Genomic DNA, 144,179 nt, shown 5'->3' with positions numbered 1-144,179 from the left:
AAAGCAAATAAAGAGCAACAAAGGTTTGAAGTTCAGCCTAAATCTTGTCTCCTGATTATGGATCTGTTATTTCTTCTAATTTGTAATCAAAGAGCATAGATTAGGTTGCATTTCATTTAGGAATGTATGTGATTAAAATATCTTACTGGTGGAGCAAAGAACCATGTAATTGCTTGATGTTTGTCACAGGGTTTACAGATTTCATGATAGGATGTTCTGAGTATGAGATTCATTTTGTAGCAGATGTCAGTTCACAAAGTGAAGGATAGATCAAGGATATTGACATAGAGATATGTCTGAGGTTTCCAGGAGATGTATGGTTATGATTCATTTAATTGCCCAATAGATAAGGCACTGATTAGAGATAGGATAATTAAGTTATGTTGCTCATACTTGGGTCTTGTTGATATCAACATATTAAATCATTTTCCCCTTTTATGTTGAAAGCTATTCAAATGTTAACCCGCACTTAGCTTGCCAGTTTCATGAGTTATGTTCTTAGCTATTTCATGCTTGTGATTCCTAGTTAAGTATAGAAGATTTAGGGGTTTTTATCTGCTTTACATTAGATTCAGTATATGCTTTGATAACTGGTACCATATAAAGAATCTATAGGTCTACCCGCCTAGGTTTTGCAGAGCCTGAAGTGCAGAAGGAGTATAACCTTATAGTTGGCCCAAGTTCTTGGTGAAGTGTGTCCATTATTGGAGATAGCTGCCCATAGATGAATTCTTTCCTTGCATATTTGGTTGTTCAAATTCTATTAAATCAAGAACCAATAGTCTCTAAGCTGAAGCTCAAGAGGGAGAAACACCCCCAACCCTATCGAATTTCTTGGGTGAAGGATGATCATAAGGTCCTGGTAAGTGAACAATTTTAGTGAAGTTCAAAATTGGGAGTTACCATGATGAAGTTCTCTATGATATTATTCCAATGGATGTCTGCCATCTATTTTTGGGAAGATCGTGATAGTTTCATAGACATGCAGTACATAATGGTCATCCAAACACATACTCTCTTACAAAGGATGGAGTTCACCACAAACTGAAGCCCATGGTAAAGGAAGGTGAAAAGGTATGCAGTAGTGCTAGGATCTGTCTTGTTGATGGAAGAAAGTTTTTAGATGGCATGAAACATCAGCGTATGTGCTATGCTTTGATTCTTAGAAAAGATAAGGAAGGTAGTAGTGAAAAACCACTTGAAGTTTCAAATTTATTAAGTGAGTTTGGAGATATCATTTTTGATAATGTTCTAGAAGGGTTGCCACCAGTAAGGCAAATTAGTCATCAAATAGATTTAATCCTTGGAGCTCATTTGCCTAACAAGGCAACTCATAGGATGACTCCTACTGAAACTAAGGAGCTAAACAGATAGGTTCAAGAGCTATTGAAGAAGGGTTTGATTTGAGAGAGCCTAAGTCCATGTGCAATACCTACAGTATTGGCACCAAAAAGATATGGAGAGTGGAGAATGTGTACAGACTCTTGAGCTATAAATAGGATAACCATCAAATATCAGTTTCCTTTGCCAAGAATGGATGATCTTATGGACTACTTGAGTGGAGCTCAGTACTTGAAAAAGATAGATCTCAAGAGTGGCTATCATCAAATACAGATTTGAGAAGGAGATGAGTGGAAAAAAACCTTCAAGACCAAGGAGGGTCTTTATGAGTGGCTAGTCATGCCCTTTGGATTGACGAACGCCCAAAGCACCTTCATGCGGCTTATGAATGAGGTACTTAAGAAGTTCTTGGGAAAATTTGTTATTGTCTATTTGGATGATATTTTAATTTTCAGGAAGAATTTGGAAGAACATTTATTGTATATTCATAGTTTCCTTGAAAGGTTAAGGGAAGAGAAACTGTTAATTAATCTAAAGAAGTGTATCTTTGCAGAAAGGGAGTTAGTCTAGTTGGGGTTTGTTATATCACCTAAAGGTCTTAAAATGGATCCAAAGAAGGTAAAAGCCATCTTGGAATGGCCTACTCCAAGGTCTGCTACTAAGGTGAGATCATTTCATGGTTTGGTTAGTTTTTATAGGAAGTTCATTAAGAATTCCACTGGCATATGTGCACCCCTGACTAACACAATAAGAGGGGATAGAAAAGAGTTCAAATGGACTGCGGCAGCTGCGAGAAGTTTTGAATTGCTAAAGAAGAAGGTGATAGAACAACCTGTGTTGGCACTTCTAGATTTTAGAAAGGTGTTCTAGGTGGATTGTGATGCTAGTGGTAGTGCTATTGGAACTGTATTGAGCCAAGAAGGTAAGCATTGCATATTTTAGTGAAAAATTGAATGACACAAAAAAGAAGTATTCTATTTATGATCAAGAGTTCTATGCAATAGTTTAGGCCTTAAAGAAATGGAGGCATTATTTATTGCCAAAGGAATTTTTTTTATATACTGATCTCCAAGAATTACAGTACCTAAATAGCCAAGGTAAATTGAACCAGTGGCATATGAAGTGGGTAGAGTTCTTGCGGAGCTATACATTTCTGTTGAAGCATAGAAGTGGAAAATCTAACAGGGTTGTAGATGCATTAAGTAGGAGACAGTTGTTGTTTATAGTAATGCATGTTGAAGTAGTTGGGTTTGCTAAACTCAAGAATCTGTACCCTGAGGATCCTGATTTTGCTGAAGCATGGAAAGCTTGTAAAGAACCTGTTGTTGTAGATAGAACTAAGTGGTTAGACTATCTAATTTAGGATGGTATGTTGTTCAAGGGCAGTCAATTGTGTATTCCAAGCAGTTCCATGAGGGATAATCTGATTAAGGAGAAATGGAGTGGAGGGATGGTAGGACATTTTGGTTGAGATAAGACCATTGCCATTCTTAGAGAACATTACTTTTGGCCTCAAATTTCATAGCATGTGAAGAAGTTTGTACAGATTTCTCAGATCTGTCAAGTGGCCAAGGGATTTAGTCGCAATACTAGACTTTATCAGCCATTGCCTATTCCATCAAAGCCATGGGAGGACATAAGTATGGATTTTGTTCTTGGATTGTCAATGACACAAAGGGGCAATGACTCAAAATTTGTGGTGGTTGATAGATTCTCCAAAATAGCACATTTCATTCCATGCCATAAAACTCATGATGTTGTCCATATTGCAGACTTGTTTTTCAGAGAGGTGGTAAGACTACATGGCCTCCCAAAGATTATAGTTTCTGATAGAGACACTAATTTCATGGGGTATTTCTGGAGAACATTGTGGAAGAAGTTGAGAATAGACTTGAAATTTAGTTCCACACATCATCCACAGACTGACAACCAAATAGAGGTGGTAAACAGAAGTTTGGGCAATTTGCTGAGATGTTTAGTTGGGGATAGGCCCAAAGGATGGGATTTGATTCTACCACAAGCAGAATTTTCTTACAATAACTCTATAAATAGGAGTACTATAAAATCAGCATTCCAAATTGTATATGGAAGTAGCCCAAGGATTGCACCAGAATTGAGGAAGATAGAGCAAGGGGAGAGGACAAGTGTTGAAGTAGAAGAGTTTTCTGAACATATCAAATGCCAACATGAGGAAGTCTAGGCACACATTATCAAGATGAATCAATAGTATAAAGCTAGGGCTGATCAAAGGAGAAGACATAAGTAGTTCCAAGTAGGGGATCTAGTCATGGTACACTTAAGAAAGGAGAGATTTCCAATAGGTACGTACAACAAGCTAAAGATGAAGAAATTTGGCCCTTGCAAAACTCTAAAGAAACATGACTTAGGAAATGCATATGAGGTGGAGTTGCCAGATGGAATTCACATTTCTCCTATCTTCAACATTGTAGACTTAATAGAGTATCATGATGATGGTGCAGATGAGGAGCTAATGTTAGAGCCATGTCCAATTCCTACTTCTAAGAAGGAGGAGATATAAGACATTCTAGATCATCGTGTGGGCAGGAGTACCTAAAATAGGTAGTATGAAGAGTATCTAGTTAAGTGGAAACGCCGACTGATCGAGGACTCAACTTGGATATCAGTAGATGAGGTTTCCCATTTGGGATTTCTTCTACCATCCATAAAGTGATAGGGTCACTTTTCAATCTACTCTGGGTGTCTGATGTAGGAGCATCCAGAGGTTAGAGTATTTGACCACCTTGGGATATGTGTAAATGCCAAAAAAATAGGACTATGTAATTGAGCCATAACTATGGTGGATTAGAAGGTGTAAATTGGAGGGAGGATTAAAATTATAATTTAGAATATTCCAGAAAAAAAAAGGTCAAAAGGCTGCACAATTTGAAAGTTATCGTAGTTTTTTGGTTTTTGGAGACGTCCTAAGAATGCTTCAAAGTTAGGTTTAGGACATTAAATGACCTTGTACAGGGCCAAAAAATGGGGGACAAGTGAAGCTATCTAATGGGCTATAGAGTGCTTTGAGATCTTTCCAAAAATGTAAACGGTTCATCAATCAGAGCTATGGTTCAAAAGTTATGCCTCCTAGAAGTTTGATTACCATCTCTGGATTCTTCTAATTTTGTATCGACTTTTAGTGCTACTTCTGGAGCCTTCTATTTGGTCAGTGGATGCCAACTAGCACTTTCTAGAATGTATTCCTAATCCTTAACCCTTCAGGGTCTATTTAAGGACATTTCTAGCACTATAAAAGGCAGTTCGAAGTAGATTTTGAGAGAAGGTACTGGGAGAAGAAATTATCTCCAGATTTATGCTATTGTAAGCCCATAGGGCATGTTTTGGAGTCTGTTTCTCTACAGAAAGTGTACTAGCATATTTTTATAGTTAATAAAATTTTCCCTTTCCTGTTGCATCCATTCTATGCTTGGGTTGTGTCTCCATCAAGATCCATCAACTCAAGGACCAAGCCCGAGAGCAAATTTTGGAAGCAAAAAAGTTGTATAGTGATGTATGCTTGGACATTTTTGAAGATGAAGAATGAGAGAAGCTATTGCCATTTGAGGTAGTAGTAGAGAATTTCAATAAAATATTAGAGGAAGCATCCATTGATGAAAATATTAGGCAAGCCTTTAGGACTGAAGAAGCATTGTTAGAGATGGACACCAAACTTAGAGATTTTGCAAAAACTCAAATTGAGGTGGACAACTATAGATAGAAGGTAATGGATAAATATGAGGCTTTAGATCCTCCAAATTTGGCCAAAATTACTAAGATGATATAGAAATTCAAGGGCAAACATCCAAACATAGTTTTGGGATGAAGAAGAACAAAACCCAGATGCCAGAATTTCAATTTTGACACTCAATTTTTTTTTTGAGTTTTTCACCCAATCGAGGTCCGCAGCTCCATAGCTCCATAGGTTCATAGCTCTTTATTTTCATGTAGCTCCACAAGTCTATAGATCTACATTTTCATATAGGTCTACAACTCTACAGGTATGCAAGTCTACAGCTCTACAATTCAAAGGTGTGCCGACAGTTAACTAGCAGTTCCAAAGATAGCTCTTTCCATGCATTAGGAACAGATTCCAATGGTAGTTTTGACTTCAAAAATCATCTAGTGAAGGACTATCTTCTATTTTTGGTGCCTCCATGCACTTCCACTTTGACTAATGGCTTCCTCCTTTCTTTCTCATTTCTTCTTTGTTTTTGACATGTAAAGGGCTCATGCATCCAATTAATGAATAAAATATGGATGGAGTCCCTCTAAGCACCAAATTAATGGCTAGTATGTATATATTTAGTTTATTTTCATGTTTTAAAAGCATTTTATTGCATGAAGATATCTCTCACTCTCAACACAAATTGAGGAGACGATTTCTTATAAATACCCCATTGTAAAATATAACAAAGGCCGTCGTTATTATGCAATAAAATTATGCTTTTTTTGTTCACATTTGGAGTGTAGTGATTCTTGCCTAAATGTGTCATTGTTTTGTGAATTTTGTTCATGGAATTGTGATTGAGCCAAAGGTTTATTGCATTGTTTCTAGTTATGCAATCTTTTAGTTCTGTTGTTTTCTACAGATTTAAGAATTCTGCTGACGTAACGAGCTTGAGAAGAGATCATCAAATTGTGCCTGCATAGCCTTTTGTCTCACATGAGCATACTTTTTGTGGCCTTTCGATTTGACGAAAGGTGAAATATCATATTATTGTTAAAGTTTCTCACCGACGATTGTATCATTGGATTCTAGGAAGCGTTGCTCTTTTTTTCATTGGTTTTCTATCGATTTCTTCAAACGTTTAACTTGCAACATGTTATTTTTTGTAGCATATGTCCATTTAGGATTTCAATTTCAAGTTATTTGCTTTCAGTTTCATTATTTTCTTTACTAACCCCTTGTTATAATAGGAACTCATTTTATTTGCACTGTTAGAATTGCATTCATTGAAAAACCAAAAAATACAAAAATATTGTTCTTTTGTGTGTTATTTTGAGATAGAAAATAGATTTACTTCATTTCGAGATCATATTAGAATCGGCAAAGGCCTCCTCATGAAAAATCACATGTATCTTCAACTAAGTGGATTTTTATATGTCACAAGACAAATACTAAACCTTGGAGTTGATCCCAAAAGATTAGCTTTTCAAGAGGGGAATTGCACAATGGATTCCTATCGTTGACCTCATGTAAAATGATCGACCAACACTAACATGGACTAATATGTATTGAATGTATTTTATAGACTCCTAATAGGGTCTATCTACTTACAAGGAACTTTTATATTAGTACATCTTTTTGTGGTACCATCCCCATTGAGGCTTTCCCTCTAATTAAGGGTTTCCCTAGCTAACATAACTAGTGTTATTGTGTCTGTGTATTTTCTTATGGTTGTTGACTATATTTCTCATATGGTTTTAAGGATTATTAAGGTTGATAAATGTTGTAATAATTGGATAATTGATTCAACCCCCCCCCCCCCCCCCCGCCCCCTCCCCTACCCCTGCCAATCCCCTCACCCCTCCCCCCTCTCTTAGTTATCTTGGTGGACTTATATTTCTAACAACTTCTTCTAAGCTTTAGTACAACTACCTTCTTTACTTATATCATGATTAAATAATCAATTTATCTTGTCAAATTCCAACTAATTAAGTGCTCATTATAATTCCTCTCATAAATCAACCTTTCCTCTAGGTTTTTTATTATGTTCATCTTCTCAAATCCTCTTCATGAATCATCTTGATATGGCATTGAAATCAGATAGAAAAACTATCTTACCAATTAGGTTTGACATCAATGACAACATAACTATTGTCCCAATTGTAGCTTCCAATATAGGTTTCTACCAAGGTTTAGTCCTCTAACAAGAACAAGCACACTATATAGATATAATAGACTCCTAACAGGGTCAATATCTTTCACTAGATACTTTTGATTAGTGGATCATTTTATGGGTACCATCCTCATTGGGGTTTTTCCTTGGACAAGGTGTCCCTAGTTAAAAAAATATGGTGTTATGTCTTGAATTACTTTATGGTTGTGTTTATTGTTTAGCTTAATCAATTTACTTTATATGTAAATTATAATATTGTTAATGATATCCATAGCTAGAATTTTTTTTGGAATATTGATTCACTAGCCCCCTCTTGGTATCTCCTATTTTAAACTATATAACCTGCAAATCACTAGTGTTAGTGGAATATAATGGTTAACCAAAGAATTCAAAAAAATAAATTATTAACACCTATGAGAGGAAAAATGGAAATAAGGTAATAGAGAATACAATCCACATAATCAAAATTCCAAGTCTCCTTTGATGAGTAGATGAGTCCAAGATGGTGATATGTGTGCTCCAAACCTTTAATCAATGAGAGCCTTATAATTTTAGTGATTTGTTCTCCAAAAGGGAATTATATTTTTTCGTAAGATTTGGCTCCTTTTTGGGAAGGGAAAAGGGTTCATTTCTAGGCCAAGGATGTGAGGATAGAGGTCCAAGATGAAAGGATGGATGAGGGATGAGGGAAGGATAGGAGTAAAGGAGAGGGAACCACATGGATTATGCTTTCTCAAATCCATATCCTTGTGACAAGTTCCATGAAGAGATTGGATGTGAGAGGGTGGTCAAACGAGTTATGAGGGAGATCAAGCGTGGAAGAGGGATGTAAGAGGATTTAAATGTTCATGTAAGAGCCTTTGATGAATTTGGATAGGAATGTAAGAAGTATGGGATGGAAGTTTGACTTTTATTTGGATTAGGAATTATTAACCCTTGCTTAAAGTTGTTCATAGGTTTAGGGAAAGGATTAATCTTATATTAGGATGGGACTTAGGAGGCAAGTGGAATGTGAGAGGGATACAAGTGGGTGGCCTAAATGAGGTGGATTAATTAGTTGGCTAAGTGAGGTTAGCATGGGTGAATGGGTTGGATTTAGCTAATGATAAGGGTTTAGGAATAGTTAGAGGTGGGGGATTTGATTTATAATAATTTATTTCATTCAAAATGGGATGTGGAATTAAATTAAATATTCATGATTCAATTATCTAATCTAATAGGAGAATAGGGATTTAATTGATAATTAGAATTTTGATTGTCATTTAATTTTATCAATTGGACTATAGTTAATTAATTGAATTAATTAACTAGGAGACGACATTGAATTAAATTAATACTAAATAATAAATCAATGATGTCTTAGGGGATGAATAAATAGGATTAATTAAATGATGTAATCAGATTGAGGTGTCTATAGTAACAATCGGTATCACAGGCTAGTTACTCAGATAAGATCTAACAACTTGAGTAAGATCTCTATGGATATGGATTAATTATGAAAGGACCTAGAAGAAGCTCTAGAACAACTTGATGTACCTAAAGAAGAAAGTCATGCTTTAAAATCTTTTTATTAAGATGCTAAATACTGTATTGAGAAACTAAAGGAAAAGATTGAACACATTAGATCTAAGAAAGAGTCTAAAGATCAAACTAGGCATTGCAATGAAGTTCTGAGGCTTAAGAAAGAGACTGGGATTTTGAAACATGAGATAGAGATTAAAAATCTAAATTTTAGCTTGAAAGATGATGATAAGAAGATTGAATTATATTTTAGATCTAAAATTGTAGATCTATGATCTAAACTTGTGAGGATGATATCTAAACTTGAATCATCAAAGCTATAGTATGCAAAACTTGAGAAGTATAAAATTGTTAAAAAAGAGTTAACATAGTCTAAGCTACATCATGACAATTGTATTCTAGCACTAAGAATCTTGATGAGAATATTTTCACACAAAGACCTTCTTATGATAAGGTTAGTCTTGGATATTTTGAAGGAGAATTATCTAAGAGAAATGAGGTCACAAAATAATCAAATACCATCATCCAACAACCTGAGAAGGAAATAAAAGATCTGAACAAGGTTGAGTCAAATAAATTTGGAGATGTACCTAAGCAACCTAAACAAGCTAAATAACCTAAATAAGTAAGAAAATAGTTTAAAGGAAGATAATTTGCATGTAATAAATTTAGTCCCATGAAGAAGCACTATATAGGTAAGTCATTTAAACCTCTTTCTAGTTATTGTTATGATTGTCATCATTTTGTGCATAGAGCTATTGAATGTATGAAACCCAAATTCAATAATGATAATAGTAGAGTGATTAGAGGTGATAAACCTCTAGATAATAGACATATTGGAGAAAATTATGTTATAAGAAATGGAATTATGTGTTAAATGTGCAAAAACTTTTTGCATATAGCTAGAGATTATAGAGAATAGATCAATCAGTTAGGACCTAGATATGGAAACAATGTTATAGTTTGTCAAATTTGTAACAACATGAGACACAAAGAAATACTTTGTAGTATGAATAATATGATAATTCCTAAATACATGAGGAATAACATGAGAAACCCTAACTCTAGAAGGAATGAGAAAAAATATAGTAGTTAGAAAGAGAATGTGAAAGATATTGTATAAAACCTTGATGAATCATTTTTTAAAGCTAAGGAACCAACAAGTTCATATGTTTTGTTGGAAAGTTAGTCAAGTGAAGCACTTGAAAAATAGATTGAGAAGTTTATTTCATCAATTAATATAACTAAGTTAGCATCTGAATAATTTAGAAAAACTTTGGATAGGAATTGAGACTTGCAATGCTAGTAAGAGGTAGACAATAATGTAAGGACTCTATTATTAAGATAACATCACATTTAGAGCTTATATGTGAGTGCGCAAAGTCAAAGAAATTCAATGGTAAACAAAAATAGCTTTTGTCACCTACATACTTCCACAATTAATGCATAAGTTAGTTCAAATCAATTTAAGTGATTTAATGATCAAAACCATATTTTTTAGTACCATTTGATCATGCGAGAAGTTAAGGGATATTTGGAGTGAAGTTAAGAGAAAAATTAGAGTATTTTATAGAAACTTTGAAAGATAATATAGAAAGCCCTAAGTTTCATGAATGTAAGATGTTTATCATTTACGTAGTCATAATTTTAATTTTAATTTGCAAATAATGAAAACCCTTACTATTTGTGATGTGAGTGGGAGATCACATAGATACAAGTTTAAGAAGCACCCACAGATTTCATTGGAAGATAATCCATAAAGAGCATTTTTCCAAGTGTCAATTATATTTTTGCAAATAGAAGACATCTATGCATACATTCACAACAAATTCAAGTTGATAGAAAATATTGATATTCATAAATACATACAAGAACATATCCCCAAATATCTATATGAAAGGTTAGTAAACAAAAAGAAGATATTTATTGAAGAGGCCAAGAGCATAAGAGAAAGATTGACAAAAAAATTATGTGAAGTAAAGGATGATGGGAACTTTGCAAAAATAATGAAGGGCATTGAACTATTACTAAGAAATAAGGAAAGAGCCATATTAATAATGGAAGGAAACTATGAAGAGGTTAACAAAGAAACAAAAGAGGCTATTGTGAAGGTTATGACTTGGAGATCAAAGTGATAGGGGAGAAATCCCTACAACAAAGGTACAAGGAGAACAACAAGATAAATTAGTATATACTATAGTAGAAACAAAGATCACAAAGGATACATAAATACATGAGGCAATGGAAACATCACAGATTCCACAAGTCAGAATTGGGACACATAGAATGCATGTTGATAACACAACCATTATATTTAACACAATAGAAGATCCTTTTAAGGATTTGGCCCCTCTATTGTTGAGAATTTGGTAGATTGCACAAGTTCAAAGAATGAAGAGGAGGCAAAAGTGAGGAAGAAAAAGAAAGAAAGAAAAATGAAAAAAAATGAAGAAAAGAAGGAAGGATGAGGTAGATAAAGTCAAGGAAGATGAGAAACAAAATGAGGTAGAGATAGGAAGGAAAGAAGAAAAAATTAGCACAACTATTCAATAGAGTCCTCAAAGGGAAATTGAATCAAGTTATTCAAGGTCACCACTTAAATCAGCATTGGAAACTCTATCTAGAGTTGATGATGATCAAGTTGAGTTGATATCATCTTTGGGCATGTTAATTGAGAAGAAACAAAGAATAAAGAATCTGCAAAGTTCATTGATGGAAGTCACTAACAAATTGCAGAGTTACTAAATCTAACCCTTAGATGAGAGAAAATGAAGTGATCTTTTGATAATGATTTGATAGAGTTATTAGAAGTAGTAGCTACATAAGCTCAAATGTTGCATGATTTTGAAATGTTGAGAAAAGTTTTTAAGAACATAAGAGAAGAATTGAAGAGTCTTGATGTATGCATCAAGGAATTAAGGAGATGCTTGACTGAAGAAAAAATATTATATGGAAAATATATTTTTACACATGATTTTTTCAAAGACATCTCTGATGAGCTAACCATCAAATTGATAGAGATGAAGACCGTTTCTAATGAAGTATAAATTCCTAATGTAGTGATCATGCATTTAGAAAGAAGAGTTAGCAAAATTCATGATGATATTGGGCTATTAGAGCTGAAAAAGGAAAGGCTATTGAAAATATATTTTCTCTATTGAGAGAGAATCTTACCTTATAGATTAACTATGTGTAGAAAGAATCAGATGAATTCCTTTTGGCTAAAGCATCAAATGAAAAGTTTTAATATTAATATTTGAACATAGTAGAGATTACAACATATCGACTATGTGCATTACTTGGCATATCAGAAGAAGTCAAGGAAAGGTTTGAAAAATAATTCTCTATCTTGAAGAAGAATTTTGAACATTGCATCACACTAATACCCACTCACCAATCTTAAAGATATAAGCTCAAAATTTTGATGTGTACATAAGTTTTGGCACCACCTTTGTCATAGATGTCAAATGGGGATTATAGTGAGGAAAATTGTATAAGGGAGTATAGTAAAAAAATGTATAAGGGAGTTATAAGTAAGACTGTATTCAAAGGTAAAGTATTCTTATGTAAATATGGTATAAATAAGATAGTGATCCACAAGTTTTTAAAAATTTGGCAATGGCCATGTAACAAATATTACAAGTTTTGAAATTTTGTAATTTTGAGTTTTTGGGACTTAGCCAATTTTCCCACATGTTTCCATCAATGTCAAACGGGGAGATTTTTGGAAATTTTTCTAGGATAGACAATATAAGGTTGTCATTTATGGAAACATGTAGTCAAGATTGAATGAGAAAATCATGGAGATAAAGATTTGATAGAAGTACATAGAAAATTATCTAAGTATCATAGAGTCTATATATCAACAGAGGCACTATTTTGATCAGCGGAACTAATAGAAGTATGGATAGAAAAGAGTATGAATATAATAAAACTAAGAGTGCATGGTTGTATGGATAGTAAAAAAAAAATTAATGCAGTTTTTCCAATTTTTGTATTGAGCTGACACAATAAGGTAAAGACAAGGAATCAAATATTTTATATTAAGGATTTTTAATTTTTTCATCAACATAATTTCTTGATTAATTAGGGATGACATCCTAGATGTTAACCCTAAATCAAGAAGAGTTAGTTTTGTATTTTCACAAGTGTGTAAAGGTGCGAAGGCCGACAATACAAGATATTATGAAATTATTTGGTATAAAGGACAAAACTTGAGATGTGAAGTTAGAAGATTTCTATGACATTAAAATGATATTATTTTGTATGGTGAAGTCTCATGTGTGACCACACACACAAACACACACATGCATACACACATGATCAATTTTGTGATGAGTGGCAAGGAAAAATTAGATATTGAAGATATCCATTGCAGTAAGAGGTTTCATACTTACCTCTTGTATTGAAGAACATTATTGAATATTTCATGTTTAGGAAGTAGGCTCATCTTGCATACTTTCTATAATTGTAATAACAACTCCTAATATGGTAGAGGCTTCTAACAAAGCCTAGTCCTCTAATAAGGACCGAGATACCACACATATGTAATATAATCCTAAGAGGGTCAATATCTTTCACCAAATACTTTTGATTAGTGAATCATTTTGTGGGTACCATCCCCATTAGGGTTTTCCATTGGCCAAGGTTTCTCTAGTTAACAAAATATGGTGTTATGTGTTGCATTACTTTATGGTTATGTTTACTATTTAGCTTAATCAGTTTACTTTTATATGAAATTTATAATATTGTTAATGATATTCACAATGGGCCAAAAATTTGTGGAATATCGATCCCCTCCCCTCCCCCCTCTTAGTATCTCCTATTTATAACATATCTAATTCTATAATCTAACCTTTCTATAAATCTTATCACCTTCAAATGTAGATTCCAAAGCTTTCCAAATTTTATGTGTTGAATTTAAGGATTTTACATGACTATAATAATTTTTGGGAAGATCTATCAAAAGTGATTCTCTAGGAAGCATATTACACATAAGCAATTCTCTCTGAGATTCACTAATGTACTCCTCAAGCTTATCTTCATTAACCACTCCCTTCTCATCCTTAGTGACTAGCAAATATCCTAGAACCACACATAGAAAATGTATCTTCATCTTCTCCTTCCAACTATCATAGTTAACTCCTTTCTAAAATGAGGCTTAGATTAGCTTGAGGCTTTCTTTTCTAAAATGACTCATAATAGATCTCCTTAATTTGTTAAGATTTTCCTTCAATGACTTGATTCTCTAATACCAATTGTTACATAGTAAACTCCACCAAGATAAATGAGAGGAGGAAGGCATGAATTAGTTATCTAATTAAAACAACTCTTATTAATGTTATTAAATAGAAAATATTTAATCAACAAGTACAACAAACATAAGAAGATAAGCATCCACAATAACAATAGATTTGTTAACTATAGAAACCCTTGATCAAAGAGAAAACCCCAATGGGGATGGTGCCTAAAAAATGATATAGCAATATATATAAGTTCCTTATAAGATGATGGACCTTGTTAGGAGTCAATGAAATACATTTAATACATATAAGTCCCTATTAAGAGACATTGATTCCTTTTTAGGGTATTCCAATACTATTAGGAGTTGTGGAAGAGAAAAGAACCTGTGGTCCAAACAACTTTAAGGGTAAGACCACCAAACTGCTTGTCCAATTTTTCTTAGTACTATCCTTCTCAAAATAATACAAATAAATAAATTCTCACAAGAACTTATTTTCTAAATATGGTCACCTTCTCATCTCACCATGCCTTAACCACACTAAACACTTCTCTGATCAAAAGATATTCAATTTTAGGCTCAGTAGATATCGCATACAAGTTTACGTACTCATATTACACATAATTCATTCACAACCACATTCTACCACAATGAAGTAATCTTTCCTTTATACCAAGTTTGAGAATAAGCTATTGAGTTAGCCTTGGGGCTTTCTCAATTTTAATAATATTATAGGACCACCTTAAGATATTATTGCAAATTTTCACAATTACAACCAAAATATAATCCTATAGGATCATAGCTCTTCACACGTGTTGCTTTAGATTTTTCTCACTTAACCATGTCATATTAATCTTTTCTTCTGCCTATATATGATCTATCTTAACTCTATAGAAAATCCAATTAAGTGTGCATCACCTTACCTTAAATCCTTGAACCATGTGAGCTCAATCTTTGTCTCCTTCTCTGGCAGTCTCATAGAAAAACATGTATGTTGACATCAATAATTTTTTTTGCCATGAATGCAAGATATGATCACTATACCAAGTCTCTAATAATTTTAGGATACTCCCCCATAGGAATACCATTAGAAATCATGCTAACTTTATCACTTTCAAATGTAGATTCCAAAGCTTTCCAAATCTCTTGAGCTAAATTTAAAAAACATACTTGACTATACACATTTCCAAGTAGAGTAGTCAAAATGCCTCTCTAGCAAGAATATTACACATAAATAGATCTCTTTGACCTTTAGTACATTATTCAAGCTTATCTTCATGAACCACTTCCTTCTTTCTCATAGTGATAAACCAATATCCTAGACCCATGCATGGAAAAAAAAAATTGTCTTCTCCTTCCAAATTCCATAGTTAAATCCATAAAACTTTTAAATTTCCTTCTTGAAATGATTATTTTCCATATATATCCTCATTTTTTTAACCTTTTCTTTCAAGAACTTGATGCTCTGATACCAATTATTAGAAAGTAAAGTCGATCAAGATATCTAGGGGGTGGGGTCAGGGGGGTGGGGTCGAATTAGTTATCATATTAAAACAGCTCTGAATATCCTTATTAAATCTTAAACATGTAAAAAATAGATAAAACAATCATAGAAAGATTACCATACACAATAAAACCAAAATTTATTAACTAGGGAAACACTTGATTAGAGGGAAAACCCTAGTGTAGATGGTGCCCACAAAATGGTGTACTAATATATAAGTTCCTTGTGAGAGGATGGACCTTGTTAGGAGTCAATGAAGTAAATTCAATACATATTAGTCCCTATTAGGAGACTTTGAACCCTTGTTAGGATATTCCAACCTTGTTAGGAGTTGTGAAAGATAGAAGGATCCACTTTCCAAACAACTTCAAGGGAAGGACAATTGATCTTACTATCCAATTGGTCTTAGTACTATCCTACTTAGAATATTACAAGTAAATAAATATCCACAACAATTTCTCTCCAAATATAGTCTCTTTGTCATCTCATCATGCCTCAACTACACCAAACACTTTTCTAATAAATATATACTCAATACAAGCTCACTAGACATCATATACAAGTTTTCATAATTTCACTACACAATCTCGTCACTTAATCCATACACTCACTCTATACCACAAGGAAATAATATTTCCTTTATACCAAGTCCTAGAATAAGTTATTGAGTCCATCTTGGGTATGTCTTAACTTACAATAATAATATAGGACCTCCTTAAGATATTATATTTACACATTACATTACAATATTATATCTTTACACAATTACAACCAAATTTTTGGTCCATGGTATTCATAGCTCTTCACATGTGTAACGTCTAACTTTAGATGTTATCTCTATTAGGAGATATAATCAAAACATTAGTAACTATTGCACAATAAATCTGTCCAAATTTTTTCTTTAATAAATCTCAAATAAATGTCCATTTTCTTCATATTTTTGCATGTGCTCTCAACCACATCATCAATAAACTCTATAGAACATGTCGTCAATTTCTCATAGCATCATCTTTAATCCTTGAATTATGAAACCTCAATCTTTTTTTGATGCTCTATAGTCTCACATAATAATATGTACATTGACATCAATGAAAAATAATGCTATGAATCAAACATATGACCGCTATATCATCTTTCCAAAAATGCTAGGATACTCTCTCATAGGAATACAATCAACATTCATGCTAACAAGTTCTTAAATTGGTACCTTTTTCTTTCCTTAATGTCACAAAATAGTAGAGTTTCTATAGCTTCAAGTAAAGTTCAAATGAAAATATTGGTATGACCTCACAAAAAATATAAATACCTCTTTGTTTGTGTATAGAGATTCCACAAAAAATCAAATTAAATTCTTTGATCTCTCTTCCAATTCATTTTGAAAACACTTTTCTCTTTCTCAATGATCAAATGGTAGTAAACCTATACAATTTCAACACTTAAATTCTTAAAAAATCTTATCTATATTAGATGTGTTGAAGTGTACAACCAAAAAGTTGTTCTTCACACCAGTATACTTCAAATCTTCTACTAGCTCACATATCTGCATGGAAATTTTTTTGGCCTTACATTTGGAATCCATGTCATCATTCCAAGTTGCTACTAACTTCGTGAAAACTAATTCCATCATTCAAGGGTTTGATAGATTTTTGGTCAAGTATCCCATGTTATATGCTTAACAATGATAATTTGTGTTGATTTAGGAGGTTCTATACAAGGTATTCTACCCATCTTATTATAAGATGATTATTTTAACTTTTCTACCCATATTTTAGTATTTTCTAGTGTTTCTTCTCTTAAAAATGTTTTTGATAAGATAAACAGGTTTTAAGGGATCCTGAAACCCATAAGTTTTACAAAAAACAAGGCTGATAATAAGCAAAAGAAGCCCAGCCAAAATAGAGGTCCAACAGCTAAAAAAAGCCCGAAGGCCCAGCCCAAAACAAAGGCCCACAGAAAGGCCAGAAAAAAAAAAAACTAAAATAGAATACAAAAAGCCTATCCAAAAGCCAAAATCCAGAAAGACGAAAATACAAAAGACAAGAAAACTAGTCTTCAGTTATCTTCTCCATTTCATGCATAGTCTGAGCTGCCTCAACTATCTTTTGTTGCTCCTTTTCCATTTGATTTTGGACCTTCTCCATGCCCTGATCCATACTGGTGAACATACTGATTATGGCCTTGTCATCATCCGGCCTAGCCTTATCCCTCTTTTGTCCTCCCTCCTCCACTAGCAAGCCCTTATCCTTAAGTTTACCAGCAAGGGATTGGATGTTGTCATTCATCAAACTCAAGAGAGAAATCATCTGACTTGCCAAGTTGTGGTTGTAGTTTTCAAGATTTCTAAATCTCCTTTCATTGAAGCTTTCTCTATTATCTTAGTCCTCCTATTTGTCAATACCTGTCTTATTCTTAGTACTTTCCATCTGGGATACCCTTTCTCTAACTTCCTCCAGCTCATGGAAGAGCCATTTGATTGATCTGAAGTTTTCAATCATACTACTATAGGCATTATTTAGAAGGTTCATTCCAGTCTCCCTTGCATTGTCTGAAATGGCTAGGATAGTTGGGTCTATGAGCTCATTGAGCCTACACTGATCTAGGTTGTCCACCAGGATCTAAGGGTTCATAACTTCCCTAAAAATCCCCATAGTAGCAGTCCTCACATTGAAATTTTTCTAGGCCTTTCTTCTATTATTGACTTGCACTTCCCCCTCGTTCTCACTAGTGATGACATTCACTTTTTCCTCTGAAGGAGGCTGAGACTGGACAGGGGAGAGGGGAAGAGGAATAGCATTTGTCCTTTGATTTCTAGTCTCCTCAACTCTCACTACCTCCCTCTTCCATTTTTTCCTAGGTTTCTCCTCTTCCAACTTCTCCTTTGATACTTTGTCAGAATCTTCCATATCCATTTCCTCCTCCTCCTTAGCATAACTTGCTTTTGCTTGAGCTTGGTCATGATCCCTAGGGCTTTTCTTGCTTTGAGTTGTAGCTGTGGACTATTTCCTATCTTGACCTTTTTTCTTCTTTCGTGAGGTAACATTCTCCTCCTCCGAGCTAATGCTCTCAATGTCATCAGAGTCTAAAGAAAAGTTGGAGCTGCCTTTATCAACATCCTCAACTTGAGGAGGGTTATTGCATATAGACTGAGCTTTGAAATGCTCATGGATGAGGAGCAATAATCCCTCATGCAAAGCAGAGTTAACAATGGCTTTCTTCTTGAAACTAGAGATTTCCTTGTTCATAGAAGTGAGAAGGTAAAAGGGAATGGAAATTCTACTCTTATGGCAAAAATGATTTAAAATCACAAAATGTTGAGTTTGAACCCGATCGAACCTAGGGTCCAGGGTAACATAATCAATGAAGGAATATAAAACATACCTCCAGAACTTCTTTATAGTCTCCGTCACATAGAAAGACTCTTTCTTTACCAGCTTGTTCATCTCTGCAGAATTTTTCATGAACTCCTTGATTGCATTGGACAAAAGTTTCTTGTCCCTATAGAATTTGAAACCCTCCATAGGGATACCATTGACCTCCACAACCACCTCCTCTGTGATTTGGAAAGAAACCCCATTCACCTTGACCTTGCCATTGTTCCATGAGTTCACCATGCTATTGGTGACCTCAGGGTCAAAACCATGGAGTTTCTCAAAAAAATTCACAACCTCGCCTTTTTCCAATTTTTTCCAGTCTTTACCCATATTCTTCCACTTCTCCACTTCACCCACCGGCTCCTTTCTACTCTGTTCTCCAATCATGACATCCATTTTTTCTTCAACTATTCTCATGAGCCCCAATCTCTGCAAATTTTTTGCAGCCAAGGTTTTGGCTCTATTTCTATTATTGGGTTCATGATCATTCGCCTCTTTGAGACAATAGCAAGTGAAAATGATAATGATCCTCCAAACGTGTCGAAATGACAGAAAAAATCCCTTGAGATTACGAAAACCAAGAAACTTATTATGGCTCATGCCAACATCCAATCTTTCTTTATTAAACATGATAATAGTTAGATTGACCCATACTTCCATGGATTTTCTCTAGCTTGATTAGTGGCTTAGCCTCCATCGAAAAATCTTTTCTAGAATGCCAGGTTAACTCTTTGTCTGCTTCCACCCCTTTTTTAGCGAACCAGTCATCAACTGGGTTTGCCTCTCTAAACACATGAGTGACGTGGACCTTCTCAAATTTTGTGAGGGCGGCATGTGTCTCATCAATTATATTTTCAATCGAGCACGAGGGGGGGGGGGAGATTCTATTAATATTGTTAATTATGTTTTTGGAGTCCTCTTCAAGCCAAAGTTTGGAAATGCCAGCTTTACCGCATTTCACGCAGCTCTGGCTTTGGCCAAATGGTTGGTCTGGGTTCCAAGCGGGAGAGCAAAGGCCACAATCCCCTCCCCAAAACTGTTTCTTATAATTCCACCGCTTCTAGAGGGGCCAGGGTTTCCCTTAGAAGCACCATCAAAGTTGGCTTTTGACCATCCTTCTGGGGGTAGAATCCATCTGGAATCCTATCTTTTGGGATTCCTATCTTTTTCTTTAACCATCTTCTTGTCCCCTATATCAACTTCCCCCTCCTTCATCACTTGAAGGTTTTCTTTTATGTTTTTCAAAATCTTCCTTCCCAAATTTATTGTCAGCTCCTCTCTATCCCTAAAAATTCTGTTGTTCCTTTCCTTCTAGATGCTCCAGCAGAAGTTAGGCAAAAATCAGGCATAATTATCCTACCGGCCTGCAATTTTACAAAGGCTTTTCCAATGACTAAAAAAGTCGATAAGGTTATCCAGCCAACACCAGAGAATCTCCATTTCATAATTAAGAGAACTCCACACCTCCCTAGAAAAGTCACATTGAATGAAGATATGATTTCCCAACTCAGACTGGTTTTTACAGAGTGGGCATCTGCTGGGCATAACATGGCCTCTCTTCATGAGATAATCTTGCGTTAGGATTTTGTTCAGAAGGGCCAGCCAATAAAATATGTTGATCTTTGGAGTGAGACCCATGATCTAGGAATCCACCCAAGGGGGTTTCTCCTTTAAACCCCAAAGAGAGTTGTAGCCAGAAGCAACATAATAACTTCCTTTGGGATTATCCCTCCAGACTAGCTCATCCTTATTATTACTACGGATTGAAGAGTTAAGCATAGTCATTATTGGTTTCAAATCCTCAAAAATGAGGGAAACGTCTCTCCATTCCTGACCAACCCTATAATTGCTTACTTTAAACCCATATAGCTCCGTGCATTCATGCACCCATCTCTCAAATACTGGGTTGTTAGAAAGTGGGCCTTGACATAACCACTTGTCAGACCAAAACTAAATATCCTCCCCATTGCCTAGTTTCCAAGCGACCCTCGCCTTAGCCAAGTCCCTCACCTTTAGGATACCATTTCAAATAGTCGACCCTTTAGGGATGTCCTCATTGAATAAAGTAAAATGAAGAGAGGGTCTTCTGAGGTATTTATTTTCCAGAATGTCTCTCCATTCACCAGTGTTATTGAAGATTTGCTAGATTTGTTTTTCAAGAAGCACCTTATTGAGATGGGTAAGCTTTTTGATGCCCAGACCACCATACCTCTTGGGGAGGCAGACCTTCTCCTAGGCAACAAGAGGGTACCTTTTCTTTCCTTCAAGTCCGGTCCATAGAAAGTCTCTTTGGATTTTCTCCATTTTCTCTACAAATTTCACAGGAATTCCAAAAAGACTCAAAGCATAAATGGGAAGCTTCTAAAGAGTGGATTTGACCAGTAAACATTTCCCATCCTAGCTGAGAGAGGCACCTTTCCATCGAACGATATTCTTGTTGAATCTATCTAGAATACCCTTCTCTTAAAAATGTTTTATCAATGCTTTCAACCTATTTCTTGTTTATATTTTGATATATTTTTATATTGTTCATGTTCCTTATAGTATTAGGGGATATCAAATTTTGTGCTATCATATTAGTTGTTCTTGAATTTCTATGGAATCCATTAAATCTACAAAATCTTTTGTACGTCCTAGGTTGTTGCATATATGACATTTCATAACCTTGTTTCCATATCTTGGTCCAAATTTATTAATCTAAAGTATGCAATCTCTTGCAATATTTCCAAATTTAGTGCAAGATTCCCTAGCCTTCAACAAACAACCACACAATGTAAGATAAAAAACAATGCAAGATTTGAAGCTAAGTCACAATAATTTATTCATAGATATAATTGATTACATGTAATGTGTTGAACTGTAAGGCCTTCCTGGTTACGACCAAATACAAAGAAAGTAATAGTTTTGTAAGATCCCTCAAGATCCCATCCAAACCCTAGCTAGTCCAGATCTACACTCCAATAGAAACCTCTAAGTAAGATCCAACTGGTACTTGCAAGCCCACCAAACAATCTCCTTGTTTCCCAAGCCTTAGCTACTAGCCTTTCTCAAAAAAATTTCCTCTACCACCTCCTCTTCTCCAAGATGGATGAATAATGACTAAAGACTTCACCACAATCCCTACTTATACCCACCTATGCCACAAGTCATCCTCCTAAGCTACAAATTAAATATCTCTTACATTAACTACTTGAGGAACCATAAGTCAACCTCCAACAGAAATTAAATACCAAATTCCTTTAAAGGCTTACAATACTTATTAAATACATCAAAATTAATTATCCAAGATCCAAATAGGTCCACTCAACCCCACCAAAATCCCTTGATCATGTAGAATAGCCAACTACCCCAAAATTCTCCTGCATCAAACTACCTAGGTATTAAAAGATGCTCTTAGTAGTTAGAAGAACATCTCTTAGGATTTAACACACAAATCCAAAATTGGTTCTTCACAAACATGTCCTCCAAGTCTTCAACTCATACAATCTTTCCCTTTCTCTTCTTCTTATTCACATCCATCCTTAGTGTGCCACAAGTTTTCTATCCATATTAATCACTAACCCTTTCAGAATCTACCAACTCAACTCAGCTGCCAATACTTAGGTTCCTTCTACTAACCTCTTTAATCTATAAAGGAATTGGGGAATTCTTCCTACCACCTTTCTCAATTGTAAACAAATTCTTGACACAACCATGCAATCATACTACCAAGGTCTACCAAGAAACACATGTGAATTGTTCATGATCACAATATCACACAACACTTGATCCTAATATTGTCCAATTCGGAAATCAACAAGGAACTGCTCCCTCACTTCCAAAGCATGCTCACCTCACAATCAACCAATCCTATAAGGATAAGGATGTCTCACACTCTTTAAACTAAGTTTTCCAACCATTTCCTTACCAAAAAGGTTATTAGTACTACCACCATCCAGATTAATATTACAAACTTTACCACCAAACTCATAATGAGTCTTGAAAAAATTACTCCTCTAACAAGATTACACTGTCTTCTAACCAACCAATACTCACTGAGACAATAAACTATTTCCTTTCTCCAATTTATGGTCTTCAACTTCATTCACAATAATAGTTATTATGTCACTAGCCTTTTGAAAAAACTCATAAGATCTATTTCCCTCTTCATGACATCTGAAACAAATACCCTTAAACTCACCTCTACCTATCCTTCTCTTCTAATCAATAGCTTTTGGTTAATCTTTTGTAGTAAATTTATCATTTATCAAGTAGTCATGCTTATCCTTTTGTTAGGAACTACCTTGATTCTTCCTCTTTAGCTTCTTTTATTCTCTCAAAGCATACTAATAAGCATCCTCAACTGAAGAAATATTCAACATACCTGCCCAAACTGAGTAGTCAACTTGTAGAACTCCTTGGTATAATCCTTCATAATCATATCCTTATGTTTCATATTCTACAACCTCTTAAACAACTCAAGTTCATAATCAAAAGGAAAAAACTTATCCTTTAGTTTAGTCACCATCGATCTCCATCTACAGATCTTCCTTTCACCTTCTTCTTCTCTATCTCTTTATAGTTATTTCAACAATAGAGCATCATGTCCCTTTAGCTTAGTTTGAACCAATCTTACTCTGAGTGGATCCTCAATATCCTCAAGCTCAAAGTAGTCTTTCAATTCACCAATCCAATCAATCAATTCTTTAGGATTCAAAGTACCTAAGAATTTAGAAACCTCCATCTTATGCTTTAATTTCAACTTAGATCCAGGTCTAGTAAAAAAGCCAACTCTATTTCCCATAGGTCTCTCCACATGATCAGTTCTAGCCTCACCACTCAATCCAAGAACTTCAAAGTCCTTAACAAATTCATCATAACCATCTTTAGTACCCATATGCTAAGGTACATCACCTATAGCACTTATGATCTTAATGATTATATCACTCTTCAATAATGCCATCTCAAATTAGAAATAGGCTTTAACCTCCTCTCTTTTAGATCTTAAATCTACTATAACCTTCTCTGAGATCCTTTTTTATACAACATCACTAAGATCATTAATTTTCCTAGGGTCCAATCTTCTTGGAGGCATCATCCGAGAATTTTGAAAACCCTAATAAATCCATTTCATATGACCATGGTGCAAACTACCTCAACTTCAAGGCTCAGTCTACACACTCAGGAACAACCTTCACTCTAATACCATTTGATGTAGTGCAATGTAGGAGAATCCCCGTTGGAGATATCCTAGCCCCTAGAAAATAACCACACAATGGAAGATAAACAAAAATACAAGATTTGAAGCAAAGTCTCAATAATTTATTCATAGATATAACAGATTGCATGCAATGTGTTGGGTTGTAAGGCCTTCCAAGTTATGGCCAAATACAAAGAAATTAATAGTTCTTCAAGATCTCTCAAGATCCCATCCAAACCCTAGCTATTCCAAATACACACTTTAGTAGAAACCTCCAAGGTAGATTCAACTGGTACTCGTAAGCCCACCAAACAATCCCCTTGTTTCCCAAGCCTCAGCTACTAGAATTTCACAAAATTTGTTCCTCTACCACCTCCTCTTCTCCAAGATGAATGAATAATGACTAAAGACTTCACCAAAACCCCTACTTATATCCATCTAAGCCACAAGTTGGCCTCCAAAAAAATTAAATACCAAATGCCTTTAAAGGCTTACAATACTTATTAAATACATCAAAATTAATTATCCAAGACCCAAATAGGTCCACTCAACCCCACCAAAATCCCTTAATCATGTAGGATAACCGACTACCCCAAGATTCTCCTACATGAAAGATTATTCTACAAATGTATTCGATCCATAGTGATCTCCCTCAAGCAGTTAAAATTCTTCTAAGTAACCAAGATCTAAAACAAATCGTTAGAGAATAAAGTATGTTGATATGTCTAAGAGGAAGGGGGGACTTGAATTAGTTATGCACTTTAAATAACTTTCGTCCTAACTATGGATATAATTTACAAATCTTAAAGTTTCATATTTCAATAAATTGAAAAGTTAAAGAATGCACAACATAAAGAAACTCACAACATGCCATATTTTGTTAACTAGGGAAACCTTGGCCAAGGAAAATGCTATTGGCAATGGATGGAACCCAAAAAATGATCCACTAATCAAAAGTATATTGTAAAAGATATTGACCCTAATGGGAGTCTATTCAATGAATATAGTGTATATGTTTTAATGAGAGGACTATGTTGTGATGTGGAGCTAATTAGACCCGAAGGTTTATTTGGTGCAGTTTCCCTCTAGATTATTTCTATGGGGGTTTGGGGGCAGCACCTCAGGTGCCAAAAATGACCTTATATTGTAAAAGGCGTCAACTACTAGATTGTTCTATTATTCTAGCCCTAATTTTTGAAGTTCCAAAAAAATTGTATAAAAAGGCTTAGGTTTAGGGATTTTCATTAATGTGTGATGCAAAAATTAGTTCTTGTGGTGCTATTGAGCTATAAGGGATTAAAAATTATAATTAGATTGTAATCACTAGATCATAATAATATTGGACTTGTTGTTGGTGGATGTAGCCCAGGGATTGGATGAACCATGTTAAATCTTGGTGTCTTGTATTCTCTTATGTGCAATATACTATTTTATGATATTGGTTATATTTGCATGTAACTATTATTTCTATCTAAGGTTAATCTTAACAAGTGGTATCAAAGCCAAATAGTTGTCATTTTTTTTTAGCTAGACCGTCGTCATTTTTTTTAGCAATCTTCTGTAGGAAGATCTCATGGTTGAGTAGGAGTCTCATAGTTTAGTAGGAGCTATGGAAAATGAGGGTAAGATAAAAGTGGAGAAGTTTAATAGGAAAAAATTTTAGTTATGGAAGATGCAAATGGAAGACTATCTTTATTAGAAGGATTTTTGGAAGTCATTGGAAGAAAAATCAAAGAAACAAGGAACTATATCAGATGAGGACTGGGAGATTTTAGACAAAAAGGAACTTGGAAGAATTCAATTATGCTTGGTACTATTAGTGATATTTAACATTACAAAAGTGAAGATGATGAAAGAGTTCATGGAAACCCTAGTGAAATTTTATGAAAAGCCCTCCACTTCAAATAAGGTATTTCTCATGAAGCATTTATTTAATATGAAAATGGTAGAAGGTGGATTTATTGAAGCTCATTTAAATGAGTTTAATACTATTACTAGTCAGTTATCTTTTGTGGCTATTAATTTTGATGAAGAAATTAGTGTTCTCTTGATTTTGTGTTCTTTGCCTCAAAGCTAGAATGGCTTGGTAAAGGTTGTGAGTAATTATTTTGCTAGATCTAGTAGACTACATCAAGAAGTGCTTTGAATGCACAAAGTAGAGGTAGAATGATTGAGAGAGAAAATAATTCTAGAAATCACGGGAAATCAAGAGGAAAGTCAAATGGAAAGAGGTCCCAATCTAGAGGACTATGAGATTGCTAGTTCTATGGTAAAATAGGGCATAAGAAGAAAGGTTGTTTGAATCAAAAGAACAATGAAGGAGATAAACCACATGGGAACAAGGAGACAAATGTGTCAAGTAACAAATTTGAAGAAGATGCTTTGCTTCTATCTTTAGAAAGTGTTGATGATTCATGGGTTTTAGATTTTGGTGCTTCATTTCATGCTACACCTCATAGAGATTATTTTATTGATTATGTCCAAGGGGATTTTGGGCTTGTTTATTTGGGGGATGATGAACCCTTTCAGATTGTTGGAAAAGGAAAATTTAAGATTAAGTTGTAGAATGGGAATCACTGGCTACTACATGAGGTAAGACATGTTCCAACGTTGAGTAGGAATTTAATTTCAGCAAGGGAACTCGGTGATGAGGGTTGTGCAGTTATTTTTAATGATAAAAATTGGAAGGTTGCAAAAGATTCCCTTGTAGTAGAAAAAGGTGTGAAAGTAGGCACCTTATATCTTTGTATATGTTATATTGCTCCTTCTTCTTTGATTCTTTCAAAGAAAAATTAATGTTCAAGAATAGTTGTTGCAATTGAGTGGGGCAAACAAATAGTTGTTGTAGATCTTGATATAGGATTGTGGCACAATAGACTTTGGCACATGAGTGAGAAAGGTATGAAAGTACTTCATTCAAAGAAAATCTTACTAGGTCTAAAATGTGAATATGGATTTATGTGAAAGTTGTGTGTATGGAAAAAAAAAGAGAGTGAGTTTTGTGAAGACTAGGAAGGAAAAGAGAAGTGGGAGATTAGAGCTTGTGATGTATGGGGACGGGCTCAAGTATCTTCCCTTGGTGGCTCTCATTGTAAAGTCACATTTATTAATGATGAAACTAGAAAATTATGGGTTTATTTCCTTAGAAAAAAATCTAATGTATTTCAAACTTTTAAGAAAAGGAAATGCTTGGTTGAAAATGAGACTGGAAAAAAATCAAAATGTCCCAGTTCTGATAATGATGGTGAGTATTGTAGTCATGATTTTGAAGATTATTGCTCCACTAATGGTAATCACACACAAAAAATTGTTCCAAGGACTCCAATGGAAAATGGAGTGGCTGAACATATGACTAGGACTACAATAGAGCATGCAAGAAGCATGAGGTTGCATGTAGGATTTCCCTTAAACATGTGGGTGGAGGCTATCAATACTATTATATATTTGATTAATAGAGGTTCCTCTACTCCTTTGGGATGTGGTACTCCAAAGGAAGCATGGACTGGTAAGAAGGTGAGTTATTCTTTTCACAAAACATTTGGTTGTGAAGCATTTTCTCATATAGATTCTGAAAATAAACTAAGCTGGATGCTAAGTCAAAGAAATGTGTATTTGTTGGATATGGAATTAATGAATTGGGTTATAGATTTTAGGATTTTGAAAATCATAAAATTTTCAAAAGTAGGGATGTCATATTCAATGAGAAAGTTTTGTACAAAGATCTATTGCAGCAACATGAGAAGAAAGAAAATGATTATGTAGTGTTGGACAATACTCCAAAAGATTATGTTCTAGCAGTTCCTCATGATCAACAACAACTACAATACCAAATGCCACACACCACAATGAATGTTGGATGGTCAAGAAGGATAAGTAGACAACTAGAAAGCTTTTCTCTTTCCTTGTATTTTATTTTACTTACTGATGCTAGTGAACCCGAATGTTATGATAAAACTGTGTAGGTGGATACTAAGATTTAGTGGGAGTCTACAATTAAAGATGAAATGGACTCTTTGCTAAAAAATAAGACATGGGATTGCCTATGGGTAAAAACACTTTGCAAAATAAATGGGTTTACAAGTTAAAATATGATGATAGAGGTAAGAAAAAATTTAAAGCCAAGTTAGCTATAAAAAGATTTGCATAGAAAAAAGGAATTGATTTTGATGAGATATTCTATCCTATTGTTAAAATGACTTCTATTTGCACTATTTTAAGTATTGTGGCTATTGAATATTTTCATTTAGAATACCTTTATGTCAAAACAACCTTCCTTCATGGCGATTTTGATGAAGAGTATATATATATATATATAGCACAGCCATAGGGATTTGAGGTCAAAGGTAAGGATAACTTAGTGTGCAGATTGAAGAAAAGTTTATATAGCTTGAAGCAAGCACCTCAACAATAGCATGGATATAAAAGGTTTCATCTAGATCATTGTTTTTATTTTAAGAGGTTGGATGATGATAGCTACATTATTTTATGTTTATGTGTTGATGATATGCTTGTAGCTGGGTCTAACATGGATCATATTAAGGGGCTGAAATACCAGTTAGTACATGTGTTTTCTATGAAGGATTTGGGAGTAGAAAAACAAATCCTTGATATGAATATTTGTAGAGATAGGAAGAATAGAAAATTTACATTATCTTAGGCTAATTATATTGAGAAGGTGTTGCAACATTTCCGTATGGAGAATGCTAAAGCTATCAGCATACCTTTACCTGGTCATTTGAAGTTGACTAAGGAGATGTGTCCCAAGACAAAGAAGAGGAGGACAAGATGTCTAAGGTAACCTATGCTTCAACCGTAGGAAGCTTAATGTATGCTATGGTATGTATTAGGCTAGATATTGCACATGCAATGGGATTTCTTAGCAGCTATATGAATCATCTAGGAACTAAGCATTGGAATGCAGTTAAATGGATTCTCAAATATTTGACAGGAACATCTTGTAAGTATTTACATTTTGGAGGCTCTACTACTGCTTTATAGGGATATGTTGACCCAAATTTGGCAAGGCATATTTATACTAGATGTAGTACTACAAGTTATGTATTTACTGTTGCTGGGGTAGTAGTGAATTGGGTTTCTAGGTTACATAAGGTTATTTCTTTATCCACTATAGAGGTAGCCAAGGAGATGATATGGCTTTAATTATTCATGGGAGAATTGGAACACCCATAGAGGGATAATCATTTTTTTAGAGATATCTAGAGTTCCATTCATCTTGCAAAGAATTCAACTCTGAATTCAAAGACAAAACACATACAGTTGTAGTACCATTTCATTAGGTCAATTTTGGATGATGGATAGTTAAAGCTGGAGAAGATACATACAAATGAAAATATAGCCAATATTTTTACAAAGTTAGTGACAAGGGGGAAGTTGAACTCCTTTTCAACTTTTATTGGCCTTCTAGACTTAATAGACTAAAGGTATATCAGAGTCCAAGGTGGTTTCATATTCTAGTGAGAGCTATAGGTTTAACAGTGCTATGATCAGCCTCCAAGTGGGAGGTTCTCATTGTGGAATCTAATCAATCTCCAAGTGGGATATTTTTGTAATGTGGAGCCTAATTAGACTTAGATATTATTCGACACAGTTTCCTCCAGATTATTTCTATGGGGATTTGGGGGTAGCACCCCTGTGGGGTCTTGCATTAGCACCCTAGATGCGCTCCTTGTCCTAGTATAGGGTGGGGTCAAGGAACAGTGCCCCCTTGATGGTTTTTGGGGGTATCACCCCCAAAAGAAAAAATGACCTTATATTGTAAAAGGTGTCAACTACTATTATTCTAGCCCTGATTTTGTATGTAGCAAAAAGGCTATATAAAAAGGCTTAGGGTTAGGGATTTTCATTAATGTGTGATGCGAAAATTGGTTCTTGTGGCAATATTAAGCTATAAGGGATTAAAAATTGTAATCACTAGATCATAATAATATTGGACATGCTATTGGTGGACATAGCCCATGGATTGGATGAGCCACATTAAATCTTGGTGTCTTCTGTTCTCTTATGTGTGATCTACTATTTTCTAATATTGGGTATATTTGCATGTAACTATTATTTCTTTCTAAGTTTAATCTCAATAGAATAATCCTTATTATAAGCCTAAACCTGTTAGGAGTTGTAATTATAATAGAAAATATAAGTTGAGCCCACTACCCAAACATGAATGAATAACTTCACTAGTTATATGAATAGATACAAAACCTTGACTGTCTTGATATCTTGAATATCTAATCTGTTATTGTAGTCCCACTTCAATAAAATCTATAAAACTTATTTTATCTATTGATATCATCAAGTTCACACATATATATAGGATATATATAGTACATGAAAAGTGTGCATATAGAAATCATATCATTATAAAATAATTGCCAACTTTGCTATGCCAAAAGATCTTTCTTTTTACCAAAAAATTTAGTCTGGTGAGCTTGGTCTTCTATACATGTTACCAAATCTTGAAATTAACTCCTTCCATGTGAGATATAACATCTACTAGGCTGAACCAACCTTGTCAAGAAATTATTTTGACAAGTCAAAATAATTCCTTAACCAAAAGCTTGATAGTCTACAAATCACCCTATTCTATATTGTTATACAAATTACTAAAAAGCCTTCCAAAACTCATGCTAAACATAAAAAATAAATTAATAGCCTTGAGAAAATAATCTATGATGTCCTTACTACATTATTCTAAGCCCACATAACTTAATACATATTCTATGAATCTCAGAAAAAAAATTATATGACTATTTTCTATTTACTAGTATTATACTTAGAAAAATTTCTAAGTATCCTTCCATCAAACTTAACCATTGAATTATCTACCTCAAAAACTATGTGATGTTTCCATAAATAACAATCATAAAATCTATCCTTAGCCAAATTTATAATAGTATTCTTAGGATCATCTTTTCTCTTGAAAAGGGTCGATAGGTTAGTACTCTATGTTTTCATAAATGTGGTATCACAACTGCCAATTTTTTTTTCAAAGCTAGTGTGAGTTGGCATTCATGGAAAGGCCTTTAGATCCAATTTCATCTATCTCAAATAGATTGGAAGACTTATTCCTTGGTTTAACCTTTCCCTTCATACATGCTACACAATCTTCACATTTACTCTTTCAAGCCCTAGTAGAAGGATTGGAAGTGGTATTATTTGACTCCTCTTTCCATTTACAAACCCAAGATGGGTTATCACTAGTGTTCGGATTAACTTTAGAAATAAATAATAGTTACATGAAAATATAACCAATATCATAAAATAATAGATCGCACATAAGAGAACACAAGACACCAACATTTAATGTGGTTCACTCAATCCTTGGGCTACATCCACCAACAGTAAGTCCAATATTATTATTATCTAGTGATTACAACATAATTATAATCCATAATCCCTTACAATTCAATACCACCAGAAGAACCAATTTTTGCATCACACATTATTAAAAAACCCTAACCCTAAGCCTTTTTGTACAAGCTTTTTAGGGCTTACAAAATTAGGGCTAGAATAGTATAAAAATAGTAGCCAGATCCTTTTACAATATAAGGTCATTTTTGGCTTCGAGGGTGTTGCCCCCAAAAACCTCTATGGGAGCATTGCCCCTCAACTTGACCCTATACTACAACATGGAGCACACTTGGGGCATTGCCCCAAGACCCTACAAGGGTGCTACCCCTTGACCTCATCATGGGGGAAAACCCCCATAGAAATAATCTAGAGGGAAACCTTACCAAATAAACCTTTGAGTTTGGTTAGGCTCCACATCATAAAAATCTCCCACTTGGAGACTAATTAGGCTCCAAAAAAATAACCTCCCACTTGCTGATTGATCATATCACTACTAAACCTCTAGCTCCCACTGGAATATCAAACCACCCTAGATTTTGTTGTTCTTTTATTTTGTTCAATCAAGAAGACCAACCAAAGTTGAAGATGAACTCAACTTCTCCCTTTTCACTACCTTTGTAAAAATATTTGTTGGATTGTCATCTGTATGTATCTTGTCCAGCATCTAAAACTAACTAAATGAAATGGTACCACAACTAAATTTTTTTTGTCTTTGAATGTAGAGCTGAATTCTTTGCAAGATGTATGCCAATCTAGCTATTTGTAAAAAAATAATTATCCTTCTAAGGGTGTCCCAATTTTTTCGAGAAAAACTAAAGTAATATCATCTCTTTGGCTACCTCTGTAGTAGCAACATACTCTGCCTCTATATTGGATAAAGCATTAACCTTCTATAATCAAGAAACCCAGCTCACTGCTACCCCACCAATAGTGAATACATAACCTATAGTACACTACTTTGTATCAATATCCCCTATGAAATTTGAGTCAACATATCCCTATAAAGTAGTAGTAGAGCCTCCAATGTGAAAACACTTATTTGATGTACCTCTCGGATATCTGAGAATCCATTTGACTGCATTCCAATGCTCAATTCTTGAATGACTCATAAACCTACTAAAAACTCCCACTACATGTGAAATGCCTAATACATACCATATCATACATCAAGCTTCCTATAGTTGAAGCATAAGGTACCTTAGACACTTATCCTCATCTTCTTGTGTCTTGGGATGCATCTCCTCAATCAACTTCAAATGACTAGGTAAAGGTGTGTTGATAGCTTTAGCATTCTCCATAGAGAAACATTGCAACACCTTCACAATATAACTAGCCTAGAATAATGGCAGTTTCCTATTCTTCCTATCTCTTCAAATCTTCATACAAAGGATTTGTTTTGCTACCCCCAAATCCTTCATAGCAAATGCATGTGCTAACTATTCCTTTAATCCCTTAATGTGATCCATGTTAGACCCAGCTACGAGTATATCATCAACATATAAACTTGGTTTTAAATATTTTCTTACCTCCATCCTCTTCTTTAAACTTGTAAACCCACTTATTTTGTAAAGACCTTTTACTTACAAGCAACTTGCATAAATCCCATGTCTTATTTTTCAACAAAGAGTCCATTTCTTCTTTCATTACAAACTTCCATTAAATCTTTGTATACACCTACACAACTTCATCATAATATTTAGGTTCACCAACATCAATAAGTAAAATATGATACAAGGAAGGAAATTTTTTTTTTGGAGGTCTACTTAGCCTTGTTGATCATCTAACATTCACTAGGGTGTCTGGTATTTGTTTTTGCGCTTGTTGCACATCGTGAGGAATTGTTGGAACATCTGCTTTTGGAGTATCATCCAACACTACATAATCATCTTCTTTCTTCTCATATTGATGCAACAGATCTTTATACAATACTTTCACATTGAATATGCCATCCCTACTTCTTACAATTTTATAATTTTCAAAATCCCAAAGCCTATACCCAAATTCATTAATGTCATATCCAACAAATACATATTTCTTTAACTTAGCTTCCAGCTTGGTTCTATTTTTAGAATCAACATTTGCAAATGCTTCACAACCAAAAGGTTCTGAGAAAAGAATAACTTACCTTCTTACCAGTCCATGCTTCCTTTGGAATACCATAACCTAAAGGAGTAGAGGGATCTCTATTAATCAAATATATAGTAGTATTAATAGCCTCCAACCACATGTTTAAGGGCAACCCTGCATGCAATGGCATGCTCCTTACATGCTCCATTATAGTCCTATTCATGCATTTAGCCACTTCATTTTCCTATGGAGTCCTTGGAATAGTTTTTTGTCTACAAATACTATTAGCAGAGCAATAATCTTCAAATTCATGACTACAATACTCACCATCATTATTAGATTTGAGACATTTTAATTTCTTACCGGTCTCATTTTCAACCAAGTATTTCCATTTCTTAAAAGTTTGAAATACATCGGATTTATATCTAAGGAATTAAGCTCATACTTTTCTAGTTGCATCATCAATAAATGTAACATGATAATGAAAGCCACCAAGGGAAGATACTTGAGCTAGTCTACATACATCATATGAACAAGCTCTAATTTTTCACTTTTATTTTCCTTTCCAATCTTCAGAAAACTCACTCTCTTTTGTTTTCCATACACACAACTTTCATAGAAATCCATATTAACACATTTCAAACCTGGTAAAACTTTTTTTGAATGAACTTCTTTCATAACTTTCTCACTCATGTGCCCAAGTCTATTTTTGATGCAGGAGCATCATGGGTGTAAGGGCAATCTTGTATCACCAAAAATATTTTATTTTTAGTCTTTTCTATTTTAATAAGGACTAGTAGAAAGGGTGGTTACTATTTATGGGAGCTTGCTATTTTTAGTAAGTTTTTCATATGAGCTCAAAATGTTTTCATTTTGTATAGGAAGGTTCATTTTAGAGATACAAGAATACAATAAAAATCTCATTGCTCGAGCTTAAGTATCAGACAAGTTACTACTAATTTTTGGTGGAATTTTTTTTAGAAAAATCTTCAGGCTCATAGTTGGAGGCCTTAGAGTTCATGAATGAGGTCTAGAAACTAAACAAAAGGCGCTAGCATAGTTTTGACCCTATAGATCAAGAGTTGGCATTTCTAAAAAGTGGTTATAATAGCCAATCGGAGCAAGGATTCGTGAGTTATGGCTTTCGAAAGTTTGGCTACCAAAATTTCTAAAATAATTGTTCAAAGATGTATTTGGCCAACTCTGTGTATTGTTAGGGTTTGTTGGTCCTAAGTATTAAGTTTGAACATCTAGAACCTTCCTGGGTGGCATAAAACTGCCTATTTAAGAAAGGCCCGAACATTGTTTAGGGGAGCTCTGGGTCATAGTTCGTAGCTTGTCTTACAAATTATTGTACTAAAGGTGGCCATGTGGATTAGCATATTGTACTTCTAAATTCTATAATTCTGCATTTGCGATGCAAATAAGAAGTCCATATTTTCTCACATTCTCTATTGTTTCTATGTTTCTATTATGAGTTTATGGTATTAAGGGAAGCATCCCTGCATCAAGTGGTATTAGAGCTAGAGTTCTTGAGTGTTTGGAAAGATTGTTGATTGTGATGCAATGTGCACCAAGACCATGGTTTGGGCTGAGTGTGTAGATAGATTGTCGATTGTGAGGCAGTTTGCACTAGGGCTTTAGTAGAAGCACAAAAATGCCTCCATGAAGAGAGCATGGAAGAAGAGATATAGGTGCTACACTTGAGGGTTTCTAAGCCCTCCAAAGGTAAATGGAAGCATTGGAAGAACAAATGTGAAGAGAAATAAATATTCTCGTAAGAGATGAAAGCAAGGATGAGGATGAAGTAAAAGAAAGTTTTGAAGTAGGGGTAATTCTAAACCTAGAGGAAGAGAGGCTTTTTAGGGCCATCTCCAAGATTGGAAAAAGACCTAAGTTTTAGGTTCCCACAATTTCAAGAAATCTTAACACAGAGGAGCTTATCTATTGGATCAATGAATTGGAGGAGTACTTTGAGTATGAAGATATTGATGATCCTGATAGGGTCAAATTTGTGAAGGAAAAACTAAAGGAACATGCAAAGATTTGGTGGCAGGAGGTTTAGATGGAGCAAAATAGAAAGGGAAAGGAAAAAATCACTAGATGGGATTAGATGAAGATAAAGTGAAGCGACAATTCATTCCTGTGGATTATGAGCTCGGTTAAAGAAGATGCAAGGGTTGAAGCAAGCGAGAAAATCTATTCAAGAGTATATTGAAGAGTTCTATTGAGTTCTCATTAGAATTGTCCATGCAAAAGTTGATAAGGAGAAAGTCACATGTTATTCTAATGGGTTAAGGCCCGACATTTAGGATGAGCTAAGTTTGATTCAAATGAGCAGTATTGAGGAGGCATACTAGTTTGCCATAAGAATTGAGGAGAAACTAAGCAAGAAGTTTGATAATAAGAACAATGGAAGAGGTCACAATGGAAGATCTGGTGGATGATCTTATGGTGGTCATAATGATGATCAAAAGAACAAGAATGAGCTTGGAATCTAGTAGTCAAAACTAGAGGGGAAACAATTTCAATCATTTCCATGATCAGAACAATAGAGATTAGATAGGAAGAGATAGAGGACAAGGATCTGGAAGAGGAGACTTCCATTGAAAATGTTTTAATTGAAGAGAAGAAGGGCATAGAGAATTTGAATGAACCTAAGCAAAGAAGGAGCTTGTTTTGCACAAAGTGTAGATGTGAAGATAAGAGTTTTGATGTGATCATTGATGGTGGAAGTACTGACAATTTGGTGTTAGAAATGATGGTCACCAAGTTGAAGCTGAAGAGATAGAAACACTCATATCCATACTATATTGCTTGGGTGCAAGATGAACACAAGGTTATGGTGAATGAGCAATGCTCAGTGAAGATCAGGATTGAAAGCTACCAGGATGAGGTACTATGTGATATCATACCTATGGACATATGTCATATGTTGTTGGGTAGGCCATCGTAGTTTGATTAGCATGTTGTACACAATGGGCGAGCAAATACCTACACTCTGACCAAGGATAGAGTGAAACATAAGTTGAAACTATTGAAGGATAAAGAAGGAAAGGTATGTAGTGCTACTAGAATATTTTTTTTGATGGAAAAGTGTTTTTTAAAGGTATGAAACATGAACATATGTGTTTTGGTATAATTCTTAAAGATAGTAAAGAAGAAGTAGAGGAGGTACCTACAGAAGTTGTAGATATGTTCGAGGAGTTTTTTGATATTGTATCAGATAATGTACCTAATGGATTGTCACCAATGAGGAAGATCAATCACCAGATGGATTTGGTTCCAAGAGTTAGTTTGCCAAACAAGGTAGTGTAAAGAATGACACCAGCAAAAAGTGAAGAGTTGAAAAGGCAAGTTCATGAGTTGTTGCAGAAGGGTTTGATTAGAGAGAGTCCAAGTCCATGTGTTGTACCAATAGTATTAGCACCAAAGAAGAATGTAGAATGGAGAATGTGCATAGATTCTTGTGTTATCAACAAGATCACAATAAAGTATAGATTTCCATTGCCAAGGATGGATGATATTTATGGACTGTTTAAGTGGAGCTAAGTATTTCACAAAGATAGATCTGAAGAGTGGGTACCATCATATTTGTATCAAAGAAGGTGATGAGTGGAAGATTGCTTTCAAGGAAAGGGAAGGACTATATTAGTGGTTAGTCATAACTTTTGGGCTAACCAATGTACCAAGCACTTTCATGAGGCTCATGAATGAGGTACTGAAAGATTTTTTGGGTAAGTTTGTCATTGTTTACCTAGATGATATATTGATCTTTAGTAAGACATTGGAGGAGCATTTGATTCATATTTGCAAGGTATTTGATAAGTTAAGGGAAGAAATGTTGTTGATAAACCTGAATAAGTGTAGCTTCGTAAAGAAAGAGTTGGTGTACCTAGAATTTTTACTCTCAAGAGAAGGTCTAAAAATGGACCCAGAGAAAGTGAAGGCTATCCTTGAATGGCCTACTCCAAGGAGTGTGACAGAGGTAAGATCTTTTCATGGATTGGCTACATTTTACAAAAAGTTCATAAGAAGTTTTAGCAGTATTTGTGGACCCTTGACTAAAACAATGAGAGGGGATAGGAAAGAGTTTAAGTGGATTGTAGGAAAAAATAGAGTTTCAATATGTTGAAATAGAAAGTCATTGAGTAGCCTATTTTAGCACTTCCTAATGTTAATAAGGTGTTTCAAGTAGACTGTGATGCAAGTGGTACTACAATAGGAGTTGCTTACTTCAATGAGAAGTTGAATAATGCAAAAATAAAATATTATGTTTATGATCAAGAATTTTATGCTATAGTTCAAGCATTGAAGAAGTGGAGACATTATCTTCTTCCTAATGAGTTTGTTTTGTATACTAATCATCAAGCCTTGCAATATTTGAATAGTCAAGGAAAATTGAACCAAAGGCATCTAAAGTAGGTTGAGTTTTTGCAGAGTTATACATTTGTTTTGAAACACAGGAGTGGGAAGTCTAACAAAGTTACAAATGTTCTTAGTAGAAGACAACTTTTGTTGACAGAAATGCAGATAAAGGTGGTTGGGTTAAAGGAACTCAGTACTTTGTATCTAGATGATCTTGATTTTAGTGAACCATGGAAGGCTTGTACAAAACTTGTTACAATTGATATGACAAAGTGGTTGGGTTTTATGATCTAGGATAGCATCTTATTCAAAGGAAGCTAGTTGTGCATTCCCAAAAGTTCAATGAGAGAGAACCTCACCAAGTAGAAGCATAGTGGAGTATTGGCTAAACATTTTGGTAGAGATAAAACTATAGCTTTGGTTTTTGAAAATTACTACTAGCCATAATTACAACAAGATGTGATCAAGTTTGTACAATGTTTCCAAGTATGTCAAATGGTGAAAGGAGTGAAGTAGAATATAGGGTTGCATCATCCATTACCTATACCAGAGAATTAGTGGGAGGATGTTAGCATGGATTTTGTTCTTGGATTACTAAGGACATAGTGTGGGTATGATTCTATTTTTGTTGTGGTTGACAAGTTTTCAAAGATGGCACATTTTATTTCTTGCAAAAGGACTATTGATGATGTTCATGTAGTAGAGTTATTTTTTAGAGAAGTGGTGAAATTACATGGTCTACCAAAGAGTATAGTTTCAGATTGAGATACCAAATTTGTTGGATATTTCTAGCGTACATTATGGAAGAAGTTGAAGATAGATTTGAAGTTTAATTTATAACATCATCCACAGACTGATGGACAGACAAAAGCTGTGAAGTGCAGTTTAGGAAATTTGCTAGATGCTTGGTTAGAGATAAACCAAAATGATGGGATATGATTTTACCACAAGAAAAATTTTCATATAACAATTTAGTCAATAGGAGTACTAGTAAATCACCATTCCAGATTGTATATAGGAATAGTCTTAGAAATGTTTCTGAATTTAGGAAGTTGGATAAAGGAGAGATAAGTAGTGCTAAAGAAAAAGATTTTGTTGAGTATTTGAAGAACATCCATGAGGAGGTGAGGAAGCACATCATAAAAATGAATACATGGTATAATGCTTAGGTAGATGCAAAAAGGAGATATAATGAATTTCAAATTAGATATGAAGTCATGGTTCATTTGAGAAGGGAGAGTTTTCCAGTGGGTACATACAATAAGTTGAAGATGAAGAAGTTTGGAACATGCAAGATAGTGAAGAGGCATGATTCTGGCAATGTGTATGAAGTGGAGTTGCCTGTTGAATTGAATATTTCATCAAAATTTGATATTTTAGATTTGATAGAGTATTATGAAGGAGGTGATGGAGATGAAGTTGCAAAAGCACAGTGGAGTATTCTAATAGCTAGTTCAGCTCCAAAGGAGATTGAGGAGATACTAGACAGTTGTGTTGGAAAAAGTACCAAAAATAGAACTTATGAGGAATATCCATTCAAATGGAAAGGGAGACCAATTGAAGATTTATCATAGCTAGCAAAGGAGGTTAATCATCTTGGTTTTCCTCTAAACACCTGAGACATGACGGGGTCATTTCTTAAATTACCTTGGGTGTCTAATGTAGGAGCATCTTGGGTGTAAGGGTAATCTTGCATCACCCAAAAATATTTTATTTTTAGTCTTTTCTATTTTAATAAGGACTAGTAGATAGGGTGGTTACTATTTATGTGAACTTGCTATTTTTAGTAATTTTTTCATATGAGCTTGGAATGTTCTCATCTTCTATAGGAAGGTTGATTTTAGAGATATAAGCTACCATTAAAATCTCATTTCTCTAGCTTGATTATTAGAGAAGTTATTGCAGATTTTTTGTGGAAAAATTTGCTGAAAAATCTTCAGGCTTACCATTGGAGGCCTTAGAGTGCCCAGATGAGGTCCAAAATTTCAACGGAAGGGCACTAGCATGGTTTCATGTCTATAGAACAAGAGCTAGCATTTCTGAAAAGTGGTTATAATAGCCAATCAAAGTAATGGTTCACGAGTTATGGCCTTCGAAAGTTAGGCCATCAAAATTTCTAAAATAATTTGTCAAAGATGTATTTGGCTAACTTTATGTGTATTTTTAGGGTTTTTTAGCCCTAGGTATTATGTTTGAGCATCTAGAATCTTCTCGGGTAGCATAAAATTGCCTATTTAAGAAAGGCTCAAACATTGTTTAGGGGAGCTCTAGGTGATAGTTCACAACTTGTCTTGCAAATTATTGTACTAAAGGCACCAGTGTGAGTTAGCATATTGTACTTATGAATTTTGTAATTCCACATTTGCGGTGCAAATAATAAGTCCATATTTTCTCATATTCTCTATTTTTCCTATGTTTTTGTTATGATTTTATGGTATTAAGGGGAGCATCCCTACATCAGTTGTGCCACAACATTGTATTAGAATGTACAACAGCTATTTATTCTCCTTGTTCAACTATTCTTGAAAATTCATTTTTCTCTAAAACAATCAAAGTAGAAGGAACAATATTATCTGTACAAAGATATAAGGTGCATATTTTCACACCTTTTGCTACTACAAGGGAACCTCTTGAAACCTTCCAATTTTTATCATTAAAAGTAACTACACAACCCTCATTACTAAGTTTCCCTACTGAAATTAAATTCCTATTCACCCTTGGAACATGTCTTACCTCATGTAGTAGCCAATTATTCCCATTTTGGAACTTAATCTTAACTTTTCCCTTTCCAAAAATCTGATAGGGTTCATTATCCCCAAAATAAAGGAGCCCAAAATCCCCTTGGACATAATCAATAAAATAACCTCTATGAGTTGTAGCATAAAATGAAGCACCATAATCTAAACCCCATGAATCATAAATAATATCTAAAGAAAGAAGTAAAGCATCCTCTTCGGATTCATTACTTACAACATTTCCCTCCTTGTTCCCTTTTAGTTTATCTCCTTTATTATTCTTTTGAGTCTAGAAATCTTTCTTCTTATGCCCTATTTTACCACAGTACAACAATCTTTAGGTCCTCTAGATTGTGACCTCTTCCAATTTGACATTCCTCTTGATTTCCCATGATTTCTAGAATTATTTCCTCTATTAGTTGTTCTGCCTTTGATTTGTGTGTTCAAAGCACTTTCTAATGTAGGTCCACCTGAGGTTTTTCTATGAGTTTCCTCACTCAAAATAACACTGATCACATCATCATATTTTAGGGTTTGAGATTCAAAAAAAATTACACACAACCATTACCAATCCATTCTAGCTTTCAGGCAAAGAACACAAAATCAAGAGAGCCCTAATTTCTTCATCAAAATTAATACCCATAGAAGATAATTGACTAGTAACAATATTAAACTCATTTAAATGATCTTTAATAGATCCACTTTCTATCATCTTCATATTAAATAAATGCTTCATGAAAAATACCTTGTTTGAAGCGAAGGGCTTTTTGTACAATTTTGTTAGGGTTTTGATCAACTCTTTCGTCATCTTCACTTTTGTAATGTTAAATGTCACTGATAGTGACAAGCATAACCAAATGCTTCCAAGTGCCTTTCTGTCTAAAATCTCCCATTCCTCATTTGTCATAGTTCCCTATGTTTAGTTTTTCCTTCCAATGACTTCCATAAATCCTTTTGATAGAGATAGTCCTCCATTTGTATCTTTCATAACTAAAAGTGCTACCCATTAAACTTGTCAACCCTCAGCTTACCCTTATCTACCATCGCTCCCACTCAACCATGAGAGTCCCACTCAACCGTGAGACCTTCCTATAGAGGATCACTAAGAAAAAAAAACAACAGTTTCCTATCTTTGATACCACTTGTTTGGATTAACCTTAGACAAAAATAATAGTTTCATGGTAATATAAACAATATAAAAAAGAAATAGATCACACATAAGAGAACACAAGACACCAAGATTTAACATGGTTCACCCAATCCTTGGGCTATGTCCACCAACAATCGGTCCAATATTATTATTATCCAGTGATTACAACCTGATTACAATCTGTAATCTCTTACAACTCAATACTGCCACGAGAACAAATGTCCACATCACACATTATAAAAAAATCTCTAGCCCTAAGCCTTTTTATAAAGGCTTTTTGCCACTTACAATATTAGGGCTAGAATAATATAAAAATAGTAGCTGACACCTTTTACAATATAAGGACCCCAGGACCCCACAAGGCCACTGCCCCTTGACCACATCTTGCAGGTGCCACCCCCAAACTCCCATAGAAATAATTTGAAGTGAAACCATGCCGAATAAACCTCTGAGTCTGATTAAGCTCCACATCACAATAACTAGTTAGTGTGACACTTTTCTATGGTCAAAATTCTCAACCAATGGTGACATTTGTAGTCTTCTTTGTAAACTTGAAGACTTAAGATTCTTTTTGTAGGGCCTTCTACCAAAAACCCAAGATTGAACACTTTTTGTCACAACCCACTTAATGAGACACTGAACAATTCGATAGTAAATTGTTTCTTAGATTAAAGTAATAAAATATTTTACTTAAATTAGAATGGAACAACACTTAATAATGAATTCATTATAAGTGATGGCATGAGGTTTTAAAGGAAATAGTTACAAATTTGAGTGGTAAAGAAAACAGTTACAAAATTCTTTTATCTATATCTATTGTTGTTTCCCTCCTCATTTAATAATCTTTCAGTAATGACATCTTCATGGTTGATTGCCAATGCCAATGCATATATATATATATATATATATATATATATATATATATATATATATATTAAGAATGCTAATTCTACAAATGGGGCATTTAAAATCATGCATTGAAAATGAAGTGGGCTACGTGAAAAATTATTAATTTTGGTATCATGGCTTTTATTGTGGCTGGCTTATAGTTGCCTAGTTTGAAAACTATACGTTTGCATCAAGAAGCATATAAATTTGGTGGTAGAAATAGGTTGATTAAGCCAAGAAGAAAGTGAATGAGAAGGTATTCAAAGTGTCTATTAGGAGGAGAGGAGGAGGAAGGCCATAAAAAAATTGAAGATAATTCTATAACTGATTCACAACATTGTTTAAGTGAATGATTTATATTTTTAAAATTTCCATGTGGGAGTCCTTGCTTGAGTGGATGAGCTTTATATTGTGTAATGTGGAACCTTGCTATTTCACACGAGGTCTCTACTCTGTTGGAGAGAAGAGGAGTTGTTGGGTGTAGGTGAAATACTTCCTTTATCACTGCTTGAAGCAAAGGGGGAAGCAATTTACCAAGGGTGAAGCCAACGACATTGAGATTCTATGGAAATAAGCCTTGGCAACAATTGGTTAACCAGGTTCCTTTTTCTTATGATATTGATTAAATTTAATTTCTTTATAAATTATAATTTTAAGCAATGTGAATAGAGTCAACTTAATTATTGATAGATTTCTTTTCTTTCCTTTTCTTTTAATGTGGATGTAAATCAACTGCAAACAAATAGGCTTATGTAAAGAGTTTTTTTCTACATATGTATGGCTGCATGCTTGAGTCGACTATGTAATTGTTGTTACATATAAATTACAAACTAGAATGGCATGTATAAAACTCTGATTTCAAGAAACTTCCTGTTTCTTAAATTAACTTGTAGCTCTTTTCATCTTAATCCATAAATGCATGAAAAGGAACTTGTGGAGTGTGCTTCAATTCCTACATTGTGATACCATTCCATCTTCTTTAACCACCTCTTAGTAAATATTTGGGGAAAACTATATAATCCTATCAAACAATCAACCATCTTATTAAAGCCTTTTTCCTATTGTGGCAACTATGTTCTGCTTAAATGACAATGGTTGGGGAAATAGGAAGTCATTGAATTAAGCTAAAGATGTGTAGGATTCCTGAATGATAAGCCTTAAAGATTAAATAACTTAGTTGAACCATGAATAGAGAATGAATGATGCAAAATATTATAGCAATAAAGGACTAGTCGTCAACACAAAAATGAAGCTCTCATTGTGGAATATATGAGTGATGTATTTTTAATAAAGGCATTAGATTATGAGTGGGTAAGATTGAATATATATTACCTAGAATCCCTTCAGATTTTTGCTTAAATCCCGAATATGACTAGATTGCATTAAAATATTAATTCTTTCCTCTTCTTTGAACTAAATGACAATGACTAATTCTTTGTATATATTCTATTAGAAGTGGTTGTAAAATGAAAAATGAAAGTATTTATTACTTATGACCATGAGTGAAAGAGTAGTATAAGCTAAGCTATGTTGAGGGATTTTTCTTTTCTATTTAAATGAATGATATTAAATTCTTGGATATGATGCAATGATTCATGATGGTAATTATTGGAAACAACTAGCTAAGAAGACATAAAAGGAGATGTTGATTCTCTTTCATAGATATAAGAATTTCTTATGTACATGGTGAACTGCTTGAGTAAATATGGACAATCCTTGCAAGTATGTATTCCTCAAATGAAGGATTATGAGATGCGTCTTCATTACTCATCAAATTTCCTTGTGTGAGAAATTTTGTGTAGAATATGCAATTTAAAGAGAAGAAGTATTCTTTTGTTTTAAATTTTATTTTACTAAGTAAAGGTCCAAGTTATAAGAATGTGATTTACAAAGTTCTAATTGATAGATGCTAATATTAGCACCCATAATGGAGTTCATCTTCATTAGATTAGATATCTAAAAAATTGCACATAGAGATAACTAAGTATTCATAGTTGTCAATATTTAGATTTATTATGTCATGACTTAATTGAAATGAAGTATGGGTCATTAAGAGAGTGATTTTACTACCCTACTATTATGAGGTGGGGTCTAAATTTTTGGAAAAAGTTTTCCCCAATATTTGATATGGTTTCTTGATGGATATATGAGAAGAAAATTTATTGAGCTTAATTACTTTTTCTATGTAATTAATTGAAAGATATCATCTTGTAATTGGCTACGAAAATTGTGTTACTTGTCTGGTTGAATTGTAGACAATATGTTGCACAATTCCATTACTTTCTTGGTTTTACCTATTTAGTATTCCTCAATGCTAGGCTGGGTATCTTTCATTTCAGGAAAGATTCCAGGGAGGCTTAATAGCTTCGTGATAGGGTGGTAAAGCACTCCTACAATATTCTCGCCCTTGTGCTCTTAGATAAGTTTTGGAGCTCTTTTCAACTTGGTCATCATGGTTAGACCATCCGGTATCTGGTATCTGGTATTGGTAAATCTAGTACGAAATTATGGTTTCTTTGAATTTGAGCATATATGTGTATGCATCATTTTTGTTAAAAATTGATGATAGTTAATCAACTAATGTTGATTGGTCAATATTCAAAAGAATTTGACACTCGTTGATTTTTTCGCATTGTATGGAAATTGTTGATGTGGCATTGGTTTTGCAGGGGCAGTCTTTACACTTTTCTTGGTGTTTACTTTTTTAGGGGCTATCATTGGGTTCCAAACTCAAGCACTTAGGGGGGTTGCAAATCCCAAATGCCATTTTTTATGGGTATCCAAAAATATTTTGCCACATTTTCTAAATTGGTTAGAGAGCTTAATAATATTGGAGTTGGATAGATGACTTCTTTAATCCATGTAGACCATTACCGTTTTCATGACATAGGGGTTTTCTAGGTGACTTGACTATAATCCCCTTCAAATTTTCATAGATTCTGTATGCTTTCAGGATAGAGATTTTATTCACATTATGAAAAAACATGAATGTTCTTTTATACCAAAAATTTCTTTATATAAATGTATATGCATGTATACTAAAGCATACATATCTAATAATTTTCTCATGCAGATTTAAGTTCAAACCAATAAAGTGATTTCGGAGGTGCCCCACCTATAAGAGTTACTATAGCATTGCGAAAATGCCCCTTGAACAGTTACCAAAGTGCCACCAAATTTAGTTTCCACTATTTGTACTTTGCCTTGTGAGTGTTCCCATGGCCGCAATTCATTTACTCATTGTTCCAAGACCTCATGATCCTAGGCCCCTCGTTGTTCATCTAGTATTGGTGGTGATGGGTGGAGGTGTCACTTAAATACTTCATCAGGCTAAGGCTTTTCCACTAGTTGGTCCCCTGCTACTCCTCTCCCTTTGGTTCCTAGTTATTCCATCTAGCTTGATGTTGGAGCAAATTCTTCTTTTCCAATTGCCACTTCCTCTAAGTGGTTTTCTCGCTTGGCCTAGTAATTTTGGCTACCAGGAGGGAGGAAAAAGAAAGAGAGAATGAGAATAAAGGAGATGGATGGTCTATTCCTCACTTGATCTCTAGGCCCATTGATGTATGGGGTAAATATGATCATTTAAGAGACCCTACCTCCCCTCAACTAGTACTACTTTGACTACCTGGGGTGGCTTTCTTTGGGCTCTACCCATATTTTTTGATGAATAGTTGATGTTTTATGCTTCCAAACATCGATAGTGTGACTTTCACTAAGCTATCTTCTATCCCCAGACATTTTTAAAAAAAAATAATATAATATATAAATTAATAGAAAAAGATCTATTCATTAAAAAAATTATGTAATCAACTATAATGATAAAAAAACTAAACAAATTAGATTTATACAATTGATAATAAAATGAGCTTAGTTATAATATATAATTATTTATTCAACTTGCAATAATGAAAACAATGATATAGATTAGGTTGACATTATTTCATAAAGTTAAAATGATTTAAGAGTCTATATTAGAGAAGGACTATGTCCTTTTATAATTCTTCAAATAAAACTTAACCATTAATCAACCTCAAATCAACAAATTTAAATATCAAAATCTATTCTATTCATGAAAGACAACAAAGCCAATTATGACATCATACCACAATATTAAAAATTCTATACAACAATCATAACCTTTGTTGACAAGAAATGCTTTAAAATGATGTCCACCAAAAATATAAATAATAATAATAATAATAACAACAACAAGAAAGAGCCTATTCAGACTCCACCAATAGGAAGCTTAGCAACAACACCAATTTTGAAGGCTATACAAACATGATACCCTCATTATTCTTGACCATTGATGGGACACCTACTACACATATTTTACTCCCATTATATATCACATTGAGAGAAAAGGTTGAAAGATGGCATACATGGTACAATTATTGAATGAAGCTTCTTACAAATAATTATTTATTTTATATTTTAATCATTGGAATTTGTATGAGCTTTAACTTATATAATTTTGATATAGACATGACACAATCTTAGGATTTGGGTGATAAGAAGAAATCTAAATGCATTAAAATGAACAAAAACCATTAAGATTGTTTTAATGTGAGATTCTTTAAACTTGATTATGTACGTAAGCATGACCAAACATATTTGATCTTGAGTAAGTACTATAGTCATCTATAAAGTTTTATAAGGAATATAATCATCTATAAAGTATATGTCGATTGTCCCATGATACATTCATTATTTGTTTGTTTAAATTAAATAGTAACAAAAGTACACATATAAAGTGGCCTAGCTTTTACCCCACGAAAATGACTCTATATATATTTTATTTTTACACGATTTACATGTAACCAATGACATCATTCTCACGATTAAAGTTGGCATGTCACTAGTGTTTAATTAATTGTTCCCACTTGCGTATCATGGACAACATAATTATTATTATCCTCGATATGTTTATTAGTTTTATTTGATTTTAGTATTATATATTAGGAGTTTATAATTTTTTAAAGAGTTTTGTTAATTCATCCATCTACATTTTATGATTATTATTATATTAATTTTCTTTTCTTAAATTTTATATACATCAGTATCAATATTATTACTATTATTATCATCAACATTTTAAATCATTGTATATCATTATATATTTGTTCACGTGTTTAAGCAATCATTTTAAAGTAAGAAGTGTTTTTTTTCCTCACGTTCATATTATGAATATAACTTCAGTTTTTTCATATTATATTTTGTCAACATTAATATTATTAATTTTGACAATAATAATATTGTTATCATTATTATGCGGATTTTAATTATTTATTTAGGTTGACTTCAAATTTTTAAATAATTGCACACTAACATGTAATAATTGGTACTTTTCACACATTTAAAATTTACTTGTAGTTAAGAATCATTCTCAACATAATTTTTTAGATTTATTAACTTCTATACCTCAACAATATATATATATATAAAATTTTGAAGCATGTGTTTATAAGAAAACACAATTCTCTATATAATAGTTTATACTAGATTAACAAATCCACAGTATTGAATAATTATCCTTATAACAAAGAACTAATGTTAATGGAAAACGTAAGTGTATTGAACTAAAAATCAATACATAATATTATATGATTGGCAATTATATGATTCATACATCTACTATGTGTTGGCAATTTGGCTAAGAGGAGAACATAGAGATATTTTGAAATTGTCATTAATGGAAATGTATATGTTTTATTTAGCAAGAAAAATCTTAAGTTGTATTAGAAGAAGATAACTTAGAAAATTGTCTAAGTCTAATGAAGATTAAATGTCAAAAGAGACACCTTTTTTATTGGCGAGGTTTAGAGAAAGTGATTTGGCATGCACACACTTGAGGGAAGTTAGTTCTACATGGATCCTAGATCTCAAACTGCATGTCATAATGGGTTGTACAAGCAAATATATTAGTGATTTACCAGTTACAGTCATCTATAGGTAGAACAATATTTTTGGAATTAAGTGTTGCTTTAAGGGAGAAGATGACATTGGTAAGTTTGATGCAAGAAGTGATGAAGGTGTGTTTCTTGGTTATTCATTGAAACTAAAGCATACAGATGTTTTAACCAAATAACTAAGTTTATTGTTCAAAGCGAAAGTGTTAAGAGTTTATGAAAAGTTTGGGATTCAAGAAAAATACATGATTATGATTCTAGTGAAGAAACTAACCCAAAGGTCAACCAAGAGAATGATGAGTTGTTTTATTAGACTAAAAAAAGAATTGCAAATGATGTACAAATTGTGGAAGATAGAGAAGAACCAAGGAATGAACCTAGAGCTGAAGTAAGAGTTGAGATAGCAACACCAAATAAGAACTTGATAACAAATCATCATGTTGATCAAATTATTGGGAGCAATGATAGAGGAGTAATGACAAGAAACAAGGTACAAAGAGAAAAACTATGTTTCTTTTCTTAAGTAGAACCTAAAGGTGTAGATGAAGCTGGTAAAAATGACTTTTGGATTCAAGCTATGAAAGAACTAGATCATATTAAGAAGAACTATACATAGAAATTGGAATAGTCAAACTAGATCTTTTAGTTATTGAGCAGTAAGAGGAATAGTTGTTATCTTCACATATTCATTGTTCACAATTTATTGTAGCATCACCAATATTGGATATATGTAGCCTCATCAAAAATTTTCATATAGAAAAGTTCTCTTTGTTCAGCTATGGTCCCTCCCTTTTGTGAGTCATGATCTTTAGCTTTGAGTACCTTCAAACTTCTCTTTATAAGCACCATTAGCTCTGATACCAATTGATAGAATGTTTAGAATAACTAGGAGTGGGGGGGAGGGGGTGAATCATTTATTCGAGGTCCATTAGTACCAATTGAACAACCAAAAAATTAAACACTTTTATGTTCTGGTTATCTTGCTGCTCGATCTCTATTGTAATTTGAATAACAATATTAACTAGTAGTTGGTTGTCCTAATATAACAAAGTTACACAATGTAAACATTTGAAATGTAAAACACCATAATAACATTTAACACAAGTTTGACACTAGGATTTAATGGGGAAACTCAATTTGGGAAAAACCACTAGCAAAATGTCACCACTTTTTCACTCTTTTGAAGTGAGCCCTGTTGGGAGACAACCCTGTTAAAGGTTACAATAAACATTGTTAAATGTGACCTTGTTATAGGATATAATCACCCTAATAGGAGTGGTCTTATCATAGGACTTTAGAAGATTACTTTTGAATGTCACTTGGTTAAAGAATTTTACACATATTGTTAAGTCCTTAATGACTGTTAGGTCAACCTTGATTAAAGGATTTCAATACAAACTATTTACAATGATTAGAAAGAAAAAAGTAGGGTTTGATCTGTATGATTATAACTCACTTTGTAGTTTCAGAGTCTTTTTCTTTCTCCTCATACTGATTCATTTTCTTGCCTCCATTGTCATTTCAGATTCACTTGGCATTGCTTCAAGCAATCATCCTACACTTCTTCTCAACTTGATTAAGCCTTCTTAGATTCGTCACTCAAAAACATCATTAATAGCTCCAAGTCTCTAGAACTCTTCCAAACATGCACAACTACTTGGATCTCTTCTCTTCTTTGCATTCTGTCTAAAAGTTCTCCTTTGTGTCTCATTAAATAAACTGTTCTTAACTTTTTCTACTTAATCAACACCATAGATCTTAAGGTTTGTGATTCAATCCAATAGATCATTATATCTAATCACCACTCTATTTATCTCTCCTTTTTTAGAAACTTGTCCTTCAATTTATATTTTTGATCATTTACCTAATCCTCTCCATGAATTAAATGATACAACTCATCAATCCTTATATTCAACATTCTTTCCATATCCCAAGAAATCAACTTAGTAAGCTAGAAATCATGATTTCTCTTACACATTTAAAATGTTGTCACTCAGTCATCACTTGGTTTCTAACACATGATCATCATTATATTACTCGACCATCACCTGGTTTCTTGCTTGGCACTTACATCATTTGGTTGGTTGAAACTGATGCTTAGTCAGCACTAAGTTTCACTTGGCTTGTAGTGGTGCTTGACTTGCTCTATTTTGGTGCTCGGTCGACACTAACATCCCTTGGCATGAACTTCAAGCTCCTCAATCTTTTGATGTATCCTTGGTCAAGCTTATACAACATGTTAGTCTCTTCTCACATCTTCATAATTTAAACAATCAAATTATCTTGTCAAAGTCTAACTAATCAAACATCAATTGTAGCTTGCTTTTCACAACTAAACATTTCTTCTAGGTACTTTCTTTATGAGAAAATTATCAAATAATCTTCATCTATAAAATATATATGAAATTTAGATTAGATGAAAACATGTCTCATTAGTAGATTTGACATCAATGACAACATAGCAATTATTTCAATTGTAGTTTCCAACAATCTACCTCTTTGGCATTGATGGTATCACCTCAAATATTTTATTATATGAAGACAATATCCCTCTTTGTTACCATGCAATCCAAAATATTTCACTTCCACAAGTAACCAACGAGTAACCATTAACCTTAGTTTCATTATGATTCTCATTCATGCAATTTCAAAAACTACCTCTAAGTTATGAATGCAAATGATACAAAATCAAAATAGCATCATAGAGTTAGTCTCCAAGAGAGTAATGCAAATGCTGGAAGCAAAATAGCATTAAGAGGATGCAAAAACAAGAGATACAAATACAAGCTAGGTAGCATGCTTATATAGGCTAGGAAGAGGGAGGAGGTGGCAGCACCAACCAATGAGGAGCAACCATCTATCGGACTAAAGATAGCAAAGTATCTTCCCAAGATAGCTAATGGATGCTTACATGTAGGAAGGTGACACCTCACAACCATTCACCTAATAAGACATGCTTTATTAACCTAAGCAAGATTATTAAAAGTGTAGGAAAAACCTAGCAAAATAGGAAAAATAAAAAACTACACTAACACCCCCCCATAAGCGAAGCTTAGGTGGATGTAGAAATGGGTCCCGGCAAGTCAAGCCTGATGAGGTACCCATGTACATAAAATTCCCCCAAAAGAGAGAGAAAAGAGACTCCCCAAAGAAAATTAGGACTCCAAGTAAGAGGAAGAGGCCCCCCCAAAAGATGAAGCATCCTGAACCTCCAGCAAAGCTTGCAAATTTTGTCCGGTTGATCCACTTACATCGAACAAGTTTTCTTCCCTTAGAAAAATGGACAAGATCCCAAGTGTGGTTCCTCATCAAGGAACTATACTCTTCCTGCATAGCTGTATCCCACTCAGAAATATCAGAAGCCTCATGAAAGGACTGTGGATTTGAGGCAATAGCAATGAAGATATGTAGAGCATCCTGGAATTGTAAACAAGTCTTTTTGGTGTCTGATGGATCCCCAACCCAATCACCTGCAAACTGCAAGGTCTGTCTAGCCCAAAGTGGACCAAAAGATGGAGAATCTAGAGGAGAATCATCAACCTGTAAATGATGACTAGGAGAGGAAGGAGGTGAGTCCTCTGAATCACTCTCTGCATCAAAAGTGGAGGTAGAAGACTGCTCAAGTGAATCTGACCCATCAGAAGATCTATCATGTATTCCAAGTGACTCCAATGTCAAAGTAGAAGGCAACCCTATGACCATGCTCTGCTGGTTAAGCTGATGCAAGTAGTGGAAGTTAAGATGGCCAAACTGCTCATGCCACAATCTGCTCACATCATTAAAATGAGTGAGTGAAACAGTCAAAGGAGGATCAGGAACAAGGTGAGAAAACATATAGAGTCGTGACTGATGATCTGCTCTCCCAACTGCAACTGTAGAATCATTGTGCAACTCACATATCTCCACTGAATCAGGAGTGAACTCAACCTGCTTGCCTAAACCTGTGTGAGTGATCTGGTGTACCGATTGGAGATTAGTTGACAATGAGGGTACATAAGGAACATCATGGAATGTACCATCCCCCACATCAACAGACCCTCTTCCACACACCTCAACAAGAGTGTTATCACCCATCAAAATAGAAGGCATAGTATACAGCTCCAAGAATGCAAGTTCTTCCTTAGATGAAGCCATTTGGTGTGAAGCACCCGATTCAAGAACCCAAGTGGATGGTGAGGAAGCAACTGCAAAAAGGGCCTTGCCCTTTCCTTTCCCCTTGTTGTTTTCTTTTTCCTTGTTAGACCCTTCATTAGAACTTTGTTTGATAGACTCAGGAACACTAATATTATTTTTCTCAAGAATGTATGTCAAGTGATCAAGTTGTTTCTGCAAACATTTATGTTCATCATGACCAGGTCTTTTACAATAAGCACATTTGACCTTTTCTTTCTTAGGCTTATCGCCCTTGGAAGATGGTGTATCAATAGTTGCTTTTGAAGAAACTAGCATCTGATCCTTCTTCTCCTCGCTATTCTTTTGTTTCTTGTCCTTACTATTGTTGTTACTACTTTGTCCTTGTTGTTCTTTTGTGCCTTGGTTGGCAGCCAAGGCATGTGACTTAGAGGACTTAAGAATGCCCATCTGGATTAGCTTGTCTTGTTCTCGAGTGAGATTGATAGCAAAATCATCTAAAGATGGCATGGTGAATTGAGTACCAAGTGCACCCTTAGTAGCATAGAAGGTAGAGACAAACACAGAATATTCTGAACTTAGCTTAGAGAGAATACTAAGAATCAGTTGTTCATCTTTCTTTTCAATTCCACATTGTTTTAACTGCAACCTTAGTGATTTCAATTTGGTGAAGAAATCTTGGATTGTGTTGAAATTCCCTGGACTCAAACTTATTAATTCATTTTCCAACATATGACCCCTCATTGAATCTTGTGTGTCAAATAGTGTTTCTAGCTTTGTCCATACTTCATTTGGTGTATCCAAAGACTCAATGTGAAATAGCAAGTCAGGAGAAACAGACAAACACAATGTTCCAAATGCCTCATCACATTTGTTAAACCACTTAGGCTTATCTTCATCTTTAGCAGGTTCAGTTTAAAGTCCCATAGTTATCCTATTTAATCTAGCTTTCTTTAAGTGAATTCTCATGCATGATTTCCACTCAAAGTAATTGTATGGAGTTAGGATGGGTATATTTGTTTGGTCCATGACGAAGAAATGCTAAAAAGAAGAGAACCCAGCCACGACAATGCCCCCCCCCCCCCCTCTTTACTCAATCAAAGAACCCCCCCCAAAGAAATATTATTTGGAACTTTATTTTAGTGCATTTACAACTGCCACTAGAAAGAGATACTTAGTGGTCTTGATTTCAATGCATTACAAACCCTCATGAAGAGCATATGCTAAAAGTAAAACTTGGGCACAATAATCAAGGAAAAAAATAGCACCACTGCGATCTACTCAAAAAATCATGCACTTTCAAAAAAAGAATCGCCTCGATACGAGGTCGTATGAGAAAGTTATGATCCTCTGAAGTTTCCAAAACGAGAACTGTGCATAGTCACGGCTGAGAATCTGCAATTTCTAAAGAATTCATGCATGAAAATAAAAAACTAACTCCACTAGTGGATAGAGCACAAGAAAATAGCCAAGTTCATAACAAGAATCATCAAAATCGGAGTCCGTATGAGCAAGAACGAGATATTTGAAAACTGCATTCAAATTTGCGGCTGCCAACGGAGAGGGGTATGGTTGTAGCTTTGCATGCTCAATTTTGAAAAATATACAGCTTGCATGCAAAATATAAAAGATATCCAGATAGTTTTTCGGGGCTGCGAACAAAACCCAGAAAGCGTTTTTCTTGCTGATGAACAGAAGATGTTGCTGTAGTGTAAATCAGACGCCTTTAATAGTAAAAAACGGCTCCAAAAATCAGAAAACGACCCCAGCAACCAAAATATGATATGCAAATGCTGGATCAGCTTCTTAAGTCCATCAATGGCATGTTGGAACCTGCAAAACTGATTGAAAACTCCAAATATGCAAGTTGGTTGTCAAATTTGAGATTGAAACCCCAGAGAAAAACTGTTTTTGTCAAAACTTTTCTGATTCTCAGGATCATCCAAAGATGCAAGAGAAGAGCATACTTTTTTTTTCAAAAAACTACAATAAAGTTTATTTGCCCCCCCTGAATCTCTCAAATAAGGAAACTAAAATCTACTCTTGCACATAGAAAAGCTCTGATACCATGTTAGAATCTAAAAAGATTAATAACCCAAAAAACTTGTGCAAAGAGTAAATATCTAAACTATGAATGCAAATGATACAAAATCAAAATAGCATCATAGAGTTAGTCTCCAAGAGAGTAATGCAAATGCTGGAAGCAAAATAGCATTAAGAGGATGCAAAAACAAGAGATACAAATACAAGCCAGGTAGCATGCTTATATAGGCTAGGAAGAGGGAGGAGGTGGCAGCACCAACCAATGAGGAGCAACCATCTATCGGACTAAAGATAGCAAAGTATCTTCCCAAGATAGCTAATGGATGCTTACATGTAGGAAGGTGACACCTCACAACCATTCACCTAATAAGACATGCTTTATTAACCTAAGCAAGATTATTAAAAGTGTAGGAAAAACCTAGCAAAATAGGAAAAATAAAAAACTACACTAACACAGACTACCTTTGTCATAGATATTTCTGCCAATCTCCATCTATGAATTCTCCCCCTTACATCTTGTATACAATATTTTATATTTTTCTCATTTATATTGTATACATACTCTCCCTCTTTGACAACAATTCTAAAGACACTATCTCTCTTGGTTTCATTTTCTTCATATATCTTGATTATGTAGATAATTACATATTAGGGCTGAATTCTATCATTTGTCATATGCATATGACTCATTTTTTATAATGTTCTTCTTCTTTACTTTAGTTGACTACCTTAGGTAGCTCCTAAACTAGAATTGTTTGCATTAATGTGTGAGGTATTCTAATTAGCACATTTGATGAATAGCACCATGTTTCCTTAGGTCTCTTTGCTTCAGGGAATCACCCCTAGTTTACCTCTAAGATATTCATGACCATCTTTATGCAATGCTTTAGTGAATATGTCAACAATTTGTTCTTTATTGTGCACATACTCTAATTTCACTTCCTTTTCTTGAACTAGTTCTCTCAAGTAATGATACTTAATAGCAATGTACTTTGTTTTTGTATGCATCATAAGATTCATTGATATGTTTATACCACTTGTGTTATCACAATAAATAACCACTAGATATGTAATTTATTTGTTCATTTATTTCAATAATTTCTTGATCCACATGATGTTTGAATAGTTCACTATAACTACCACATATTCAGCCTCGTTGTTGATTGGGAAACATAAATTTGTTTCTTTCTTGTCCATAATACCAATCTATTTCTTAGAAAGAATGCACCTCCACTAGTGCTTTTTCTATCATCAATATTTCCTACCCAATTAGAGTTAGTGAATACCTTCTTGTAATACAATCCATATTCTTTTGTACCTTTTAGATATCTCAATATCCTTTTCACTACCATCATATGATTTTCCTTAGGATTTGTTGAAAATCTAGCAACTATCCTAATAGCTAATGCAATATCAGATCTACTATTAACAACATATTGCAGTTTACCACTCATTGATTTGTATTGTATTTGGTTCACATCAATAGATTCATCACTTTTAGATAACTCATGTCTTGTAGACATAGTTATGCTCACTAGTCAAGTGATTCTTACATGCCAAAAAAAATTAGTATCTCCTAGGTATATTTGGATTGAGTAATGAAAATGTCAAATTTCATTTGATATACTTGTAAGCCAAAAAATAATCTAATTTCACAAAACATTGACATTTCAAATTACTTCTTCAGTTCACCAAAAAATGATTTGCATAATTCTTATTTTCCTCCAAATATAATGTCATCAATTTTTTTTTAGATATCAGTACCTCATGGGTAAGTGCATCAAGATGTGGTGCCAAAAGGGGAATATAAGTGGCCACTTTTTTTTTTCAAATCAACAATTTATGAACTTTGACAAGAATTTGAAATTACTTATGCTCAAAATGTTAAGATATGACAAAAACAAAAGTAGTAGTTCTTTGAATCTAGTTTCTAAACTACTATTGTTTTTCTCAAAATGTATTACTTTTAGGTACTAAAAAGAGGGGGCCATAGAAAGTGGTATTATTTTTTCAGGAAAAAACATAACATAGTGCCAAGTGTGGCCCCACTAAATTTTTTTCTTTTTTTTGATATTCTTTAATCGCTCTGGTCAAAATTTTCCTAGCACCATGTAGTTCATCCCATATTTTTTCAGGTAATTTTATAATGGGTATTTTTTTTTATGAGTTTTGTAATTGGACACATCCCAAAAATGTGAAATATTTGTGTGCTCCCCCTAGAAATGATTGAAAACTAATCTAAAATCAAAACCTCTTTTTTCTCAAAGTCTGTAGAATGGAGTCTAGTCTAAAAAACTAAGTTGTTGCAAAATTTGATGAACAAGCTAAAATCTACAGCTAAATTAGTACATGTTGGTTTTTGATAGAAAATGGATATACATTCAAACAAAATTATAGTTGAAAGGCTTGAAATATTTCAAATTTGAAATGAATTATATGGTTGAATAACTAACATAGATATCTACAATTTCATGTAACCTGATTTTATCAATGCTCAACCATAGGAAACTTGAAGGAGAGCACACAAGAAAAATCAATCATTTTTTGTATGTTTTCTACAAAACATGTCTTAGAGTAGTTTAGAGACTCCAAAACTTTGGGTTGGATCCCCAAGGAAAATCCAAGCCTTAGGCTTGGTAGAATCCAAAGCTTTAAATAGTACATGTGTGTTATAGCTTACACACGCTATTTAAAGCATTTTTATATTTAGGCTTACATAGTGCGTAGACACTATATTGCACATATAATTTGTAAGCTTGAATTTTAATAGAGAGGGAAGGAGAGAGGGAGAGAGGGTAGAGAATGAGAGAGAGTAGAGAATGGGGAAAGAGTAGGAGATGGGATAGGGAGAGAGGGAGAGAGAAATGGAGAGAGAGAGAGAGAGAGAGAGAGAGAGAGAGAGAGAGCTTTATGGGCCTTCCACAAAATTTCAAAGTTATAGAACCAACTCTACTCCAACACTCCTTAACCCTTACTATGTTCACAAACCTAATAGGCCTTATTAGGCTTAGATTACAAAGAAAGTACCAAGAAATAGGTACATAGAATCAATCCAAAACTTAAAATATATTATTCCACTCAATGCTTGGGTGGGGATTAACATTTATAATGTTTTCTAACCATTCAAATGAATGCACAAATGTTGCAACTTTTAAGAGCAATTTCTCAGCGAGGGTAGAATTAAAAACTCTCAATTAGTCATTAATAACTTCCATAAATAAAAGAATTAAACAAAAAAAAATTGTGAGATTCAATAAGAGTGAGTTATAAAAAATTTCTCCAAGTTATGGTCAAATCCAATCAAGGAAATAAATTTTTTTACAATTTCCTCAAAACTATTCATATTATGATAGAATATGACCAATCTTCACTAAAACGACCATAACTTCTTCCAAACATAATCAAAATAATCCAAAAAAAACAAAATCAAAGATAACACATATACCTTTTTGAAACTATAAGTATTAGGTTTTTATCATTCAAAATAAGTTTTAATGAATTGAAACATTAGAGAAATTGTAGGAAACAATAACTAGAAAACTAAAATATACAACATGAAAATAAGTTTTCTTCCATTCCAAATCCTTCCTCCAAGTTCTCCAACTTACCTCACTTACAATTTTATGTTTTAGAGACTAAATGTATATAATTTGGAAGCATATTAAACTCTCAAACCAACCTCTAACTACCCATTAATATTTTTAAACCAACATTTAAAAAGTTCTCACCAAGTTGTAAAAGTTGTCATCATAATTTTGGCAACTTTTGAACAACTTTTACAATTATTATCCAACTAACATAAAAATTTCCCTAAACCTTTAAAATATGATAGAGATGAATTTAAGACTAAAATTAATCTATTTCCACTCTATTTTGATAAATTTGAGTGGTTTTATCACACTTGACATTTTTCATGACCTTGTAAGTCACTATGCTTTTAATGGCTTTAAAAGCCTTACAATTTTTTTTAATGAACTCCAAATGGTATTTATGTCCTTAAATGAAATTGAAACCATAATAAGGACAATGTAAAATATTATTTTATCCATAAAAAAACCAATTAATAGGTGCTCCTGCACCATACTCCCCAACTTTGAAATTTTTCCAAGTCATTTTCGAAATGGGGTTTCAAAGATCTTTTCATCTTCACTTTTGGTCTTTCAATCCTTTTGCTTGAGAATATGAACCTGTTAAGAAAAAAATTATGTCTTCACATATCTGATTTCTTCATCACTTGCATTTAAATATGCATAACAAAAAATTCATGGGAAATCAATTGATTAATATCAAAACCAATCCCAAAATTTACATCCTTCTTCTCCAATCTTCTTGGAAACTCTCCCCCTTTACCCACTAGCAAACACCAAATTCAATCATTGTATATGGTACTTGAAGGCTTTTTGGACATTCTTCCTATAGAAAAGGTTAGTGAAATTTTTTTAAAATATTTTTTATTACTATAGGAAAAAAAAAATTATTATTTAATAAGTTGTTTAATATAAAGTGAATTCATTGAAATTTGTATGTTTGAATGAATTGTTATTTGGAAATGGTTAGAAATTTGGAATTGTTTAATATATATTGTCCATTCATTGAAATAATTGTAATTTGTGTTAGACAGAGAGAGTGGGTGTGTGTGTGTGTGCATGTGTGTGTGTGTGTGTGTGTGTGTGTGAGAGAGAGAGAGAGAGAGAGAGAGAGAGAGAGAGAGAGAGAGTAGGGGACGTGAGAGAGTGGTATTGAGAGAAAGAGAGAGAGATAGTAGGGGATGGGAGAGAGGGAGAGGAAGGGAGGGAGGGAGGAAGAGAGAGAGATTGATGGGAGAGGGTAGGATAGGGGAGAGAGAATGAGTAGGGGATGGGAGAGGGTGAGATAGGGAGATTTTGCACATAGTGCATGCGCACTTCATAGTGCATGCTCTCTAAATAGTGCATACACACTATATGAAAACACCAAAAATGGTTATAATGAAAGTTTGGGTCCCTACTGACCCATATTCTATTTTTCATCTATTATTTGTTCTACTATTTCGATAGAAAATATGGGTTTCATGCTGTTGGAAGTTAGCAAACACAAAATTCAATCATTGGATAAACTATTTGATGGCTTTTTGAACAATCTTTCATGCTATTGGAAGCTAGAAAATACCAAATTCAATCATTGGATACACTATTTGAAGGCTTTTTGGACATTATTTCATGCTATGAGAAGCTAGCAAACACCAAATTCAATCATTAGATACACTATTTGAAGGCTTTTTGAACATTCTTTCTATAGAAAAGGTTAGTGCAATCCTTTTTAAATATTCTTTGTTATTATAGAGACAAATTTTATTATAATTTGGCAAGTTGTTTAATATATAGTAAATTCATTAAAATTTGTATGTTTGAATGAATTCTTATTTGGAAATGGTTAGAAATTTGACAAGTTGTTTAAGATATATTATATATTCATTAGAATAATTGTAATTTGTATATGTATTTGAATGATTTATAATTTACAAAATTGTAAGTAATTTAGATGTTTGAATAATATGGCATATAGAAATCATCATCATGCTAAGGAAGAAACCAAAAATTTAAATAATGGAAGAGAGGGAGAGAGATTTGGCAATTAAAAGAGATAAAATGAAACTACTACGTGAACAAAGAAAATTGCAATGCAATAGTGAAGAATTGTCTTTCAAAGAGGAACACAAACCACCGATACAAAAAAACAAAGATGAATAATTGGAAAGACAAAAAAAATGAATGAGACTCTTATACTCAAGAAGACAATTGAATTGTGAAGCTATACCATCTTCCAATGTTGGAGTCATATCATCATCTCATGTTTAAGAGACATTAATTTCTTCATCTAACAATGTACATACTCCATCATGTCATGTTGAAGGCACAACATCAACATATCAAGTAGGTAATATTCCATCTTTTGCATCTTATTGCCAAGGCACATCATCTTCAATTCAAGGTGCTCAAAACACTTAACCTTATGTTGATGTTCAAAATATTGAGGGAATGGAGGAGATTATAACACCTTCTAGAAGTCATTTTAAAAGACTAACATATTTAATTGATATTGATACTAAAATTTTGATATCAATGCTTGACAAGATTAGCAAGCGTACTTTCAAAGAAAAATTAATCATATGTGGAGATTATTCTTTGAAGAATTAAATATTATAGGTCACTGACAATTATTTGTTGAAATGATGAGGAATTGAAATTTAGGCCTATCATGAAGATTCTTGAGCAAAGAACAATGGACGGTTTACATATGACAGAGTGGATTCTAAATCACACACCAATGATAGTAATATAACAAGATGTGTACTTAAATTGACAATAGTAAGTACCCGAATGAAAAAATCTCGATTCATGATAAACACAAGAAAAAAATTTAAAATTGGTAGAGGTGCACTAAGGAGAGCCATGGTAAGGTGCGAGAGATTGGAAGATCCAACAAAAAAATGAGTTATGGACATTTAGGGGTAGACTACCACAAAAGGATAAAGAAATTAGTGAAGATATGAAATCATTAATTGAAGATTTTTGGACAAATAACACATGTGTTTCTCCTAATTAAAGAGATGTTGTAAGAAGAAGGATTGGTAGCCAAAATCATAGTCCACATGTGAAACATTTTTTGGAATCAACTCAGATACAATTTTTTGCAAAATTTATTGGAATGTATCCTCAAATTCGAATAAGTCACATTTTTTGAGATGGCTAAACCTTTTTATGTGAAGATAAATCACACATGCACAACCTTTTGTTGTAGGATACATATTGAATTTTCTAACCATTTTGATTTTTTTAGGCATATATGTGTACTTTTGCATTCTAAGTTTGTTTTCAAGGATTGTAACATGAATGAGCCACCTAGATCTTCAAGGGATCATATCCAACATTTAATGTGAAATAAGGGATGATCAAAAATTTTACAAGACGTTATGTTTGGATGGTACATGCTTATTTTCTAGTTCTTTGTAACTTTTATCAACTTGTGAAGATATGGATAGTACACATAAAATTGGACATGCAATAGTAGATTACGAAAAATATAAGACAGTGACGTATGATATAAAATGTTGGGATTAAGGTATTATTTCCATTAGTGACAAAACTTATCTGTATCAATATAACTATTGAGCTCATCACTCAATCTACAATGTATACCGAGCATTTAGTCGTTACCTTGTACATTCATCACTTAAGCAGTTTACATCGAGCTTCATAGTTCACACCAAGCATTCTAGTGTTAACCAAGATAAGTATAGCTACTGAGTGAATGTGCAATCCAACAGTGTCTACCGAGTTTACAGTGTTCACCGAGCTTCACAATGTTTACCGAGTAATAGAAGCATAATGTTTCCCAAGCGATGGAAGTGTAGTGTTTACCGAGTAATGAAAGTATAATGTTTACCGAGTGAAAGCAAGGTAAACGAAGGATTCAATTTTTATCGAATGATACTATATCCACTGAGTCTCCAATGGTTACCAAGTTTAGAACTATGTCAGGTGATTAGTATGGACCGAGCCTTCACTTCTACTGAGTGCATGATGATGCTGAGTAATGGAGTGGACACCGAGTATCACCAAGTTAGTTAAGTGAACCTGAGTTATTTCCTATTTGGCCAACTCAGTAATATTTTGTTCACTTGTTTTTTAGCCGACCTTGCAATTGTAATTATTGGAACGGTATATATGTAATGCATTATATCATTTGCAAGATGTATGTGATGTGGATCAGAGTATCAAGAGAGACATGTAATGTTTTGAGAAGTGTAAATATGAATCAGCAGAAGAGCAGAATATTCAGAAAGGTCTACAAGGAGTAGTAAAGATTTATCAGTCACAAGAGGTGATCTATACATCAAGGATCTTATCAGAAAATCAAGTTTTTAAGTAGATCCACTGTTTCATCCTAATAGGTGAATCTATTTTGTAAATCCTTTAACAGGGTAGACTTAACAGTCTTTGTCTAAATCTCCTAACAGAGTGCATACTTCAATGTATGTTTGTAAATCCTCTAACAAGGTGGTCCTAGCAGTCCTTTATGCTCCTAATAGGATAGATCACCATAAGTGGTCAATGTAAGCCTTAATAGGCCAACTTCATAATGCAGTAATGAATTTTTGTGGGTATCATCCCCAACCCAGTTTTACTTCCTATTTGGAAGGTTTCTGGGTCACCAAATCACTGTGTACATGTGTTATGGATGTTTGATTTCTCATATATGTAATAGATTAGATGAATGAATGATGAATAGTTAAAGTGCTGAATTGTTTAAAGTTTTGAGGTTACTGATTCACCCCTCCCCTCTCAGTAACCTATCATATCTTGAATATTTCAAATAATTGGTATCAGAGTGTTTTGGTTCTTAGGACAAAGCTTGACAACTTGAGAAAAGATCAAGGATAATGGAGATATTTAGACTTGACAAAGCTATTGAAAATGAAAAGCTAGATCTAGAAATGGCCATGACTCAACTCAAAGAAGCAAAGGAACATCTTTCTCAATCCCTGAAGAGAAGGAAGGAACTTGCAAGACAAATGAATGATCATCAATATGTTGAAGAAAATATTGAAGACCTTTTACCATCAAGTAGTTTAGATGAAGCTAATGAGTCTATCAAGGAACTCCTAGAAAAGAATGGTTCTCTACAAGAAGAAGTAAGAAAGCTTAAAAGAGAACAAGAAATCAATCAATCAGGCTATGTGAAGTTTTGGAACAAAGAGACAAGGAAAATGAAGACTTAGAGGCAAGAAATAATCAACCCCTTCAGCAAAAAGATCTTGTAGATCAACTATCTAATGCAAATGAAGAAATAATGAATCTAAGATCTGAAAATGAAAGCCTGAGGAATGATCTGATCACTGAAAGACAAATCAATGAAAGCTTAAAAAGTGACTTGAGATCTGAAAGAAAAATCAATGAAAGTTTGGAAAATGGCTTGAACACTGAAAATCAAATCAATGAGAGAATGATAAAATCTTAAGTAGACATGACTCAATTAAATCAGCAAAGTGAGTAGAATCTTCATAGACAAAAAGGCAAAGCTAGACTTGGTTACAAGGAAGAAGGTGAAACATCCAAACAAGGTGCCCAAAGGAATCAAAGACCTATTTGCAATCACTATGGTAAGCTAGGTCACACATCAAACAAGCGTTGGAACAATGGAAAAGGTAAATTCAATGGTAAATGCTACAATTGTAGTCAGCATGGTCATAAAGCTAATGAATGCAAGGAAAAACCAAAATTTGAAGGCAATTGTCACAAGTGCAAGAAGCATGGTCACAAGGCATTCCAATGCAGATCCAAATCATTCAATCTAGCTGAACAACTTGTTAAAGAAATCTTTGGATGGGATTACAATACCTAGTGCAGATGTCATTATTGTGAAGAATATGGACACATTGGCAAATACTACTCAAGGCATCACTTGAGGAAAAGAGACACAATAGTAAGATGTTATAAATGCATTGAACTCGATCATATAGCTAAAAATTACATGAATATAGGAAGAGTTGAAGATGAAAAGAAAGATAAAGCTGAAAACATTTGAAAGCAAATGAGGCAACAGTGGATTCCAAAATCTACCTAACAAGATAGTTCAAGTGATGGTAATGTCACTCAAGAAGTGGGTGACTCCATCATTTCCAATTAGATTCACAAAGGATCTGGAACTATATCATCAAGCTATATCCAAAGCAGTTCCAAATGCAAGAAAGAAAAATGATCAAATTAGTATTCCAGATACACAAAGATCAAAGAAAACATATCTATCGTCGAGTTACATCTACCGAGGAAAGTTGGTTGAAGACCTTACCGAGCTAGGTCAAGAATAACTAAAAGTTTTGTTCAATCACTGAGTTGCAAGCTTCTAACAAGCAAGAGAATGATAGCCTGTCATGCACTATGTCATCTTAGCTACCTTCATACCAAGAATCAATGACAAAATTTTCATCAAAAGGGTAGAATTCAATTTCATTCTTCATTGCAATTTCAGAGCTAAGAAATTTAAAGCGAATTCCAAGAAACTCCAAGCAATTTCAAGTGATTTTAAAGTAGACAATCTGTTCAAAATTTTCTTACACTTACTGAGCTGCAACGACATTTGGGAGTAGTAGCGGCACCAAGGCAAAAAGAGGTTCAAAAATACTGGTAAAGGGTACATAATGGAAAGTGCCCAACTTCAAAATTGTTTTGGCCATTGCAGAATCGCTCAACCCGAATGGAGCTCAATCGCAAATTCCACCTAAGGTATTTCTTATCAATGATATTTGTACTCATTTCAAATGTTCTATTCAAGAAATTGGAAACCTAGAGATGGACAATGCCCTAGGAGAAATGAGTGTAGATGGCTCTTTGAAACCCGAATACAAGCATCTTGAAACCAAAGGCTTGAATCATATCTCGCATATGTCTAGAAGCTTCCAAACCAAATGGATTAGGTATATTTTGAGTTGAGTGCACAATGGGAAACTATGGTTAGAGCAGACAATGTTAATTACAAAGAAGATGATTTATAAAATCATAAGTCTCCCTATGCTCAGCAAAGCAAAAACCACCAAAACCCTAGGTCGGGAGGAGTTATAGAAGCAAACCCTAGCCAAGTGGGATGGTAAAGGTTTAAAGGTCAGCACTGTATCAAATGTCAAACTAAGATTTGGAATTCATGTCATTGCCCCAAAAATCTATAGCTCTAGTCGACTGAACAGTGTACCTTGTGAAGATGTGGATTTGGCCTTTAAAATTGTAAAGAAAAACCTTAGATTTGATCTGTCAGAATTATTGTTGAGACAATTGAATAAAAATATGGATAGTATAAGGACTTCAAAGAATAATCCTTGTAAATTCAGCTCTCTATTAATCTGTGTATTTTTCTATGTTCAAAAATTCTTTCCATCAAAAGGAACAATTGTATGGAGAAAAGACATTCCCATTCTTTATCAGATTAATGAGTTTGTAGCAGAAATGGGTGAAAATTTTGATAGCATCATGGACAATTATTTTGAAGATTTCAAGGAGAGAATGAATAACAGGTTTTGGATTCCACCAAAATTAGTTGAAGACTACAGAGATGATGTATGCTTTATGGTTGACTGTGATAAGGTATATATTCAGGCAGTTAGACCCTGAGTTGCATGGGTAAAACCTCTTCCTTATGAGGTAAATATTGATGAGGCTAGGGATATTATTGAAGCAAAGGCAAGAGGAAGATAGAAAAATTAAAAACTACTACTAGTCCTCTTATGCTTACCGAGGGAAAAGGTGAGGATGAAGAAGATGATGAAGAAGAAGAAGGAGAAGAAGAAAAAGAAGAACATGAATTTGAAAAGGAATAGCCAAAGAAGAAAGGTAAGGTAACTATTACCAAACCTAAGAAAAAGCCCACTGCAATATTCTCTAGAAGAATAAAAAAAGGCAAGCAGGAACCTATACTGGTCAGGCCTCCACCCACATTCGAGGAAAGGCTTAAACAATTGGAAGAGGAAGCTGGCATCAAAAATTTCAAGGAATTGAAATTTGAAACAAGAACTGATGCTGAGAAAATGCAGATTGAGGAACTGGTACTCAATAAGATGGGTAAATGAAAATACTCCTCGGACCAGCTTGCCTCTCAAATCTCCAAAGGACTGTTGGAGAGATTGCAACTAAGATGGGAGTCAGCCACCCAAATGGTCAAAGACATATATGAGCAATCTCTGAAGAATCTTCTACCAAGTCTCACTGGAGCAGAAATAAAGGCAGTAATGAAGAACCATGAAGGTAAAATGATGATTAGATTTCACACATATTTGATCTTAATTAAAGACATTGAGCATGTTATAAATGATGCAACAAACATGTGGAAGAACATCTATCAATTACAAAAGCCTAGTGAAGATCTAGTTGAGATCAAGGATGATGATAGCAGTGATAGTGATGATTTTGATAGCACTCCATCCATCATAGTTACTCCAGGAGAGATGCATGCACTTATGGAAGGAAAAGAGGAAGAAGACAAGGAGGAAAAAGCACATCAAGAAGAAGAAGATCCAGTTAAAATTGCAATAGAATTGATTGCATCCCTTCCTCACTCTCCACAAAAGACTATTACATCCACTATGGAGACAACTTTTGCAAGTTAGATTGTAAGCACAATTGCCACATCAATTGCTCAATCTTCACCTGCCACCTCCTAGCTCTAGGTATCTAAAATAGAGGTGCCAAGCACTTCATCTACTGAGCTATCTATCACTTCTTTAGCCACTGAGTCAACCTCCTCAACTCCTTCATCAACAATAAGTGTACCGGTAAGTTCCACAATTTTGTCTTCACCAATTCCAAAAGTTCTAGAGTTTTGTATCCATTAGCATCATCTATATCCACTTCCACTCCAATCAATTCTACTACGGGTACTCTACTAAGTATGATACCATTTTTGGGAAGTGTTTCAATTTTTTATCCAGTTAATACTCCTATTGGCATTCAATCCTCAAGTCCTATCCCAGTTTTTACTGCTAGCCCTTCCATCTCCACTATTGTGTCTGTTCCTAAGGTCAAACCAGTCATCAAAAAAGTAAAACAAAAGCATCCATTAAAACTTCTGATCACTGGAAAAGAAATTGATAAAGACTTTGACCTAGACACCGAGATAGTGATTCCTAAGATTGACTATGAAAATGCTACTATTGAAGAGATGAGGTTAGCCAGTGAACTCATAGAGATGAAAGCTACGCAGAAGTAGTTAAGGTCTGAAAGGGACAAGGAATACAAAATAATTGAGAATGCAAGGAATATAATTATAGATGCTATAGGTGTTGAAGTAGATTCTACTCAACACATTTTGACTCAGTTAGAAAAGGTTGTACAAAAATTTAATGAGGATTCTTTTGGACAAGAGAAACTTAGTGAGAAAGTTGAAAAGAAATTTGATAACAAGGTGCTAGAGCACATTGCTCAAAAGATAGCAATAAAGCAAGTTGAATTGTCAACATTTTTGGGAAATTTTGAAAATTCTTTTAATAATGCAGCATCACCTTTTGCTAAACTTTGTGATGTTTTTGGTTTTACCAAAGAGATAAAAGATAAGTTAAATAAGATTGAAATTGATATGCAATCAAGTGCCTCCAAGCTAAAGATGGACTCTTCCTCTATAATGTCCCATCACACCAAAATCAGATATTTGGTAGATGTACAAGAAGAACTATTGAGAGGAAGCAAGGATCTAGTCTACACTCATAGACATCTAGAACATGATCTGCCTATCATGGACACAATGCAGAAACATATTATTCACTACGAAACATTGGTCCAAGATCAGAACTTCTCAGTGGTTGATCACTTGATCCAATTGTTATCAGAAGTTCAAATTGCCCTCTCCACCTGTCAAATTTTTCAACAAACTTGGGATAGTACTTTTGCAATCATTCTTAAGGTACATCAAGAATTTCTATCTCACTTTGATGTAGCCATATAAATTGTATATATGCAGTCCTTTGGCATTATTGTCAAAAATTGGGAGAGATTCAAAAATCTAGAGATTCAGCATAAAAAATAAGGAGAGTTATCACTATAAGTGATAGGGGGAGTTAGCACTCAATAAAGTTTGCATGTGTACATAATTATATTTGTATATGCAACAGTTCTACAAAGATCAATTTTGAAAAACCTAAATTCATTCAGTCAGGCTATGTACATATGTCTTGACTTATAAATGTTTTTTCACTGATGCCAAAGGGGGAGATTATTGACATTAAGTTATTAATTCCATTAGTGACAAAACTTATTTTTATAAGTATAACTACCAAGCTCATCACTCAGTCTATAATGTATACTAAGCATTCAGTGGTTACCTTGTACATTCATCACTTAAGCAGTTCACACTGAGCTTCGCAGTTCACACCAAGCATTCTAGTGTTAACTGAGTTGAGTATAGCTACCGAATGAATGTGCAATGCAGTAGTGTCTACCGAGTTTACAGTGTTCACTGAGCTTCATAGTGTTTACCGAGTGATGGAAGCGCGATGTTTACCAAGTAATGAAAGTATAATCTTTACCGAGTGAAAGCAAGGTAAATGAAAGATTCAATTTTTATCGAGTGATACTATATCCTAGGAGTCTCCAATGGTTACTAAGTTGAAAACTAAATTAGGTGATTAGTATGGACTGAGCCTTCACTTCTACTGAGTGCATGATGATGCTGAGTAATGTAGTGGATGCCAAGTATCAGAAGGTCACCGAGTCAGTTCAGTGAACCCGAGTTATTTACTGTTTGGCTGACTCAGTAATATTTTTTTCACTTGTGTTTTAGCCAACCTTGCAATTTTAATTATTGGAATGGTATATATGTAATGTGTTATATAATTTGCAAGATGTATGTGATGTGGATCAGAGTATCAAGAGAGACATGTAATGTTTTGAGAAGTGTAAAAAGGAATCAACAGAAGAGAAGAATATTTAGCAAGGTCTACAAGGAGCAATAAAGATTTATCAGTCACAAGAGGCGATTTATACATCAAGGATTTTATCAGCAAATCAAGTTTGTAAGTAGATCCACTGTTCCATCCTAATAGGTGAATCAGTTTTGTAAATCCTTTAACAGGGTAGACTTAACAGTCTTTGTATAAATCTCCTAATAGAGTGCATACTTCAGTGTATGTTTGTAAATCCTCTAACAAGGTGGACCTAGTAGTCCTTTATGCTCCTAATAGGGTAGATCACCAGAAGTGGTCAATGTAAGCCTTAATAGGCCAACTTCATACTGCAGTAATGAAGTTTTGTGGGTATCATCCCCACCCTAGTTTTACTTTCTATTTGGAAGGTTTCTAGGTCACCAAATCACCGTGTACATGTGTTATGGATGTTTGATTTCTCATATATGCAGTAGATTAGATGAATGAATGATGAATAGTTAAAGTGTTGAATTGTTTAAAGTTTTGAGGTTACTGATTCACCCCTCCCCTCTCAGTAACCTATCATATCTTGAATATTTCCAACAATAAAAGATGGGAAACAAGGTAAAAGATGTGGTTTTATCATTAAAAAGATTCTAGTGTATGATTTCATGAAGATTTTTTGTGAAAAGAATATTTACAAGTATGCAAGGCATAGACATAGAGCTTGATGGCTAGATTTGTAATTCAAGTTGTGCAAGGATACATTTCCACTAGATACCATTGTTTTAGTTGTAGACTTCACAAAAAACTACACACTACAACCAAAAATTGAAGTGAAAGAAAAGTATTATACTTCTCAATAGGTTTCCATATTTGTTCACATAACATTCATGCATTCACCTATAAGTCCAATGGATGATAGGAAGATATTGAGGGAGTGCCATTTTTACATCAGTGATGATTGATCACATTCTACGTAGTTTGTACATGGTTGTTTTCCACTATTTTATGGAGATTTGGCTAATAGGGCCATAATATATCTCCACCACATTATTTGGTCAAACAATTATGCATCTTAGTTCAAGAATGCACAGATGTTCTATTGGTTGAGTAGTATGTAGAGGTTGTCTAGAATTCAATATATGTAGAATTGCATAGAGGCTAGTCATGGAAAGGGAGAGCAAGATGGTGTAGGTGCATGCATAAAAAGAGCCTTAGCTCATGAAGAAATAATGTACAAAGATGGACTAACATTGATAGATGCAAATTCCATTATCGATTGGTGTAACGGTACAATGGGTCTAGGTAAGGAAGGCGAGTCTATGGTTCGTAGATTTTTTGGTTGATAGAAAATACAAAATTGCACCATGTGAGGATTGTTTCACACTAATAGGATCAAATGAGTTGCACTCTTTTAAAATCTTTGATGTAGGTTCATGGAGCATCCACACAAAAAAATGGAATGCTATTGTCCGTCATGTGTAGAGGAAAATTGGGATGAGTGTGAGTCAACTAAATGGGTGGACAAATGAGATATACAGGTTTTGGACCCAATTGACACCTATAATACCCCACAAGTATTGGAAATGGTAGAGATGGATTCATCCATTGACTTTGGCCACTTGTCTAATCTAGTGCAACCTGGTAATATAGATATCTTTGTAAATTCAATATGTAACTTTATAACTTTTACCTAAGTATTTGTTGAAGTAATGACCACATTTTGTACATTTATCGCTATAGGCCATGTTTTTGCTATTATTGCACCCAAAGAAAATGAAGAACAAACATATTTTATATGTTTCATTATGTTCAAGTCAATTTTTTTTTGGATTACTTGGTTATAGATGGTGAAGATTTAGATTATCATATAGGTGTGGTGGTTATAATTGAGACATCACTTAGACAATATTCTATGAAGAACCCTAACTTGTGGTTATTCAAGGATTGGAAAATAGAGAGGAAGATTCTTCATTATTCAAACCTTGTTTTCATGTAAAATGTACACTATATAAAATATGGTGGAAAATCACATAATAAGACTCTTTGGAAGGATCACGAGTTAGACCATAGGGAAATACTTGAGATAATCAAATATAGAGTAGATCTAGTTGGTTCATTAGATTGAATATAATTACAAAAACATAGAATCCTAAGGTAAAATATTGTTATTTTTGTGAAACTAATGTATTTGTTTACCTAATAGGTCCTAGGAATTCTAAGTAGGGTCCTATAATGGTCCTAGATGGACCAATTGATCAAAAGATCTAAAGAGAAAAAATTGCTCAAAAGTTGCAAAGTTGGTCAAAAAGTTTCTAGAAGAACTTTTGAATTTTTTGTAAAAAGTTACAAATCATAATTTTTGAAGTTTTAACTACCCATGGTTGGGTATTTGAGCATGGGGGATTATATTTTGGAAGTTTAGAAGGTTTTCAGCATGGGGAAGCATTCAAATTCCTAATTTGGCCAAAAGTTTCTCAATAGGTTAATAGTTGTTAGGAATGTTAAACTAAGGTATTTGGTTACCTAATAGGTCATAGGAATCTTAACTAGGGCATTAGAATAGTTCTAGATGGACCCATTTGACCAAAAGATGTAAAGAGCAAAAAATGCTCAAAAAGTTGCTTGAGCAACTTTTGCAATTTTTGCAAAAAATTGCAAATGGAGGTTTGGGAAGTTGTAACTACCCATGCTTAGGTATACGAGCATGGAAAAAATATTTTGGAAGGTTAGAAGTTTTCTAGTTAGATTTCACACTCCTTTCCAACCAAGTTGCATTTTGAGCAACTTTTAGCAATTTTACACAAAAAAGTGCAACTTTTGCAAAGTTCACTAGACTTCACATCTAAGATTTGGAAAAGGTTCCAAATTATTAAAAACTAAATAGAAATCCTAATCCTAGGCTATCTTGACCGAAATCTCTAAAAGACCCAATTTTTGTGTAATTAGCAACTTTTGCTTTATCTTGCACAAAGTGGCCTAAGCATACATTTCTTGCTCATATCTCTCACATTGTTTGTTGTGGGATCAAAATAGCTTCTCTATTAGTCTTGAGTGGTTTGATAAACCCTAGTCCTAAGCTCATCCCATCTTATTGATTGGTCAAACATTCTCACACATGCCAAACTAAATTGAACCTAAGAGTCATTAAATGCCATAGGGTAGCAATATTTGACGGGGCATATTTCAGAGCTTGTGTAAGGTATGAATGAAATTATGGGTGCTGTAGGATCATGTTGTTGACACCTACAATGACCTCTCCCTATTTTTAGAGATTGGATTCCAATTTGATTTTGTGACCCCAACTCGGGTGATGTTGAAACTTGTCGTGTTGGCTAGTACAAAGTTACCAACTAGTGAATCTCTCCAACAATTTCTCATGGGATCAAACTATCTATTCCATTAGTACTGAGTGGCTCAGTAAACCCTAGTCCCAAGCATGTCCAATCCTATTGACTGCTCAGACATTCTTGGGCACATCAAACCAAATTGACCCTAAGTCATTAAATACCATAGGACACCGATCTTTGACAGGTTATGTCTCGAAGCTTGTGCAAGGTATGGATGAAATTATAGGTGCTACAAGATCATGTTGTTGATATCTACAATAAAATATCTCTCTTTTTAGAGATTGGATTCTATTTTGATTTTGTGGCCCTATCTTAGGTGATGCTAAAACTTGTAGCATTTACTAGTACAAAGTTACCAACTAGTGAATCTCTCTAACCCTTTGTTGTGGGATCAAACTGTTTGTTTTGTTAGCTCTGGGTGCCTGGGTAAAACCTAGTCCCAAGACCATTCCATCCCATTGACCACTTGAACATTCTTGAGAACACCAAACTGAATCAAACCTAATAGTCACTAAATGCCATAGGGAAACAAGTTTTGGTGAGGCATATGTCAGAGCTCATTCAAGGTATGGATGCAATTCTAGGTGCTATAGGATCATTTTGTCGACATCGACAATAACCTCTCTCTTTTTTGAAGATTTGGATTTTATTTTGATTTTGCAGCTCCATCTTAGGTGATGCTGAAACTTGTAGTGTTGACTAATAAAAATTCACCAACTAATGAGTCTCTCTAACCATTTATCATGGGATCAAATAGTTTAATTTGTTAGCTTTGAGTGGTTAGGTAAACCCTAGTCCTAAGCTCATCCCATCTCGTTGATTGTGTTGGTGTTTTGAAAGATCACAATTTCAAATTACTTCAATGAGAACATAATACATCTAGGGGCAGCTACTTCCCATTTTCAACATATCCTTTCAGACACTAGGCCAACTATAAGGCTAGACCCTTCTTCTACTTCAGGCTCTGCAAAACCTAGGTGGGTGAACCTTAGATTCACTTATATGGTACTAGTGCTAAAATATACACTTGAATCTAACAAAGCAAATAAAACCCTTAATCTTCTAACACTTATGCAAGATCCCATACATGAAATAGCTAATAACATGGCCTAAGAAATTGATAAGCTAAGTGAGGGAATCACATTTCAGCTCCTGAATAGAAAGGGAAATGAATGATTGATTAAATTTGATTTCAAAAAATCCCTAAATATGTAGCAGTAAGAACAAGTTGGTCCTATAACTGATCAATTCCTTATAAATTTGGAAATTTCATGACTATGATACCAGTGACATATTTCGTACATCAAGATATCAGATCTATCTTATCACTTTTTTAATTAGAAATCAGTGTTCATAAGGACCTCATTCTCATGAAATATCCTTCTCAAATAACCAACAACCTTGCCAAATACATCAAGCATTTACTTGGCACTTTGTTCCATTAGCAAAACATATCAAACATACAACCTTATAGAGATGCAAATGGGTCTAAGTTCTTTGTCCACAAAATATTGCATACTATAGAGCTAGGGGATGAGAATCAAAATGAAACTAAGAAGATTCTTTCTCATTGTATTCATTTCTTTGAAACCATACACTCAAGATGCATGCAAACAACTCATGAAAGCACTAAATAGATCAAAACTATCTATATTAGCTTAACTACTACTATTCATACAAGAGAAATATGTTGAAGAATGGTATCACAACAATGAAAACATGTCAAAACTAGAACCTTGATCTCATAAATCTGAGAAAACTCAAGATTGGAACCTACATGGTACCCATTAGTGATAATTTTTTCCAAAACTAGAACCTATGGTCTCACAGTGAAAATTGCCAACCACTACAATGTATTAGAAAGAGAAAGATATAGGAAAGGAATGAAATCATAGATCTAATTTGGAAGTGACATGTGTCCACTTGAATCTTTATTCCATGCTATTGTAAAGCATCTCTCATCTTTGTGCCCCTAAAATCTGATATGATTCTCATAATTATTATGTAACAAACTCAAAATATTTCTTCCTTAATGATGAAAACCCTTGTGTTGCCAAAATATCTGAAATTCATTTGAAATGTTGATAATACCTTGATTCAACTGACTTGGAGGTAACACAATTCACCTGTAACTACATTCATACTACCTCTTATGTTCATTTAGTTCACTATTTCACTGGAAATCAAATTTGAACTGCCCCAACTGAATGAAACTAAAAAATGGACACCTAAAAATAATTCTCACATAACTTGAACCAATGGCTTTTTGTGCACAAAAAAAAAAACTCAAAAAATGGAAATTTTGTTCTCTCCCAATTTTGGCAATATATAATAGTGCTATACTTTCTTACTAGAAATGCTCAGAATCTCAAAAAAAAAAGTAGGCCCCTGTCATGGCTCTAAGACTTCATTTCAGCACATATTTAATTTTTACCTAAAGTCAAAACTATAGGTTTGAATCAAAATTTATTTAAAACTGTTTGCACATGATTTCACTAGGAAAATGATAAAATATTGATTTTCTAAAATTTGAAAATTTTCCTATGATTACCAATTTGGGTCAAACTGGGTTTGACTTTTTGTGACACATGTCACATTTTATTTTTCTCATTTCATGCTTATTCATCTAACACCCACCACCTGGGCTCCATGTCTCACTATCCCATTGGTCCATGTCCTACCACATGGCATCCACATAACTATTTTCTATGTCACCATCCTACTTAGCAAAGTGCGACATCATTGCGATACAATGACATCATGAAACATGCCACCTCAGTCCACATTATCCTACCATTTCATCTTGCCACATCACTATTCCCTATGTCACTGTCCACCTTAGCAGGGTGTCATGTCATTGTGACATAGCAACATCATGACACATGGCACTATTTTCCATGTCATGGCCTTAGTTTTTGTGCCATGTTTGGAAGTTCTTGCCATGTGTCAATTTATGATTCATCCATTTGGCACCACTTTTGATCATTCAATTCATTTGGTGAGTCCACATCATCATGCCTCGTCATCATCTTGGGCAATGTGTTTGTTCAATTTTTTTATCTTCCTTAGGCCGGCCATGGGCCCCACTTGAGGAGTCTTTGGCTCATAAAAGGCATTTTCTTTTAAGACAACAAGTAATGCATGTGGAGGAATATTTAAATAATGAAAAAGGTCACTTCCCTCTCAATGTGGGATTAAAATCTTATGATTTTCCTTCTAGCTATGTGGTATACATGCATCTTTGGGAGGAAAATGTTTGCTTGAGCACCATGGCCCTACCATTTTTAAACATAGTCTTGCCTTCCCAATAAAATTATGGAAATCATACATTATTTCTATAGTTTGATGAAATAATCACATCAAAATACAGGCATCATTCAACATTCGGTATCATGGAATCATACATAATCCTTCCTTTTCTTTCATTCTCCAATGGTTGGAACTCATGGCTCTTTTTGCATGTTTAACACCACACATGAATCTTTTGTGGTCTTCCCAATGGCACAACACTCCTGTAAAACCTGGCATCTCCATTTCATGGAGAGAAAACCCCTCCTATGTAGATGGAACATGGGTTGTGCCTCACTTTTTATGTATTTGAGTGTGGATTACCAACACTAACTTATCCCAAATACAACACCTATGCTTTTCATTTGCTCCCCGTCTTGACTATGTTTTCTTTAGCAAAATGTAGTTTTGATTAAAAGAAAAACAAAAAATCATGGGGGTTGGCCTTATTCCCTCCATGCCATTGAAGGAGAACACCTCTTGAGGGAAGTCATTCTTATCATAGGATTAAAAAATCCCCAATCTACCCCTTTTGCTCTATTTTGGATGGTTGTTGGTTTGAATGACCTTCCCCTCAAAGTCTCCTTCATTTGATTCTTCTCCATAGATGGATGGGAGTAGAGTGGGAAATGGTCCTGCCTTTTGGGCACTTCTTTCTTCCTCTCCAAACACCACTACCTCCGCATATGTTGAGGATATTCCCCAAACATGTGAATAGATATAGTCATCACTTGGTTTGTAATGTAAAAGGACTTCAGAAAACTTCCTATGATGAATAGATCTATGTTAATCTGAAGCACACACTGATGAACCTTGAGTAGCTCTAGACTTTCAAAACCAATATCATTTACATGGAAAAAAATTGAAATTTCACATTTCTTGACATGGTGAAGGTCCTCGACCCAATTAATAGCAATTTTAGTGTCCTTACTATTTAGCTTCTCTATTGCTTGATTGATTATTAGCAAGGTCTTCAACACCATTATACTATAATAACATTCATTTCACAAGATGAGATCATGCTAAGTATTCATCACATATTTGACCTACTCGAATTGAAGGTAAGATATAGGTCTAATGTTCATGTCTTGGCTAACTTCAATTTTTCCAAATGAATTCCTTGATTTTATTTATCCATCAATCATTAAATAAATCATGAGTTTCTTTTCCAATCACACTCATTATTGAAATGATCAATTACCATAATATAAGAGTGAATCTGTAGACCTTGTTGGTATATGCATTGGCCCTCTGATAGCATGTACTCCTCCCTTTATACACCTTTTGACTTAAAATCAACTTATTATCATTATATTCAAATGACACACACCTCTAGACCTAGACCACCTCCTTTTTTTAAAATTCTTGCATCCTCATCAGACTAATGCAATTAGTCAGACCCCAAAGTGGGTCATTGTAAAAAAAAATTCAAACTCAAACACTTGAATTCTCAAATCCACTAAAAAGATTTTATGAAAATGATTGGATCAAAATCAGAGTAAAAAACACCACAATTGATTAATTAAAAATCATTTTACCATGCTCATGCAAACTGTGATTTTCATACCAAGAGGTCCTCTAACTGGATTTAAAAACTAACCAAAACACTTGACTACGCCTTGGAATAAGATGCACTAATCCTCTATTCCACAGTCTTTGACCCTGTCAAATCTTGTCTAATGAAAAATTATCAATCAAAAGATATTGACTATCAAAGTTTTCTTCTTAGAACTGCCTATAATCAAAAATGTTAGAAAACCATAAATTGCATCCCGTTTTGGTTCCATAAATAGGTCAAATTGACACTTGGAAAAAAAAAAAACAAAAAAATTGGTTCATTGTCATGAGGAAAGTATAAATTTGTGATTTGGGCTCATGAAAAATAATAGGACACATTTGGCAATTGGTCAAAGTGGGCTACTTGGGTTGGTAGAACTAGAAACACTAGCATAAAAGTGATTTTTGTAAATGAAATAGACCTGGAAAAGTGTATAGATGGATTTTTCAAGACTTCCAAACTAGCATACATAAAATAATTTTGGAGTAGAATGAAATAGGACAATCCATTTTATCTCACCTATTACAGATCTAGAGTTATGACATCCCGAATAAGGGTACCAACCAATCTGCACTTTATGACACCAGTAAAACTTTAGAAATTACATTTGGAATCACATTAAAAAATTGATCAAATGAATTTTTCATAAGCTCAAAGTTGAAACATAACAAATATCTAACCCCTAGAATGCAAGACAATTTTTTTTTCTCATTTTGGTCAACTGTGTGAAAGTTATAACTAGTCAAACATGGCCTCCTAAAATTTTGAACAATTAGCACCAACATGGCAATAGTAAACAACCAACTTTGAGGGATCCAAAACCTAAGAAAAACATGCCAAAGTGACTTGAAATATGAAATATAAGTTCTTTGATATGCATAATAAAAATTCCCAAAGTGGTGAGTCATTAAACATTATTGGGTGTGAGATATTCAAATGCAAATTAGGCCACCTCCTGTTGTTTGACACTTAGGCAAAAATACAAATTTGGACATTGCTCAAAATGAAACTTCACATAATGACTCAGAATGGAAACTTATCTTCATGGGATGCATAGACACATTGAATTCAAGGTATTAGAAACATTAAACACCTCTTATGCCTCAAAAGGATAGCTAGGTATACATGCATTAAAAAACACTTATAGGGCTTGATGTTTAGAATGATACTCAAAATTAGGGCTTCAATTTTGAGTCCCAATAGACTACTTGAACATTATGAAGGACACTAAACCAAATTGACCATAAGAGTCATTAAATTACATAAGGAAATGAACTTTGATGGGGTATATCTTAGAGCTTGTGCTAGGTATGGATGCAATTCTAAGTGCTTTAGGATCATGTTTCTGACACCTACAATAACCTCTCTTTCTTTTTTGGAGATTGGATTCCATTTTTATTTTGTAGCCCCATCTTGGGTGATGCTAAAACTTGTAGTGTTAGCCAGTACAATCTCACCAATGAGTGAGTCTCTCTAACCATTCATCATGGGATCAAACTATCTATTTTGTTAGCTCTAGGTGGTCAAGTAAACCCTAGTCCCAAGCTCATCCCATCCTATTGAGCACTCAAATGTTCTTAGGCATGCTAAACTGAATTGACCCTAAGAGTCATTAAATGCCATAGGGAAGTGATCTTTGATGAGGCATATCTTAGAGCTCGTGCAAGGTATGGATGTAATCATAGCTTCTACAAGATCTTGTTGCTAACATCTATAATAATCTCTCTCCTTTTTTAGAGATTTGATTCTATTTTGATTTTGCAGGCCCATTTTGAGTGATGTTGAAACTTGTAGTGTTGGCCAATACAAAGACACCAACTAGTGAATCTCTAAAACTATTCATCGTGGGATCAAACTGTCTATTTTGTTAGCTCCAGGTGGCTGTGTAATCCATATTCCCAATCTTTTCCTATCTCATTGACTACTCAAATATTCTCAGGCACGTCAAACTAAATTGACCCTAAGATTTACTAAATGCAATAGGGCAGCGATCTTTAATGTGGCATGTCTCAAATCTTGTGCAATGTATGGATGCAATTTTGAGTGCTATAGGATCATGTTTTCAACACCTACAATAATCTTTCTCTTTCTCTCTAGAGATTGGATTCATTTTTGATTTGGTGGCCCCATCTCAAGTGATGCTGAAACATGTGATGCAAGTTACCTAAGTGGAAACTAGATATGTCATTTCATCCAATCATGGAGAATCATGATAGAAGGTAAAAGGGATATCATACACCTTGTTTTGGACATATTATTTTGTTATGATAATAAGGAAATCCTTGTTTGTAAGGTCAAGGAACTTGAGGTCACCTTTAAACCCAAGTTACCTTAGTCCTAAGGATTTTTGCTTTTTTGTTGTTTTTGTTGATAAGTTGACTTAAGAAGTGCTTTGAGAGTCATCACAACTTATACAAGTTCTATATGTTACCATAAACCACTCGGTTAAGTTTTTGGAAGAGTTAGTGCAAAACTTGCATTTTGCAATAAAAGTTGTTGACAACTTTTTGAAAATTTTAGCATTTTTTGAAAAAAAAGTTGAAACCAAAATTATAACCAATAAAATAAACTAGTAATTAGTTGGAATAGATGTCAAATGATGAAAATAACCTCTATGAAGTTAGAGGAGGCATAAGGTGTATGTTCAACAAATTTCTAATACCAAATATATGGATTTTGTGAGAAATTGCCTACTGTACAGACTTGTATAGAATGGGAGGCCAAATCCAATTGGATGTTTTCATTTTTTTTTGTATAGATTATATTGCATTTTTTTTCAAGTTTATTTATTAAGTTTGAAGCAAGTTAGAGCATTTTCTTTGTAAGTAGGTTTCAAAACCCTTAAATTGAGGGTTTCAAGCAAGATGTGGCCCTAACTTGCATTTCTATAGTTGGTTTTCAAAGGTCTTCTAGTAATTTCAAGGTTAGGATAGATAGATAAATATTCCTAAGTTTCATAATTTTATTAGATGATCTAAGGGGTTAATGAACATGACCTAGTGTGAAAATATGGTGTTTTAGTCCTTAAAATGTTGATTTTGTAGACAGGGCTTGGAGTTGGGTTATGAAACTTGGAAAATAGTCATTCCATGTTTGGAAATGTGTAATAAGATCCTAAATAATAAAAAATCAATCCTAAGAACCCATTCTTTCATATTCCAAGTGTTCCAGACTTGATTTGGTCAATTAGGCCTATGAGGCTTGCGTAGGTTCAAAAGTGCTAGAGTAGGTTTGGGAGTGGAAGCTTTGGGGTTTTGTGTAACTTCAAAAAGGGTATCCAAATACCTTTTTTTGCTAGGTTTAGTGGATAAAAAAAAAATTTCTATCCCAAAACCATAAAAAGGGCTACAAGGGCAATTAGGCCTATTGAGAGAAGTTTTATAAAATACATGTTAGCAGAGTAAAACAATTGTGGAAGCCTTATCATTAGGTGTTCCTTGAAGTGTCTAAGGTGTTAGTTTGAAGCAAGAAGTTGATTAGGATCCATTTCTCAAATTTTCTCAATTTTCCCTTATTGCTTCCCAAGTCTTGAATATGATAAGTGATCAAATAGTTTTGTGAAGTTGGGTAGACCTTTTTAGTGTTGTAATCATGTTGGAAAGATTCTTTGAAGACACTTAGGAAGGTGGGAAATGTAGTTTTCCTTAAAAGTGTTCTTGTTGGGAATCCACTAGCTTTTGGTGTGAGCACTCTGCATCATTTTGGATGCAAATTACATTAAAATGAAATACATGAAATACTTAAATGTAAGTAAGAAAAACAAGATATATATTATGATAACCAATAATGTCATACATGATCAAACATATAATATATTATGATTACCAATAATGCCATGCATAAAATACATGTCATACATCAAATATAAAATTTCATATACATCAAATGTATGTTGAATATGTCCAATAACATAAAATACAAGATATATGTCCACTAATGACTATATATGTGTGTCTATCCCTATATCTTCTCCTTTACATGAGGGGAAGGAAACAAATCTCTAGAGGTCATCAGTCATTGCATGGAGGGAGATGATGAGGATGATGGGGTCTTCCTCACAAGCTTACTCATCCTCTTGTGTAGGCTCCTTTCTAACTAGAGCTGATACAAAAAAAAGTATATATGAATCAATAATAATTATATATTGAAATAAAATATATGTACACAAAAAAAAATTATTTTCTTATCACTATCAAATAGTCACTCTATACGTCCACCTCAGAGGCTTGCAGATGATAGAGAGTAACAAGGCCCTACAAAAATTCAATCAATATAATCAGTCAATCATACTTATAAATAAAATTTAAAATTTCAATGCTAACTATTATAAATAACAACTAAAACAATGAAAACACTTTCATATCTTGATCAAATGGCCCTAAACTAACCATTCTAGCAACAACTCCATGATCAATGGATTGGCGAAGATGAAGAGAACTCTCAGACATCAATAACTACAAACCATATAGTACAATTTACATGTAACATGAAAAATAAAACAACTATAATCAAATGAATTAAATTAACATGAAACAAATGTACCTCTACAAAGCTTGTATCATGCCTAGGCTCAGAGTCCCTTGTGAATGTCAATGGTTCAGTAGAGAACTAATGTACATGGACAATTTTTTGTTGTCAATCATTCATATGATTACTTAATAAATATATTTACTAATTTGAATGATTAAATTGATAAATACCTCTCAAGTCATCAACCAGATGTAAAATGGGGTCGGGGAAACTGTGCTAGGGCCATCAACACTATTACTTTAAACTTTGAACAATGTCAAGACATGATAATTAATTAGTCATACACTATACATATGAAATGTAATTATTCAAATTAGTTTATTATAATTGTAATTTACCTATGTGTCAATACCACATTTTTCACTTAGGAACTCATCATTGACTAGCCCATCATCCATACTGTCTCTAATATGTCTACCAAATGTGCATAAGGATCCACATGATGTGAACATGTGACTGCGATGCAAATAAGGCTCCTCCTCAACTAATGGATGGGCATAATGAACAAGGGTCTGTATCAAAGAATTGATAGTCCCTAGAGTATTGGTCTCTATATGTTCCTTCACAACTAAAGGAATAATCACATGCTCATCCTATGGCTTGGAAACAAGTGCTCTAACTACATTAGGGTCACAACATGCCCCTAACCTCTTAAATGATGACCCCCCACCTCTACCCTAAGAATATTACATTTCAAAATAATTGGGCATCTCCCCAAGGACAAATTCACAATACAATTTCTTTAAGATATACATTGGAACCTCGTGATTATTGCAAGGAGGGTCATCAAAGACCATCCACCATCTATCAAAAAAGTTATTTATAATAATATCATCATGTATGCACCAATGGATGGGGAACCTTTTAGTTGTATGTTTAACAATGTCTTATTCTCCAAGCTTTTTGAACAATGCACATATGCCACCTTTTTCTATGTCCTTTTTTCTTACATCTTTATAGGATAATTTATTTGCATAGTATCTTCTTTGTTCTTCTCTCTTAACACACCAAATATCTAACTAACCACTAATAGAAGCTACATGGCTCATAATGGACTCAAGGGAGGATGCCAATTTTGCTCTAATAGGATAAGTTTCCCTGCAAGCTTTCAACCTGCCAATGATTTCTTCTAATTCATTTTTCTCTCTTTCTGTTTCATTCATTATGTTTTCTTAGGTACTAGGAGGAGGTCTATCAATCATTGGAGGTCGCAAAATTTCTTTCTTTTCTTATGGAGGGTTTTGATTTTGATCTTGTGGAGGGTTTTCATTTTGATTTTGTTCATCAAACTAGGGATTTGGTCATTGATTATTTACATTTCATGATAAGAAGCTAATTGCATTTTAAATAAATAAATAAATTTGAAGAAAAACTAAACAAAATATAGAAAACAATGCAAAAACATACAAAACAATGCAAAAATAAGAGTAGAAAACATACTTGACAATCCCTATCTTGATCTTTAGTGATGAGGAGGCATTTTGAGGAGGAGAGTGAGAAAATTCTTCAAATTTCATAAGCTGCATGCATGTTGTTGAGGGGAAAGATAAACTAGCTTAAAGAAATAATGGAAAATGGAATGGGCCACAGGTTTGTAACCCATTTGTAGAGTTTTTAAAAAGCATGCATGTGCTTTGGCTTGGGCTCCAAAAGCCTAGGGCTTGTGGAGTCCAAGCCAAAGTGCATGTGCACTTTTATAAATTTAGAAATTTTAGTTGTGTGTCATCTTTCTAGCACAACAACTTGGTGCATTCACCCTCATTATTCTTACTAGTCTTCAAGTATAGATTATTGTTATCATTTGTCCTTTCAAAACTAATCTTTGCCAAGTAATTGTGTAGTCTTTTATACCATTCTCTTGGAGCTTTTTTCAATCTAGATAGAGCTTTGTGTAGCTTACATACCATATTCTATTAGAAATAAGAATTACTAGGGGAGGGGGGTGAATTAGTAATTTGCAAACTTTGGTTGCCAACTAGATATTATTTGTTACTTTAAACCATACATAATAGAGTAATAAAGTAATTTTGAATAGTAATAGTAACCATTCCCAAAGATAACTCATAACACCATATTTTGTTAACTAGGGAAACTCTAGCCAAGGGAAAATCCCGACGGGGGTGATACCCACTAGATAATATATTGATATATAAGTTCCTTGTTAGAGGATGGACCATATTAGGGGTCAATGAGAAAATCTAGTATAGAGAGTCCCTAATAGGAGATTCCAACCCTATTAGGAGTTTTGCCAATTATGTTAGGAGTTGTAGTACGATAGATGCAAGATGAGCCCACTACCCAAATATGTACTTCCAATTACAAGAAGAGATCACTACCCAAAAAAGTAATTATAATTCCTCCTTGATTGATCTCTAATCTTCAACTTAATCTTGGATCAAAAAATAGCTTTCACAAAAGTTCACATACAATTGCTCGACACAAAAATTACACTTTTCATCACAAGATGTCCTTTGCATAAATACCATGCCTTTACAAAAATTGTTGCTAGGTTGGATAAGACCATAATACACTTTTCCAACTTAGAGTAAACATCTGGGATGTCGGCCCTAATTAGAGAAGTAATTATTTTATAAATAGAATAATTCCTTTCCTTTAATTCTGCTATCGTATTTCAATGATAAAATATGAATATCTCTTTTATGTACAGTCCATACTGACTTTTGAGGTTATACACATCATCAACATGTATACAATCTCCATCTAGCTTTTCTAGTCATAATATGATGTCAATAACAAGTTACAAACAAAACAATAGACTGTTGTATACCAAATACCATACTTAGACAATTATTTTACCAAAAGGTAAGTATCTTTATTTTGGAGGTTTCCTGTAAGCATGTACATCATGTCTTTCCATAGATGGTAATAATTACATATCTTCATTAGCCAATTTTCAACAATCTTTCCCTTTTGCATTGATGGCAACGAAATAGGGAAAATTGGCTAAGTATCAAAAAATTAAAATAAATAACACATTCATATCACATCTATTATAATTTTTCCATCTTACATATGCTTCCCCTTAAAATATACTTTTCAATATCATTTTTTCCTCTTTACCTGATTTAAAATTTTCTTATCTACTTCTCCCCCTTTGACATCAATGACAAAGGTTAAGATGTCAAAAATAGTCCAAAAACTATCCAACTGTTGTCAAAATCTCTATAAAACATCTACCTTAAAATAATAGTATCTTCATGCAATCATCAAAATTCTCCTAAAGACTACTCATACCTTTATTCCATGTATCTTTAGGGGATTAAACAAAGGTGAGAATTGCACATAGGTCATATGATGCAATCTCAACTACATTCAGGTTGGAGTACAAAGAGTTAGAATAATTGTCCTTAGCCTTGACACATTCCTCCAATTGTTTCGCAATAATAGATATTTTTAGAGAACTAGAATCTTTGAAATCCAATAATCTCTTCAAAATTTCTTCCTTCCAAAGTTCCAATTTCGTGATATTATTATGAATACTGGCCACTTGTCCTTGAAAATCATCAATCTTACTAGCTGGATGTTGTAACTAGTTAGATATAACTTCAAGCTCACTCATTTTTTCTTCAATCCAATTGTCAATATCCTTAATCAACTTATAAGATAAGGTACACTTAATATACAATATCTTTCCATCCTATTGACACTTATGAAGTTCCTTGATACAAGTATCAAGACTTATGAAATCATTCTTAATATTTTGACAAATGGTGCTAGACAAGTTAGCATCATGTGAGATTTGTCCCTTAGTTTCTCCAACATTCAAAAAAATTGTGAATTCTTCATCAAAAGACTTTAGTACTACCTGTGCCCTCTATTTTGGATCTACTTTTGTGTGTTGCATTGATAGAGTACTATGTAGTCTATCAGTAACCTACATCAAGGTTCTCTACAAGCTCTTTACTATCTTGTTCTTATGAGTAAGCTTTGATAAAGATGAGATCAAGTCAATTTGATCATCATCATCAGTTTTTAGGTGAGCAAGAAAAATCAAGGTAGATTAACTAGAAGGTTTAGTGTCATCCTCCCTTTCCTTCTTATTTCTTCTTCAACTACTCTTTTCTTTTCTTCCTCTACCATTATTTTCATTTCATCTTCAAACAATTTCTACATGGCTCCTTCTATTTTCCATTTCTCTTCCTCTAGTAGCCTTTTTTGCTCTTCAATTTGTCTCAATTTATCTTCAATATCCTCAACATGAGGTTCATTCTATTTAGAACTCTCAAATGGATTTATATCATCAATGTTAATGGTAACATTGGTCTAATCTATCTACATTGTGTCACCACTCACTAACACTTCCAAGGTTTTGGGTGTTGGTGAAGATGCTCCTTTGGACTCTATTATCATTTAGCTTATGGCTACCATAGTTTCACTTCATATCTTGTCCTTCTCACCCACCATAAACATAAATGGTCTTACTTTTTTTCTCAAGTAAGATGCAAGATTTTTTAGTAATCTCTTGATTTCTTCTTCGTCACCAGTCTTGCATATTGTTCTTAACATAGATTTCTAAAGTTCTATGTCCTCTTCTCTAGCCGGTGCCTTCTTTTCAATAAGTCTATCATAGACTTTCAAGTTTACTGTGTCGGCAATAAGTTATATTTGTTAATAGTAACAACACTTATTCAATTATGTATGGTTACTGAGCTCATCATTTAGTCTCTAGTGTTTGCCAAGCAATCCAGTGATAACCAGGTTTTATAGTTCACACTAAGAATTTCAGAAGTCACCGAGTGAAAATAGGCAATGTGAAGTCCAATAGTTATCACCGAGAAATTCAGTTGTTACTAAGCTTTCCAATGTTTACTGAGTGCAAGCAAGGTAAACAAAATATTTAGTATCTACTGAGTGACAATATATCTACTGAGTCTCCAATGGTCACCAAGTTCGAAGCTACATTGTGTGATTAGTATGGATCGTGCCTCTACGTCTACCAAGTGCATGATGAAGTAGAGTAATGCAATAGACATTGAGTATCAGAAGTTCATCAAGTCAGCTTATAGAACTTGAGTTTCTACTATTTTTCAACTTAGTAATATTTTGTTTACTTATGTTTTAGCCAACCTTGTAATTGTAAATATTGGAATGTTATATATATGTGATGTATTGTATCATATCAATGTATTAAGGAATGAAGAAGTGAATGTAAGAATGCATAATGCTAAGTAGATGTTTGATGAATGTGAATGAGTATTAACAACAAAGTAAGGAATTCAACAAGGTCAATTTGGGAGCAAAAGAGTCTTATCTATCACATGAGATGATTAGTACTTCAAGGATCTAATCAAAATATAAGGTTGTAAGTAAGATCCTCTGTTTCATCCTAATAGGTGAATCAATCTTAAATCCTTTAATAGGGTAGACTTAAAAATATTTCTTTAAATCTTTTAATAGAGTGCATACTTTACTATATGTTTGTAAATCCTCTAACAAGGTGGACCTCACAATCCTATTTGCTCCTAATAGAGCAGATCACTAGAAGTGGTCAATGCAAGCCTTTACTAGCCAACTTTATGCTATAGTAGTGAAGTTTTGCGAGTATCATCCCCACCCTAGTTTTACTTTCTATTTGGAAGGTTTCTAGGTCACCAAATTCTATGTTTATGTGTCATGAATGATTATCTTTCTATTTCTTATGCATGTAATAAAGTAGATCAATTAACAGTGAATGATATATATTGTTAAGTGCTGAATTTATGAAATATTTTTGAAGTTAGTGATTCACCCCTCCCCTCTCAATAACTTGGAAAATGTTGATTATTTCTAGCAATTGGTATTAGAGCTTTGTGGTTCTCAGGATAAATTTTAATAGCTTGAGCAAAGATCAAAGAACAACGGAGATATTCAGACTTGACAAAGCAATTGAAAATGAAAAGCTAGATCTAGAGATGGCCATAGTTTAACTCATAGAAGAAAAAGAGAATCTTTCTCAATCCCTAAAGAGAAGGAAGGAACTTGCAAATTACATGAATAACCTTAAGTTTTTTGAAGAAAAGATTAAAGACTTCTTCCCTTCAAGTAGTTAGGATGAAGCAAACAATGCAAGCAAAGAACTCCTAGAAAAGAATGGCTCCCTGTAAGAAGAGGTAAGAAAGTTGAAAAGAACAAGAAATTTAGTCAATAAGAATGTGTGAAATCTTGGAACAAAGGAATAAGGAAAAAGAAGACTTTGAGGCAAGGAACAATGAAAATCAAAATCAATCCCTTCAGCATGAAGACTTTATTGATCAAATCTCCAATGCAAATGAAGAAATCATGACTCTCTATGTAGAAAATGAAAGAATAAGAAATTATATGAATTTTGAAAGAAAAATCAATGAAAGAACAAGGAATGAGCTAAGATCTAAAAAGAAAATCAATGAAAGATTGAAAAATGACCTAAACACTAAAAAACAAGTCAATGAGAGAATGATGAAATCCCAAGCAAACATGAATCAACTGAATCAACAAAATGAGCAAAATCTTCATAAGAAAAAAGGTAAAGCAAGACTTGGATACAAAGATGAAGGTGAATCTTCCAAACAAGGTACTCACATAGGTCACACATCAAACAAATGTTGGAGCAATGGAAAGGAAAAATTCAATGGAAATTGCTACAACTACAATCAGCATGGTCATAAAGCTAATGAATGTAAGGAGAAACCAAAATTTGAAGGCAAATGTCACAAATGCAAGAAGCAAGGTCACAAGGCATCCAAATATAGATCTAAACCATTCAATCCAGTTGAATAATTTGTAAAGGCAATATTTGGTTGGGACTACAATACTTGGTGTAGATGTAATTATTGTGGGGAATATGGACATCTTGGCATAAATTTTGCTAGGCATCACTTGAGAAAGAAGGATACCACAATAAGATGTTATACATGTACTGAACTTGGTCATATAGCTAAGAATTGCATGAATATAGGTATGTTGGCATTAAGTTAGTATTGCCATTAGTGACAACACTTATCCATATCAGTATAGCTACTGAGCTTAGCACTTAATTCTCTACTCTCACTGAGCATTCCAGTGTTAACCAAGCTTTGAAGAGTTCAATAGTTTACACTGAGCGAATACAGGAAATGTGAATATCAACAGTGTCTACTGAGCTTCACAGTGTCTACTAAGTAGTAAGCTTGTGTTATGCAGATTCTATGTAAACTAAGCATCGGAACAAATAGTGTTTATCGAGTAAAGCAAGGTATGCACTATCTACCGAGTGACAATACACCTACCAAGTCACCAGTGATCACCAAGTTTAGAACTACATCGAGTAATTAGTATGGACTGAGCCTTCACTTCTACCAAGTTCATGATGATGTCGAGTAATGCAATGGACATCATGTATTAGAAGGTCACCGAGTTAGTTTAGTGAACCTAAGTTATTTATTATTGGGCCGACTTTGTAATGTATTTGTTCACTTGTGTTTTGGCCAACCTTGCAGTTTTGTAAATTTGAAAGGTATATACGTAAGGTGTATTGTAAGATATCACAAGTATGAAGCAATAATGAAGTAATATGAAATATTTTTGAGAAGTATATGTGAAAGATTATTAGTAGCAGTTCAAGGAATATAGCAAGGTCATTACAGAGGCATAAAGGTTATATCCATCACATAAGGTGATCAATGCATAAAGGATCTTATCAAAAATTAGTTGTAAGTAGATCCACTACTTCATCTTAATAGTTGAATCAATTTCTAAATCCTCTAACAAGGTAGAATTAATAGTCTTTGTACAAATATCTTAACTGAGTGCATACTTCATTGTATGTTTGTAAATCCTCTAACAGGGTGGACCTAGTAGTCCTCTGTGCTCCTAACAAGGAAGATCACTAGAAGTGGTCAATGTAAGCCTTAAAAGGCCAAATTTATGTTGTAGTATTGAAGTTTTGTGGGTATCATCCCCACCCTAGTATTACTTTCTATTTGGAAGGTTTTTGGGTCACCAAAATATTGTGTTCTTTTGTGTGATGATGTTTTAACTTTCAGTATTAATGCATACAATAGCATAGATTGATTTGTGGCAAATTTAAAAGGAAGAATTTAAAGTTACTAATTCACCCCTCCCCTCTCAGTAACTTGTCATATCTTGAATATTCTCGATAATTGGTATCAGAGCATTGTGGTTATCAAGATAAAAGTTTGACAGCTTGAGTAAAGATCTAAGGAAAAATGGAGATATTTAGACTTGACAAGGCAATTGAAAATGAAAAGCTTGATTTGGAGATGGCCATAGCTCAACTCTCCCTAAAAAGAAGGAAGGAACTTGCAAGACAAATGGATGACCATCAGTATGTTGAAGAAAAAATTGAAGACTTTTTCCCATCAAGCAGCTCAGATGAAGCTAATGAGGCAATCAAGGAACTCCTAGCAAAGAATGGCTCTCTGCAAGAAGAAGTAAGGAAACTTAAAAGAGAAAAAGAAATCCAATCATTCAAGCTATGTGAAATTTTGGAACAAAGGAATAAGGAAAATGAAGACTTGGAGGCAAGAAACAATGAAGAATAGAATCAATCCAATCAGCATGAAGACCTCATTGATCAAATCACTAGAGAAAATGAAGAAATCAAAATTCTCAAAGCACAGAGTGAAAGAATAAGAAGTGATCTAAATTATGAAAGGGAAATCAATGAAAAAATAATGAGAGAACTGAGATGTGAAAAGAAAATCGTTGAAAAATTGAAGAATGACCTAAATGTTGAAAAACAAATCAATGAGAGAATGTTGAAATCACAAAAAGACATGAATCAATTGAATAAAAAAAGAGAGCTGAATCTTCATAGGAAAAAAGGTAAAGTAGGAATAGGATACAATGAAGAACAAGGTGAATCTTCCAAGCAAGTTTAAAAAAGGAATAAAAAACCCTCATGCAATCATTGTGGTAAAATTGGTCATACATCAAACAAATGTTGGAGCAATGGAAAAGAAAAATTCAATGGAAAGTGCTATAATTGCAATCAGCATGGTCACTAAGCCAATGAATGCAAGGAGAAACCAAAATTTGAAGGTAAATGTCACAAATGCAAAAAGCATGGTCACAAGGCATCTCAATGCATATCCAAATCATTCAATCCAGCTGAACAATTTGTAAAGGCAATATTTGGATGGGACTACAATACCTGATGCAGATGTAACTATTATGGAGAATATGGACACACTGGCATAAATTGTGTAAGGCATCACCTAAGAATGAAAGATACTACTTTAAGGTGTTACACATGCACTAAACTTAGTCATTTAGCTGAAAATTCCATGAATATAGGAAAAGTTGAAGATGAAAAGAAAGCAAGGGCTAATAATATAAGGAAACAAATGAGGCACCAATGGATTCCTAAATCTACTGAGGATACAAATTCAAATCATGGTAGTGAAGTAACTCAAGAAGTGGGTGACTCCATCCCCTCAAAATAAATTCCTAAGAATGTATTGGAGCTATACTCAACAAGAAAATCATAAGCAGTTCCAAGAAATATGAGGAATGCAAATGATCCAATCAGTATTCCAGATACACTAAGATCACAGAAAGGTCATCTTTCACTGAGTTGCATCAGACTCCATCGAGGAAAGTTGGTTGTAGACCTTACCAAGAGAGGTTAGTAGTAAAGGAAATTTGATTTGTTCACCAAGTTAATACTCTTACAAAGTTAGGTCAGTGGATGAAAGTTTGTCACGCACTCTATCATAATGGTGCAGAGCATTTATGAAAATTTCTCAACAAAAAGGGCAATTTTGACTTCAATTTTCCTCGCATCCACAACATTCAAAGAGAAAAGTAATTTGAAAGAGAATTTTAGTGTTTTTGAGAGATTCAACAGCAAGATCTTCATGAATTTTATCATCTACTGAGTAGTGATGGCATCTACTAGTGGAAGTAACACTAAACCAAAGAAGGGTTCTGAAATGCTGGTTAAGGGAGTTGAATGGAAAGCACCAAACTTCAAAATCATTATGGTCGTTGTTGAATCACTTGATCCTTATGGAGCTCATTCGCAAATCCTACCTAAGGTACTCCTAATTAATGACATACAAGCTCACTTTAAATTTTCTATTCAAGAATTAGGGACATTAGAAATGGATACTACCCTAGCTGAAATGTGTGTTGACAGAGTTTTAAAACCTAAGAATAAACATTTGGAAGCTAAAGGATTGACTCATATCCCTCACATGCCTCAAAATTTCCAAGTGAAATGGATAAGATACATGTTGAGTTAGTTTCACAATGGTCAATTATGGTCGGAGCAACCCATTCTAATTACAAAGAAGATGATACACAAGGTTACAATTCTACCAATACTAAGCAAAGCCAAGTCAACCAAAACCCTAGGTCAGGAGGAATTGTAGAAGAAAACCTAGCCAAGTGGGATGGTAGAGGTTTGAAGCTAAACAATGTCACTAACATAGAGCTTAGGTTTGGAAACCATATCATTGCACATAAGATCTATAGCTTGAGTTAGTCAAACAACATTCCTTGTGAGGTAGTTGACCTAACATACAAGGTTATAAAGAAGATCCTTGAATTTGATTGTTAGATGTATTACTGAAGCAATTGAACAAAAACATTGAAAATGTGAAGACTTCCAAGAAAAATTCCTTCAAGTTTGGTTCATTGCTTACCTATTTATTCTTTTATGTTAAAAAAATTCTTTCCATCTAAGGGCACAGTCGTATGGAGAAAAGACACCTTTGTTCTTTATCAGATAAATGAATTTATTGAAGAAATGTGTGAAAACTTTGAAAGGGTGTTGGATAATTATTTTGAGGCATTCAAAGAGAAAATGAACAACAGATTCCAAATCCCACCCAAGCTTGTGGAAGACTACAAGGATGACATATGCTTCATGGTGGACTGTGATAGAGTGTACATTCAAGTTGTCATACCAAGAGTGGCATGGGTAAAATCATTGCCTTATGAAAGTAACATTGATGAAGCTAGAGACATCATTGAGGCTCTAGTAAATGAGACAGCCAATCCAAATCTTCTTGCATTTAGCACTTATGAGGAAGCCAAGAAAAGGATAGAGCTTAGTATCAAGATTCCTCAAGCTCTAAGTAGAGGTAAGAAGAGAATTGCCAAATTGAAGACAATTGAAGGTCCTCTAATGCTTACCGAGGGCAAGGGTGAGAATGAAGACGAGGAATATGATGAAGGTGAAGAAGAAGAATCGGAGAAAGAGGAACCAACAAGGAAGAAAGGTAGAGTGATTATCACTAAACCTCAGAAGAAACCAACTATAGTATTCTTTAGGAGAGGTACGAAAGGTAAAACTGAACCTATATTCATTCGCTCTACACCTACATTTGAGGAAAGGATGAAATAGCTAAGAGTTGGAGAAGGAATATGTAACTTCAAAATTCTCAAATATGAGACTCAAACTCCAGCTAAGTAGAAAGAGATTGAGGACTTAGTCATAGAGAAGATGGGTATTTGGAAATACTCCCTTGCTCAAATTCAACCTCAAATCAATGTAGATATTTTTGCCAAAATCCAAGTCAGATGGGAGAACAAAATGCAAACTATAAAAGACATCTTTGAACAATAGTTGAGATAGTTAGTACCTAATCTGACTAATGCAAAAGTAAAGAAGGCAATAAAAGAGCACGAAGACATAATGATTCTAAAGCTTAACTCATGTTTTATATTAATGAATAACATAGAATTAGTGGTTAAGCATGCCTCAAACTTTTGGAGAGATGTATATCATCTCAACAAGCCATTAGATGAAACTGTTATAATTAAAGATGATGATAGTGATGATAATGATGATGATGATGATGATGAAACTCCTTCCATCATAGTTACTAAAGGTGAACTGCATGCTCTAATGGAGGAGAAGGAAGAAGAAGAGAAGGAAGAAGAGGAGGAGGAAGTAGAAGAAATGGATGATGAAGGAAAGGAGGAAGAAGGAGGAAGAAAAGGATAAAGATGATCCGATCAGAATTATAGAAGAAGCAATTGCATCTCTTCCTCACACTCCACCACATACTGTCACATCTATGGAGATAGCTTCTACTAGTGAGATTGTGAGCACAATATCAAAATCAATTGCTCAATCTTCACCAGCCACCTCCCAACTCCAAGTGTCTGTACTAGAAGTGTCAAGCACTTCATCTATTAAGTTGACTATTACTTCTTCAGCTACTGAGTTAGCTCCCTCTACTTTTTCATCTTCTGTTAGTGCATTAGTAAGTTCTAAAATTTTTTCTTCATCAATCCTAGTAAGCTTTACAATTTTTTTTTCATTACCATTTTCTACATCTACTTCTATTTTGGTTAGTTCAAACACTTCTATGAGTATTCTACCAAGTGTGGCACCATTTTTGGGAAGTGTTTCAATTTTTGGTCTAGTTAGTAGTTCTATTGGCATTCAATCCTTAAGCCCTATTCCATTTTTCACTACTAGCCCTTCTATCTCTACTATTGTGTCTATCCCAAAAGTCAAATCAGTCATCACTGAAGTAAAACAAAGGAAACCATTGAAACTTCTGATCACTGGAAAAGAAATTGAAGAAGACATTGACTTAGATAGAGAGATAATAATACTTAAGATTGACTATGAGAATGCTACCATTGAAGTAATTAGGTTAGCCATTCAACTCATAGAGAAGAAAGCTACACAGAAGAGGCTAAGGTCTAAAAGGGATAAAGAGTACAAAATAATTGAAAATGCCAAGAATATAATTATAGATGCTATAGGTGTTGAAGTGGATTCCACTCAACATATTTTGATTCAGTTAGAAGAGGCTGTATAGAAATATAATGAGGACTCCTTTGAACAAGAGAAGCTAATTGAAAAGGCTCAAAGGAAGTTTGATACCAAGGTGCTAGAGAATATTGCTTAGCAGATTGCAATTAAACAAGTGGAGTTGTCCACATTTTTGGGCAATTTTGAAAATTCTTTTAATAATGCAACATCACTTTTGGCCAAATTCTGTGATGTGTCCAATTTTACCAATGAAATAAAGGAGAAGCTAAATAAGATTGATGTTGACATGAAATCTAGTGCATCAAAATTGCAAGTTGACCCCTCTTCTAGCTCCTCTCATCACACCAAGGTGAAATATCTAGCAAAAGTGCAGACAAAACTTCTAAGAGAAGAAGCAAGAATAAGAACAACCTTGATTGATATTCAGAACATAACCTTGCCAATAATGGATACCATGCAGAAACATATTGCTCATTGCAAGACATTGGTCCAGGATCAGAACTTCTCAGTGGCTAATCACATGATTAAATTATCAGCAGAAGTTCAAATTGCTCTCTCCACCTACAAAATTTTGTAAAAGAATTGGGATACCTCATTCACTCTCATTCTTAAGGTACATCAATAATTTCTCTCTTATTTTTGTGTAACTATATAGATAGTATATGTAGCCCTTTGGCATTACTGTCAAAAAAGGGGGAGAGATATTAGTATAAGAAAAAAGGGAAATTCTGTATATAAAGAGAGATATCAGTATAAATGAAAGGGGGAGATAGCACTCAATAGAGTTAGTATGCATATGTGTATAGCTATGTACATAAGTATCTTTGTATATACATTATGTGTCATCAAGGAGATATATGTAGAAATGTATATGCAACAACTTTACAAAGATCAATTTTTAAAAACCAAAATTTAGTGAGTCAATTTATGTACATATGTTTTGGCTTATAAGTGTTTTGTCACTAATGCCAAAGGGGGGGATTGTTGGCATTAAGTTAATATTGCCATTAGTGAAAACACTTATCCATATTAGTATAGCTATTGAGCTTAGCACTTAATTCTCTACTCTCACCGAGCATTCCAGTGTTAACCAAATTTTGAAGAGTTTTGTAGTTTACACCGAGCAAATATAGGCAATGTGAAGATTAGAAGTATCTACCAAGCTTCACAGTGTCTATCGAGTAGTAAGCTTGTGTCATGTAGATTTTGTGTAAACTGAGCATTGGAGCAAATAGTGTTTACCAAGTAAAGCAAGGTAAACTTAGTATGTAGTATCTACCAAGTGACACTACATCTACTAAGTCACCAGTGGTCACCGAGTTTAGAACTACATTGAGTGATTAGTATGGACCAAGCCTTCACTTCTATTGAGTGCATGATGATGTCGAGTAATGTAGTGGACACCATGTATCAGAAGGTCAATGAGTCAGTTCAGTGAACCTGAGTTATTTACTATTGGGATGACTTTGTAATGTATTTGTTCACTTGTGAATCAGTTTCTAAATCCTCTAACAAGGTAGACTTAATAGTCTTTGTAAAAATCTCTTAACTGAGTGCATACTTCAGTATATGTTTGTAAATCCTCTAACAAGGTGGGCCTAGCAGTCCTCTATGCTCCTAACAGGACAGATCACCAAAAGTGGTCAATGTAAGCCTCAATAGGCCAACTTTATGCTATAGTATTGAAGTTTTGTGGGTATCATCCCCACCCTAGTTTTACTTTTTATTTGGAAGTTTTCTGGGTCACCAAAATATTGTGTTCTTTTGTGTGATGAATGTTTTAACTTTCAGTATTAATGCACATAGTAGCATAGATTGATTTGTGAAAAAATTAAAAGGAAGAATTTAAAGTTACTGATTCACCCCTCCCCTCTTAGTAAGTTGTCATATCTTGAATATTCCTAACAAGGTAAAGTTGAAGATGAAAAGAAAGAAAAAGTAGATAACATCAGGAAACAAATGAGATAAAAATGGATTCCTAAATCTATCAAGGAAACAAGTTCAAAGCATGGTAGTGAAGTCACTCAAGAAGTGGGTGATTCCATCATTTCCAATTAAGTTCTTAAGGAAGAACTGGAACTATATTCACAAATTCATATCTCAAGTAGTCCCAATGAAAGGAAGAAAAAGATCCAAATCAGTATTTCAGATATAGAGGGATCACAAGAAATTAGTATTCACTAAGTAGGATCAAGTCATACCGAGCAAGGTTGGTCATAGACTCTACCAAGCTAGGTCAGGAGTAATAAATTTTTTGGTCAATCACCGAGTTACAAGATTTTATTTAGCATAGTTAGTGGATGATAGTTTTTCATGCACTATGTCATTATGGAACCAAGAATTAATGGAAACTTTTCATCAAAAAGGGTAGAATTCAGCTTTATTTTTCATCATGATTTTAGTATACCCAAAGCAAAGCAATTTTCAGTGCATCCAAGCAATCTCAAGCAAATTTGTAGAAAATATTTTTTGAAGAACTATCTTATTTATTGAACAACCATGGCATCCAGAAGTAGTAGTAGCAACAAGAAAAAATGAGGTTATGAGATTTTGGTGAAAAGGGTGGAATGGAAATCACCAAATTTCAAGTTGGTACTAGTAGTTGTGGATTCACTCAACCCAAATGGAGCTCAATGAAAAATTCCTGCTAAGGTTCTCCTTATTTATGATATTTGCACTCATTTTAAGTGTACTGTGCAAGAAATTGGAACCCTAGAGATGGGCAGTGCCCTAGGAGAAATGTGTGTTGATGGATCTTTGAAACTCAATAACAAGCACCTAGAGGTCAAAGGATTAACCCATATCCCGCATATACCAAGGAATTTCCAAGTGAATTGGATTAGGTATATTTTGAGTCATGTGCATAATGGTCACTTATGGTTGGATTAGCCTATGTTGATCACGAAGAAAATGATTCATAAGATCATGAGTCTCCCTATGATCAACAAGGTTAAAACAACCAAAACCTTAGGTTGGGAAGAGCTTCAAAAGAAAACCTTAGCCGAGTGGGATGGCAAAGGTCTAAAGATTAATAATGTATCTGACATGGAAATTATGTTTGGAATTCACATCATTGCACATAAGATATATAGCTCCAGTCGATTGAATAGTGTGTTGTGTGAGGCTATTGATTTAGCATACAAGGTTGTGAAGAAGAACCTAGAATTTGATCTGTTAGATTTATTGTTGAAACAGTTAAACAAGAACATGGACAACATCAAGACATCAAATAAAAACCCCTATAAATTTGGTTCATTTCTAACTTGTCTTTTCTTTTATGTTCAAAATTTTTTCCCATCCCAAGGTTTAGTTGTATGGAGGAAAGATTCTCCCATTTTGTATTAGATTAATGAATTCATTGCAGAAATGGGTGAAAATTTTGAAAGTATTATGGATAATTATTTTAAAGTTTTCAAGGAGAAGATGAACAAAAAGTTTCAGATTCCTCCTAATCTAGTTGAAGATTATAAAGATGATGTATGCTTCATGGTTGATTGTGATAAAGTTTATATCCAGGTGTTTAGGCCTAGAGTTGCATTGCTGAAACCTCTTCCATATGAGGTTAACATTGATGAGACAAAAGACATTATTGAATCCCTAGTTAATGAGCCAATAGATTCAAAGCTATCTGTCTTTGGAACCTATGAAGAAAGAAAACTAGAATAGAGCTTGAGATCAAGCTACCTCAAGAAATAAACAAAGGTAAGAGAAAGATAGAAAAGTTGAAAACTGCAAGTTCCCCTCTTATGCTTATTGAGGGAAAAGGAGAGGATGAAGAAGAATCAGAGGATGAAGAGTAGGAATCAAAAAAGGAGGAAGAGCTTGTAAGAAAGAAAAGCAAGGTGATTATAACCAAGCTACCCAAGGCCTCCATAGCTATGTTTACCAGGAGATCTAAGAAGAAAGGAGGCAATGAAGTTGTGCGTATTAAGCCCCCTCTCACCTTCCAAGAGAGATTGAAGCAATTAGAAGAAGCTTTTGGTATTACAAACTTCAAGGCATTAAAATTTGAAACTAGGACAGATGCAGAAAAGATGCAGATTGAAGAGCTAGTGATGTCAAAGATGGGAAAATGGAAATATTCCCTAGATCAAATTGCCCCATATATTTCCAATGAATTATTAGAAAGGTTGAAACCAAGATGGGAATCTGCTACTCAAACTGTCAAGGACATATTTGAGAAATCTTTGAGACAGTTGCTACCAAATCTTACTAATGCAGAAGTTAAGGAAGCAATAAAGAAAAATGAAGAGAAAATGATGATGAGATTTCATACTTGTTTGATTTTGGTCAAAGATATTGAGCATGTAGTTAAAGATTCTATAGATATATGGAAAAATGTTTATCATTTGCATAAGCCAAGTGAAGACCCAATTGAGATCAAAGATGATGATGATGATAATGATAGTGACAATGAAGAAGATGAAGAAAATGATCTAGTAAGGATAGTTGCACAAGTTATAGCCTCCCTTCCTCACTCTCCACCAAAGATTGCTACATCATTTGGCATGGAGACAACTTCAACAAGTGTGATTGTAACATCAACAGATATATCATCTAATCAATCACCCTTTGCTACCTCATAGCTTTAGGTATCATCAATGGAAGTGTCATCTACTTCATCTACCAAGCTATAACCCTCTTCTTCATCTACTGAGTCAGGGACATGATTAGCAACATGTATAGTAGGTGCAACATCAAGTACTACAATTTTGTCTTCAACAACTTTGCTTGCACCAATTTTTGTTCCAGTAAGTTCTTCCATTGTAAGTACTCCTATCAAAATTACAATTTTTATTACATCAAATTTGGTTAGCACATCAATTTTGGATTCTTTTAACACTCCTGCAAGTATTTCTTCAATTGGTCCTATTCAAGTTTTTATAGCTAGTCCAACTCTCTCTACAATTGTCTCTATTCTTAAGTCCAAAGCAGTAATATCAGAAGGGGAACCCAAGCCACCACTTAAACTTCTAATTACTAGGAAATAAATTGATGATGATATTTATTTGTACAAAGAAATTGAAATCCCAAAGATAGATTTCAATACTACTATAGTTGAAGAAATGAGATTGGTTAGCCAACTTTTCGAATAGAAGGCAAGGCAAAAGTAGTTAAGAGATGAAAGGGATAGGGAATTCAAAATAATTGAAAGTGAAAAGAATATAGTAATAGAGGCCATAGGTGTTGATGTGGATTCATCTCAACACATTTTATTGTAGTTAGAGGAGGCAGTGCACAAGTTTAATGAGGATTCTATTGGATAGGAAAAGTTAATTGAAAAGGCAGAGAAAAAGTTTGATAATAAAGTGCTTGAGCACATTGCTCAACACATTGCCATAAATTAGGTAGAACTATCCTCCATTTTGGCTAACATTGAAAATTATTTTACAAATGTAACATCACTTTTTGCTAATCTATTTTATATTACCAGGTTCACTAAGGAGGTAAAAGAGAAATTGAATACAATTGAAGAAGATGTGAAGGCCAGTGATCAAAGGTTGTAGCTTGACCCCAGCTCAAGCTCAGCACATCACATTAAGGTGTGAGTTCTATTAGATATGCAAGTTGAACTATTGAGAGAGGAAACAAGGATCAGATCCACATTGATAGACATCCAAAACATGATCCTTCCAATCATGGACACAATGCAAAAGCATATTGCATATTCAAAATCATTGGTCTAGGATAAATTTTTTTTTGTTACAGATCATATGATACAACTCTTAGTAGAAGTTCAAGTAGCTCTTCATACCTACAAAATTTTGCAAGACAACTAAGATAATATACTAGCTCTTATTCTCAAGGTACATTCTAAGTTTCTCTCACATTTTGGTGTCTCTATATGAATAAATTGTATAACTCTTTGGCATTATTGTCAAAAAGGGGGAGTAAGAGATATTTTATGGAGAGACAAAGGGGGAGAGAATAGATTGATATATGTATAGAATAAAAGGGAGAGAGACTATGTGTATAATTATGTAAAGTGACTATGTATGTATTATGTCTTATGTATGGGAGAGATATGTGTAAATGTATATACAACAACATTACAAAGATAAATTTTGAAAAATAAAAAATTTAGTATGTCAGTTTACATAAGGCTTGGGTTATAAGTGTTTTTGTCACTAATTCCAAAGGGAGAGATTGTTGGCATTAAGTTATATTTGTCATTAGTGACGACACTTATTCAATTATGTATGGTTACTGAGCTCATCATTCAATCTCTAGTGTTTGTCGAGAAATCCAGTGATAATCTTATTTCATAGTTCACATTGAGCATTTCAGATGTCACCGAGTGAAAATAGGTAGTGTAAAGTATAGCAATTATCACTGAGTAGTTAAATTGTTACCGAGCTTCGTAGTGTTTATCAAGTACAAGCAAGGTAAACACAGTATTCAATATCTACCAAGTGACACTATATCTACTGAGTCTCCAATGGTCACCAAGTTTGAAGCTACATTGTGTGATTAGTATGGATCATGCCTCTACTTCTATCAAGTGCATGATGATGCCGAGTAGTGCAATGGACACTGAGTATCGGAAGTTTGTCAAGTCAGCTTATAGAACCCAAGTTTCTACTATTTAGCCAACTCAGTAATATTTTGTTTACTTGTGTTTTAGTTGACCTTGTAATTGTAAATATTGGAATGGTATATATATGTGATGTATTGTATCATACCAATGTATTAAGAAATGAAGAAGTGAATGTAAGAATGCATAATGCTAAGTAGATGTTTGATCAATGTGAATGAGTATCAACAGTAGAGTAAGGAATTTGGCAAGGTCAATTCAGGAGTAGAAGAGTCTTATCTATCACATGAGGTGATCAATACTTCAAGGATCTAATCAGAAAATCAGGTTGTAAGTAAGATCCTTTATTTCATCCTAACAGGTGAATTTTTCTTAAATCCTTTAACAGGGTAGACTTAATAGTCTTTCTTTAAATCGTATAAAAAAGTGCATACTACATTGTATGTTTGTAAATCCTCTAATAAGGTGGACCTAACAGTCCTATTTGCTCCTAATAGGGAAGATCACAAGAAGTGGTCAATGTAAGCCTTAACCGGCCAACTTTATGCTATAGTAGTGAAGTTTTGTGGGTATCATCCCCACCCCAATTTTACTTTCTATTTGGAAGGTTTCTGGGTCACCAAATTATGTGTTGATGTGTCATGAATGATTATCTTTTAGTTTCTTATGCATATAGTAAAGCAAATACATTAATGGTGAATAATTTATATTGTTAAGTGTTGAATTTATGAAAAGTTTTTGAAGTTTCTAATTCACCCCTCCCCTCTTAGTAACTTGGCAAGTCTTGATTATTTCCAACATACTATGCCTTCAATATCCTTCAATTTTAGATTGTTAGCTATAATGTATCTCACAATAGAGATATCAATCTGATCTTTCTCAAAATTGTTATATAGATCATAAAATTTGTTCATCTGAACAAAGTTGCCTTCATTAGAAATAGCTGAATTTATCTTCTCTATCTTAAGCTTCCAAGGTTTCTGAGCTTTTTCTATTGACTGCTTAGAAGTTATTACCTTCTCTGTCTATTTGACTTCTTGTTCTTGTTATTGTTCTTTGCTAGACTCAACAATGTCTTTTTTCTCTTTCCTAGTCCAGCGGCTTGTTGCTTGACCCTTTTAGTCTTTGTGGTCACAACTTTCACTAATTTCTTAGATTTTCTCTTCAATTCACTTGGCTAAACATCTGAAACTATTGCATAAGTAATGCTCTGTTCTAAAGATGTCTCTATAATAGACACCGACAAAGGTTGCACATTCAATATACCTTGCTTTATGGTTTTCTTGACTTCTAGTTACTCACTTTTAATTATTCCAGCCTCTGATAAAGCTTTCTTCTTTATACTTTCAATCTTCTTGTGAGATGCCTTCTCCAAGGATGCCTAATGAGCTAATTGGGTAATCTCATAATAAGTTCCAAATCTATACTTAGTTTTTTCCTTCTTTGATTTTAATAGTAAATCAATGTAACCAACTATTGTTTCATCACAAATTTCATAACCTAAGGGATTAGGAAACATTTCTTGAGGTTCTACTGCTTGAATGTAAGTATAATGTATATCAACCATGACACAAATTTCTTCCTTAAATCTATCTACAATTGTAGATGCAATTGTGAATCTTTGTCTCATTTCATTCTAAAATGTCTTTATTATGAAGTTCCCACTATCCAATATATTATCTGATGGATGTCTTCTACACACTTTTGTGGTCTTCTCCATTGTACACTTTTCACTGCTCATAATCTATGTGACTAACAAATATGGAAAACTTTTGAGCACATGGAAAAATAAATGATTGATTAGTGATTGAAATTTAAACACACCATTCTTAGTCCTCTTGATCTTTTCTAGGTTTTCAAGAAGTTACTATTGTGGTCTCCACAACACACGCCCCATTCCTTACTAGGAATGAGGACCCCCTACTTTTTTTGACTCCCAAACTCATAATTCGAGAGTCAGGAGAAGAATTTTTGTTTGAAAGTTGAGTCCAAAATTTAAAAATAAAATAATAAAAAATTGAAAATCACCAAAAAAATAAAAAAATAAAAAAATGTTGAGTCGCCGCACACTCGCACCACTGCATGCACACGCACTGCTAACCGCTTCGCTATGTGTCACACAGTGCACGCGCCACAGTGCTCTGTAGTGTGCAAGCACTGCAACACATGTCACAATGAGTGCACGCTACACTATCGCACACACCTTACCCGCTCACGCCATGCCATGCTACCGAGATGAGCCACACCTTGCTCACGCATGCCGCCGCACCTCTCTTGCGCACGTTGCACCTCTCGCACGTGTCACCGCACCTTTCACACCTCGTGCACACACTGTGCCTCATGTGTGGGCGTTTCCGTGCTATGCTAGGCCTCATGTGCATGTGCCACTATGCCTCCCTCGTGCACTTCACGCTTCTTCGCCACATCGCGCCTTGCCCATGCACGCCACTGCACCTCTCTTGTGAGCATCACACTGCATCACACCTTTCCCGTGTGTGCTGCCATGCCTCTCCAGTGCGAGACTCACCTTTCGTGCACACCGTCGCATCGTGCCTCCCACATGCGCCACCACGCCGCACAATGCCTCGTGCATGTGCATCGTCACATCACACCTTGTGTGCACGTGTCGCCTTGCTTAGCCATAGGTTCGCGCCTTATGTGCACCCATCACTGTGCTTAGCCACGGGTTCACACCTCATGCGCACGCTTCGCCATGCTTAGCCATAGGTTCATGCCTTGTGTGCAAATCTTGTCATGATTAGCCATGAGTTCATGCCTCACACATTTCTTATGTGTGCGTGTGCACATAATCAAGGCACCTCGTGCATGTTCATGTCGCGCACTCCCAAAGCACCATGTGCCCTTGCCAAGCTGCCCTTTCACCTGCAATTTTGTCTAAGTAGTCATAAGAGGGGTTTAAAATATATCGTTTATGTATAAGTTGACATATATTTAATTCCTTATACTTAAGATATATTTTAATATATGCGATGAATCTTTTGAGGTGGGTTTCAAAACTCCTCAAGATAAGGTAAAGATTCTAGGAAATTTCAGGGCTTCAAAAATCTAGACTTAGCCAAATTTCAAGGCTTCAAAATTTCAAACTTAGCTAAATTTCAGGGCTTCAGGATTTCAGACTTAGCCAAATTTTAGAGCTTCAAAATTTAAGACTTAGCCAGATTTCAAGATTTACCTCTAGTTTTGTTTGAGTAGCTAGTGTCTTTGCTATGCATTGTTAACTCTACGAACTAATGTTTGCTTCTTTTGTAGATAAAAATTTCATCCTCAACTTGTTGAGATCATAACGTTTGACTCGGGCCTCAAAATTCATAACCGCTTACATCATTGGAAAGAAGAACTGAAGATCTAATTTTGGTCCCTAAAACAATGAGCCTTCAACTATCTAGTTTTAGCGATCGACGAAGGTTTTGACTTGAAATTTTGAGCAAAAGACGTCCAAAAAGCTTATTTAAAAATGCCTCAAAAATTTGTGAAAAAATATGAAAAAGTTGCAAACATTTGATCATCTTGGTTAATTTGGATCACTTGGTTTCTAACTGAGAAGGATTGGATAGGTGGAGAGAAGACAAAAGTCAAAGATACAGAGGTTGGACACATAAAGAAAATCAAGTTCCTCATCTTATGCAGCTATTGGGGATAAGATTCAATGCAGATGCCTTGAGATTTTTGATTGAAGAAGAGGAGTGAGTGCAAGTTGATGAAATTAATTGGCTATAAAGAGGTTGTAAATCATTAGAAAGGGGCATGGAGTGTATACAAAAAGTGATCTAAAACCTCATTTGAGCAAAACCCAGAAACAGTTTTCAAAATTGAGAACTTTGATTTTTTGGCTAATTGAGCTTCGTAGGTCTACAACTCTGCAGCTTTGCAACTCTGCAGATCTATAGGTCTATAGGTCCATAGCTCTGTAGGTATGTAGCTTCACATTTTTTGAGCTCCACAATTCAAAGGTGCGCTGACAGTTGACTGCTAGTTCTAAAAATATCACTTTCCATGCATTGGGAGCACATTTTGATGGCAAGATAACTCTGACACACGCCTAGTGAAGGGCCAACTTCTATTTTTGGTATCTCCATGCACTTCTACTTCAACTAATGGCTCCCTCCTACTTTCTCTCTCATGCTTTCATTGTTTTTGACATGTAAAGGGCTCATGAATCCAATTAATGAATAAAATATGGATGGAGTCCCTCTAAGCACCAGTTAGATTGATAGTTTGTATATATTTAGTTTTTTTTTTATTGTTAAAAAGCATTTTATTGCATCAAGATATCTCTCACTCTCAATGCAAATTGAGGAGATGCTTTCTTATAAATACCCCATTGTAAAATGTAAAAAGGGCCGCCGTTATTATGCAATAAAATTATGTTTTTGGTGCTAGCATTTGGAGTTTTGTTATTCTTGCCTGAATGTGTCATTATTTTGTGAATTTTATTCATGAGATTTTGATTGAGCCAAAGGTTTATTGTGTTGTTTCTAGTTGTGTGATCTTTTATTTCTGGTGTTTGCTACAGATATATGAATTCCATTGATGTAATGAGCTTGAGAAGAGATCACCCGATTGTGTCTACATAGCTTTTTGTCACGCATGAGCACACTTTCCATGGCCTTGTGATTCAATGAAGAGTGAAACATTATTTGATTTGTTAAAGATTCTCATTGACGATTGCATCAGTAGATTCTAGAAAGTGTTGCTCTTGTTTTCATTAGTTCCCTACCGATTTCTTCAAAGGTTTAACTCATAGCGTGTTGTGTTCTATAGCTTATGTCCATTTAGGAATTTCAATTTCAAGTTATTTGATTTCATGTTATTTTCTTTCAATTTTGCTATTTTCTTTGCTAACCCCCTGTTAGAATAGAACCTCATAGTAGTTGCATTGTTAGAGTTGCATTCATTAAGAAACAAAAAATACAAAAATATTGTTCTTTTAGTGTGATATTTTGAGATAGTGAACAAATTTTACTTGAATCCAAGGTAAAAGAGTTTTTGGAACCAACAAAGGCCTCCTCGTGAACATTCACATTTATCTTCTACTGAGCAGATTTTGGTATGTCACAAGACAAACACTGAACCTTGGAGTGGATCCTTAAAAAGATTTTCTTTTCAAGAGAGGAATTAGACTATGGATTCATGCCATTGACCTCATGTAAAATGAATGCCCAATAGAAGTGGTGCTAGAAGGAGGGCCTAAAAAAAAAGAACCTACTCTTGTAAACAAGAAAGATTTGATAAAGTTTCAAAAGTTTTGCACTCTTGCAATAATTTGCACTTCGTACAAGTTCAAATTTTTTTTTTGAGTTTCTCAAAAATTCAGGTCTGTAGATCCGTAGGTCCACAGAGCCACAGGTTCGCAGCTTTGTAGATCTGTAGGTCCATAGATCCGCAGGTCTGTAGCTCCATAGCTTCACAAATCTATAGCTTCGTAGGTCCGCAGCTCCGCAAATCCGTAGGTTCACAGAATTTTGTGGTGCACTATTTTTGAGAGAGTGTGCTTCTCCAAAGGTGCACTTTTCTAGAATAAACACAAGTTCCTACAACTCAGTTACTTTCATAAGTATTAGAGTGATAAAGGGATTCCAAGAACTCTACCCATTCATTACACATTTCATCATCATCATTCGCTTTACATTCCACTTCACACATTTCTGTCATTATGCACCATGTCTTTCTTCAATGCCCAAAGTTCACCTTTGAACCTAACTGGACCATTACATGACTTGCCCAAAAATCTTGAAATTTTTTTCCCATGGTTCATCTATGGAGAATCATGAACAGCAGAGGATCATCTTAAAATTTTCAAAGAGATCTGTAATCAAGACCAAATTTAGCATATGGATGTGGTATGCCACCTTTTTCCTTACACTTTGGGGGAAATGACATTCAGTTGGTACCTCAATCTTCCACTGGCATCAATAAGGGATTGGAACTCCTTTGAGAGCAAGTTTCTAGAACAATTCAAGATCTATGTTGATCTGACTTTTCCATATCATCAGTTCATCTCAATTAAAAGGGATCCCCATGAGACTATTTCACAGTTTAATCATCGCTTCTATAGGATGTATCAAAGAATGGAGTTTCCATACATTGTACCATAGGAGGCTGCCATCCAGGTCTATTTTGGAACAATGGATTCATTAACTTCTATTTTTCTAAGAAGGCTCCCACCTAGAGACATTGATACCATTGAAAAGGTTTTCAAAGAGGTTGTTACATTCACAAGTTAGGTTACTGCTACTCCAATGCCAACAATTACATATTCAATATATGGGTCTCAAAAGATTGCTTTCTTTGAGTAGAAGGCAGCTGGATCCATTGGAGCAGAAAATAATATGGCTAGAGAGCTTAAGGCCATGAAGGAGATGATGTCTCTTTTATCCAATGAACTTGTGAGAATAAAGTTGAATTCTTCAAGAGACCAAGGCAATCATCCAAGATAACTTTCTACCCAAAACAATTATTCTCAAAATTAGAGTGAAAATTTTAACCTTTATAGGAACATCAACAATGAGAATAATCATATTATAGGAATGAGTCCAATTAAAAATAGGTATGGGCACAATGATGTTTCGGATCAGCCTCCCCAAATCATGGAGAAACAACATTTGTAGTTTGGTGCAATGATTTTTGAATCATATGATAAATCTACAGGAGGACTAAATGATGAAGATGGTCAAGAGGAGTTTGCGTTCCCATTCAATGAAGAAATTCTTCCAAGTGTTGATGTCGCAATAAGTATGGATATGCTAAGAGATCTTGAGGACACGATAAATTTTGAAGTTCCAAAACTCCATGAAGTTGCAAAAGGTGATGGAAATGCAAAAGATCCTGAGGCTAGTGAGATTTTTGAATCAGAAGGTCATCAAGAAGAAGATACTAATTCTTCCTACTGTGATTTTGATTCCCCATTTGATAAAGATAAGATACCTCCCTCAAAACAAGATTTTTCTATCATTAGAAGAGATGGATAGAGTGTTCAATTTGGTCTCAAGCTTGACTGAGGAAATGTCTATTTGCAGGTATTCACACACATATCAAACCATGCAATAACTGAGTCATGTAGGATCCATCCATTTGGGTTCCATTCAGAAGAAAGTTGTTCAAATTTCTTGTTAGCTTGGGAGATTGCAATGGAGGGAAAGTATGATTTTGAACAAGGTTCTTTGGATTGCAAGGAAGAATACCATGAGATGAGACCACCAGAAGGAGAAATTACAATGTGTGAGTGTACCCCTATGGTGGGGGACTTGCTAGATTAGGTGATATCTTTGAATTATCCCTCTCAATTTGATGATTTTCAATTTGAATATGATGCTAAAGGTAAGAGAACATGTTTGTGGATTGATCATGGCCATAAAGAGTTACCACAACTTCTAATTTTGTGTGATTTGTGCCCTAAATTTGAACCAAGATTGTCCAGACTTTATTTTTTTGAGTACAAAGACAAGTTAGCATTTTTGAGAACTATATGGGGTAGTTCATTACTCTTGCACGTAATGAGAAATCTACTGACAACTACCCCACATTCTTATTATTCAAGGTTTTTTGTAGATTAGTTTTTATTTTTCTTAGTCTTTTTTAGTCTTTCTAGTTAGGTGTTAGTTTTCTTTGAGTCAAGTCTTTTTGTTTGGGTTTTGTTGTTTGTTTTGCTTTCAGTCGTGTGTTTTCTTTCAAAGTTCCGTCAGTCCCGGGGGTAAGGTGTACTTGAGATGTTTCTCAAGCTTTTACTAACCACTCTTTGGTTCCAATTTTAGGAAGAGGTATTTCTTTGTCAAAACATTTAGATGATTGTGTGTCTAATACCAACCGAGCAACCGAAATTTCTTGTAGAAATAGGGGACTTTCAGTTTGGAAATCAAAAGTTTGGACCAATGAGTTCTCAACACTTTGCAAATTTAAAGATTTGATTGTGTTAGGTGTTGTTCAATTTCAAGTCGAAGATGACAAGAAATGATCCAAACTCTGACTAGTTCAAACAGGAGGGGTCTCCTCGAAAGGTTACTAAGATCATTGTTTGGGATGAGAGTTTCCTAAAAAGTTCTAAAAGAGGAATGCAAGGGATGTTCATAAGAGATTGAATCTAAGAAATGAAACTGATGTTCTAACTACATAGTCTAAGCATAGTTAGGATACAAAATTCAAAAAAAGAAAGAAAGAAAGAAAGAAAAGACAGTATTAAGTTTGAAGGATTCTAAAGATCTAAAATGGCTAAAGATATGTTGCAAAAAAAAAGTTTCTTGTATTCAAACTATTGCTTCATCAAAAGTAACATTTTAAATGATATGGAGCAATTATGCAAAAGGCCAGAAATTAAAAGAATGTGGTATCCCACCAAGATCCCTTGAAATAATTCTCTCATCTGGTCAAGCAATTGATTGATAAAGAGCCTTCATGGAGATTCCAAATGAATGAGCTAGGAGGAGTGGAAGATTGTTTTGAGTTGTCAGAAAACTCTGATTGACTGCAGCTTGACACATCAAAAAGAATGAATACACAATGCACACACTGAGCTGGAAGGTTTCAAGTTTTGAGATTTTGATTGAGAAGTCATCCAAAAGATGTTTGGGATGTTAGAATCTTGGTTGGTGTTTGATACATAGTAGAAGAATGTTTTCTGATGAAGAAATGCCTTGGTCATTTCTTCCTTTTTTCGGGGCTATTTGTTGTGGTCTCCACAACACACACCCCATTCTTTACTAGGAACGGGGGCCCCCTAACTTTTTTGACTCTTGGACTCACAATTCAAGAGTCAGGAGAAGAATTTTTGTTTGAAAGTTGAGTCCAAAAATAAATAAAAAATAATAAAATATTGAAAATCACCAAAAAAAAAATATAAAAATTGTTGAGTCGCCGCATGCTTGCACTGTCGCATGTGCACGCACCGCTACCCACTTCTTCATGTTCTCATGTAGCATGCGTGCCATTGCGCTCTACCGTGCGCATCAAAGTGAGTGTGCGCTACACTGTCATGAGCATGCACTATGCCGTGCTGTGTCGTGCCTCGCCCGCATGCGCCGTCGCACCTCGCCTATGTGTGTCGCTGCACCTTGCCCGCGCGCACCGTGCCTATCATGTGCACTGATGCATTTCTTATGTGTGTGTGTGCGCATTATCAAGGTGCCTCATGCACGTTCATGTTGCGCACTCCCAAAGCACCATGCACCATTGCCAAGCTACCCTTTCACCTCTAGTTTTGTCCAAGTAGTCATAAGAGGGGTTTAAAATATATCATTTAAGTATAAGTTGACGTACATTTAATTGTTTATATGTAAGATATATTTTAATATATGCAATGAATCTTTTTGGATAGGTTTTAGACCTCCCCGAGATAAGGTAAAGATTCTAGGAAATTTCAGGGCTTCAAAAATCTAGACTTAGCCAAATTTTAGGGCTTCAAGATTTCAGACTTAGCCAAATTTCAGGGCTTCAGGATTTCAGACTTAGCCAAATTTTGGGGCTTCAAAATTTTGGACTTAGCCAAATTTCAGGATTTACCTCTAGTTTTGTTTGAGTAGTTGGTGTCTTTGCTATGCATTGTTAACTCTACAGACTAATGTTTGCTTCTTTTGTAGATAAAAATTTCATCCTCAACTTGTCAAGATCATAACTTTTGACTTGAGCCTCAAAATTAAGAACTGCTTACACTGTTGGAAAGAAGAACTGAAGATTTAATTTTGGTCCCTAAAACAATGAGCCTCTAATTGTCTAGTTTTAGGGACCGACGAAGGTTTTGACTTGAAATTTTGAGCAAAAGACGTCCAAAAAGCTTATTTAAAAATGCCTCAAAAATTTGTGAAAAAATATGAAAAGTTGCAAACATTTGATCATCTTGTTTAATTTGGATGACTTGGTTTCTCACCGAGAAGGATTGGATAGGTGGAGAGAAGACAAAAGTCAAAGATATAGAGGTTGGACACATAAAGAAAATCAGGTTCCTCATCTTATGCAGCTATTGGAGACAAGATTCAATGCAGATGCCTTAAGATTTTTGATTGATCTAAAACCTCACTTGAGCAAAACCCAGAAACCATTTTTAAAATTGAGAACTTTGATTTTTTGGCGAATTGAGCTTTGCAACTTTGTAACTCTATAGGTCCACAGGTCCACAGGTCCACAGATTCACAAGTTTGTAGGGTTGCAACTTTGTAGGTATGCAGCTCCACATTTTTTGAGCTCCATAATTCAGAGGTGCACCTACAGTTGACTGCTAGTTCCAAAAAGATCACTTTCCATGCATTGGGAGCACATTCTGATGGCAAGTTAACTCCAACACACACCTAGTGAAGGGCCAACTTCTATTTTTGGTGTCTCTATGCACTTCTACTTCAAATGATGGCTCTCTCCTACTTTCTCTCTCATGCTTTCATTGTTTTTGACATGTAAAGGGCTCATGCATCCAATTAATGAATAAAATATGGATGGAGTCGCTCTAAGCACCAGTTAGATTGATAGTTTGTATATATTTAGTTTGTTTTTATTGTTAAAAAGCATTTTATTGCATCAAGATATCTCTCACTCTCAACGCAAATTGAGGAGACGATTTCTTATAAATACCCCATTGTAAAATGTAAAAAGGGCTGTCATTATTATGTAATAAAATTATGCTTTTGGTGCTAGCATTTGGAATGTAGTTATTCTTATCTGAATGTGTCATTGTTTTGTGAATTTTATTCATGAGATTGTGATTGAGCCAAAGGTTTATTGCATTATTTCTGGTTGTGCAATCTTTTAGTTCTGGTGTTTTCTACAGATATATGAATTTCGTTGACGTAATGATCTTGAGAAGAGATCACCCAATTGTGTCTACATAACTTTTTTATCTTGCATAAGCACACTTTTCATGGCCTTGCGATTTGATGAAGAGTGAAACATCATTCGATTTGTTAAAGATTCTCACTGATGATTGCATCAGTGGATTCTAGGAAGTGTTGCTCCCATTTTCATTAGTTTCCTATTGATTTCTTCAAAGGTTTAACTCGCAATGTGTTGTGTTGTGTAGCTTATGTCCATTTAGGAATTTCAATTTCAAGTTATTTGATTTCATGTTATTTGCTTTCAGTTTTGCTATTTGCTTTGCTAATCCCAAGTTAGAATAGGACCCCATAGTAGCTGCATTGTTAGAGTTGCATTCATTAAAAAATAGAAAATACAAAAATATTGTTCTTTTGGTGTGATATTTTGAGACAACGAACAGATTTTACTTGATTCCAAGGTAAAAGAGTTTTAGGAACCAATAAAGGCCTCCTTGTGAACATTCACATTTATCTTCTACTAAGCGGATTTTGGTATGTTGCAAGACAAACACTGAACCTTGGAGTGGATCCTTAAAAAGATTTACTTTTCAAGGGAGGAATTAAACTATGGATTCCTTCCGTTGACCTCATGCAAAATGAATGCCCAATAGTTAAATTATTAGAATTTCATTAAGATTAACTTCTTCCTTCTCAATACATATCTTGTAGGTTGTACAAATGAATCTAGCCGACAATTCATCAATCTTTGAACTTACACATATAGAGTAGGAAACTATTCTACTTAGGAATCTTACATCATCTTGCTTAATGGTTTTGATCATCATGGCCTTTCCATTATATACTACTTTGGTGTAGCTCTCAACTTTCTTCTTAACCATTTTCTCACCTATAGGTATACTGCCTTGTTTATAAAGACTAGTTACCTCATAAATAAGGTTAGCTAAGATATCAACTACACCATCTTGAATCCATAGTTTCCCGTCATGCATTCTACTTGGTATGAATTGTGTCCACTCATCTGTGTCCAATTCATAGTAGAAATGATATTTGAATAGGTCTAGTTTCTTCAAGTGTTGAAACCTAGTCATACCATGATTGAAAAATAATTCCATATCCTTGTTCATATGCTCACTTCCAATAGATTCAAACTTTTTGTTAAGATAGGCTCCTACATCTTCCAAACAAACTACTTTGTTTAGCATAATAAATAATGCTAAATTGGGGTTTCTTTCAACGGGTTTGATGGAAACAATTTTTAATTTCAGTCTCAACATTGTGAACTATTGACATATCCATGATTCTCTCAAATATGAACTTCTATCAAATAAATTTTGCAGAAAAATGATAAAATATTTTTTTTTGAAAATAGGGTTTTCTTCAAAATCACCTTGATAAGTTATTTCTGAGTGCTCTCTACTTTAGATGTGATTGCAATGAAGTGAAAATCAAGTTTTTACTCCATTTATTCCATCAACTTGAACTTGCATGAATTGTGTACTTTACAAACATGACAAAGTTGTCGATAGAATTTTGAAATCAAATAATTGATCAAGATCTTCTATCCAATCTTAAGATGCTACACGAGGTCTTTCATAACTTCTTTTCATCATGACAAAGCTCCACAAAACTTCACTCCATGAAATTCTTAGCAAAAACATAGTTTTCATTTTCTACTAAAGATTTAAATTTCTTTATAATAATAGTAACTGTTAATTCCTTTGTAACTAGTTTAGATAAGCTCCAAATTACAAGCAAGCTTAGATACAATAAAAATTTATCTCGATACACCTTTTCCCAACTTTTCTACCCATACCTTGATCTCTGAGTTAAGTTACAAATTATGGTGCTACAAACAAGCTTAATTCAACTTTGTTGAATCAAACTCAATAATTGACTTTTATCTTCCTATCTCATCATCTTCTAGCTTTTCTTTAGAGATGTCTAATCATTTTACAAATGCCTTATTGAGTCCTTCTCGAAGTTCACTAACTACATTTCTTTATAACTCATTTTCTTTCTTAGTTCCAAAGTCCCTTTCATGGTTCCTCCAGTCATTTCTGATGTTTCTTCCATCATTCCTTTTGTTTCCCAAGTTTCTTCCATTGTTCCTTCTATCTCCAAAGTTTCTATCCATTTTGCAATACTTTGTTGTATGTCTGAAGTTGTTGCATAACTAACATACTAGTGTTCTACTTCTAGGATTCTATTGATCATCAAGTGCATGCCAATTCTGAGAAATGCATCCAAAGTTGTTACGCCTATAACATGTTTGTTTGTTTTTCATAAAATAAAATTTTGTCATTTATAGGTATAAAAATAAGAATAAATTCCATGTCTTACTTGCTAGGGTGTTGGTTTTATGTATTTTGCAAATAAAAAAAACTTATCTAAAACCATATTAAACCCTCAAGCTTTATGCCTATGTCTTGCACTTTTTAAATTTTAATTAGGCACGAAGCTATTTTGAAATTCAAATATTCCTTTGGTACCTATTCAAAATTCGACTTTTCCAATGCTAGTTATCAAAGTTGTCTCCACCATCCGATATCTATAAGATCTATGGTAGTCAATATGTCACATTGAGGAAGTGCGAGGTTTTTAATTCATGTGACATAGTGACTACCATGAATTGGAATGATGGTGTCATAAAGTTCAAAGTCAATGCTAGAAATCTTGAATGTTTCAAAGTTTTGGTGACATGATTGATGTCAGAGTTGTTAGTGTCAAAGAAGGGACCACTTAAAATGGGGTTAAAATTGGCATCAACAAAATTCAGTTTTTTTCAAAGGGTCACTATGTTGCGATCGAAAAAGGAATGCACCCTATTGGTAGCAACATAGTGTCTTACCAAAGAATAGAAAGGATGAAAAATTGTGAAAAGGATGGTGACCATGAAGTTCTCAAGTGATAATATGGTTGTGTGCTTTTATTACCTTGTTAGAAGGATTGATTAGGGTAATCATGTTTTAAAAAAAAATAAATATCTTCCCAAAATTGGATTTTCAAAAGAAATACAGGAAGGTGCTATGTCATGATCGGGAAAATAAAGAGCCTCATTGGTAGAGACATAGCGACTTGATAGGCAATGGATTTATGGTAGTAGCTTAAAAGCAGCTCCCAATGGTCTTTTCATCAATAACAAGCCACATCATCACTTTGCCACAGTAGCATCATTTGAGCACATGTATTTTTATGCACCAGATTTTCAACAAGAATATAGGAAGGTGCTATGTCATGACCAAAAATTCTTTGTGCCCTACCAATAGTGATATGGCACCTTACCTAAATATATGGAACACGGTGAGGCCCAGTCCTATGATGTCACAAAATGGATTAAAATATTGAAGTCTTTGCGAGCTTATCAGGACATTTCCAAGTCATACATGATGTGGGCTCACACTCAAATGGAAAGAATAGATAAAAATTGTTACCGTTGGATCAAAGGCAGATGAACAATTGTCGCCAAGTCACTATGAATAATTGCATGCTATTTACTCAATGCAATATGGTGACTAATGTAAAGAACGTGGGGAAATGCCATAGTTAAACAAAAATTAATGCAGATTCCTCACTGATAGATCAAGCTTAGATCAATGGTTGTGCTTTGTTGATATGGGAAGTTGCTCACTTTTTAAGGGTAGTGACATAGTGCCTAAAGGGAACAAAGGAGAGACCCACCACAATTGTATTGAACCATGAATTGAATGTACATCATCAGATTGAAATGAAATCAATAGACATTGATATGTTGCATAAGCAACATGTTGACTTTTTATGCATAGCAACATAGTGACTTGGTGACATGTGTCATCGAGAACTAGTGGGTCCAATTTATATCACCAATAGTGAAAGAAAAGCCCATATGGAGAAATTTCCTTGGATTGACTTCCAGCGTGGAAAATGGAAGATGAGTTATTCTTGTTTTCACTCCTAGATCATTGGATTTTTTAATGATCAACAACATAGTTTTAAAATCTGAATGTGGTGCCACTCTATTTCCATTACAGTTCATTAATGAGGAATGAAAGCTTTGTGTATAGGCAAAAAATAGAGTATATTATAGAAGATCTTGCCATTTCCATCCCACACAAACAATATTTCAAGGTTTCAAAGCATAAGAAGTTAGTGAGAATTTGTGTTGGGCTTGATTGAAATGTGAAGCAATTTCCTTTTATTCACAAGGCATTACAGAGTTACAGAGAAGAATAAGAAAAAAATCAAGTAAGTCACCATGTTCTGTACTCTCTATAGCACTTTAATTTTCTGTAAGCTATATTCAATATGCCTCCAAAGAAGGTATTCTCTAGGAAAGAAGATTATTTGGCTAGGAATATTCATGACAACCTTCTTGAATTGCTCCTTGAGTCCGCAAATGAAATTGTGAAAGTGAAAAAAATAACCTTGCTAAACCCTAGGCTCAAAATTACAGATGGGTTATATGACAAGGGTAATTGGGTTAGGGATGCCAAAAATTCTCAAACTAGGCTTTCTTTGTTTGAAAAATGGTTTTTACAAAGGAATTTGTTTGCCTCTCATGCCAATGTTTGGAATTTCAATTTAGGAAAGCTAGTGGTTCCTAGTGTCTTTATGGACTGTGACCTCTTAGAGGTTGTTGCAAAAAATTATGATTCAACAGTCAAAGTAGTGAGAAGAATTGATGGCAAGATTCTGATCACAATCAGCCTTGAGGAGATTCAAGAGGTATTTTCCTAGAGCCACTAATAGAATATCATGTACCCATTGACCTACAAGGGCCAAAAATTTGATTTATTCCCACATGCTTTGGATAGGAAAAATAAATTGAAAAATAAAGATGAATGGACTATAGAATTAGATGATCTATTTTATTTGAGAATGAATAAAGTCATCAATGAAAAAGGGCATCCATGGTGGCCCACCACAATAGAAGAAATGGTGAAGGTCCAATTTTTTTTTAAATTCTTTAAAACTAGATTTTGTTAATATTGATAAAGTGGCAGAATATAAGATCAAGAAACAAGGTGATATTCTATAGTTTAATTGGCTAGATGACACTCTTTTTGAGAAATGGATGGCTGATATTGCTACTGATGAGTAGCTAGAAGAGGTTGAGAGTGATGATGATGAGATGAATCAAAATGAAATATAGATCATTGTTATACCTTTAGAAGATTAGAGGAAAGAAGAAGATAAAGAAGGGAAATCATTTCATGCGAAAGATACAGTGGGCTGGATGGATGACATGGCAGAGATGAAACCAAATATAACTATCACCTTGACAATACATGATGATGTAGATGCTTAAAATCGTCCCTAAACACTATATTAATTAATTTTAATATTGCCCGTGACATTGTACTTAATTATTAATTAATTAATTATATTGCTCACATTCTTTTACTTATTTAATTAAATTATTTTAATTAAATGAGTTCATTCTCTTAAGTATTTAAATTTAATTTAAATACTCCTAGCCTTAATGTGTAAATTAATTTAACACATGATCCTCCATCATCCCCTTTTTTAAATTTTTTTTTATATTGAATCCTCACATCCTATTAATTCCTCTAAACCCATAAGTTAAATTAAATCTCATTTAATTTAATCTTAAGCCTAACCTAGAGCCTAGCCTATAACCATCATTTTCATCCTCTTAAGCCTATTCCGTCTCTAATCCCACTTAATCATTCATAATCATCTCTCTAATACCCCTCATTAGCCTAAGAGTGTGCTCACACATGTCTGAGATGGTATGCCTACACACTCCTCTTTGCACTCTTGTCTCCCACTCTTCTTCTCAAGTTTTCTAACACATGTGTGAGAAAACTTTGAATTCTTGACCATTTGCATGGCTTGCATGTCACCTTATGTGGAATCTACATGGATGCCACCTCACCAAGCCCTCTCTTGAGCCTATAAATAGAGGCCTTGTCTCAAGCATTTGGCATCTCTGATTAGTGCATTGTTACCATGCCATTCTGAGTTTTGAATTTTCATGCTAAGAGTTTGCATTGTAGTTTGATTTTCATACAGATTTCTAGGATCATACTAACCATTTGGTAGCTGATTTGGTTTTTTTTATGCATTTTTAGTCTAGTTTCTTCATGTATTAGCATCTCCATTTCATTTACATCTTAGTTTAGCTTGCACATCTCATTAGTTTCTTAGTTGCATTTCATAGTTTCATCCTTGAATACCTTCAAGTATGGCTTTCTCCATAGCCATTTCTTGAGGTGTTCTTCATTTCATCTAGCCTAAGTTCATATTTCATTATTAGTCATATTTGCTTATCCACTCAAGATATTCACTCCATTTTTGTGTTTGGGAGAGCACACCAAACATACCCCCCATCTTAACACACCAACAAGGCCTCTTATGGGTGCCTTTGTTGAGCTATAGAGGTGGCTGAAAGACTTGATTTGCTGGCTACTTTGAGTTACAAAGACTCAAGCAAGCATTAGTTTAGTTTTCCTTCATTTTGATGAATTCTTATTACATGTTTTGGTTTGAACTAATGTTTGTTTGTTGATTCATGCTCTCAACAGGTCACATTTTCTGGCATACAGATGATACAAGTGAAAAAGCCAGAGTAGAGGTGAATTTGCAGGAATCAAAGCCTGACACATCACTAGTGAACTTGATAGCTACATATGTTGAGGATTCAAAATAAATAAAAGCCAATCATAGGATATGTAGCATTTGAACATGTAACAGAAGAGGGTCCTAGCAAGAAAATAATCTTATGCATGAATTTTTTGTTACACAGTTTTTTTCTTTTTTGTGATAGCTAAATGAAAATATCACTTGTCTAATTGATAGCTATCAATTCTTTATTCCTGAAGCTTGTTGCATCTCACATTATTTAAGTGAGATTCCAAGGCTAGAGAAGGGTCCAATTTTTAATACAGTTTTAGTTCATATTGAGTATGGTTCGGTCCAGTTTAGTGGTGAAAAAATTATAATGTATTTTCTTTGCAAATACTTGGGAATATATTGATGTTACAACAGTCTAATGCCTTTTCTAGAGTCATTTTGATTTTTACTACAATTGTATACAAATCTTCAAAGGAGATTAATACAAAATTGAACTGTCCCCATATTTGTTCTTGCTGAATTTTGTCTCCATTGTTATTACCTAGTTATTTTGATATTGTGTGAGCAAATCTTGTCCAGGTGAATATAATTCACTTAGATTGGATGTCAATTCATTATTTCTATTGATTCAATGAATTAATTAAATGCCTTAGTTAATTTGATAGAGTTGCTATAGTAATAGAAACGATGCCTATAAGAATGAAGTCATTCAACACATGTGTGAGAAGTATTGTAGTTTCTTTGGTCGTGTTGTGTACTTGTTTGTTAGATCATTTTAGTACTCATTATGGTTATGGGGTACTTTTTTTAGTGAAAAACCTTGAGAATTTGAGAAGAAAAGGAAACCCAAAGGCCACATTTGTACAATGATGTATACAACTCTTTCAAGTGTGTTATCTATCAAGCCAGAGTTGTAGTCTTACAATTTTTGTGATTGGTTCATCTATATGTGAGATATTCCTACATTGTCTTGTGTCCTTTCCTTAAAGTTAGGATTAATTTTAAATGTTGTATTTTCCCTAGAATAGGATGGAAATTTAGTCAAGGTTTTGAAGCTAGTGCTTATTTGATAAATAGTAAAATGGCTAAAAAGAGAAAAATCATAAGAGCTTATACAAGAGCCAATCCTGATGTAACAATGTATACCAACTTACCTCAAGGTGGTAGGAAGAGCCTGACTAAGAAAAAGTCCGGTCCAAACACCACTTGGAAATTGAGAGGTAGTGTATCAACTAATTCTCAATGCCAACCGATGGTAGGTAGATAGTCTTCTTCACTTAGCTCTAAATCAAAAACCACAAGACTCTTAAGAGGAATATTTAGTACCCTATTACCAAATGAAAGAAATTATCAAGACATAGATATGTCACTAGTAGGGACTGCATCCCCTAGGCTAGATATAATAGCCAAGATGAATCTTAGGCTAGGATTTAGGAGTGCATTTGAAGATCATTTCAATCCTAGAGTAGTCTCATACGTGGAAACTAATCTTATAGATCTGGATGATCTTACTAATTCAGAAGCCACTTCCGCAAACCCTAAAGAAATACAATTAGAGATAGGAGTTTTGAAGAAATGGGTTGCTGAGGAAGAAGCTAAACATGCTCATTTAGAAAAGGAAAGAGAGCAAGCCACCCTAGATGCCATTGTTGAAAGAGACAACTTGCTTAGGAGGATGGTTGCCTTAAAAGAACAAAACAATAAGTTAGAAGAAAGAACTTCAATCCTTCATGCTTATGTCTTTGGATATGTAGATAGTTTAAGAACCAAAGTTTAGGACCAAGAAAATCTCCTAAACCAAAGAAAAGAACCTATTATTTCCCAAGTTCAACCCTACAAGCTTGTCCAAAATAACTAGGTAGAACCTACTATCAAGAAGACAGATAAAGGAAAAGGAAAAGCTATAGGGATCCAAATAAATGAGCCTCAAGTAGCAAAAAGTAAATTTGTAGACCCCCTATGTCAAAGTTATATTTAGATGTAGAAAAGGAAAGGAAGGAGAAATAAGATCTTACAAAGGAACTCGAAAAAGTTGAGAACGAAGCGCATGCTGTAGAAACTAGGAGTAAAAATTAGTTCATAAAATATAATTCTACATTGGCTTCATGGCCAAACCTATCTGCCTCAGCTACAACTTTTGTACCTTCTTGTGGACTAGTAATTTCAAATTAGGGAATATCTTAATCTAGCCCTGCCTCATCATCCACCATTAGTACTCAAGTCCCAATCATCCAACCTCACACAATCTCAAAGTGTTGTTCTCAACCAAGCGAATATAGCAAGCACCTCAAATATTTCTAGTTTTTAGAAGAAGACCATCTACATGGAAAATTATAGAAAAATGTCATTTGTGGGTATTTCTAGTGCTCTACACCCTATATCTTTTGATTTAAGAGATAAAGTTGTCAAGTTCTCTAGAAATAATGTTATTAATGGTGAAGAATGTATATGAGAAAATGTTAGTATGCTAATAGAAACCAAATTTAAATAAAGCTTCTACAAACTAAACAAAATTCATAAACTTCAAGATAGACTAAGATGAGCTCTTAATTGAGAATATGAGCCATTAATGGGCTCTCTCAATAAGAAGCTCTCTTGTTGAGTAGCTTTGTCTAAATAGATAGGATGTATGCTCAAGCTTTATGCTTCAAAAAGGGCTTCAAATGGAGTTGGAATTTGGGTGTGAGTGTATGGTTTTGATGTAAAATGGCTTCTCAAAATGGCATTATGACTTTACTTCATGGATTGTGTTATTTTGCAAAGGGGAAGGATCCAATTTATAGGCAAGAGGCTTGAGGGTTTGAGGGCTAAGATGAAAGGATGGGAAAAAGCTTATGGAGGGCTCAGATTGCATGAGAGGAGAGCACATGGATTGTGCTTCCTTACAGCCAATCAGGGAGTGACACATGTCACATGGTGAGAGGATGGAGGAAAGGGGAAGGATGAGTCAACAAAGGAGGCTCAAGGGATAAAATCTTCATAAAGACCCTCATAATGACTTGTAAGAGCAATAAAAGGGCTTGTAAGAGTCATTTATGACCTAGTGGACTTCATAAAGTTTTATGGTTGAGATATTTTGAGGGTGATGAGAGCAATTTCGACTTGGGCTTGATTAGGAAGGCTTTAAGCTTGCTTAGGCTTGTGCAAATGATTACAGGATGGATTAGGATGGTTTAGGATTAGCTTAGGGATAGGCAAGTGGATGGCATTTAATGAGGGTGGGTGAAGGAGGAGATATTTGTTAACTTTGGCTTGGGTTAGTAAGTCTTAACCCATGTTTAGGGAATGTGACAAGGTTAGGAAGGGATTAGGATTAGGTTTAAAGACATCTTCTAGAAGAGTCTAGACTTTGGATGAGGATAAAGACTTTCTAGAATAGTCTAGAATTTCCTAAGATGAGGATAAAGACTTTCTAGAAGAGTCTAGAACTTCTTAGGATGAGGATAAATTAGATTTTTAGGAAATAAATAAAGTTTTATTTATTTCAAGGGTTTGGGTTGAGGAGATATTTATTAAAACTTTTTTAATAAACACGAGGATTAATATTTAACTTTAATTAAATATTTTGAGTTGGGATTAGGGGTAGGAAATGATGGGATTAGCCTTTAATCGAAATTAAAGAAGGATTAGAAGATTTTGGAAGAGGTTATTGGTCATAAGGAAATTGGCCAAGTTTTGGGCAAAAAATAAATTTTTTATTTATTTTAGGATTTTTGGTCAATTTATTAATTAAATAATTAATAAATAAGGAAATAATGTTTAAATAAGATTTAAACATTTTTGGGAGGGATTCCTTAATTAAATATTTTTAATTAAGATAAAAGGATTTAATGGCATAAAAATTAATTAATTAATTAATTAAATAATTAATTAATTAATAAACGATGATGTCATCAGGAATTTTTCAGAAAATAAAAATACTTTATTTTCTAAAGGATTTTTAGGTGTCTACATTTTGCCCCTCTTTGATGTGATGCCGCAAGTGGCATGACATCAAAGATAAGAAAATAAGGTGCCCAAGGCTAGAGCAGAAGAGGAGAGAATGGACTGCGAGTTGCCCCCTCAAGAAGGCGGCGGGGAGAGAAAGCGAAGCTCGATGGCTTCTTGAAAAATACAAGAATCTGGGATGAGCAAGGAGACTCAAATTGGCAAAGAGAATGGGCTGAATTAGCTCAAACTCTCACTATGGGAGAATGATAAAGGAGAATCAGAGGCACAAGAGGAAGCAAGCTTAAGATCTCAGGGATTACAGAGGATGAAGGAGCGGAGCACTATAAAAAGGAATCCAGGATAGGGAGATGGATGAGGGGATTATAAAGCTGATGCAACAGGATTTCAAAGAGTCAGATTGGTGGAAGATGGGTTTCGGAGATCCCTAGGACTAGGATTGTGGATCTCAAAAGATGAGGCTTGGTGGATTGATTTGGATTGGTGGATCCCTAAGACTAGGATTGTGGATCCCTAAAGCTAAGAGTGATGAGTGATTCAAAGAGATAATGATGCATAAGCTGGGGTAGGAGAGACAGATGCTGGATATGGATGGGGGATAATGGAGATGAAGGAAAACCATTGAAGCTTTTTGAGCGGGGGGATACTTCAAAGAGAAATACCACCATGTAGTTGAGCACTAGATTTGCTATAGGACTATTGGTTAATTTCCAAGGTTACCAAGAACATCAAGGCCTTTTCACCAACCATCCAAAGGACTGAAAAACTAATTCAAAACAAACAAGCAAGGATTGCCCCAGCATCACACATGAATCCTAGAGGAAGCAGCGTGGAAACGACACTGGAGAACCCACAAGCAGAAAAGAAAAACAAACGAAAGACCTGATCAAGACCTTACGCTCTAATTGCCCCATTCGCAGCATACCATGATATGGAAGATCATGGCAACCTTGAGGAGGGAACAAGGAGATTGCTTGGAAAAGATACTTCAAGACCCAAAAGGGAAGATCCCAAATCAAAAGAAAGTGAAAATCCAAAAGAGAGCCGTTTGCCAACGAGATGGGTAGGACAAGGTACTAACGGACCAAGATCAGACATGAGAAAAGCTATATCCTGCAAGGACCTATCGAAGAGCACCGAAGCTGGTGGATTTGGATGAGTGATGCGTCTGGCAAGCTGAACTAAGAAAGATAACACTTTGGTGATAGGAAATCTAGCTAAAGGATGCATTGGAATAGCTAACCAAGATGTGTGATGGGTGCAAGATGCTGATCAAGGATGAACTGACACGAACGCTGGATAGATACAATGGTACTAAGCTAAAGAGGATGTACAAGCTGATGGACCAAGATATGTACAAGCAGGCTAATCAAGATATGGTACAAGCTAACAGACCAATGATAGGTATGATACAGATGGATAAAAAGCTCAGGATGAGAGGATAGCAGGATGGCTCAAGTTGGTGCAAGAGGCAGAAGCTAAGGATGAGGTGATAGCGAAAGATATGGATTTGGCAGGATGCATCCAATGATGATGAGAGATTTTGTGACCAAGGATAGCTAGAGGAGCAGGATGAGATGGCTGGATAGGATGGTAGATAGCTAGGATTATGATGGATATAAAGAGATGACATTGGGTTTTCATGAGGATAGCCTAGAGCTAGATACCAATGATAAGGGAGGATGGACAAGACAAGATCTCCGAGGAATATAGTGCCCCCAATCAGAAGATAACATGCAGAAGGAGGTCTTATGATGGATGTGATAGGATTGAAGCTAGGATGAAAAAAGCTGAAGGGGCTAGGGAGATGGATGATAGCTGAGATGATTGGTTGAAGCTGCATAAGATTAGTGGATGGTGTGAGATGGAAGCTGGAGGATGGAGGATAGGTGGATAGTGATAGATAAAAGCTAGAGGATGAAAGATAGGTGGATAAATTGGAAGATGGAGCTGGATGGCAAGATGTGACCAAAAGCATTAGGATGATAGGCTAAGCTGGGGATGGCTAGATTACGCATGATGCTTGTTTGCCAAGTTTTCATCATGGTACTTGTCCAAGGCGCTTGAATTGCCAAGTTTTCACCAGTGGACGCTTTTCTTTTCTTTTCTTTTCTTTTTTTTTTTTTTTGACTTTGGACTTAGCTGGAATGATTTTGGCTTTCTTCAGCTATTTTGGCTTTTTTGGGATTTTTCACTAGCTGTTGGAATGTTCAATTTTGTTGCTAGCTATTGGTACACTGGATGTGTGATTTATGCAATAGATTGGATTAGATGGGATTGATGGTAGGAGATGGAGGGATGAAAAGGTTGGAAAGGAGCATGAGATGGGGATGCTTGCAAGAGCAACATTGGCACATGTTGGGACGGGTGTGAAAAGAGCATATGGGGGATAGATGGTAGATGCGGGCGTGATGGAGGATTTGTGGAAGCATGCTTGGGGATATAGGCACCCAAGATGGAGTTAGGAGATGGGGGACATGAGTCACTAGATGGGGGATTAGCAATGGTGGATGCCATTATGCATTGGGTTTCAACTTTTTTCTTGGGGATCCACATGGTTTTGGATTTTCTTTTCATAGGCTTTTGCATTGTTTTGCATTCTTTGATTGGATTTTTCATTTTTGGAGTATGTCTTTTAGAATAGACATATGATTGCCTAGGATGTGGATTTTTAGCTTTATGCATTTTGAAGTTGGCATTCACATTGCCGTGGTAAGCTTTGGGAAGATGGTTAGGAGAAGCTTTGTGAGATGGAGAGGATATGAAAGAACATGTAGGGGGATGATGATGGATGATGTGCCTTGATATGTGCCTTTGTTGATCTTGCATAGAAATGGATGGAATAGGATTTTTATGATGGCTGATAGGAGGATGGAGGATGGTAGATTTTGGGACATAGGGACCCAAAATGGATTTAGCGGATGAAGGGGGGATATGGTAGGTTGTTTTGGGTTGCAAAGATGGTGGAGGGGGGATGACATAAGATTTCTTGAAGGAGTGATGGGAGGCTGGCATGGTGGGCTTGGAGATAGGCTTGGTTTGGGGGTGTGGTGTACCAACACCTTTAGATGGTGAGCCTTTGGATACATATCCAAGACCATGAAATCCTAGATTTTTTTGTGCAATAATAGGCTCTCTGATTCCTTTCTCTTGTGGTCCTAAACCTTGACCTTGATAATGCCATCGATTGAGCATTTGAACAAGCTGAGGAAACTTTTTTCTTGCAGAAAATGGTAGAAGTGATTTATTAGGTGTATTGCAATGGGGAGATACTGTTCTTAATTCTTCTGCTAAGAGAGGGCCACCGTGGATGAATGTAAGTGAACCAAGAGGGTAGATTATAGATGGTGGAATAGCTTGGATAGGTGGTAAGATGGAAGCATGGAGCAGGGGAGATGGAAGGATATGATCTTGATGTAGCTGGTGGGATGACAAGATATCTTGTACTGGAGGAGATATGGCTCGAGGTTTTGGAGATGGAGGAGATGGCGACTGCACTATGGATGGAAGACATGGTACGATGATATCTTCATTTATGCTTTGGGGGATGTTAACATGCTTTTGGGCAGGATCTTGATAGGATTGGTTTGGAGTGGATGGTGCGATAGGAGGTGAAGGGATGGATTCTTCAAAGGCAGCGGATGGATAGATGGGGGATTCAGTAGTGGAGATGGGTGAGTAGAAGATGGATGCATAAGGGTCATTACGAGAGATTTGGGAAATGCTTGGAGGTGATGTGGATAGGATTTGGAGGGATTTGATAGGTGGTGGGATTTTGATGCTTGCAGGAAGTGGAAGGATTTTAAGCAATTTGATGGATGGTATGGGGATGATAGCTATGGGATATGGAGGTGATATTATAGATGGGGAAGCTTCATCACTGACTACTTCACATGGTTGGATTAGATGACCTGGCTTATCGACTGTTGGAGGCAACTTTTCTTGTATTTCCTCTAGGAGATTCCTTAGAGACTCGTGTGTTGAAGGTGGAGGTGGATTGATAGGAATAGCTAGTGTGATGGGGGTGGAAGATTGGAAGCTTGGTTGATGGGGTGATGGAGGGGAAGCTAGAATAACAGATGGCATGACTAGATAGTTTGGAATAACTCTTGGATTTTGGGGGATGCTTGGGGGAATGTTTCTAAGGCTTTCAATATACCCGTCATAGTCAACAAGATTTTCATCATCATTGGAATAGGAGGTGGCGGGAGCAAGGACAATGCGACCAAACACATCATGATAGGATTGGTACTTCATGCTTTGATGATGAGTTTGATGGGGATGGGGTCTTGCATATGGATGAACACGGAAGCTCATGGTTGGATTTGGATTAAGCACAGATTTTGGATTGGCCGATGAAAGATTTCCTAGGGAGAGTCAAAGCTGTATGACAGACCTAAGGAGGATTGGCTGGAGATTTTTGGCTTTCTTGTGGGTGGAAGACTTCAAGGGTATGCTATCAAAAAGTGAGAGTTTTTCTTTCCTATGCGCTGGATTGGTGGAGATTGTGTCAACTTAAGGATAGACTAATGATCCTATGGGCATGGCACGAGATTGACCACTTGTGGATCCCAACCTTTAGCTCAAGGTGATGAGGGATAACAAGGGACAAAGCTAGATTACCCTAGACAAAGCTCTGTCAAAGGGATAACCTTGGTGAGGCTGGTGGATTGGTCAAATTGATTGGATAGCAAATTCTAGCAGAATGACAACAACTCTCTAAAGGCTTGGGTGATTTTGGATTGGGTTGCTAGCTAGCTGGGGGGATGATTTGGATGGACTTTGGATTTGGGATTGTTCTAAGGCAAAGAACTAGATAGATTTGGTTGCAACGAGGGAGCTTGGATGATTTTCTGATAAGGCAGTGACTACGCTAAGTATGCCTTGAGCTAGGAGATTTCTACTTTTCTGGGATTTTGACCAAAATTGGCAAACATTCATTCAAAAGCAGTGAACAAACAAGCAGACAAAAGTTTTGAGCAAGCACGTCAAATACACCAACATCCTAGGAAGCTTTCTACAAGGATAAAATTTGGTTTAGCTAGGGAGTCCTCGATATACGCAAGGTACGTGAGGCCCAAATCCGTAGATGAAACCAAAAAGATGTCACACAGCCGAGAGGAGCGGTAACCCACTTCTCCTCTTTCACTTCTCAAGGGTATAAAGTTCCTTGAGGCTTAGCCTGAGTGACAAAATCTTGATTCCAAGAGAGGTGTCTTTGGATTCACCTCCCGATCTTTATACTCCGTCAGAACACTGGAGTTGAGGTCATCCCAAGGGGTGATGAAATCCCCAAGCAGGCCTCCTAAAAAGCTAAGACAAGATTTTAGATCCTAATCTTATGCACCCAAGATGGCCTCGAAAGACGACAAGGGGAGAGAAGACTTAGATGATCTTGGGCTAAAAAACACGCTTGTTCTTTTACCAACTGATGCTTAAGTTTTTTGATCTAGACTTTGCAAGCACCCATGTTTAAGATACAATGTTTATTCCAATTTGACAGCGTCATTAGCATAATGAAAGTCGAGAGATCGTCAACATAAGAAATGCGAGTGCCATTGAAAATGCATCAAAACCATGCGATGTTCATTGATTTTTAAGCATTCAAGATTGAGTGTGAGTTTATTTTAAGCCCAAAACAAAGATGTGTGAAACTCGATTGCCAAGCGCGCGCCTGGAGGCCCTCCACGTCAAGATTTGTCCAATTTTTATGCCCAAATGAAGTGTGAGCGAGATTAATGTGCATTCAACGAAAATTTGATTTTAATCCATGGCATTCAAGAGTGTGTTTAGCAACATGCATTCAAAGACAAGTGATTAAACATTCAAGTTTTTTCCTTTGAGCATTTAAGATTGAGATTTTGTGTGTTGTTTTAAGAACTTTGAAGTGCTTTGTTTTAACCTTAGATCATTCAAGATTGTTTTTTGACTCAAAAGTGAAAATGACTCTTTGGACTTTGGTTTTCATTCAAGATTTTGTGTTCTAGTTTGCATATTTTAAGCCCAAAAATGATATTCCTAGATTGTTTTGATGCATGAAAAACCTAAGAAAAATTCAAGATTTTGTAACAAGACATTTGTTTGGAACAAATAATAAAGCTTTTAGGACAATTTTTGGCAACCATTTAGGACTCTTAGTTTTCATGAGATTTTTAAAAAGCCTTTAAAATATTTGCAAATGAGGTTCATTTTATCCTTGATTGATGCTTTGAGTTTGATTTAGCTTTTAGTGTGCACTTAGTGTTGATTTTGAACCTTTTGAAATGAAAACTTGAAGTTCTTTTTAAATTCCCAAAAATGAAGTGTTCCTAACTTTGCATGAATGCATCTAAAACCTTGATGTTGCAAGGATGCAAATGATTAGATTGGTTTAGTTTCACTTGTTAAAAGATTTTTTCTTTTTTGAAAATTTTTAATTTTTCAATGGATTTAAGTATGATTTGGGGGTTCATTTTAAGCACTAAAAAGAAGTTTGTATGATTTTGCTTCCTTAAAAAAAAATGGCCAAGATCTCTCACAAGAAGAAGAAGAAGAAGTAGATGGAATAAGAAGAATATAGACAAGAAGAGGAAGAAGAATTTCAAGTTCTTTGTCCACCTATAAGCTTGAAAAATCTGCAAACACTATGAGATATATTATGAGTTCCTTTGTCTTCTTCATGCTCATGTGGACCTACAAAACCAATTTATACAATCCTACCAATCACAAAAACAAGAAAAATTAGCCAAAATCAGCAAATAACATACAAAACTTGACTAAAAAAGCTAATGAAGATGACCCATGCGGGGTCCCACCAGGCGTGCCAAAATGTATATGAGAAAATGTTAGTATGCTAATAGAAACCAAATTTAAATAAAGCTTCTACAAACTAAACAAAATTCATAAACTTCAAGATAGACTAAGATGAGCTCTTAATTGAGAATATGAGCCATTAATGGGCTCTCTCAATAAGAAGCTCTCTTGTTGAGTAGCTTTGTCTAAATAGATAGGATGTATGCTCAAGCTTTATGCTTCAAAAAGGGCTTCAAATGGAGTTGGAATTTGGGTGTGAGTGTATGGTTTTGATGTAAAATGGCTTCTCAAAATGGCATTATGACTTTACTTCATGGATTGTGTTATTTTGCAAAGGGGAAGGATCCAATTTATAGGCAAGAGGCTTGAGGGTTTGAGGGCTAAGATGAAAGGATGGGAAAAAGCTTATGGAGGGCTCAGATTGCATGAGAGGAGAGCACATGGATTGTGCTTCCTTACAGCCAATCAGGGAGTGACACATGTCACATGGTGAGAGGATGGAGAAAAGGGGAAGGATGAGTCAACAAAGGAGGCTCAAGGGATAAAATCTTCATAAAGACCCTCATAATGACTTGTAAGAGCAATAAAAGGGCTTGTAAGAGTCATTTATGACCTAGTGGACTTCATAAAGTTTTATGGTTGAGATATTTTGAGGGTGATGAGAGCAATTTCGACTTGGGCTTGATTAGGAAGGTTTTAAGCTTGCTTAGGCTTGTGCAAATGATTAGAGGATGGATTAGGATGGTTTAGGATTAGCTTAGGGATAGGCAAGTGGATGGCATTTAATGAGGGTGGGTGAAGGAGGAGATATTTGTTAACTTTGGCTTGGGTTAGTAAGTCTTAACCCATGTTTAGGGACTGTGACAAGGTTAGGAAGGGATTAGGATTAGGTTTAAAGACATCTTCTAGAAGAGTCTAGACTTTGGATGAGGATAAAGACTTTCTAGAATAGTCTAGAATTTCCTAGGATGAGGATAAAGACTTTCTAGAAGAGTCTAGAACTTCTTAGGATGAGGATAAATTAGATTTTTAAGAAATAAATAAAGTTTTATTTATTTCAAGGGTTTGGGTTGAGGAGATATTTATTAAAACTTTTTTAATAAACATGAGGATTAATATTTAACTTTAATTAAATATTTTGAGTTGGGATTAGGGGTAGGAAATGATGGGATTAGCCTTTAATCGAAATTAAAGAAGGATTAGAAGATTTTGGAAGAGGTTATTGGTCATAAGGAAATTGGCCAAGTTTTGGGCAAAAAATAAATTTTTTATTTATTTTAAGATTTTTGGTCAATTTATTAATTAAATAATTAATAAATAAGGAAATAATGTTTAAATAAGATTTAAACATTTTTGGGAGGGATTCCTTAATTAAATATTTTTAATTAAGATAAAAGGATTTAATGGCATAAAAATTAATTAATTAATTAATTAATTAATTAAATAATTAATTAATTAATAAACGATGATGTCATCAGGAATTTTTTAGAAAATAAAAATACTTTATTTTCTAAAGGATTTTTAGGTGTCTACAAAGAACACTTAAAAAATTTCATAGATATGCTAAATGACTTTGAATTTAAACATGAGGATATGGTCATGAAGTTATTTGTTCATTAACTGACTAAAGATGCAAGGGATTGGTTCAGAAGATTTCCTAATGATAGCATTAGCTCATGAAGTGATTTGGAAAAATTGTTCAAAGAACAATATGGAGATAATACTAATGTTGGTTTTATGCTGAATGATTTCAATAACATCAAGAAGAATCCTAATGAGTCTAAATTTGATTTCAATGTGAGATTCAAAAAAGGGATGTACAAATTGTTTCAAGTTATGAGGTTGAATGAAGATGTCTATCTTACAACTTATTTTAATGCTTCTGACAACAAGATGGCTTACCAACTGAGGGATAAAGATCCTAAGACTTTGAGGGATGCTTATAAGATTGTAGTGAATATTGAAAATAATAGGAAAGCATTTGACAAACTTGGTAGAAAGGATGATCCAAAGTTGTTTAATTCCAAGAATAAAAACAAAAGGGAAGTTGATAAAACTCCTACAGGGAAGAAGCCTAAAGAACCTACAATAGTTCAGGTAATGGACTTGTTGAAAAAGATGAACCTAACTACTTTCAATGAAAATATGCCTAATATTGGTGAGAAAGCCCCAGTGAACAAAAACAATTTCAATAGACAACCTAGAATGCATAACTATCCTTATACCACTCAATGGAAGGATGGTAAGCCAATTCCTAGCCAATCCCTAAATGTAAAAGATAAAGGCACACCAGATCCTCTCCAAAGAAGCTCTATAAATATGAATGATGATACAACATGGTGCATCATATGTCAATCACCCCACTCTTTAGATTATTGTGTAGTTGCTCAATCGTTTGCTTTAGATCAAAATGGAAAAAATGAGGAGGAGAAAGAAGAAAAAAGCCATGATGATGTGAGATGTAATATGGTTAGCATGTGTGACAATTGTATGGATTCTAATTTGGAAGAAATTGAAAGTGATCTTGAAAATAAGAGATTTGCCCATCAGTTACATCATCAACAAGTTTTCATAGATGATGAAGGTTGCAATGAAGATCAGGTATGTGTTACATCTTTTGAAGTTAGCCATGTAAACTTGAGAATGCCTTCTAAAGAGGAGATTGATAGGATCACTGCAAAGATGATTTCCCAAGTGCATAGTAATTATAATTTGAGAAACGAAAAAGTTAATAATGATGTTAGGAAGCCTTCTGGTATATTCATAAAGGATATTACACACAAGATGGAAGATGAAAACAAGAAGGCTAATGTAGAGATAGTTAAGATTAAAGACATCAAAACCAAGAAGTGGGAACCCAAGAAGAAGGTTCAATTCCAAAAAAGGAGATAGCAAAAGCAAATGTTGAAGAAAAGAAATCAAGATCTGATACTGTCAAGTAAGTAATAGTGCCTACTATTCAAATGATTCCAACTCTAGGTATTCTTGTGAAACCCATGGTATCTAAACCTATTGATATGATATCTATGTTGTTCCAAATAATAGTAAAGGTACCTATATCTAAACTATTTAGAATTGAAGAGCATAAAAGAAAAGCCTTGTCATGGTTGGGAGGGATAGGAAATAATAACAATAGTGTAGAACAAAATGCCATTCAACAAACCCCAGTGGTAGTAGAAGATAGTGGTATTATATCTCAAATTCTCCAAATGTTCTTGGATGATTCATTAGTAGCATATATAGAAGATATTGACCCCTTCTTTCTTAGTTTGATTATAAAGGAAAACACCCTAAAAAATTTCATGATAGATTGAGGAGCCTCTAACACCATCATACCTTTCAAAGTAATGGAAGCCTTAGGTTTTAAGGTAGATACCAAGCAAGGTAGATGTAGGGGCATGGATTCTAGGGAAGTTCTAGTTATATATAAAATTAATTCTTTACCATTTAAGCTAGATGCATACCTTGAGGTAGACTTGACCATGTTAGTCCTTGTAGTTGATATTCCTCCACATTGTGGAATGTTGCTCTCTAGAAAATGGAGTGTTGCTATGGGAGTTAGCTTACAATATGACCTAATCTATACAAATTTTCATGTAGGAGATAAGGCTATTAAAGTAGATAGAGAGCCAAGGGTTAGTAATATTATGGGGGAAGAAATTGATAAGTATTCTACTTTTTTCTTAGACATAGGTGTGAATGCATTTAGTGTTGAGCTAGTTATCCAAGAAGTTGAGAAGTTTCCTATTGTGATTGATTATGAAGTTGAGTGTTGTATGGATTCACCAATTTTATGGATCATGAACTTTGATGGGGCTAGCTCTAGAGAAGGTGTAGGGGTAGGAGTAGTAATTGTCTCTCTAGAGAAGAACACTTTTAGGTATTCCTTTACTTTGAAATTCTCATGCACCAATAATATAGCAGAATATGAGGCTCTCTTATTGGGACTAAAAGTTGCTACCCACCATGGAATTAAGAATTTTCATGTCATAGGTGATTCTAAATTGATTATCTCACAGATTAGGGAAACATGTCCCTCTAAAAATAAAAGATTGAAATAGTATAGAAATTTTTTCTAGGATTAGATAGAATTCTTTGATGCATTTGGTATTTCATGGAGAGATAGAACTCAGAATAAGATGGCTGACCTATTAAAAAATGTAGCAATTGAACCAAAGGCTATATCATTTGTAAGAATTTCATAGATTGAAGTCCATAATAGACCTCCAATACCTGACAATATTGAACATTGGAAGGTATTTGAAGATGAGAAAGACATTGTGAATTTTTTTGTTGAATGAAGATAAGTAACATGGTTAGGAATTGGACTGTAGTGACTTGGTTGAAACCATAGATGGGAAGGAAAAATCTTTTGTCAATAGGTCATACAATTAAAGGCTAATAAAGTACCTAAGGGTTTGGTTTTTTTGGAGAACATGTTTGATAACCAAGATAGGGTAAGGCCTAGGGCTAAAGATTGTAAACCTCAAGAGCTAGAAGAGATAAATCTAGGTACTAATGAAGCCCCCAAGAAGGTTTATATTGGTCAGAATTTGTCAGCTAAAATCATAAAGCATTTGATTAACCTACTAAGAAAATATCAACATGTTTTTGCATGGTCATATGATGACCTAAAAGCTTATAGAGAAGATCTATTTCAACATGTCATACCATTAAAGGATAATGTAAAACCTTTCAGGTAGAAGCAGAGACTAGTAAATCCCACATTAGCACCCAAAATGCAAGAATAAATGATGAAACTAAGAGATGGAGGGATAATTAAGCCTATTAGGCATTCCACTTAGGTATCAAATCTAGTACCTATTAGGATTAAGAATGGGAACATTAGACTATGTGTAAATTTTAGAAACCTAAACATTGCTTCTCTAAAAGATAATTATGGGTTGCCAAACATGGAGGCTATGTTACAACAAGTGACTGGCTCTGAGTTGATATCCATGATGGATGAATTCTTAGGGTATAACCAGGCCTTGGTGAAAGAAGAAGAGCAATTTAAGATAACATTTACAACTCCATGGGGAACTTATGTATATGTGAGACTACCATTTGGGTTGATTAATGCTAGTGCCACTTTTCAAAGTGCTATGGATGTAGCTTTCCATGAGTATATCAATAAGTATATGGTTGTATACTAAGATGACCTAAAAACTTATTCCAAAAAGGCTAAAGACCATTGTAGGCATTTGGAGAATTTTTTTATCAAAGCATTGGAATATGGAGTGTCATTAAACCCTAAGAAATGTACTTTTGGGGTAACTGAAGGAAAATTATTAGGAAACATAGTATCATGAGAGAGTGGCAACCATTGATAAGGTTCCTAAGACAAATAATGTGAAGGGAATACAATCCTTCTTTGGGTAGGTTAACTTTCTGAGGAGGTTTGTTACTAACTTTGCTAAGATTAGCAGACCTATTTCAAAAATACTTAAGAAAGGGGCTACTATCAACTAGAATGGTGAACCTTCATAGGCATTTTAGGATATTAAAACTACCATAAAAATTCGCTATCCTTAGGACTCCATATTATACAAAACCAATGAACATATTCTCTTTTTCGTCTTTCCATACTGTAGTTGTAGTCTTGTTGTAGAAGAATGAGGAAGGATATGAACAACCTATTGCTTTCTTCAATAAGTCACTATAGCCTACTAAACTGAAATATGAGATAAATGAGAAGAAAACATATGCTTTGGTGAAAGATATTAAGACTTTTAGATGTTATTTGGTAGGTGCTATTCTTATTTCTTTTGTACCTAGTGCAATTTTCAAGGACATTTTCTCCCAGCAAGAGATATTATGGATCAACAAGATCCAATAATTTAATATTGAAATTTAGATCACAAAATTGGTAAGAGGCCAAGGATTAGCTAAGCTTATGGCTCAATCCAACTTAGATGCTAATCAAATCAATACAGTTACAAATGATTTAATATTAGGTGTATGTGACATCAATCATTGTGAATGGTAAACTATTGTCATTTATTATCTACAACACATGGAAGTTCCTTCCCAATTGATCGAGAATGAAAAAAGAAGTACCAAGCTACAAGCTATTAGGTATATTATTGTCTAGAATGACTTATGGTGGAGAAACTTTGAGGGGGTGCTCCTAAAATGTGTTGATCAAGAAAAATCAAAAGAGATATTGAAGGAAATGCATTATGGAGTTTGTGGAGGACATTATATGGCCAAGACCACTACACACAAGGTAATGAGAGCTACTTTTTGATGGCATTCTCTTTTTAAAGATCCTTAGGTAATGGTTAGAAAATGTGATGCCTGTCAGAGATTTGTAGGTAAGTTGAGATTCTCAGGAAATACTCTATCAATGTCAATAGAGGTTCAAGCACCTTTTCAACAATGGGGAATGGATTTCATAGGAGATATTTCTCCTAAGTCTAGTACTAGTTATTCATGGATACTAGTTGCAATTGATTATTTCACAAAGTGGATGGAGGTAGTCCCTACAAGAAATGCAACTAGTAATGTTGTCAATAATTTCTTGCTAAATAACATTATTTCCAAATTTGATTGCCCTCAGAAAATTGTAATAGATAATGCAATGTGCTTTAGGTTTGAGGAGTTCATAAAATTTTGTGACAAGTATGGAATAAAAGATCAACTTCTTCACTTTATCATCCACAAGAGAATGGACAAGTTGATTCCACAAATAAGAGTTTGTTGAAAATAATAGCTGGATGATAATAAGAAAGCCTAGGATTCTAAGCTGCAATTAGCCATATGGGCTGACAGGGTGACTATGAAGAAAGCCAATAGTGTGGCACCTTTTGATATAGTGTATGGAATTCAGGCAAGAATGCCTCAGAATAACCTGGTAGGAGTTTATAATTACATGTAGTTATATGATGAAGATATTACTAATGATATGCAAGAAAGGTTGAATGAGCTTGTAGGACTAGCAAAAAATAGGAGAGAAGCATCTCTCAGGAACCAAAAGTTGCAATTATAGGTCAAGACATTATATGAAAAAATAATAGTGAGTAGAAAGTTTCAATCTAAAGATTTGGTCCTCATGTGGAATGCAAGAATTGAAGAAAAGGGAAAACATGGAAATATGACCCTATATGGTTAGGTCCCTATCTAATTGAAGATAATTGGGGAAAGGATTCTTATCTACTAAGGGATTTATTAGGTAACATTCTTGAACTACAATTTCATGGATAGTTCTTCAAGAGCTATTTATACTAAAATACTTGTTTCATCCATGAACAATAGTTTTAGGTTTTTTGTACATTTGTATATCCTTTGATCTTTGTATAGTTTCCTGTGCATTCTTTCCTCCCTATTGATTTTTCCTCTCTTAGAGTTGTCAATTTTTAAAGAAAGTCAAGTATTTGGTTTACTTCTCCCAGAGATTGTGAGCTCTCATTTGAATCCAATGTTTTCAATGTCCTTAGACAGAGCCGTTGTTGGTCTATTTTTTACAAAATAAAATTTTCCCATTTATAGGTATAAAAATTAGAATAAATTCTATGTCTTTCTTGCTAGGGTTTTGGTTTTTTTGTATTTTGCAAATAAAAAAACTTATGTGAAACATATTATACCCTCAAGCTTTATTCCCATGTCTTGCACTTTTTAAATTTTAATTGGGTGCAGAGCTATTTTGAAATTTGAATATGCCTTTGGCACCCATTTAAAATTCCACTTTTCCAATCCTAGTTATCAAATTTTTCTACACCATCTGATGTCTATAAGATCTATGGCAGTCACTATGTCACATTGAGGAAGTGTGAGGTTTTTAATTCATGTGACATAATGACTACTATGAATTGGAATGGCAGTGTCATAAAGTTCAAAATTGGCACTAGAAATCTTGAATGTTTCAAAGTTTTGGTGACATTATTGATGTTAGAGTTGTCAATGTTAGAGAACGGACCACTTAACAGGGGGTTAAAATTGGCATAGCTAGAATTTGGTTTTCTTGATGGGTCGTTATGTCATGATCGGAAAAGGAATGTGCCCTACTAGTAGTGACATAGTGCCTTACCAAAGAATAGAAAGGATGAAATATTTTTAAAAGGATGGTGACCATGAAGTTCTCAAGTGATAATATGGTTGTGCACTTTTATTACCTTGTCAAAAGGATTGAATATGGTAATCATGTTTTAAAAAAAAAATAGATATCTTCCTAACACAAAATTTTCAACATAAATATGGGAAGGTGCTATGTCATGATCGGGAAAATAAGGAGCCTCGCTAGTAGTGACATAGCACCTTGATGGGAAATGGATTTACAATAGTAGCTTAAAAGTAGGTCCCAATGGTCTTTTCATTAGTGGAAAGCTAAATCATCACTTTGCCATGGTAGCATTGTTTGAGCACGTGTGTTTTTATGTGCCAAATTTTCAACAATAATATAGGAAGGCACTATGTCATGACTAAAAATTCTTTGTACCCTACTAATAGTGACATGGCACCTTACCTAAAAGTATATAACATGATGGGGCCCAATCCTATGATGTCACAAAAGGATTAAAATACTGAAGTCTTTTCCAGCTTGGTAGGACATTTCCAAGTCATATGTGACATGGACCCACACTCAAATAGAAAGAACAAATAAAAACTATGACCACTGGATCAAAGGTAGATCAACGATCATCACCAAGTTGCTATGAAGAATTGCACACTATTTACTCAATGTGACATGGAAACTAAGGTAAAGAATGTGGGGACCCACCACAATTAAATGAAAATTAATGCAGATTCCTCACTGACAGATCAAGCTTAGATCAATGGTTGTTGCTTTGTCACTATGGGAAGTTGCTTGCTTTTTAAGGGTAACAACATAGTGCCTAAAGGGAACAAATGAGGGATCCAGAATAGTTGTATTGAACCATGAATCAAATGCACATTGTCAGATTGAAATGAAATCAATGGATGTCGCTATGTCACATAGGCAACATGCTCACTTTTTATGCATAGCAACATAGCGACTTGGTGACACATGTCCTCGAGAACTAGTGTGTCCAGTTTATATCACCAATAGGGAAAGAAAGGCTCATACGGAGAAATTTCATTGGATTGACTTCCAATGTGGCGAATGGAAGACGATTCATTCCTATTTTCACTCCTAGATTGCTGGATTTTTTATGATCAATGATGCAGATTTAAAATCCAAATGTGGTGCCACTCTATTTCTATTACAATTCATTAATGAGGAATGGAAGCTTCATGTGTGAGAAAAAAATAGAGTATATTGTAGAAGATCTTGCCATTTCCATCCCATGCAAAAAATATTTCAAGCTTCCAAAGCAGACAAAGTTAGTGACAATTTGTGCTAGGTTTGATCGAAACATGAAGCAATTTCCTTTCATTCACAAGGCATTGAAGAGTTACAGAGACAAAAAAGCAAAAAATCAAGTAAGTCCCTATGTTCTATACTCTCTATAGCAATTTAGTTTTCTGTAAGCTATATTCAATATGCCTCCAAAGAAGGTGTTCTCTGGGTAGGAAGATTATTTAGCTAGGAATATCCATGACTATCTTCTTGAATTGCTCCCTAAGTCCACAAATGAAACTATGAAAGTGAAAAAATTAACCTCATTAAACCCTAGGCTCAAAATTGTAGATGGGTTATATGACAAGGGTAATTGGGTTAGGGATGCCAAAACTTCTCAAAATGGGCTTTCTTTGTTTAAAAAATGTTTTCAAAAAGGAATTTCTTTGCCCCTCATACCAATGTCTGGAATTTTGAGTTAGGAAAGGTAGTGGTTCCTAGTGTCTTTATGGACTATGACCTCTTAGAGGCTATTGTAAAAAATTATGATTTAACAATTAGAGTAGTGAGAAGAATTCATGGCAAGATTCTGATCACAATCAACCTTGAGGAAATTCAAGAGGTATTTGGCCTAGAGCCACTGACAGAATATCATGTACCCATTGACCTACAAGGGCAAGAAATTTTATTTATTCCCACATGCTTTGGATTTGAAAAATAAATTAAAAATAAATATGAATGGACTAGAGAATTAGATGATTTGTTTTGTCAGAGAATGAATAAATTCATCAATGAAAAAGGGCATGCATGGTGGGCCACCACAACAGAAGAAATGTTGAAGGTCCCATTTTTATTGAAGGTCCCATTTTAAAAAATTCTTTAAAACATGATTTTGTTAATATTAATAAAGTGGCAGTATATGTGATCAAGAAGCAAACTGATATTCTGCAGTTTAATTGGCCAGATGACACTCTTTTTGACAAATGGATGGCTAATATTGCTACTAATATTTTAGTTTAGTGGTGCAAAAATTATAATGTATTTTCTCTGCAAATACTTGGGAATATATTGATGTTATAGGAGTCTAACATCTTTTCTAGAGTCATTTTGAGTTTTACTACAATTGTATACAAATCTTCAAAGGAGATTAATACAAAATTGAACTATCCCCATATCTATTCTTACTAAAAAATTCTCCATTCTTATTACCTAGTTATTTTGATATTGTGTGAGAAAAGCTTGTCCAGTTGAATGCAATTCACTTAGATTGTATGTCAATCCATTATTTCTATTGATTCAATGAATTAAGTAAATGTCTTAGTGAATTTGATAGAGTTGCTATGGTAATAGAAAGGATTCTTGTAAGAATGAAGTCCAGTAAGAATTGTTGATAGTATTGGTTGCAATGCAAGTAATTAGATCTATAAATTGATGTAGACTCTAAATCCCAATGGAAGAGGCACTGATCTAATTAATCTAGTCTATAGATAGATAGATAGATTATGAATAAGCAACACACTTAAAATCAAAATCAACTTTATTTTACTATTTTCAAGAGTTTTAAAGATGGTCAACACTTGTTTTCATGTAACCTCTAAGCCTTAGTTAGCTACTATTGCTGGAAATATTTGTAAATTTGAGAAGAATTATGACCAAATCTGCTTATAAGGGATGTATATCATCTGAAAGTGTCTAGGAATGGATAAAATATGTATATGTCAGAGATAGAAGATGAGAATCAGAATGAAACTAATAGGATTCTCATACAATGGTATTAATTTGAATCATCCCCAAGGTATACCCACCTTGGTTCTGTAGAGCCTAAAGAATAGAAAACCAGTCCTGGTATTGTTGAAGTTGGGTCCAAATAATATGCAGACCTAATTGTTAATGGGAAGTAGTTAGTCCCTAGATTTGTGAGTATTATTATCTTGGTATTGAGCTTTAGTAGTTCAATAGTTTAAAAACACCAACATAACACGCGATCTATCTTTTCTCTTCATAAGGTTTTCCTTCTCTTGATGTCCTTTCATTAGATATTCTTCTATCTGTAGGGTTAGTATTTCTAGACATTCTACTGTTCCTTCTATTATTATCATATTTAGGTTTCCTATAATCAATTGATTTATGACTCATATCATGAAAATTATGATAATAAAAGTCCTTAACATGATTAAATGACTTATTTGTACAATCTTTTTTCATATGACCTATCTCACTACATGAAAAATAGTTTCCTCTAAATTCATACCTAGTTTCCTTAAGAGATTCCACTTGTTTTGGTTCATCTAATATATCAACTTCCTTGTCATGTCCAACTTCTTTAGGTTTATAAGAAAATTCACTAGATTCAATCTTATCATCAAATTTATCTTCTTCTTTTGGATATGATCTAATCTTAGGTTTCTTTGAAGACATGTTGAATAGATAACCAAGACTAGTCTTATCATAAGTAGGTCTTTTTATTGACATTGAATCATCAAGTTTTTCTCTGCTAGAATAAAGGTTCTCAAGTTGTTCCTTGCACTAAGTTAATTCACCTTTTGTAATAGTATTTTACTTATGAAGTTTTTCATGATCTTATTTCAATGTTTCAAATTTAGATGTCTTCTTTACCAAACTTTCTCTAAGATCTGTATTCTATGTCTTAAAATCAATTTCAATTTTGTGGGGATCATTACTCAAAGTTAACTTTAGATTGGTAATCTTCAATTCATAGTTAACCATACATAATAAAATAATAAACTAATGTTGAATAGTAACAGTAACCATGCACAAAGATAACTCATAACATCATATTTTGTTAACTAGGAAAACCTTGGCTAAGGGAAAACCTTTTTGGCAATGATACCCACTAGATAATATACTGATATATAAGTTCCTTGTTAGAGGATGGACCCTCCTAGGAGTCAATGAGAAAATTCATTACAGAGAGTCCATGTTCGAGGACTTTGAATTCCTATTAGGAGATTCCAACCCTGTTAGAAGTTGTAGTATAGTAGATGCAAGATGAACCCACTACCAAAACATGCACTTCCAATTACAAGAAGAGCTCATTATCCAAACAAGTAGTCATAATTCTTCCTTTATTGATCTTTGATCTTCAACTCAATCTCTGACCACAAAATAGCTTTTACAAAACTTCGCATATATCACTTTCACAAAACTTCATATACATCACTTTTACAAAAGTTTGCATACAATTGCTCAACACAATAATTACACAATTGCTTCATAATCACACTTCTCATCACAAGATGTCCTATGCATAAATACCATGCCTTTACACAAATTTCTACTAGGTTGGCTAAGACCATAGTATACTTTTCCATCTTAGAGTAAACATCTAGGATGTTTTCCCTTATCGGACAAGTAATTATTTTGTAAATAAAATAATTCCTTTCCTTTAATTCTACTATCCTATTTCACTAGTGCAATATGAATGTCTCTTTTCCATATAGTCCATACTGACTTCCAAGGTTATACATGTCATCATCAATATGTATACAATCTCCGTCTAACTTCACTAGTCATAATATGAGGTCAGTAACAAGTTACAAATAAAACAATACACTACTATATACCAAATTCCATACTTAGACAATTTCTAAGTACAACAAGCTAAGTATCTTTATTTTTGAGGTCTCTTGTAATCATGTACATCATGTGTTTCCATAAATGACAATACTTACGTATCTTCATTAACCAATTTTCAACATAATCTTCTTATTTGGGTCCAAAAATCTTTATGATTTTTTTATTTACACTTCTTCCTCAAGTATACCATACAAAAATGTGAATTTGACATCCATTTCATATACCTTAAAGGATTTTTAGGATGAGTATGCAAGAAGAGTTCTGGCTCCTTCCAATTTTGCTATAGGAGTGAAAGTGTCTCCATAGTCATCTCCTTCTTCTTGAGCATATCCTTTGCAAACCAATCTAGCTTTATTCCTTTTAACTTCACCTTTTTCATTTAACTTATTTCTAAAAACCTAAATTGTTCCAATAAATTTTTTTTCCTCTACTCTAGGTACTGTTGGCCATCTTTTCCCCCCATTCATCAAATCATGGACAACTAATTTGAGAGATCTTCAATGGGCTATTTTCTTTAATGTGGGTTAAAATTGTGTTTATTCATAGCTTTTGTGTTTTCTCACCCCTTCTCTCTAGCTAGCTAGCTTGTAGACCCAAAGACTCATGTTTTTGAATAGCATCTCAACATCCTCCTAAAAGTGTGAGATGTTGCCAGATATCTCCACTTCGGTATTTCTTCATGCTACAATGTTTTTTAGATACTCTAAAACCAAGAATTGTACCACATGGTGGAGGGTCCCATCTCTAACATTTAAGTTGACCAATATATACATGCATAGATCGATGGCGGAGATTCAATGAATGATCATCATTCATTCTATCAAACATCAAAACCCATTGATGGATCCCATGTTGGAATTCTTTAAGGGTTCATTTGGTTCTTAGAAGATGGTAGGAATTGGTTTTTTCAAAATCAAAATTTTGAATTTTTGCATTTGTTTCAAAATTGGCATAATGGAATTACCTTACTAGACTTCCAATTTTGCCTCAAAACCAAGTTTTCCAACTTCCTACTAGCAAGTAGGAATTGAAAATCAAAACCTGGTTATGTTTTTTAAGGAGTGTAAAAGCAATATATTGGACTACTTTTTGAAATTTTCCTTCAACTCCAAGCTTATGCATAAAAATGTGTCTTCACATGCATCTTCTGAGTGAAACAAATGGTTCTAGTAAAATCCCAAAAATTAGAATGAAGATTTGCAAAAAATTGATTTGGCTACACCAAGATTTGTGGAAATCCCAATTTTTAATTTTTATGAACCAAACGAACCCTAAAATAACTGGGGGGGGGGGGGGTGAATCAGTTATCCAAGGTTGACATGTACAATTAAAACTTTTTACAACTTAGTGAGCTCATGTCCATAAACCATTTTTTTCATGCATGCATCCATTAGATCATACAATCACTTAAACTTGTAGGTTAATATCAAATCAACTATGTAGAAATGTAAGCATGAAACATAATAGATTCAATAACATATTTGACACAATGATTTAACATGGAAACCCAATTTGGGAAAAACCACTAGTAACATGCTACTCATTCTCACTCTTGTAAAGTAATATCCTATCAAAGGCCAACCTTGTTAAAGGTTACAATGCACACTATTAAATGTGACCTAGTTAAAAGATTTCAATCACCCTACTAGGAGTGAGCCTTGCTAGAGGACTTTAGATCATTCACTTGGAATGTCACCCAATTAAAGGGTTTACAAATGATTTTTAGGTCAACATTAATCCAAAGGATTTAACCTAGAGTGGTAGAATAATTAGAAAGTAATAGTAAGGCTTGATCTGATAGCAACTTACAATGCACTTACAGATTACTAATCTTTGTTTTAGTCTTCCATTCTACTTGGCTTTCACACACTTCGGCTTTGATATCTTGATCATCCTTCAAGCATCCATACCCTTAAGTCTTCTTGCTTTTCTTGCCCCAGTCTCTTCTCTTAGGTCACTAAATGAAGCAATACCCTAAACTCCTTATCTTTCTTAGCTTCTCATACATGATAATCTTTTCTTCTGACAAACCATCTCTATAAATAAAAAATTAAGATCCATTTTAGGGTTAGCTTGGATTAGGTAGGATTTAATGAATCTACCCATCATTTCATTTCATTTCATTCCCTTCTAGTAACTTCTCCTTTAATCCTCCTTGAATTTTCCTCAAAATGGTTAATCTTGAATTATGTGCCACAAGC

The sequence above is a fragment of the Cupressus sempervirens genome, chromosome 10, assembly GCF_028749045.1.
Source record: "Cupressus sempervirens isolate cs-2001-9-10 chromosome 10, ASM2874904v1, whole genome shotgun sequence".
NCBI lineage: Eukaryota > Viridiplantae > Streptophyta > Pinopsida > Cupressales > Cupressaceae > Cupressus > Cupressus sempervirens.
This window is presented reverse-complemented; position numbering follows the sequence as displayed.